The sequence below is a fragment of the Rattus norvegicus genome, chromosome 1, assembly GCF_021556685.1.
Source record: "Rattus norvegicus strain SHRSP/BbbUtx chromosome 1, alternate assembly SHRSP_T2T, whole genome shotgun sequence".
Lineage (NCBI taxonomy): Eukaryota > Metazoa > Chordata > Mammalia > Rodentia > Muridae > Rattus > Rattus norvegicus.
Genome location: NC_141534.1, coordinates 267,499,947 through 267,636,806, shown reverse-complemented (window position 1 = coordinate 267,636,806; position 136,860 = coordinate 267,499,947). Strand labels below are relative to the sequence as shown.

Genomic DNA, 136,860 nt, shown 5'->3' with positions numbered 1-136,860 from the left:
TTGAAATCCATATGCACTTGGGATTCAAATATATAATTTACTGTATATTGAATATATAATACATTATAAAAATATGACGAACTAATAGTAATAATTTTTAGAGCATACTCAGAAAAACATGCTTGCAATTTAAGGTTTAGTAAAAAGTAGATTATAGGACATTGTGGATAGCGTGATCGTATCTTTAAATTGAACACACATCCTCAGACACACATCAATCCATCTGTCTAACAAAATCTAAAACACCAAGGGGTTGGGAAGATGGCTCAGTGGTGAGCAGTGCATACTGCTCTTACAGAAGACCAGAGTTCTCCCAGCACCCATGGGAGGTGGCTCACAACCTCTTGCACCTCTATTTTTAGGAGATCTGACACCCTCTTCTGAACTCTGCAGGTGCCTACCCTCACAGGGGCACAGCAACCCTCCACAGTTCGTGTAATTAAAGATAAAATAGATCTAAAAGATAGCCATACCAAAATTCTACACATTCAGAAGTTATCTCCCGGAGAAGGGAATTCTGAGTGATTTTTTTTAAAACCTCTAACATGTTTTTTATGCAATAGGCTAACGAGTTGCTTCGAAAACATAAGCAGTGCCCTGAAATAAGAATGCTGCCATCCTTGGTGTGACCATGGGCTTCCTTTTGCGTGCTGTGAGAGTGAGTGGCCCACTCCCTATCTGCCTCCATCACCAGGGCGCCTACCTCAGCCCATGGGATGTCCGTGAAGGCCTTTCATCCTGGGTACAGAATGGAAACATTCCCCCCAGAATCATTGGCCCTGCAGCCTGACGCCATGAACTACTACTTTGCCAGCTGTCTCTGGCTCCTGTGCTCTTTGAACCCATTCTTTTCAAGATGAACTCAAATTTTCTTCTCTGCTTTTACGTGTTAATGGTGACTAGTCTGTGGTTTCTCTGACAGTGTTGTTTGGGGGGAAGCAGGCTTGGAGCTGGCACGGATAGCTGATCTCATGGGAATTTAGGTAGCCCGCCCCACTGCGTTCACTAAACCTTTCTACCTCATAATAGCCTGGGTGAGCGGATAGGATCCTTATTCGTTTTGGTTTTAAAAATTCACACAGAACACAAAACGAAACCTACGTGTTTCATCTTATATTTCCGTGTTTATCTTAATAAAAGTGATGGTAAGGTTTGTGATGCCAGCTTAAAGAGTTAACATAAAGAAGAATAGAATTTAAACCCTCTGAGTGCAAGTGTGTCTAAGTTGGTGAGCACAGTCGTGCCTCTGGGCGCCCCAGCCACTGCCCTGCTCTGTCTATGGCCTTGGTTTGAGACGTGAGGTGGCCTTTGCTTCCCTCCTCTTTGCCTTGGTTCTGAGCAGGGTGACGACAGATGACAACGTGGCTGTCCCTTCACTCTCCCCTCGTGTGAGACATAGTGGGGCTCCCTGGTCACATCTGTTTCTAGTTCCTGCCTCTGCCTCCCATATCACCTAGGAGAGCTGGGATTTCAGAGCAGGTGTCCAGCTTTGCACAGACTCTGGGGATGTGATCTCAGATCGCCATGTTTTCAGAGCACACACTGTACTCGCAGAGCCATCTCCCCAGCACTGTTTCCCTTCCTGAGTACTACTTTGTTATTTTCTGATTATCTTAGTAAAGACTCTTCCAAGGCAGCCACAGGCCTGCTGGCATCAGACAGCGAGTGAAAACAACACGTCAACTCTTCTAGCACGGATCTCAGGGGCCTTCTCGTATCTGTGGCCAGAAACCTGAGGTTCAGAGAGAGTACTTAAAGTGGGAAAATCCGTTTTGTGTTCATCACCAGGGTCAGGGGTCATTGAAGACCGTTTGAGACAGTAAGTGTTCCTCAGATGGTTGCCATGTTTTGTGGGTTGCATTTGTGTCCAGCACTTTCTAGAGTCTGGGGGAAGCTGGGTTAGGTAAACTTTGTGAAAGCTTGCTTGGCCATAAGTGAACCTTGTCACTTAATGCCATCTGCTTCCCTGGCCTGGCTTTACGGCCCAAGTGAATCCTGGAACAAAAGCCAAAGGGAAGTGAGGTTTACAGGCTGCTGAACCATGTAAGCATGACTGATGGGAGCTGCTTGAGTCCAGCTAACAGGAGAGGCTCTGGCCAGTCGTCCTCAACGGGCCAATTAAAGGGTTGAGAAGAGTGAAAACAGAGAAGGAGGTTTATACAGTGTGGCCGTATTGGGAAGAGGAACAAATAAAGGGCCCTGTGACACTACGATCCTACAAGTCCATCTTCGAGGTCCTGGCACGAGAATAAGACCTACAAAGAATTAAGCAGTCCTGGCTGAGGTCTCAGCTCCAGTCTCTCCTTCAGGGTGGTCTGAAAAAATTTCAAAATTGTGAAAAATCTCTTCCCAAGAGACCAATTCCTCCTCTGGGTGGTACTGGGATTTCAGCCTTTCTCTTTATCGAGGAGGAGTAGGAGGCTTCCAGGAAGGTTCCAGTGTCTCGGAGACCAGGTTTCAGTGTTCTGAAAGTCAAAAAGAGGGGCACAGATACCCTCCCCCAGGATAGCTTTGCTGGGGGATGGTCATAGTGGGTGATATGCCAATTATTATTCATTTAGCACACACAGACAGCGTGCTGTCCTCCCTCTGATGGGCTTCTCAGGATGGAAGGAGGTGGACCACAATATGTAAACATCCGAATATCGATGGCAGAGGCCATCGAGGGAAACAAAGGAGACAGAAGGCCCCAGGGCTGGGGATTCTCTGAGGAGAAACTTGCGGAGAGAAGGAGACACATGGACTTAGCTTATGATCTGTCCTCCTAAATTATCAGCTGCATGATGCAGTGCTGTTAACTGTAGGCAGGTGCCGGCACAGAAAATTCTAGAACTCACCCACTAAGGGTAGATGAGACTTTAGGACTATATCCCCAGAGCAGGGCCTCCCTGTGGCACCCTAGACCCTGAGCTGCCTGCATTTGACTTTGCTTCTAATAATTTTAGGAACCTCGTGTAATTGTTAAGTATTTGTCCTTGATGGCCCGGATTATTGGATTTCCCTCAGTGCCTAAGTTCATCCGTGTTTGTTGCTACATTTGGCAGGATCTCTTCCACTGCAAAGGCTGTGTGGAGCTGCGTTCACAGATTGCACTTCCTCACGCTTCTGCCTGCTGATGGGCGTTGGGCTGCTTCTGCATCTTGGCTGTAGTGAACAATACCGCAAAAGGCATGGTAGTTCACACACGTCTTTAAGGCCCTAATTTCAACTGTTTTGGAGTCATGCCTTGTCCTGGCTAATTTTATGTCAACTTGACACAGGCTAGAGTATTCTGAGAGGAAAGAGCTCCAGTCAAGAAAATGACCCCATAACATTGGATTGCAGGCAAACCCCTTTAATACATTTCGTCATGTGGTGGTGACCCCCAGGCATGAAATTATTTTCATTGCTGCTTCAGAACTGTTAGCCTTGCTACTGTTATAAATCACAAGGTAAATATCTGTGTTTTCTGACGGTCTTAGGCGAGCCCTGCGAAAGGGCTTGGCTCACAGTCGTTCCAGCTCTGAGGTGATCACTCTGTCACATCATCTCAGGGGAAGTGTTTGTTGAAAGCTCTTCATCAAATTTTGAGCTGGATTATTTATGTTAATTTAATTTAGCTGCTAAATTTTAAAAAGAGGGCAGCTATTTAGCCTAAGAGTTGGGGGAGGTTAGAAAGTGGGGTAAACTTTCCAAGTCTATCAGGAAGGGAGAAATAAGAAGCAAGATGTCTGCCCCGTGGCAGAAGCTGTCTATGGGAGGTCGAGGAGCTGTTGGAAGGTTGGTCTGTGTGGGTCCGTAAGTTAGTCAGAGTCAGTGGATGTGCAGTCTGAGGGTGCTTTGAAAGAGTATGTCTCCCATAAGCTCAGATATTTGGATATTTGGTACTCAATTGGTGGAGCTGTTTGAACGGGTTCAGGAGGTGTGGCCTTACTGGAGGGAGTAATGTCCTGGGGCCACGGTTTCAACTCACATGCCATTACCAACTAACTCATTCTCTCAGCTTCATGCCTGCTGTTTAACATGTGAGCCCTTAGCATTGGCCACCATACTTACCCGCTGCCACCATTTCCAACGGTGATGGTGATGGACTCCTATCCCTCTGAAGCTACAAGCCCAAATAAAACCGTGTTGCCTTAGCCAACGGCCTAATCATAGCAGCAGAAGAGTGACCAATGCAGAAGGGTGCAGGGACCAGGACTGAGTTGGAAGAAGCCGTGCGCTAGCGTGTTTTGAAGGTAATGGCACGACAGATCTTCTGTTACAGTTTTATCTAACGGTTGTGCATTAAAAGTATCCTACATCTTGGGAGAATGTGGCACAGGTTGAAGCACACACTGTGAGGACAGCCATAAGAGAAATAAAGAGGTAACTGCATTCCAACATGGTCTTGGATGAACACCAAAGGAACAAGTAGAAAGGGAGTCCCCCTTGTTCTGGGTTTGAGTGCTTGAAAGGTTCTGATGACTCGACATGTAGGATGAGTTTTCAAGGGCGTTCAACATTCCTGAAGTCTTTTGTTGTTCAGAAGATGTGGATACTATACATCTGCTATAAAAATACTGTAACACGTATGCACATGCGCACATACACGCAAACACACACATGCACACGCACGCACATGCACGCATAGACACACCCTATAGTGACCAGTAACCCCATCCCCAGAAATACTCACTCATTAAATTTCAATGTTTTCTTATCTCTTCCTCCATATACAGAAACAAAACAATATAAAATTTGGAGCAAGCTGATTTACCTCCTCAGTTCTTACTGAACAAGCTGTAGAGTTCTTAAGGTACGAAGGATTGTTGACAGATTAACTTGATCTAGTTTTTCAGTTATGTTGCACCAGGAGTGCATCCATGATCTTTTCAGGTTCGCAGCTCCCCTATTGTTTCATTTCTTTACTCTCTGTATCTGAACACTGACACTGTGAAGTGTTTGTCACACTGAGCGTCCTTGTTCACAAATGTTTGTGTCCATTCTAATTATTTGTGTTATACACAAATAATTGTTGAGCTGGGGTTACCAGACCAAAGAGAACATATATGTGGTTCTTAAATGTTTTGTTTTTCACTTTATTTTCGAAGTTATAACAATTTATATGAGCAAAAATTCTGGGAAGTCTGTTTCCCCGTGTCCAAATTAATGATGTCATTATTACCTAAGAAGGAATATCCAGTTTGAATGGTTTTAAAAGAGTGTGAATTTTTTTCCAATACTACCAAGTCTTGGATATTTAATAAATTACCCCTCCTTCAAAATAGTTGTTTACAAGACAGTTGTGAGTCTACAGATTGATGCTACTCCGTAATGTGGTGTTGGGTCTGTGGGGCCATTCTGCAGGCTTCACATGGGGCCGGTGGTGTCTGTGATGTGGTGCTGTGTGCTAAGGGGCCTCTACTCTGTAGACCTGGGACTGTACAATGATTCTCTCCTCAAGCTGGCCTGTGGGGAAGTGGTTCTGAACACAATGAGAGTAGATAAGCCCAGAACACAGTATCTTTCGCGTTTCTCCTTGCAACACATTTACTACCATCCAACCGAGTCCACCATGTCACCCAGGGTCTTAGTTAAGGGTCTGACTGTTGTGATGAGACACCATGACCAAGGCAACTTTTATAAAATAAAACATTCATCATCATGTCAGGGAGTGTGGCAGCAGAAACGCATGGTGCTAGAGCAGTAGTCAAGACCTTTATTTATATTTTGATCCTTCTCCTCTTCTTCTTCCTCTTCCTCCTCCTCATCATCATCACCATCATCATCATCCTCATCATCACCATCATCAGGGAAAGAGACAGAGAGAGAGAGAGAGAGAGAGAGAGAGAGAGAGAGAGAGAGAGAGAGAGAGAGAGAGAGAGAAGAAGAAGAAGGAGGAGGAGGAGGGGGGAGATTGGGCTTACCTTGGGCTTTTGAATCCTCCAAACATATCCCCAGTGTCACAATCACTTCAACAAGTCCACACTCCCTGGTCCTTCTAATCCTTCTCAAATGGCTCTACTCCCTGATGACTAAGCATTCAAATATGCGAGCCCCTGGGTGCCATTTTTACCCAAACCAACATCCCCTGGGCAGACTGTGAAATCCTGGGAGCAGTTCTCATCTGTGTGGCAAGGGTCTGTACATGAGAACAGGGGGAAAAAACTTGTGGTTGCCAAGTTTGCCATCTAACAAAAATTAAATAGAACAGGACAAGACCAAATAGCCACTGAGCAGCCAATCCTATCTGGACACCATTCTTGCATTCTGCGACTGAACTCTGAAAGGCTCAGTTCCTTTTTCTGCCTGAGGAGTCCAGCCAGTGACCCAGAGCCAATGGGTTATCCATGGAGAGAGCATCTATGCATGGAAAGGACAGTATGTGATTGTGTGAATGGACAGCATGTGGTGATTGTGTGGGCTGGTGAACTGAGTCTGAAACCTGTTAGGCAGGCTGTGGGAAAGGGTAGGCTGGAAATTCCACATGGCCCACAGGGAGAATTTCCTCCTCTTCCAGTGAAGTCTAGTCTGGCTTTAAAACGTCGAGCTCACTTGGAATCCATCCTCAAGTGATATAGGATAATATCCATTCCTAAAGTCAAAATGTCTTCTTAGCCTTTGATTGGCTCCTGGATTAGACCACCTAGGACTGTAGCCCAGCCAGTAGCCAACCTGACAGAGAAGACTATCTGAAGAGGGATGGGGTGGGATGCCAGGGGCAGAGCCTGCGCTCTGTGCATGAGTGGTCCTGGGTTGAATATCTGACGCCCACTAAAAACAAACACAGCAGAAGAACCAAACATGGCAAGGACTCAGGAGGAGTTTAGAACAGCGTGAGGCTTAGAACACAGCCGACTTTGGTGATCTCTGGATTGGTGATCACTCTCTTGCCAGTTGGATTTGATCTGTAATGCTGGAATTATAACAATGTTGAGATAGGTTATACAGAGTGACAGCTCTAAGTTCCCTTTCCTTTGTAAATTTTCTTCTTTGCTGTAGAGTAGGGACAGCATCTCCATAAGTGGAGATTTGGAGAGCCTAAGCACAGCACATTAGATATTTTATTACTTTTTTGCCTTCATTTATTTTGTGGGGGTGGGGCATGTGCTGGAGGTACATGTGAAGAGGAGGCTGGGACAACCTACTGGAGTGGTCCCGGGGGATAAAACTCAGATTCTCGGGGCTTGGGGTAAGTGTGTTCTACCTGCTAAGCATCTCACCAGCCTTTGGCATGTTTTAAACAAAGAATTGGAAAGTGAAGGGTGTGTGCAAGGCAGTGTTCAAGGGTGTGTGCAAGGCAGTGTTCAAGGGTGTGTGCAAGGCAGTGTTCAAGGGTGTGTGCAAGGCAGTGTTCAAGGGTGTGTGCAAGGCAGTGTTCAAGGGTGTGTGCAAGGCAGTGTGCAAGGCTGTTGCAAGGGTATGTACAAGGCTGTGTGCTAGGCTGTGTACAAGGCTGTGTGCAAGGTTGTGCTCGAGGGTGCTCTCCCATTGCCACTCCCACAACCTAACACAGACTTAATGCTGTAAACCTACACAGGTTGATTATTTTACAATTCTGGAGGTCAGTGAGGATCCTGACATTGTCAGGCCAGCTCCTCCGTGAACTCTTTCTAGGTCTCTTCCTTACCCTTTCTGGACTCTAGTGTAGAGGATCTCAGCTTTCCTAATGCTATGACCCTTTATCACAGCTCCTCATGTTGTGGTGACCTCCAACCATAACATTATTTCATTGCTACTTCATAACTATAATTTTTCTAATGTTATGTGTCTTAATGTAAATATCTGATATTTGACCCCTTTGAAAGGGTTGTTTGACCCAAAGAGGTCTCGATCCACAGGTTGAGAACAGTATTCTAGAGGCTGTCTGTCCAAGGCTGTCTGCCTAGTTGCCAGTTTGTATGTCTGCATCCCTGTGGTCTGTGTGTCCTTTGCGACACTGCCTTCTCCTGCTCCTTTTTGTAAGGACACATATTACATTGGACCTACCTGGAAAGTTGAGAATCTCTGGGCCCCATCCTTAGATCCTTATCCAAATCCTTTTTGCAAAGCCGATTTTTAAAGTCTTCACTGACTGACTTCCTCTGTGTCCACAGTTTCTGTTTGCAGTGTGTGGCCTGACAAACTGCTGCCAGAAGCTGAGCAACCCTTAACCCAATGACTTTTTCTAGTTATTGCTGAGGTCCAGGAGAGTGTCCGTGTGCTGTACGGATGCACAGGGGCACTTGTTAATGAGGCGTTTTTGAAACAGTAGCCACGTGAAATGGGGGTGAGTGGTGATTCAATAGTTGCTGACCCCCTTTGGCTACCCAAGAAAGAATTTAGGGCTTACAGCTCTGAATCTGATTTTATCGTTAAGGGTGTGAATTTGCAATATACGTAAAGGCTAACTTAGGAGCCAGCCCTGAACGATGGTGAGAATGACCAGCAGCCACTGGGGTTAATACATTTGTGAAGTGTTTGTTATATCAGAAATGAATTACCATATGATCTGTAAGCTAGAGGGCTGAGATGCAGACGTGTTCTCCCCTGACCCCTGAAATCCAAGTGTGTGCTCCCCTCATCCCTGCAGGTGACTGACACCTTGCCTCTCTTTAGCTTTCAATGGTTTGCTTGGGGTCTTTGGCACGTCTTGGCTCACAGCTGGGTCACACCCTTGTCAACCACACCGTCAATCACACCGTCAACCACACCCGTGTCAATCACACACCTGTCAATCACACACCTGTCAATCACACACCTGTCAATCATATCCATGTCATTCACACCCATATCACACCCCTGTCTGTTACACCTCTGTCAATCATACCCATCAATCACACCCCTGTCAATCACACCTCTGTCAATCATACTCCTGTCAATCATACCCCTGTCAATCATACTTCTGTCAATCACATCCATGTCATTCACACCCATATCACACCCCTGTCTGTTACACCTCTGTCAATCATACCCATCAATCACACCCCTGTCAATCACACCTCTGTCAATCACACTCCTGTCAATCATACCCCTGTCAATCATACTTCTGTCAATCACATCCATGTCATTCACACCCATGTCACACCCCTGTCAGTCCCACCCATGTCTGCCTTTGTTGTCACATGGTCTTCTTACTGTGTCTCTCTTCACATGCCACCTTTTGAGGACACCACTTCCCCCGAATGCATGGCTGACTGCTTCAATGTGACCTTGTATTATTTAAGTCTGCAGTGGCCCTATTTTCTAACTTGCTCACTGTAACATCCCCAATATCTAGAAGAACACCTCATCTAAGCACTGTTGGGTGAATTTGTACCAGAATACGTGAATGATAACAATACATGAATGGTAGCCGTAGCTGGCACTGCACGGGGTTACCCTGGTCTCCTTGACCGGGTGCCTGTAGTTACCGAGCATTGTGCTCAGCACAGCTCCTGTCAGCTACTTGTTCCTCAGTGGAAGCCTCTGATAAGTACCTTGTGCAGAACAGGGAGGGGCAAGGGAACAAAAGAAGTTTTGATGTTTTCCATCTGAACTCCAGGCCCTTCTGGGCTGACCTGGAGTAGAGAGAGCAAGTCTAAGGAGCTGGATTACACTGGAGAAGTCGTTTATGACACATGTAGAGACTCAGGGGCAGGAGGAGTAAAGGAAGGGAGAGGACGCCTGGGACCCAGCAGCTGGGAAAGCCCAATGCAGTTAGCTGGAAACAGAAGCCAAACAGTGAGGCTGATACTAGACAGTATGAGCCCACCCCATTCATTCATTCATTCATTCATTCGTTCATTCATTCATCACCCACTTACTTAACACTCATTTGACAAAGAGCTCCTAACCACATTCTGGTGTGGCTCTAACAGTAAATTCCCCTGGCTGAAATCAGTTTTCCTGGAGCTTTCTTCATAGTGGGGAAGAACTATTGCAATAAAGATAACCCAAGTTGGTCAAGAAATGTGTGAAGGGGCTCTCACCAGAATCAGGGAGGGAACTTAAGGATATGTGTAAGAGGGGAGGAGCTGTGGTGAGTGGTGGGGGCAAGTGATCCTGCAAGAGCTCCTGGGAACTGAGGGGACACTCCCTTCCCCCTCAGAAGAGCACTCCAGTCTGAAGGACTTCTAGAACATGTCAGGATCCCAGGTTGAGAGTACAATCAAAGCTTGGGAGAAACCGAGTCCCTGGGGCTGGAATTGAGAGAGGAGGGGGTTAGGAGGGCTAGATGTGATCAGAGTGGCTGCTGGCCAAAGCCCAAGATGACCAGAGCCTAGGGTTGTGCAGAGATTGGGCTGGGTCAGCCAAGAGGAGCAAGAGAACCAGTGGACTTTGGAGGGCCATGTGCATTAAACCTGGGCCTCTCATCACACCACACATGGGGCCAGCCAGGCTAACAGAGAAGGGGTTTGGCCAACATCACAGTTAGGGTGAGAGAAGCTGGTTCAGTCCCGCACATACGGAGTGGAGCCTCTTCACACTGTGGCAGCTAGAGAGGGGTCGCTTGTGTGGAGGAGAGAGTCGGTCGCAGAGGCTCAGTGGTGCACGGTATGAAACTGCAATGTTGAGGCTCGAAGGTGCAGCCTTACCCTAAGGCTCACTTGGCAGGGTGAAGAGCTGTTCAAGTGTCACACTGCAGAACAGAGACACGAATCCACTGCCTCCACTCGTGGCTCCTTTCCCTACCTTCATAGCTAGTCCTGATCTTCTGAGCAGACTCCAGTTCATGAGCAGTTCTCAGGCTACCCAGTGGTCTCCTGAGTCCAGGTCGCTGGTTCCCGGAAGACCTTCCTGACCCACATGTGCCCAGGTTTGCAAAGAAGCTACTGATTTGCTCACCAGACCCTGATCCCATGTTGCTTGAGCCCCGAGTTGATGCGCTCTGACACACTGTGTGCAAGCTCTGCCTGCCCCCTATTTCCCTCTGTGGTTGCCTTTCAGGTCCCGTTCTCCCTTGTTTATAACATGGCCACAGAGAATTGCTTGTCTCCCCCTTTCCCTAGTCCTTGCTTTTTACAGGGCTGTGCTGGAGGGACTTTATTTTCCTTGCCTCCCCTTAGGTAACTCTCATTCTACCTTTAGAACTCTCTTATCATCGCCCTCCAGTTTTCCTGATGTCTGGGTTAGGTCAAGATTTTCCCTTCTGCGAACATGGGGACACTTGCTGGATTGCTGGTTTAAGATGCTTGAGCTCCAAGCAAGTGAGAAAGAGCTGTGCCAGTTAGAAATGACAGGTGTGGAAGGAGGGGGACTGGGGGAGGGGAATCTTAAATCTTTACCCTCCCTGAGGTCATTCCTACCCTCTCCTAGGTCTGGTCTGCTCCTCTCCCACTCAATTGCCTGGCCTACTTCTGCTCATCAGACCATGTAATTTAGCCTCACTGTTCTGGAAGCTCTGAGTAAAAAGGAACTTTCCTTTCCTTTCCTTTCCTTTCTTTTCTTTCCTCTCCTTTATTTGTGTGTGTGTGTGTGTGTGTGTGTGTGTGTGTGTGTGTGTGTGTGGTGGTAGTGGTGGTGCTGGTGGTGGTGGTGGTGGTGGTGGTGGTGGGTGGGTGGGTGGGAGGTGGTGGAGAAAAAGAGGAGGAGGGGAAGGGGGAGGGAGATCAGGAAATAGCTACTGGATTTGCACAGCCTACTGGACAGCCTCACACCGATGGCAAGAGGCTGACATTGAACACTCCCCTTCCTGCAGCCACGTTTGCAGAAGCAGCAAGCCACATTTCCCAGCAGCCTCTCCACCCAGGAACAAATAGCTCTCTATGCCTAGTTCTGAGCCCTGGACTTGAGAATCCCCTAAAGAATGTTAAGGGGGTTTAGAATTTCTTAATAGAAACTGCCCTGGTAGAAAGAAAATGGGAGGTGTCAACATTTTACTCTGGCCTTTCGAGCCTAAACAATCAAAGGCCTGTTTCTCAATAGAATTCCCATTCATTCTCTCTCCCTTCCTCTCCCTCCCCCTCTCTCCCTGGCCTTCCTCTCCCCACCTCCCAAAGTCAGTTTCTCAGTTCCTTCCCGGCCCATGAGAACAACTGCTGTACCCACGAATGGCCTTGGTCTCACATGTAAGTGATGGTCCATTTGGAAAACACCACGGAGCACGGGAGGAGAATGAAAACATCAATCCATACATGAAACATTGGGAGACCTTTCTTCAGACTTCCGCTTTTCTCATGTGTATTCATGAAAACCGAGAACACATCTGATACACTGTTGCTCTGTGACAACACACCACAAGTAATCACCAACCTGAGAGTGTTGTTTGCTTACGTATTGCCAGGGAATGCACCCCCTGTTCCAGGGAAGAAGCGGAATAAAAGACTGAAGGAGGTAACGTAGGAAAATCAACAAAAAAGCACTAAAATTCACTCTTTAGAGACAAATTGGCATGAAGTATGGGTTCGGTTGTTTCTGAAGATTCGTATTTAGTAAGGCAGCATGCACCCGCAATCCCAGTACTTGGAGGTTAAGGCAGAAGAAATATGTATTGGTGGGTAGCCTAGGCTAAATAGCAAATCGCTGCCTTGAACAACAACTAAACGCATACTAGTGTGTCTATGCAGACACATAGACTTATATGTGTGTATATTAAAAACCTAGTCGTGTCCTAGTGTTAAATGGACATGATGTGCCTCCTGTCAAACTACCTTCTAAGTATTTCTGTCTATGTCCACAGATTAGCGCTGCTGTCTGCTTTGATCAGAGAAGCAGCCTCTTTTTGCAGTCTGTGGTGGTTGCTGAGGACTCCCAACTGGTCAAAGTGCTAGGAGTGGGTAGCTGTTGAAGGCTCAACCTTAAATGGAACCTCTCTCTCTCTCTCTTTCCCTCTCCCTCTCCCTCTCTCTCTTCCTCTCCTCTCTCTCTCTCTCTTTTACACACACACACACACACACACACACACACACACACACACGCACACATACACACACACACGCTACCAACCCTTTAAGGCTCAGAGAGCACCAGGGAAGAGGGGAGGGATAGGGTGCTATGAATGCAGTCTTAGGGGATGCTATACCACTCCATTCTGGAACATTTAGATAATCTTTGTAGGCTTTTAAAATTAGCATGTATTCATTATATAAAATAATGTATTTTATTATGATTTTTCATACATGTGCATCATGCGCATAGGTCATAGTCACCGTCCTCTACCTGCTTTAGTCTCCCCTTTCCCTTCTGCTGGCTCCTCTCCTCTGCCCACTGGTTCTCTTGCTGTTTTCATGTCATAGGTATATAGACATACATGTACGCACATGCACATGTACATGTGTGCGTGTATATGTATGTGCATGTACATGTGTGTGCATGTATGTGTGTGTGTGTGTGTGTGTGTGTGTGTGTGTGTGTGTCTCCTTTCTAATGTGAATTCCACTTATCGGTGATCACCTGGCATTCGTCTTCCTGAAGATGGCTTATTTGATCTCCACTTCTATCCATCTTTCTGAAAATGATAACATTTTATTCTTCTTTATAGCTAAGCAAGACTCCACTATGAAATGTGCGTTGCATTGTCTCCTTGCACTCATTCACTGCCGTACCTCTAGCCCATCTATAAGCTTGTCTATGTGTGGTGTGGTGGTCACGTGGGCATGCCAGAGTCTCTGAGGTATAGTATAGACTCTCAGAAGTGGTTTAGGATTCATCCTCTGTTGGCTCTGTTTTCAGCTTTTGAGGGCCTTCTACTGGTCTCCATTATGGCTTCCTTTCCCACCACTGGGTGCCAGGTTTGCTTTTCCCCTTCATCTTTATCAGCATTTGCTAATACATTTTTCTCTTGGTGACAGCCGTTCTGACTGATTGAGACAGAGGTATCTCAATGTAGTTTTGATTTGTGTTTCCTTGGTGTATGAGGGTTTTTAACACACACACACACACACACACACACACACACACACACACACACCCCACATACACACATTTGTATATGGCATCTGTGTCTTTTTTGAGAGCCTTTGTCTAATGTCACTGTTTCCTGGTTGGAAACACACAATATTTTTAAAAAGTTCTTTTTTTAATAATCTATTTTTTTTTTCATTTTTTCAGAGCTGGGGACCGAACCCAGGGCCTTGTGCTTGCTAGGCAAGCGCTCTACCACTGAGCTAAATCCCCAACCCCTCTATTTTTATTTATATGCATTGGTGTCTTTGCCTGCACATATGGTTCTGTGAGGGTGTCAGAGCTCAGAATTACAGACAGTTGTTAGCTGCTATGTGGGTGCTGGGAATTGAACCTGGGTCCCCTCGGAAGAAGCAGTCAGTGCCCTTAATGGCTGAGCCATCTCTCCGGCCCACAACACTAAGTTCTTGATATTTTACGTCCTACAGGGATAGATATCCAGAGCACGAAATGTTTGTATTTCATAAACTTAGGCGGATCAGTCAAAACGACAATGTCACAGGCTTTGATTCAGAGACAATGTTTGGCCATCACTCATCTCCTAGTTACTATTGTGACAGACACATCCAAGCTGGGGACGACATGGTCAATTTTGAAAGGAAGGTTGTTGCATTTGGAAAGATCTGGGGATGGTTAGCGAGGAGGCAGTGGTTTTGCTCATGTGTCCTGGTGACTTAGCTTGGGCCGTAGCCGGTGGTACACTGTGCACCTCAGATCTTTAGAAGCGAGAGGCTGATGGTTCTTGCCTATCAGGATGGGCTGCAAGTCAGCAGAGAGCCTCATGGCCTGGCAAAGAGGGAAGAGGTCAGCGCGGTTGCCCAATGAGCCATAAGAACAAATCAATCTACACTGTTTGTGGTTCCAAAAGCCAGCAGGCCCTTGCCGTGCACTTCTCCTTGTGTGTGGTTGGGCAATAGTTGTGAATGATGACAGGGAACCTTGAATGATTCCCACCCATGGGCAGCCATAGGGCAAGAGCCGATGGTTCAAGTGTCTTTAACCTCATGTCTTTCTCAGCTCAGCTCATCTTTTGCAGTCAGGATCAGCGTGATGCGGGGGGGGGGGGGTTGCTCAAGAAATGAGTCTTATTGGGTTTTGACTGGAGGAGGCCATAAGGCCAGAAGTCAAGGTCTCTTCATGATTGTAGGAGCCTAATGGGCTTTGGACCTTACGGCCATCAGATAAGTCACTTGAGCAAGAGAAGAACGAGGGCAGCCAATGGTTGGGCTCTGGGAGGAGGTGGACCCTGCAGGGAGCGGGTAGTTGGCAAGTGATCAGAAGGCACTAAGTGTGGGTGGACAGTGAAAAGACTGAGTCTTGTATCCTCCTTCATGCTTTTGATAATATGAAGTAAAGTTCAATTCGATGGACCTTCTCTTGTGGGAAGACCAGTTTAAACGCTATACTCACTTTCAGTACTGACGTGTCAGGACCAATGCAGGGATTTGAGCAGGGGGATAGATATGTGGTTAGCTAGGATTATCATCATGTGTATTCATGCATGAGAAGAGCATGAGAGGTCTCTGAGGGGCACACTTGCTGTTACTGACACAGAATCACCACAAGAGGAAGAGGACTTCCCAAACTTCACACTGGGCCTTGTGTCAGTCAAACTGGGCCAAGGCCAGACGCTCGGCACCAGGACTGGTGAGCATTTCCTAGGGACACCAGTTCCTCTCTGAATCCTCACTCCTGACCTCTGCGTGCACCGCCCCTTTCTTCCCCCGACTTCAAGACTCTGAGGACCCTCCTAAATGCAGAAGAACACAGCTGTCACCTATTAAAACCAGGCTGATGTTTAGGTAATACCAGCCCCTCTCTCTCTCACCTGCACACATATGCTACACAAGTGGCTTCAAGTAGAGGAGAGGGAAGGAGAGAGAAGAAAAGAGAAAAGGAAAAAAAATTCCCAAACACCTCCTATTTTTAGGAGACAACTGGAGACCCCAGCAGAATACTGTGCATGTCCTAAGTGACATTCTAAGCTGTGGGGGATAAGGACTTTGCTCGTCTTATCTGTAAACCCATTGTCTAGCTTGGATCTAGCACACAGTAGGGCTTCAGTAAAAAGTTCTTGAAAAAAGATGAACAAGTACCACAGGAGCTGTGAGTGATCCTCAGAGCACAGGCAGTCTGAGCCTGGCTCGTGGGTGCTGCGACCCTTGTGTTGACTCCATAAGCAGATATAGAAATTACCTATTGTGTCAGGCTTCCTTCCCGATGGCAGAGGCACTGCGGTGAGCAGACAAAATTAGCCAGCGCTTCCTGCTAAGAAGCCGACATCCTGGTGGAAGGCTAGACACGAACTAGAACGCCTTAGCATTTGATGGAGTGATTTGCAGTGGTTTGTGTCGTCGAGGTAAATGAAGGCAGGTGAGGGAGACAGGGCCTGGGTGAGCATGGGGAAAGTCAGGAGGCCTTCCAAATGAAGGAAACTGGACTGCTCAGTAGCAAGTCCCTTCAACCCCTGCTCCTTAACAGAAGCTCTGGGGATGGAATCAGGCTGGTGGATGCCATGAAGGGAGTGGGGAGAAAAGGAGATGCCTGGTGAATGCATGGGTGACCCAGGGCTCTTGAGTGTCTTAAACCTTAGTCTGTAGCTTTTCAAAACTTTGCTCACTAGCCCCCAGCCTCAAGAGTATTCTCCAGAAGCCAGTGGCTGTCAGGCAGGGCCATTATGAGGGCTTTGTGGATTGGAAAGATGTCTCAGTGGTTAAGAGCACCTGTCACTGCAGACAACCTGGCTTTGAGTCTCAGTGGGCTGTAAATGAAGGTCTGTAACTTCAGTGCTAGGATACACCAGGACACAGAGACATGTGTGTGAGCAGAACACACATACACAAACAAATGTAAAAAAAAATGGCTACGAAGAAGAGGAAGAAGAGGAAATCTTTGCCTGTACTTAGCCCTTCTGAAATTGTAAGCAATTTTGAGCTATGTGTGCTAAGGGAGTAGGGCTAACGCCTTACTGTGAAAACCAGCTCACACCTGCCTCCAGGATGGAAGCTTGCACCCATATAGCAGCTGCTGGTACTCAGGGGACTTCCTGGAAACTTCCTTGTCAGGCAGCCAAGCTGTCATTCACATGGGGCCACTGGGGAATCCCTAACCAGTCATGTAAAAGCACGTGTCCCTAACTGTGATGCTACGAATATACTATTAACCGGCTGCGATTGCTGTTTGCATGTAAGAGGAGATCCTGCAGGCTGGGGAGTTTGGGTGCCTACAGAATGTGTACCTTAACTGTGGAGAAACTTCTTGGTCGCCATTAGATTCCAGAAGGAATAGCTGGTCCCAGATGACTAAGGCTCACCTATTTACTATTTATAAAGAGCTTGGCTTCCTGGTGTCAGAGTGGACTTCAGTACCAGGAAGCTGCAGAGTTTACAGGAGGCTTTGATCGTCCTTGTGAGGAGCTGAGATAAGAGGAAGAGGGCACTCAGGACACTGGCTTGGAGGGGGAGGAGGCAACCGCATCTGTCTCTCCCCGCTTAGCCTGTCTTGCAGAAGAAGAACATGGACCATGCCTCCTGGACTGTACCCAGGGTCAGGGAGCCTGCCCCACTTTCTGCTGGTGAGAAACAGAGCAAACATCTATTCGCCCCAGCAGAACATAGCCCTGCCTTCTAGGGCGAGGAACAAAGAGACTTTGGGTCCAGCTGTTCTAGCCCCTTGTGAAAATTTTTCTTTTCAAAAACATGAAAGACTGGGTTTTAGCTCTACCCCAGCACGTTTAACGTCGAAGATTGCTCTCTACATGTTTCCAAATTGCCTCTATCTTTATTGTTACTGAATCTCTCGCTAGCCTGTTTCTCAGTTGTGAGCTGTGGAAACAGAACGGGATGGTGGGTGGAACACAGATAGACATCCCTACACAACCAACTTAACTTCACCTCTAGCCCTAGGTCCAGGAGGACTTTGAAGCCACCTCTAGCCCTTCAAGAAGGTGCTCCAGATTGATTAGTCAGGTCTGTCATGATGTCTGAGGAACAGTTAGGCTACCCATTATCATGATGGTTATAATTTGTCTAACCATAAGATTCCGTGACTCTGGGGCAAACATGAGCCAACTGAAGCCCTCTGACCAAGTCCGTCTCACGTTCATACAATGGTATGGCATCATTTTCATAAAGTTTTATTTAGACACAGTCATGCTCACTCGTGCACAACTTTGGGCAGCCTTCACACTGCACGGCAGAACTGAGTAGTCATAAGGCTTAAAATGTTACTGTGTTCTTTGCGCCAAATTTTACCAACCCTGCATAGAGTTGTTTAGAGCACTTATTTATTTATTTTTTTTGAAATTTATTATTTGAGGTTTGTGTGTGTGTGTGTGTGGGGGGTGATGTGTGCATGCGTGCAGGTGCATGCAGAGGCTGGAGAAGAGCACCAGATTCCCCCAGGAGTCAGGTAAGAGGGAGTAAGTCACCTGATGGGGGTTCTGGGATCGGAACTTGAGTCAGTGCAGGAGCAGTAGGCACCCTCATCCCTGGAGTCCTCTCTTCAGCCTCAGCTTTGCAGCGGTTTAGAAAGCACCCATTCCTCTAACGTCTCTGTGCTCCTATAAGCCTCATCCTAATAATAAAGAAAGTAGGTCCCTGTGAGATGTACTCCGCTCAGAGCACTCGTCTTAACTACACAGAGCTGCCCAGGCCATTGCTGCACAGGTCTTCAAACAGAAGGTTTGAGCCCAGCAGGATGATGATACATGCTGGTAAGCCCAGGACTCAGGAGCCAGAGGCAGGGGGATTGCTGTGAGGTTGGGCCCAGCTAGTGCTACATAGTGGGATCCTGTCTAAAAACAAAACAAAACAAAACAACAATGACAACAACAAACCAAAACCAAACAGGGGACTCAAGGTTCTTGCAGAAGAATTTATTTAATTCGTTCTATTTAGGACAAGAAGCTCACAGCAAATATTCAAAAGGAGAAATGGGAAGTTAAGAGAATTGGTCTTATGAGCAAGAAAGGGCACGGACGATACCTGTGACTGGTGAGTTCCGGTGCATGAAGCTGAAAGTCTGCAGCAGCTCAGAGCTTCTGAGAGGCAGATATCAAAGAGAAGGTGACATTTCTTGTCCACTGTGGGAGCTGCTTATGTAGTAGCAAGGTGGAGTAAGAGAAGCAGGTGCACATAGACCACAGAGCAGGAGAGAGGACAGTCAGCAGAGAGCGAGGAAGGAGAGGCCAGGCTGGAGCAGCCCCAGAGTGCACTGCAGTTCCAATACCGTGTCTGTTAGAGTGGTGTGTGTGTGCGTGTGTGTGTGTGTGTGTGTGTATGTGTGTGTGTGTGTGTGTGTGTGTGTGTGTGTGTGTGTACACATATGAGTGGCAGGGAAGGGCTGACTCTTGTCAGCCACTGAACAGGATCAGCCTGAGCAGAATGCTGTATGGTGGACCCAAAGGGGTGGTGCCAAGAGGCTGTCAGTCATCTGTGCTCCTGTAGCCGGGGGTCTCAAGAAGGATCAGAGTGGGGCCTCTTGTGGCTGCTGTGCATCCTAGACTGGACTCTGTGCTAGGACTACAGACTACAGAGATCTGAGGGCCATGCATGGTTTCTATCTCCAGGGAGCTCGTGTTTACTACAGCATTGGAGTTTGGAATAGCAAACGTGCACACCATGCAGGCGAAGAGGTGACAGGCACACTGATTAAAGAAGCATGGTGAGGTTTCGGTCAGATGGCAGGAACCAGGTGTTCAGGGGATTCACAGAAGGACACAAGAGGAAAGCCCTTTGGTTCTCACTGAGTGCCTCTTAAGTACCATCCTGCATGCTAAGTTAAATGACTTCATTGGCCAGCATCTGACTATAAACAAGCCCAGGGCTTTGAAGAATCTATGGTTCTAATGAGTCATTCAAAGCAATCTACAGAGACATGAGTGGATTCCCGTGTGGCTCCTCCCCTCCCACAGTAACCTGGATGGAGTTTAGGGCCTCTTGCATGCTCTGCTTGAAGCTCTTCTTTTGCCTTTCCTAGCTTATGAGGTAGAGCTTCCTAAGTTGCCTAAGCTGGCCCTGAACTCACTCTGTAGCCCAGGTTAGCTTTAAACTGTCAGTCCTCCAGAGAAGCTGGTATTATAGGCCTCTGCCAAGAGGCTTGTCTTCCTGGGGACTCTTAACTTAAATGTAGCTGGCACAAACAGTGGGCAAGCCATTCATTTAGTAACCGTGTATTTTCCAAGTTCTCTCGCACACAGTAAAGTAGTGTTTAGGGATGGTGTCTTTTATTCTCACAAATTATGAAAGAATGAAAAAATAATGCATATAGAAATACATACAGAGAGAATAATATATCCCACTGGGCCTCAAATCACTCACACTCACACCAACAACACGCACGTATCTTCTACCACAGTTTTTGTCCCAGTTTTGGTTTCATGCACACCTCCCTGTCACTATTTGTGTGGTATTTCTCAGGCACCCCTATTTCAATGGTGAATATTATGGTATGGATTTCTGAAAGGTTAAGATGCTGTTTTTCACCCCTAGAATGGACTATCCTGCTGGGAGAAGGAGAAGGTTGAAGCTTGTGCCAGCTATGCATAGCTAAGTTATTCTGCTCAGTGTGAGGACCCACCACCGGCAGCATCTCTCTCCCAAAGACCTTTCCGGTTGTCAGGGCCCCATGAAGTCTCCTGGTGGACAAACTCCCTCCTATCTGACACTGCATCTTTTTCTGAAGGCAACAGAACATACCTGGTTAAAGATGCACATGCATGCACATACGCACAATACACACACACACACACACACACACACACACACACACACACAGAGAGAGAGAGAGAGAGAGAGAGAGAGAGAGGTGTTCTCATAAGGATACTGTCTGTATATGTGTAGACCTAGGTGCCCGAATTATATATTAACATACAAATAATGATTTTGATGGTTCTACAAGTCTTTGAAAGAGGGATGGAAATGAGTGTCAATTTTTAAGAGAGACAGGAAAATGAACTAAGAACTCTTGCAGGGCCAAAGAAGATGCATCACCAGGAGAAGGTTTCAGCCACACAACCCTGAAAGCCCGAGTTTGGTCCCCAGAGTCCATGTAAGAAGCCAGATATGGTGGGACTTTGTTTATAATCACAGCATTCCAGGACAGGAGAATCACCCAGAAGCTTGGGAGCCAGCCAGCCTGGAGTACACAGCACAGGGGAGACCCTGAGTCAGACAAGAGATGGAAGTTGAGAACCATTTCCCCAAAGGATTTGACCTCTGACCTCCACATGTGCGCCAAGGCAAGTGCATGAACAAGCTCCTCTCTCTCTCTCTCTCTCTCTCTCTCTCTCTCTCTCTCTCTCTCTGTGTGTGTGTGTGTGTGTGTGTTTCACACACAGAGATAGATAAATAAGTAAAAAAAAGTTTAAAAGAACTCTTATGGGGACAGCATGGGATAGAAACGAAGATGTCATAGGTTTGAGTCACATGACCTTTAGTTCAAGCTTCGGCTGTCTACTTATGTATTAATGGTGTGAGCACAGGCAAGTTAACAGGCCTCTCGTCCTGCTTTCTCAGTCTCTGATGGCTATGAATTCCTGAGTATCCCATAGAGATTTTACGGATGAAAGCATGGCTAGGAAGCAGTGGTTCAGTACCCACCCCGCGGTAAGTACCAAGAGCTATTGCTTCTCTACCCCAAGATGAACCTCCCAGCCTGCACTGGCCCTGTTCTGATCCTGGAGCTCACTACTGCGTAGGTTCCAAATTTGATTATCTAAAAGCCTATAGAGATAACCCAGAAAAGCAGGGTCCGGGACTAGCCTGAACCACAGCCAGAGAGCTTATCTAACTGATTTTCTTCCTGATAATGTCTAGTCAGATGCCCTTGAATGCTGCAAGTCATGAGGCTAAATAAATAAAAGGATATCAAAAGTTGGCATGACCATGATGCAATAATCCAGGGTTCGGGATCTGTGAGCTGCATGGTGGCTCAAGACCTTTGGTACCCACAACGGCCTGATACCAGTTCTGTCATCTTTAGCCTCAGATGAAAAGCACTTGGCCCTGGAGTCTTGACTTCAAAAGTGGCACCTGTGTCCAGCCCTGGTCACCTGTTCTCCCCTGGTCAGCTCACCCTAATCTCTCCCCATTCAGATATTTCTCCTCCTACTGTCAGGGATTGTTAGTAGAGCTCTGCCAGAAATGTGGATGTTGAGACCAGACAGATGATGAGGGTCTGGGAGGACTCTCTTGCAGCTATGACACTTGCTGTCTTAGCTTGATTTTTTTTTTTTTTTTGACATCTTTCAAGCTGATCAGGCTGTTGATCAAATGACTTCAAGAGTTAGGATACAACATTCTTGGCCACAGGCAAACTGGAAAACTAGCCAGTCTTCCAGTGTAACCTTCCTCACATTCTTTCTGCTTTTTCTCTTGCTCTTTCCCCAGCACCTTCTGACTTCTGTGTTCCAGGATCTCACTGCTATGTAGGAGGTCACCCTCCTTCTCTCTCACCCTAACCTACAGAAACTCACCTACAGCCCCCATGTCTCCTACATGAACAACCAAAACATTCAGGGAGCTGCCCTTAGCCAGCTGCTGGGAGAAGGCAAGCTGGGCCAGCTGCATCCAGGGGTAAGGCACTCACTGTCTTTACATTGCCAAAGGCCCACTGGCTCTGAGTCTTCAGACAAGGCATTTCATCCTCATAGTATCAATCATTTGTTACCTTCTTCACTTTAAAAGAGTCTTTGTTTTTCCTCACCTTGAGCTATGCATGCTAAAATCCAAGGCTGATGCATGACAAGAATAAGGAGATGTTTATGTGTGAGGAGCTGAGGCAGAAAGGACATGGAACTTGTGGTTTCAATTCCTTGATGGGTAGCTTTTGGTAAATCACTCAAACTTTCTGGCTTCCTATGGCCACTTCCCTGAAATGGCAACATGTCCCTTTGTCTTGCTATGGTAAACAGAGGGTGGAACCTGTGAACCAGGGGTTGAGTTTTTGTACCTCTGCTGAGGGAAAAGCCCCTCAGTGGCTGGCTTTCTCATCGGTTCCTTCTCCTCATTCCCATGTGATTTTGAAGGTAAAATGTAGAGAGCACTTGTTTATGAATATCCCACCATCATCATTTGTAGTAGCGAAACATTCTCTATTAGTGTGTAAGCCAATTGCTATGTATTTGTAGAAGGGAAATTTCTCACCAGTAACATGGAAGGACATGGGCTTTGAAAGCAGTACAGTAAGTGAAAGAAGCAATGCATGAAGGGACATGCTATGACATGAAGGGACATGCTATGACATGAAGGGACATGCTATGACATGAAGGGTCATGCTATGACATGAGGGGACATACTATGACTCAAAGGGACATGCTATGACATGAGGGGATATACTATGATTCAAAGGGACATGCTATGACATGAAGGGACATGCTATGACATGAAGGGTCATGCTATGACATGAGGGGACATACTATGACTCAAAGGGACATGCTGTGACATGAGGAGACATACTATGACTCAAAGAGACATGCTATGACATGAAGGGACATGCTATGACATGAGGGGACATACTATGACTCAAAGGGACATGCTATGACACAAAGGGACATGCTATGACATGAAGGGACATGCTATGACATGAAGGGTCATGCTATGACATGAGGGGGCATACTATGACTCAAAGGGACATGCTGTGACATGAGGAGACATACTATGACTCAAAGAGACATGCTATGACATGAAGGGACATGCTATGACATGAGGGGACATACTATGACTCAAAGGGACATGCTATGACACAAAGGGACATGCTATGACATGAAGGGACATGCTATGACTCAAAGGGACATGCTATGACACAAAGGGACATGCTATGACATGAAGGGATATGCTATGACATGAAGGGTCATGCTATGACATGAGGGGACATACTATGACTCAAAGGGACATTCTGTGACATGAGGGGACATACTATGACTCAAAGGGACATGCTATGACACAAAGGGACATGCTATGACATGAAGGGTCATGCTATGACATGAGGGGACATACTATGACTCAAAGGGACATGCTGTGACATGAGGGGACATACTATGACTCAAAGGGACATGCTATGACACAAAGGGACATGCTATGACATGAAGGGTCATGCTATGACACGAGGGGACATACTATGACTCAAAGGGACATTCTGTGACATGAGGGGACATACTATGACTCAAAGGGACATGCTGTGACATGAGGAGACATACTATGACTCAAAGGGACATGCTATGACACAAAGGGACATGCTATGACACAAAGGGACATGCTATGACATGAAGGGTCATGCTATGACATGAGGGGACATACTATGACTCAAAGGGACATTCTGTGACATGAGGGGACATACTATGACTCAAAGGGACATGCTATGACACAAAGGGACATGCTATGACATGAAGGGTCATGCTATGACATGAGGGGACATACTATGACTCAAAGGGACATGCTGTGACATGAGGAGACATACTATGACTCAAAGGGACATGCTATGACATGAAGGAACATGCTATGAGAGGGGACATGTTATGACACAAAGGGATATGCTATGACATGAAGGGACCTATAATAACATGAAGGGACATTTATCACATTAAGGTGACATATAATGGAAGCCTTTATGAAAATGTCTAGGAGAGGAGAGTCCATAGAGAATCCAAGTCTATTAGGGTTGTGTAGTGTACAGCAGCGATTCTTCTGGGGAAAATGGGGACGGGGAGGTTGAAGGGAAGGGAGAGTTATAAGAAGAGATGTCTTTCAACAATTATTTTCTCCCCACTGAAGATAGAACTCAGGGCATCCTGTGTGCGAACAATCTCACTCAGTGCTACCCGCAACTTCCCTAGCTGTTTATCAGTTTTAATATTTCCATGTATTCTTTGAAATTTTGATTCATTTATATGCTAGGAATTCTTATCATACCTATAGAAACCACCTCCTTCCACCAAGCTTTTCTTAACAGTCTTTCAGAAATACGCTAAAGTTCATTCTGTTGACAACTATACAATTCCATGAATACAGCAGAATGTTTTTGAAATAGACACTGTAATTGGGTGTAATACATAGTCTAAGAATTAATCTCAATGAGACATGTGGCACGTGTGTGTGTGTGTGTGTGTGTGTGTGTGTGTGTGTAGATGTCTCAGTGGGTAAACTGCAAGCTGCACAAACATGAGGGCTCAGCTTACACGAGAAATTCAGCACTGTAGGGAGGAGGCAGACCCAGGCAGACCTCGGATGTCCACTGGCCATCCAGTCTGGCCTAGATAGTGAGCACATTGCTGGTGGTAGAGGAAGGTACTAGACTCTGAGATTGACAGGAGGCAGCCAACGGAGGCAAAAAATGGTGTGGTTTCCTGCCCTCATGACACAAGGCACATCACAGGAGACATGAGTTTATTAAAGGGGACCTTAGTGGAAGGGAGCCAAAGTCAGGGCCAGTGACCAGACTTGTTGTGAAGTTGTGTGCTTGTCTAAAGAGCCTCAGTTACTGCCTCCCGTGATGGCCATGAATACAGAGGACGTACATGGTGGATGAATGCCTCCTCACATGGCAAAGGGGTCCTGTTTAAGTTCCTTTCGATGTTCAGCAGTGACGTATCAACATCAGCTAAAGGTTTATGTCTCTATAGGGTTGGGGGAAGTTTCCCTCCATTTTGCTTCTGCAGTCAGGTCATGGGGCTGGCATGATGCGAGGCCATTATGCAATTCCAGGTCAGCTGGGCCCCCAAAACCCATCTCCTCAACGTAAATCTTTAACCTTAGAAGATCAGTGCTACTTTGGGAAAGAATTGTGGATGAAAAGGTCAGGCAGATGGAGATCACTATATACAGGAAAGTTAGCACCAAGAAAAGATGATAGGAGAACCATCTCAAAGGACTGAGTTCAAGTCACCAAGGTGTCCCTGACCCCATCAGCATCACCAACAGGGAGCTGTATAGCCAGTGTCAGAGAGCTTGCCCTCTGTTGACCCCTACATTGCTCAGCCCCACTCAAGTCTCTTTCCTAGCTCCCCAGAGGCAGTGAGAGAGAACTCTTGGCAAAGTAGGCACAGCCAGGCCACGAGCCTAGAGCTCCATGTGACCTCTGGATGCTCAGCGCAGCCACCCTCGTGGAGAATGGGGCTATTGAGCTTCGAGCTTCGCAACCCTCCCCCTCCCCCTGCCCCGTTAGAAAAATCTCTACCAGGCGATGCCAAGAAGACACCCCACCCCCCACTCACCCCTGTGCAGCATCATTAAATTATAACGAGCCCTAAAACTGGCTCCAGAAGCCTGGGTCTGCCTCTTCTCATGCTTTGGAGCTTGCAATTGGCTGACCAAGCTCGGCCTAGCAGGCCTTATCTCTGGCTGTTTATTATTTGATGAAAGAGCCTTCCTCCTCCTCCTCCACTGTTGCAAAACCATCCTGGACTGTTTGCTGCTGCCCGTGGCATTTCTCCGGGGTTACAGCCATGTACCCGAAGACCTCCAGCCTCCAGCTACACGAATAAGCCTCTGGAGGAGCTGCTGAATCACCCCCGCCCCAGGCTGTCTTCTGAAGCTGTCTGGGGATAGCTTTGCTAATCAACTGACTGGAAATAATTCCAGACACCACATCAAGGATACAGGTACTCGAGCAACTGGGACTCGGGGATGAGACATGGGAGTGGGATGTCATGGGAAAGACACAAAGTGGAACCCAGGACAGGTACAGGAAGGTAGAGGAGGCCTCCTAAGGAAGAGCTGAGAGTTGCAGAGACCCCCTCTTGGGAAGGGTAGTTAGTGGCTTGGACGATGTGCAGGTGTGTCTGTAATATAGCTGCTGCATGAGTTTGTTGTTTGCATGAATTTGTTTGTACCCTGAGTCACTTTTCTTGAAGTCTACATACTCCTTAGACATCTGCCATCTGTTGGCATGGCTCGGAGGAGACCCCAGTCGATGGCTTTCACTTGAAACACCACTAAATGTGATTTGCAGATGGGCATGACCTTCAAGTGCTCTGCTGACTGCTAAGAACCCAGATCCTTTGATCCGCACTCAGGTAAAATAAAGGGCCAGAAGAGAGATGCTGGGCTGAGCCCTCTGTGTCCAAGTTAGTTTCCAAGTTTGTCTGTGTCCTGGCTGTTCCTCCTCCATTGGATCCCAGCACAGTGGTGTTTTCTGAGCTAGGGTCCGGTAGGGTGTTCCTATGATTGACAACTTCTACAGATGAGAGCTAGGCTCCATCCTTTGAAAAAATGGCCCGATTGGTAGGTTAGACCTGGAGGTGGCTGAGGAAGAGAGGACATAATGCTAAAACAAGGAAAGTCATTTTGTTTTAGTGACTAAACAGGAAACTTTCCATCTGTGCCACTTTGGGTTTTGTTTGTTTGAGACAGGAATGCTATGCATTCCTGACTGGCCTGGAACTCTATGTAGACAGGCTGGCCTCAGACCCACAGACATCCACTTGCCTCTGCCTCCCATGTGTCACTGTGTCCAGCTACTTTGGGTGTCTTAAGTGCCCCTTTCCCATGAACACCATGGATCAAGGAATGGCCTCACAGTCAGCCTTTCTCTGCCACTATGTTTATTCATGGTTCACCTCTCCTGTTGTCGCAAGATTATCTCTACTTCATTGTCTGTGGTAGAGTATGGCTTCATAGCATGGGGTTCTATATAGATGGAGGTCTTTCCTTGTTCTCTACTCTGTGGGTTCCCCAGGAGCTTCTTTTGTGGGCCCCATTGACCTTTCTGGGAGCAGAAGTCAAGGGTCTGAGAAGCTCATCATATTGAGTCCTAACCCTCTTCATCTGTAAGGAAGGACAAGTGGAGTGGAGGACAAGCCACTGCAGGGATTAGAACTCCGTGCCTGAGTCTTCTCTGTTGTTTGGGACCATTTCCCCATAGCCTCCCTTCCCGTGGCCTGCCTGGCCTGGGTTCTGCTTGTTCTGCTGGCTTTCTCCTTCACACTCGTTCTTCTCTGTCTTGCTAATGCATAGAACTTGAGCCCCATGACCCTCCTCCATAGACATACCGCATCATATTTAATACTGTCCCCTTAAAATCACCCCCACTCTGTCCCCGATCCTGGCTCGGTCAAGTCAAAGGGTTCGGCAGGTTAACCTCTAGCCTCTCTGCAAACAAGTCCGGAGTTATGAACTTCCTGGACTACTCCAGGCTGCCTTGTGATTGCTCCTTTCTGATCCACTGCCAGTGCCAGAATGACAGCGCTGCCAGGGCAGGGAGTAGGTGTGGTGTGACCGCCTGGCCCTGGGGCAACCCAGTTTCTGATGTGCAGCGTTCTCAGTGCTCACAATGTCTAACGTCCGATGGAGGACCTTTCGCTACTTCCTGATACTCCTCCAACATGCCTTTCCCTCACTGACTCAGTCTTCAGGACAAGCTGGGGAGAAACAGGTCAACTCATATAGGGTAGGAGTAGATGTACCGGTGAATTTAGCTGCTTTGCTTTGTGCTCTGGCAGAGCGCGCATGCGCGAGCAGATCTATCTTGGAGCTATCTGGACTCTCGCATGGAAGACACACCCACACACCCTACCCCCCCAACACACCCCCCAACACACACCCTACCCCCCCAACACACCCCCCAACACACACCAGTTAATTTTTAAATGCCTTGGCTAAACCTTCCCCTGCTACACCAGGCCCAATCGGGGAAGTGGCCAGTGGCCCACCCACCCGAATTCTCACATGGCCCTTTGGCTTTCCCTATTGCAGCTCCTGCACTTTATCCCTCTACCCCGAGCCATGGTGATTCTCTGTCTCCTTTTCCCAGTTCCTACCCCAAGCAGATCTAAAGGCCCCAGCCAGTCTCCCTTTGCCTAACCACTGGCCACTGGCCTCGTTATTGATCGATCAAAAAGCAATTGGGGACAAAGACCTTCAGCATTTGGAGACGCAGATAGCCAATTAAATCAAAGCATTAGAACCGTTCCCCCGACAAGCATGCAGTAAGTTAGTTACAAGTTATAAGTTAGTTATAAGTCAGTGTAGTAAGTGGACATTTCACAGTTCTATGATTTCCCAACATGACCATGTGATGGAGCCGTCAAGAAACTGCACACGGCTGACAGCAGGCTAAGGGTGGGTGTGTGACATGTCCTGTGTGTTCTATGACCCTTTCATGCCTGTGAGCTGTGAGAGCTGACTCTGTGCAGGCTTGTGAGCTCGGCTGTGAGACCTCCAAATGAGATGCTTTGGGGTCTAAGCTGTACCCTCTGTCAAGCTCTGCCTTCTCCACAGAGCACATCACCTGCCTCAGTTCCTGTACAGACTAAGGGAGATACATCTGGCTTCGACGTAAGCTAGCCGGAATTGTGAATGTTCAGGCTCTCGCGCACGGTGCTTTGCTCTGGTGGGTCTTGTTTGTCTCCTGTGTAGATTGATGGCTTAACATCACCCTGAGCTCCAGAGGACCATGCTCAGTGCTTATAGCTGGAGCTGGGACTATACATCAGGCAGGTCTAGACTCAGCCGAGCTTGGTTGCCCAGCATGCCTTGGGCCCCTTGGCTTTGGGTTCATCATACCCTGCTGCCTGACCTAGAATATTCCTGTCAGGCAGATAATCTTGCCCTGTCTGCCTCCCTGTCACTGGAGGATCCTCCATGTTGAGGGCCATCAGCCTCCCCTTTCTTCCCCAGGTCTAGCATCTGCTTAGGCCACTAATGCTTGTGGGCCCATACTATTACCTGAAGATGCCCACTCTGAGTTGTTTTCCCTCTGCTCCCAGAATAATCTCGGTGTATTTGCTTCTACCCTAAGGGTCTCAAGTTAAGGGACTCTCCTTGTCCAGGTTAATCCTATTAGAATCACCGTAGATGGTGGAAGAACACAGGTTATTTATATCTGTAACTGAATCCTCTGTTTCTCCTCGGTATTTTAAACCTTGTTTTCCTCCATCTGTAAAATGGGCACAGCACTTCTTTCATGAAGTGACTTTGAGAAAAGAGATTCTGTGATGGACTTACTGTGTTTTCAGCCTAGGGGACAGGGCGAATAGGGAGGCAGAGGAAACCAGTTGCCCTTAGACAGGCTAAGTATGAGTGGTGTGCCAGGCATGAAAAGCAGCACACAAATCAATAGGCCATTTGTGTCTTCCGAGAGCACAAAAGACTTAGGAGGGAGTGGGATCCAGTCATGAAAGCACTGTTTGGTGAACTACAATGTTTGCACGCTTCGCTTCACCTGACGCGCAGCAGAGGCCCTGCATGGGCCAAGGACCTGCTTACTTCGGGGCTCAGAATCTGTGAAGAAGAGAAGAGAGCTGTACCGAGACGTCAAGGGGCCCAAGGCATGCTGGGCGACCGAGACGTCCCCAAGACCGAGTCGTTCATGCTGGCGTCTAAGATGCTCTTGAACAGCGTCCAAGCACGGATCAAGAGAGAGCCACAGGACCCTCTGGTGCCCTGTTTGCTGGCGGAGAGAGGCTGTCTCACCTTGGAAGACCCTCACCGGCATTTACTTCCTACTTCTTCCTGCTGGCGGAGACAATTACCTTCTTTACTCTGCCTCAGGAATTGCGTTTCGCCTGCAGCCAGCATCCCACATCCCATCCCTTCACATCCCACAGGCAGAGCTTGGGTGGTAAACCTATCCGGAAGGCTGCTCTCTGCTGGGGAACCTCTGAGAACAGGAGCCTTGGAGGTGAGCTGGAAGCTGAGGCTTTAGAGATGGGCTCACGGTTTCTTCCTTGGTTGCCCATGGTGTTCCCTGAGCTGCCCACTTGGCCTGCCCTGGGAGTACCAGGTGCCTTCCTCTGCCATCTTTTATGAACTCTCAGGCCAGGACATTAGAGACAGTACTTAGAAAAGTTGGTTAGCATATTTTCCAGACAAAAACAGTGGCCAGGGAGGCAGTTGGAAGGCTAACAGATGAAAGGAGACTGCCATCGGCTGGTGACCTCAGGCTCCTGAGCTGCACTGAAGGAGCCTCCCGCTGACCCCCACTGTACCCCAACCCAGTCTCTGACAGCTTATCAATTCTCCTCATTTCCTTTTCTCTACCTGGAGCTTCACAACTCCCTTTAGCCCTGGGCACAAGGGGTAAAGGACCTCGCAGGGCCTTGGATGTTTTAGCCAAAGATGCTCGAAGGAAACAGTTACTGGCAGGGTGGATCAGCACTGTGAATTCAAGGCCCAAAACACTCGGCACTTGTATTCTAGATCTGAAACTCCTCCCTGGATGGGCACTCAGAGGATCAAATGTTGAGAGAGGAACAAAGATGCTATGCAGGGAACACTACACGGGGAGATTTCCAAAGGCAGTTCAGATGACCCATTATTCTCCAAGGCAACCACACTCCTGCCTCTCCCTCCACTGGAGAGAAGAACTTGACAGCATCATTGCAGGGTGGTAGGGAGGTGGTCCATTGTCAACATTCCGTTCCCAGAACCTGATCCACCCCACTTCAGTGCCATCCAGTTCTTCCATTGCACTTCAGATGTGGAATGGGGTTCTGGGGTGTCATGCTGGGTGTGATAATGAGGTTACTCAGTCCCTATTCCTGGGGGGCCTCCACAGAGCCCCAGTGGCAGCAGCTGCTGCAACAGGCCTGGTTTCCTCCTTCCCTACCCATCTGGCTGTCTCACTACACTGACCTCACTTCAAAACTTTGCTTTGTCTCCACCCAGGATGGGGTGTGTCTGTGTATTGGGCTTCCAGTATCCTGCTATAAACCAAGGCATTCAACCTCCACCGCTCCCCAAAACAGAAAAAAAAACCCACAAAACACTGCACCACCACCACCGCCGCCACCACCACCACCACCGCCGCCACTACCACCACCAATCACATAGGCTGCTCCACCCAAGGCTAGGACTTCCGTTTCCTCGTGAACCGGTAAGCTAGCCTAGCCTTCTCTGCAGAGGAGGGGTAGTTACATGGACTACTTGAACACTGCTGGGAACACTATTTACATTGAGTCAATTCCAAATAGCAACGAAGAAGAACAAGGGCCTGGGAGAATGGAAATCAGGGGGCCAGGCAGCAGCAGAAGGCTGGTTCCCCCTCCCCAAGCCCTGCTCCCAAATGGACCTCCACAGGGACTAGCAAGAGATGTTGATTTTTGGTTCACAAGTCCCTAAGCCCCTTGCAGCAGTATTAATCCCAGCCAAGTCCTCCTTGAACCCCATGCAGTCGTCTTGATCACTGACACTTGGGCTTGCTGGATAGGTGGGATACCCTGCACCACTCTTAGATAACAGAGAATGGGCCATAGGTCTGAGCAGCATCACTCTGGGTCCTTAGGACTCTGCTTCCTCAGTGCTGCTCTGGTCGGTCAGCATCCTGACCCACCTCTAGTTAGTCCTGGAACACGGCAACAAGGCAGCGGCACCCCATGTAAGGAATTCTCAGCCCAGAAGAGGGGACAGGCCATTAACAGGAACTTCACCTGACACTGCAGAGTGGAGCAGTGCGGTGTGTCACAGGGCAACCCTGTCCCTACTTTGACCTTCACCCCCTTCTCTGTCCTTGTCCTGGTTCATCTTCTTTCATAGCGAGGCCTCTAAGCTATTTCTCCAGCGGTCTCTAGTGACTCTGTAACACTCACAGATCCACATAGGCAATGCCTTTCCCACTAAAGATGAATTTATTAGTGTGTGTGTGTGTGTGTGTGTGTGTGTGTGTGTGTGTGTGTGTAAGGATGTGAATGTGTAGGCTAAGGTCAAATGTTCCTCATGCAGTATCCTCTTAGGCTTTGAGACATAGCCTCTCATCAGGACCTCTACCCTGTTGGAGCCTCCTTCCTCCTCTCTCCTCCTGTCTCTGCCTCAGATCCCAGCCTGGGATCAGAAGCCCAGCCCACCTCTCTTCTGCCCAGCTACAGGTGTCTTCATTCAACCAATAGTTGTAAATTACGGGGAGCAAGGTTTGCAGGACAGAAGTTGGCCTACCTGAGACTCCACTAGACCTTGGGATACAGAGTTTAGCATTACAATACATGGCAACAGACCGAATCCAGCATCTGACCTTGGTGCTGTGAATTGGACGCAGGTCCTTGTGAGGTTGCAGATACTTTACTGACAGCTGCCTTCCACCCCCGCCCTACCCTCATCACAGGTTCTAAATGAAGCTAAACATATACAGTGTGAGGACTTGTGCTTTCTAAGAGTCTGCCTTCCATGCTCGTTGGAGTGGAAAACATTCATTTTTGTCAGGCGATGGCGTTTACCCATTGATGGTTTATATTAATACAGTGCCCGGTACAATTAAAAACAAACCTACGTTATCTCAAAAGTCGTGTCCAACAGACTGCCTGCTTGTCACTGAGGCTAAACCTCATGTCCCGGAATGTATTTCATGGCATCTGATTTCCCAGACCGTCCTAGTGACAGGGACATAATTCAGTTTTTATCTCTTCCTATGACACTTGGCTGGCTGTGTCAGTCAGACCCTTAAATAGAAGCTGCTGTCTTCTTGGTGTCCCAGGCTCCTGTATGTTTAATGCCTCAAGTATCTACTTTCTGGGCCAAACTCATGAAATTCTAAAAGGGATTTAATCCATTTCAGACAGCAGTGGAAATAAAAGCCATCGGTACCCCGTGTTATCGGGCTGATTAATTTTTTATTGGTATTTCAAGATGAAAGGAGTTGTGTTAACCGGGCTTGTCAGCTTCCTCTTAGGTGCTGCTTAGAGACGGCTCTAAAAGCTGCCGGTACCCTGGCCTAAGGTGGCTGCTGAGGTTGGGGAATCATGGCATCATTAGATCTGCTCGGGGTACACAGGACGTCAGAGGCCTCTGGTTGCCTCACTGCTTTCCCTGTGCTCCAGCGCACTGCCACCCCCACTCACCAGTGCTTGAGGGAAAACCAGAAAGCACACACCAGGGGACTCAGATTCCAATAAGCTAAGTCGTAGTGGCCGGGTAATCGGGCTGTAGTTGGGTCTTTCTGGGTTCGATGTTGTTTAAAACAAGCGGGTCTCACTCAAGTGTGTAAGGTGAGTCCAGCCTGTTCTCAAGGTTGGTTGTGCAGCAGCAACCGCACAGAAAAAGCTCACACTTGGAGGGAGAGCTGTTTGGACTCAGACTTGTGCATCCATCACCTGGTAGATGCTTTTCTCTCCCTGTTGGCCCGCCTCTCTCCCTCGGGACTCAACATCTCTTGGCACCAACCACAGTGGGCAGAGTTGGGGATCATCCGATACATTGAACTCATCTCCTTTAGAGGCAACTATTTTCTGCAACTTTCTACCTTAATCTACGTGACCCTTGACTGCTACTATTTTTAACTTGCCTGTTTAGTTACTAGAAGCTTTCTTTGACTTCATTACCGGGTTGATCAGCAACCGTGAAGCAGAAACAGCCTGCAGGTGAGTGCTTGATGTTGGCTTGCTGCCTGGCTTTGGGTTACTGTCTTCTGGAACCTTCCTTGAGTGCTTGTTCCAGAGCTGGTCTAGACTGCTGAGTACTGGGTGCTGTCCTTTTGAACTGGCATAGTTGTGACTGACTTCCTTGTGCTGCTTCCCCAGCATGGCTCTCCCCCTCCCCCCCCCACCTCCAGTCCCCTCCCCTGCACTTATTTCTGCCATAGCAGAAGTCAGCAGAGGGAGGCTACTTGCCTAAAGAACAGAGGGAGGGAGGCATCAGTGGTGTTCTTACTGCGCTGTTACCACCAACCAGGTGTATGGCCTGAGCTAGTGTTGTTTATATTTTATTTCTTTTTGTAGGTAAGAAATTCTAGCACCTTTAGTCTTTGAAAAAGCCACACACATACACAATTTATCATATGTATACCCACTCCCCCCCCACTCCTGCTCCTCTTAACACATCTGTCTCCCTATCAACACACACTCTCTCTCTCTCTCCCTCCCCCCCCCCCCCGTCTCAAAATATTATATCCCACTGAGTTTGTTAGTGCTGCCCATATGAGAATGGGTGCGGGGTCATTTGCTAGGACCGTACCCAAAGAAAAGTGATTCAACCTCCCCTAATCAACAAACACTGTTAGCTCCTCACTTATGGATAAAGCCTTGGGAGCTCCACCCACCTTAGTGCTGGAACTTTCTTTTCTTCTTTTTTTTCTCCCTCTCCCCCACTTTCATTTTTTTTTTTTTTTGGAGGCAGGGTCTCACTCTACATCTCCAGTTGGCTTGGAACTCGTATTAGACCAGAATGGCCTGGAATTTACTCTGCCTCCCGAGTGTTGGGATTAAAGGAGCCATCACACCTGGCTCACTGTGGCAGCTTTTAATTGTCTTGATCTTGTGCAAGTGACCACAGCTGCAGTGTGCTGCAGTGTCCAGAGGAGAGCCTTTCACAGCACTTCTCCCCATCTTCCTGCTCCTACACCCCCTCTTCCTCGAGCCTTGTGTGTGAAGAAGTATATTACCAGATTGTCCACCTCTGCCTTCCTTGAAGGAGTTCTTTCTTTCTTTTGAAGAATGCAGAAGCTTATGCTAGCTGCTTGCTTATGTATGCAAGTGATGAGGGACCAAGGGTGAGGGGACTCCTTCTCTGGGTGCTCCTGAATCTCTTCTCCCACAACACCAACTGCTACTTCCTCCCCTGAATTATAAGTGTAGACAGGGCAGAGGCTGTGTTTTGGACACCATGGTGGCTGCTGAGTTGATTCTTCTATGGAAAGCACCTTGGTGTAGTAGCCCTGGCAAGGGGAGAAATGGTAAGAAGGACCTCGGGGTAAGAGCATGTGAGACTGTGTTTTCCTCTGCATGGAGGGCTCCAGAGACCCCTGGAGAACAACGCTGTTCTTGACAGAACAAGTTCTCACACTAACTCCAGTCCTGGTGTTAACTGGTAAACTCCAGTCTCTTTCTAGAATCTCGGCTGCCTATCTGAGCTGAGGAAATGGTCCATCCTGGCTCAGAAAATTGTGAAAATTAAATAATATTACATATGAAGAGCATATAGGTACTACCAAGGTCCTGTCGGTACAAAGTACCGAGAGAAAGTCCATTGCCAATAGTCCACACTATTTTTGTTTGTTTGTTTTATTGAAGAAAATTTCATACAATTCATTCCGATCATATTTCCCCTCCCCCAACTCCTCCCAGACCTTTCCCACCTCAACACCTCCCTACGTTAATGTGGTGGTTTGGATGAGAATGGCCTGCATTGGTGGAAGTGTTTGGGGAGTTAGGGGGTGTGCTTCTGTTGGAGGGGGTGATGTCCCTGGGGTCTTAGGCTTCAAGGTTTCCAAAGATCCTTTCAATTCTCAGTCCTTTCTTCTGCCTTGTGGTTGGGGGTCAAGATAAGAGCTCCCGGCTGTCCCTCTGCTCCATCATCCCAGGTTCTCAACCTTTGAAACCATCGCAAGCCACATTCAATGCTCTCTTGTATAAGTCGCCTTGGTTTGGGGTTTTATCACAGCAATAGAAGAGTAACTCAGACACTGGAGCAACAGCTCTCTGCAGCAGTGGAAACGGGGCAAACACACACAGCTCGAGACTCTGGTGAGCAAGGCTGACTCATGACCGACAAGAAAGGGAGCTTGGGAAAAGGACAGTTAGGGAGGGGTTTCCAAGCCCTGAGCATTGGCCAACAGCAGAGCTGGAGCAGGTGACATCTCTTAGACACCGGTTCCCCATCCTGAGGCTGCTTTCTTGCTCAAACATTAGAGGCCCACTGTTCGGAAAACTGTATGAAAGCTCAAAAAAAATATAGCTAAGACCTATCAGACCAATAAACATCACACATGTGTACCGGACATATATCACAGATGTACCCCATACATTTCACACGCATATAGATCACATATAGATCTCTCTCTCTCTCTCTCTCTCTCTCTCTCATCTCTCTCTCTCTCACACACACACACACACACATACACACACACATACACACACACACCCCACACATGCCATACACTTAACACACAATATCACACACACAGACACACATTTACATATATCACAGATATGCACATTCTTCTCCAGCGCCGCCTTATATACTTCCCTTTCCGCCTGCCATATATACTCTGTACATACATGTGCATGCACACGCTCAAACATCAGCTCACTGCCACCCCGAGCAGAGCCCCAAGGAGGACAGGCCCTTTAAGGTCCAGCTGAGTTGCTGATGCCCAGCCAACACTACAGAAACACCCCCGGGCTCTCTCCATCTCAAAGTCCAGCCCAGATCCAAGGAACTGGTGAACTGGCCTCTTGCTTTAACGCTGATGCTCAGGGTACTACTCTAGTACCAGACGACTTAATGCAAACTGCTCGGCGTCTCACAGCATGGCAGGAGATTCCTCTGGGATACTTCAGAGCTGTGGTCCTCCCTTTTCCCGTGACCTGTGACCTATCACTCCTCAGTTTGCTTGCTTGAGCAAGTGTCTAGGCTCAGTGGCTGGGAGAAGCAACAGTCAGTGTAACTACTTCACGTGTTCTGTCCTCCAACGGCGACTTGTGCTGTGGAAGCAAGTGCAGGTCCTTGAGGGTGTTGTGGAATCATATCTGATTACAGTGTGAATGAGACCTTGGCCAAAGGAAGTAAATTGAGTTCATCTCCACACTGACCCTAAAGGAAGCTTATGCTAGAAAGACCATAGCACAGTCAAGGGTTCAGCTCAGTCCTGGTTCCTGTCAGAACCCCAACAGTTACCTCCCCGACTGAACAGTTTACCTGCCCGCTGTGTTCATTATTTGAAGAGACTCACCTTGCACAGATCACATGCTCAATGATTTTCTTATACTCTACGAGCTCTCTCTCTCTCTCTCTCTCTCTCTCTCTCTCTCTGTGTACATCTATTCATGTATTCTACGTATTCATGTGCATGTGCGTGAGGATGTGCATAGCGTGTGGAAGCTAAATGCTGAGGTCCAGTGGTTTCTTTATTGTTCTTAACCTTGTTGTTTGAAACGAGGTCTCTCACTAGACCCCATGCTTACCAACTCAGCTAGGCTGGCTGCCCCGCACATCTGGGAATCCTCTCTCTGCCTTCACAGCACTGGGATTAAAGGCGTGTACTGCTATGCCAAGCTTTTCATGGGAACACTGGATGGGACCCAGAGGACCGTGTTTGATGATGCTGGGGTGACAGATTGCTCACTGAACCACTGCCAGAGCCTCTTCCCCCCACCTCACTTTAGGTTTTTCCAGTATAGCATAGAATAAGGACTCCCCAAGGGGATGGCTAGTTGTAGCCCATGGGTCAGTTCCTGCCCACTCCCTGCTTGGTAAATGAAGTCTTGCTGGTCCATAGCCCCATTGGTTTGCTTATGTATTATCTGTGGCCTCTTTCATTCAGCAGATTTGGGCAGCTGTCACAGAGAGTATACGGTTAGCAAAGCCTTAAATATTGACTATCTGCCCACCCCCTTTTAGAACACACCGACTCCTCCCTTAGAGGAGCGTTGGAGCCAATAAGGCCTGTGTTCAAATAGGGTTTTGCTTTCTTGTTAGCTGTGACATTGGGGTAGTTGCACAACCTGAAGCCACATCTACTTAATGTGGACGATACTTTGGAGGGCTTGGGAAGAGGATTGGTTGAGTGAGACTGGCCTGGCACCATCCTGGGCCTGGCACCAAGTAAGTGCTTGATAAAAGGTGGCCATTCCCTCCTGCATCAGGCAAGCATATGTGTGTGTGTGTGTGTGTGTGTGTGTGTGTGCGCGCGCGCGCGCGCGCGCTTATGGGTGACTGCCCATCCTTCTGCAGAGCCTAGCAGTGGCCTGCCCACGCTGAGCTTGCGTTCTACTAGGAGCAGATAGAGGGTGACCAAGAATAGAAGATGATGACAGGTTAATTTTAGATAGCGGGAAGTGCTGTAAACAAAATAGAGTGACATAGAATAGAATGAGAAGCCTGGGACAGAAAGTTGCACATGGAGCTAAGAGCTAAAAATAAGAATGAATCAGACACACAAATACTCAGAGGAGGCATGTTCCTGGCTGGAGGAACCAGAAACACAGAGGCCCTGAGCCAGAGATGAGGTTAGACTGGCCCAGAAGAAAGAGGTGGCCTGGGGACTGTGGTACTGAGGGAGAGGGGCATGGCAAAGGACAGTGAGGAACAGTGGAGGGGTGAAAGCCAGTGAGAGCTTGTGCCCTGGGAAGGGTTCAGCTCTGAAGCGGGGAAATCTGAGACAGAGATGGGCCAGAAGTGAAAGCACTGTGGCCGCTTTCTTCATTCTTTGTAGGAGCAGTGTTCCTCCCTCCTTGTTGCCCGTTAGCCCCTGCTGGAGTCAGGAATGAACAGGGGCCTCCTAAGCCCTGGCCTCTGTTGTGGAAATCCCACCAGAGCACCCCATTGAGCTCAGCTGCCTCCTGGGGCTTTTCTCCCACATGGTAGCCCTAACTCACCTGACAAACCTTTAGGACATACTGGCTGGTAACTCTTTGAAATCTCTATCAGGAATCTCCGTGCTTCTCCAGGTAGAGCACTTAAGGGGCGTATCAGTTAACATGATCTCAAAGACTCCAGTGCACTTCCAGCAACAGAAGACCACCAGATAAGCTTTTCGTCCCAAAGGCCACTCAGAATTCATGGCTCTGGTTCCCACAATTAGCATTTCTATTTTGTCCGAATAGCTGAACAGGCGTGAAGGGCCTTCATGATAATATTTTACCTGTTTGCGGCTTAATAGAAAGCATTAGATACCATCAGTTACCCAAACTGCCCCCACAGTTACTAATCATAGCCGTGCCGTAGCCACGGTCACAGAGTGTCACTGTATACGTGGCTTGGCAGTGAGAGGGGACAGTTAGATGCCCACTGTATTAATTACTTTCCCTATTGCCATACAAAACACCTGACAGAAGCAACTGAGGAGACGGGGGCTGGCCAGGCTCAGGATGGAGGAGAAGGCTGATCAGGTTGAGGATGGAGGTGCCACCCATTGTGGAGGAGAAGGTACCACAGCTGCAGGAGCTCAGTCCAGTGCGGCAGGAGTTGATGGTCCAGGTTCTTGACATCTGAGCAGACTGAGACTGGGCTAAAATCTGAAGGGAGGGTCATACAGTAGCTCCATTTTTAAAATCCGTAAAGGAGACTCTGTACTATTTTGTAGGATAGTCATAATGTGGGCATAGATTCTTGAGTACAGAGCCCACGGATGCCATTGGAAGGGCCTTGAACTATCTAAGAAGGAATGAAAATGTTTATGCACTTGGTTTTCCAGGGGCAAGTCCCGGAATCCCATGTGATCGGGTTCTTCACCTTGATGTTACAAAGTTATGGATTACTGCTTTACATTACCACACAGTACCGCCAGTACCACACAGTACTGCCAGTACCGCACAGTACCGCCAATACCGCACAGTACTGCCAATACTGCACAGTACTGTCAATACCGCACAGTACTGTCAATACCGCACAGTACTGTCAGTACCGCACAGTACCGCCAGTACCGCACAGTACCGCCAATACCGCACAGTACTGTCAATACCGCACAGTACCGCCAATACCGCACAGTACCGCCAATACCGCACAGTACCGTCAATACCGCACAGTACCGCCAATACCGCACAGTACCGCCAATACCGCACAGTACCGCCAGTACCGCACAGTACCGCCAATACCGCACAGTACCGTCAATACCGCACAGTACCGCCAATACCGCACAGTACCGCCAATACCGCACAGTACCGCCAATACCGCACAGTACTGCTAATACCGCACAGTACCGCCAGTACCGCACAGTACCGTCAATACCGCACAGTACTGCTAATACCGCACAGTACCGTCAATACCGCACAGTACCGTCAATACCGCACAGTACTGCTAATACCGCACAGTACCGTCAATACCGCACAGTACCGCCAATACCGCACAGTACCGCCAGTACCGCACAGTACCGCCAATACCGCACAGTACCGCCAATACCGCACAGTACCGCCAATACCGCACAGTACCGCCAATACCGCACAGTACCGCCAATACCGCACAGTACCGCCAATACCGCACAGTACCGTCAATACCGCACAGTACCGTCAATACCGCACAGTACCGTCAATACCTCACAGTACTGTCAATACCGCACAGTACTGTCAATACCGCACAGTACTGCCAATACCGCACAGTACTGTCAATACCGCACAGTACTGCCAATACCGCACAGTACTGTCAATACCGCACAGTACTGCCAATACCGCACAGTACTGTCAATACCACACAGTACTGTCAATACCACACAGTACTGTCAATATCGCACAGTACTGCCAGTACCGCACAGTACTGCCAGTACCGCACAGTACTGTCAATGGTGCAGTTGCTGTGCCCACAAATCAGGTCTCTAAGTTTACAATCAGAAAAGAAGACAACCTGTGGTTAAGGAAGAGGGACCTCATAGTTTTAAACACCCCATTTATTAATTATCTGGTACTGGCTCTTGGATCAGTTTTCTAGTTCTTTTAAAGGTGCCACACAGCATCTATCATATTCCAGATATGTCTCCAGACATATTCCAGTCTGTCTCCAATATATATATATAAATTTTTTTCTAACACAAGGTCTTGTTATATATCTCTCTTTTTAAAATTTATTTTATGTGAGTATGTTGTCACAGTTTTCAGACACACCAGAAGACAGCATCAGACCCCATTACAGATGGTTATGAGCCACCATGTGGTTGCTGGGAATTGAATTCAGGACCGCTGGAAGAGCAGCCAGTGCTCTTAACCTCTGAGCCATCTCTCCAGTCCCCTATAGATCTCTTAGTAATTCTCCTGAGTTCTGGGATTATACACATGACATATTTTAAATCTAATCCCTTATCACAGCATAAAGTATTATCATTAATTATTATTTTATTATTGTTATTAGCTTTGTTGAGCTGATGCAGAAAGGGGGGATGGGTGGGAGAGGGGAGAAAGGGAGGAGAGATAGATAGATGACAGTTCGGTAGAATTAAAAAAAACAAATTGCATAAGTTGAATTTGCATCAACATTCCTTCACAAAATATAGATGTATAGCTGTTTAGGCTGTAAACATGAGTTCAGAATAATTATACTTTGGGACAGGTCTGAGCAGCTTTACCTGCTGTCATGCCAAAGCACATTCCTAATAATAACAGGATATGAGATGTGCCACCATGGTTTTAGAATAATACCAGTTTGCCAGTAATGTGTGAGGCCAATTAATTGTTCTGCTTAATTACAATTTGTCTGAGAGTAACTCTGGCTAAATGCATAGGGCTGATTTTGTTAAACAGGCGATTTTATTTTAGGTACTATTATCATTATTTAAAATTCACTGTATATACATGGGCTTGTTCTAACTCTGTAGACATGAGGGTTAGGTAAGATTTATCTCTGAGAAGCTAAAATTCCACTCATTCCAGGGTTTGAGCAACTGCTAAGGCTTTAGATAATCATTAATTCTTGGTCTACATTGTATTTGCTCAATAGTTAATAAACAAAGTGACCCAGATCTACAGATGGACTACTCTAAGGAATTCACTTACAAATAACCCAGAGGAAAAAAATCCAACCTCACTGGTATTGACATTTATTTGCCTGTCTGTTGACTGGAGTTAGGAGGATTTCTACAGTTCTGTATGGAATTTATGGGTGACTGGTGGAAATGTAGCAGGGGCACAGGAAAAGAACTGGGGAGAGCCTTTCCATGTAGCAACTATAGTGTCATTGATAAAGATACATTGTATCATCACAGACAATGAATGTGCAATGAGGTAGACACAGTCTCCCCCCTGAGTGAAGTTGGGAGCGTGGCAAGATCAGGTAGAGAGGGAACTGTGGCCTGAAGTCACACATGATGTTGGATAATGAAACACCCGTTCCCCTGTCTCTGCTTCTGTGTGGGAGATGACTTTTTAACACAGTGAGTGATAGTGTTGTAAGACCCCAAAGTGGTCTTAGCTCAGGAGTGCAACCCACAGAACACAATATGACGACGGACCGATGCAATGGCAAGAGGTTTATTGATCCATGGGCATGGGGTTGCTCATCCACGTAGGGAGAGTCAACCCCAAACTCAAAAAGCACACATCTTTTATACTTCACAGAGGGCAGACCTCAGCAACAGGGCTAGCTGGCTTACTCTCATTGGTGGAACACAGGACAAAGAATCTCTTCAGGCATTGGTTGGTTCACCCCAACGGGCTGTTTTTGGCTTAATTAGCCAATTTCCTCATCCTGCTCTGCACCTGGCCTCGAAAAGTTCCTGGGAAAGGGGACAGAACTGGGTGGTCGGAATGTCAGGCTGACACATCTGGTGATTTTTCTTGGTCTCTTAAAGCATGAGGGATATCATAAAGGTTTCTGTAAACATCCATAGCAAAGTCCATCATATTGGTATCACTAAGAAGATCCAATTTTCCTTGTCATTCTTGGTTAATGAAAACATTCTTGGCAAATGCTTTCGCTCTGGTCTGTCTTGCACCAGTCCAAGAATTTCACCTCTAGCGGCACAAGACGAATGCCCCCGGCCATCCCTCTTAATTCACCACAGGGAGGTGTAGGGGGTCTTTTTCCGAGAACAGCTTTGTTTGTTTTGGCTGGTCTCAACTAAGCCTGGTCACTCTGACCACCAAAACCTTGTTTCTATATTCCCAGAACCTTGTTCTTACAGCTTTGTTTCTCGTATCTATGAAACTTATTTCTTCAATAGCTAAACTGGACCTGACTAAAACCACACCACTGTGCTTTGACTTCGTGGTCACATTTCCCTTAATATCTGATTTGTGTAAAGAGACGGGCATATTCTTCACTGTGAGTGACAAGTTGGTTGATGAGTAACTCATTACTTTGGAAACTATTTCTTTGGGAGTTTGTAACTTAAAAGCCAACGACAGTTGCGTAGAGTGTGTTTTTAATGGCAAAGTGAATACATTTCCCAAGAGAAAAATCTTGAGCTTTTCTGTGTCTTTGAAAATGATAAAACCATATTTTCTCAGAAGTATGCTAAAAAAAAGTGAGTGTTGGTTAAATTTGGTTAATTTTCCTAATTAGACTGAGTGAGTGAAGTCCCAGTTTTCTTTGAACTCATTAGAAACAGAAAATATGCAAAGTAGTTCTGACCTTCCTTTCTGTGAAAGGCCTTTGACGAAGGCCAATGCTGGGAGACAGGGGATAAAACAAGATCATTGTAATGGCTATTCCTGGTTGTCAACTTGACTATATCTGGAATGAGCTATAATCCAGAATTGGAAGGCTCACCTTTGATCCTGATCTTGAGGCTGGGAGATAAAAGTTTCTGACCATGGATCTTGGTATGGAGATCTTGAGGAAAAGTGGCTACGAATCCCAGGAGCTTAAGGCAAAGAGATCTCTGAGTTCAAGGTCACCTGGGACAAAGCGAGTCCCAGACCCAGGTATGGTGGTACACACCTTTAATCTGGGACACGACTTCTGCTGGAGACTTATATAAGGACATTGGAAGAAGGAAGAGTCTTTCTTTTTTGCCTGCCTCCCTGCCTGTCTCATGGGACAGAGCCACCGCTAGATCCTTGGACTTCCATTCACAGCTGCTGCTGGGGAGTCGGACTACAGACTGTAAGTCATCAACCAATTCTCTTACTATATAGAGACTACCCACAAGTTCTGTGACACTAGAGAGCCCTGACTAAGACAACCATCTCTGGCCACGTCTTGTTCTTCCTTTAAGTATTTGGAAAGTCCTTTCATGATTATTGGGCAAAAGTGATCAGATCCCGTCTTCTTGTTGGTTTTGCTCATGGCTGAGACAGCCCATTCCCTCATACTCACCTTGTGTCATGCTCACATCTGTGAACCTAGCGCCTTGTCTCTTTTGTATTTACATTGTCTCCAGATGCTGGTAGGGGTGTGGAGTAGACAGGAAGTCCACTGCCATCTTCCTCCATTGTGAGAAGAAGCAGAGTGCTCAGGAAGTGCACATGTGTCCTTCTTGAGGAACTGGAAGAGGATGTATTAGTTATTTTCTGTTGTTTCAGTAAAGCCCTGCAGTCGAGGCAACCACAGTAGGAAGGGTTTATTTGGGAATATTATTCCAGAGGGCTTTGAGGCTCTCATGGAGGGAAGGGTAGCAGTCGGAGCAGGAAGTTGAGATCTCACATCACCAATCACAACCTTGAAGCTAAATGAACAAACTGGAATGGTTGGGAGCCTTTACAACTGATGAGTTTCCTCCAGCAAGGTTGTACCGTCTAACACCTCTCACTCCAGTGACATCACCAATTGGGAACCAAGAGTACAAATGCCCGAGACGATGGGACCATTCCTCATTCAAACTAACACTAGAGGCCCCAGCAGCTAACTTCAGAGAAAGGATGAGAAGAAAGCGAGGATGGGGAGTTAAGGAGTTAGGTAAAGGTGAACATTGACAGGCAGTGGAAAATACGTTTAAGACATTAGTGTGTAGGGGATGATTGAGTACATTTTAGTCAGTTGGAATAGGGGTAAGGAGAGATGCGTGTCTGACATAGCCTGTGTGGCCTCTTTAAATGGTTGTTCTGGCTGATGTGAGGAGGGGATACTTGGAAGGCAGAGAGTGGCAGAACTAGATGTGGGGGATCCATGTTTAAGCTGTTGGCCTCCCAGACAAGAGACGTGGGTGGTTAGGCTAGAGCAGGAGGAAGGGGAGAGAGGTGAATGATGTGTTCTTGGCACATCAGGAGGCATCACTGATGGATCTCAACTTGGATTGGTTATGGGAAGAAACCTAGGATGATACCGAAGTTCCTGGTCAGATAAATAGAGTATGTAGGATAGAATTAAAGAATCAAGCCTGCAGAAGACATCAAGAGAAACATAACCGGTGAGTAGAGAGGAAGTTAGAAGGGTATAGGCTGTCAAATCAAGCTGAGCCTTTATGCTGGGCTTCTAATTGTTCCATAAGCCAGCATAACTCATACAAGAGTAGAACAGTCCCGTTGCAGGTATTCTAGTCTGCTAGGATCCTTCTGTGGGACAGAATGCTTACTTGCCTTTCATTCCTGCAAGCATCTGACTTTCACCAAAAACCTTACCCAGCATCTTTCAAGAACAATGGCAAATTTCAGAGATTCAAGTCTTAAGCAATATTCAGGAACAAAAGATTTTTCCTAAGCAACTTGTTATCTTCAGAGGTGCCATTTTGAGCCCAGCAAAGATGACGACTTGCCCCATGTTGGCGTGTGCAACTGCCTGGCTTCTTAGAGGTTCTGGCGTTTCTTCAACCATATTAAGGCCTTCTAATCATCTCAGTCCTACCAGAATTGCCCCTGGTTGTTCTGGAGGTCATTCTGGTTGCTCCCCACCCCCACATACTTGATTGGACTATTGTAGCTAGTAAGATGTGGACAGAACTGATAAGTGGATGAAGAGGTCAGAATTCACACTGTGAGAACCAGGGAGGTGTCTGCCAGTACATGGCTTCCTTCTGCTTGGCTTGCTCAGTTATCTGCATGAGTACAGCTCTGTAAGAAGCTTTTGCCCAACAAGCATGCAACATGTGGCCAAATTAACCTCTGCTGTCTTAAAAATTGGATTTGCTTATTGCTGCACCTTAACTCAGCCTGTCCTGACCAGAGAAAGCAAACTGGAAGGGTTTGTGTGACCTTTGAAAGTCTGGAGAAAAAACTCTTTTCTGGGATTTAAGCTCAGGTCCAACTGAGATCTTTTGAGACTGTCGAAGAACTATGGGGGTATCCATAGCCCTCTCAGCTAGGCATAACAATGGCTGCTACTGAGCGAGTCCCACCAGTGGCCAGCAGTGCTAATGATTTTGTATACATTGTTTCATTCCCGTTCGAATGATACAATCAGTAAATGCAACGAAGCTAATCGGCATTTCCGGGTGGGTGAACTAGGTCAGAGAGGGTTAAGGCAGAGGCAAATGTAGGAGGAGCTCCACAGCCCTTACTGGTGTCTCAGACATTCTGCTGTAAAGGTGTGCATGTGTGCGCATGAATGTGTGTGTGTATATGTGTTTGCAAGTGTGCCTGTGTGTGAGTGTATGTGTGTGCATGTCTGAGTGTGTGTGTGTGTGTGTGTGTGTGTGTTGGGGGTGGGGAGCTCTGATCTCCCAATGAATCCTTCAGTTCTGCAGTTAACTCCACCTGAGTGACAGTGCTCTGTGCTCTTCTGGCGGAGGGCCTTCCTAAAAGGACCTGTTCACTCAGGCTGAGGATGTGATATCCCAGCCCTCGTTACCAGGCTATGTAAGACTTAGGGGCATGTGCCCTGGAGTCAGGAAGATCTGAATTCACCTTAGCTACGTTCACCTGGATGTCACTCTGTGCCTCAGTTTCCCCATCTGGAAGGTAGACTTATAAGTAGTTCCTGGCTTGTGTGGCTGTGGGAAGGATGGGCCCCTCATTTGCATCTTTGGGATCAGATCCTCTGTCCCCTTCCCTGCTGCACACTGTCCACCGGGGAAGTGATGGCTCAGGCTCCCTCGAAGCTTGCTTTGGGGCTCATCAGGAGGCTGGATGGTGTTTAGAGCGTTGAGAGAGGAAAGGCAGGCTCTGCTCTTCTTGTTGGGCGGTGGCTCTGTAATCAGGTTCCTCTTGGCAGCTTGCCTCCTCTGTCACAGTTGGCTCCATCTGTCCAGACCTTGGGAGCATAGTTTGTGTTCTTGCTAATCTCTGGTTGCCTCACAAGCCTTTTGTTGTTTCAATAATTTCTGGATCTGTCTAAGTGTTTCCCTGTGTGAAAGTCCTACTCAAGCTCCCTGGTGTGCACTGTTTTCCCTCCTGGTCCATGGCTGAGAGGCCAGCCTGTGACAGTGTCTATAGTGTGCCCAGACCTGTGCTTGGCATGTAGTAAGTGCTGGATAAAGGGAGCTTACAAAATAAACCTACTGCCCACAACCTCCGGTGCTGCCAACTCGCTCCAGGCACGCTTCTGGGAACATCAAAGCTCCTAGGCCACTGCCCACTCCTCCTTCCGGATTGCTCACAGCTGTAGCCCTACCTGTCTGTTGGCTCTTACCTAATCTGATGAGGTAAGAGAGATGCAGACTCCACCACAGTATTCATATCATACGTAACAAACTTTAAGATGTCAAACCTCTTACTGTGCCTTATTCATCTGGTTCTGACTTTCTCTGCAACTCTCCACACCAGACTGGCCACCTCAGACTGGCTACTCCAGGCTGGCCACTTCACACTGGCTTTGGCACAGCTCTGTGGCTCTGTGTTCCCTCTGGGTCAGTCTGCCATGCTCCTTTGACTCCTGGCCAGGTGTTCTCCGTGCTCCTTTCAAGGGGAGGTAGCTTTCACCATGGGTACGATTGTGGACCTCCACCTAGAAAGCCTCTCTGATTGTTACTAGGGTTTCTGGCTTTCCTAAGGGTTACTAGGGTTTCTGCGATGCTCACCGTCTGAGTTTAGGTGAGACAAGTGAGGTGTAGAAGGTGAGCAGAAGAGATTACAGAAGGTGCTCTTCAGGGCACAGTGACCAAAGATGGCACCGAGAAGGCAAGGCTCTCCTGGGCTTAGGGCAGACAAGGTCAGAGAGTTGATCAGATGGGAAAATACTTTGGTTCTTTGGAGCAGACAATAGCCAGATTGACTCTATGCTGACCTATTTGTTTAGATAGTTTTCTCCATTCTTGAAGTTTCAGGAGTGGATATCTCTCCTAAAGGTTTTTTTTTTGTGTGTGTGTGTGTCCAGGACATGACAGGCCCATTTATTCACACTTACCTACTCTATTTTATTTATTTACTTATATTTATTTTGAGATGGGGTTACGCAGCCCAGGCGAGTCCTGAGCTAATTATGTAGCTCAGGGTGAGCTTGGCTTCCCAATCCTTCTGCTTCTACCTCCTGAAGACTGAGGTTACATAATGGGACATCATGCCCAAGTTGGATTATCTCTAGTAGAGGAGAAAATAATAATAATACATCTTTTCTCTATCAGAAAGCCAGATAGTGAATCATGTGCTTTAGAAATGCCATGTTTATAATGCCACGTCACCCTCTGGGGCCAGACAAACAAGTCTTGGATTCTGATTCCATTCTTCGGATCAGTAAGCCAAGCCCTGCAATTCCATTCCTGAAGCTGCTACTGATCAGGGCAGGAGCCACTGTCAGTCCCCCTCCAGCCTGCTCATATCTCCTTAGTGACCTGACCGTCATGCAGCTGGTGTCCTCTCTGTGCTGTGATGTGGCCTCTTCTGTCCTTACTATTTTCTTTATTATCCCTTGTCCTTCTTCCCACTCTCGTGCCAAGATCCGCTGGGTTCTTCGCTCATCAGAACCACATCTGTGCCTGCCACTTTCATTTTTCAGCCAACAACACTTAGTAAGATGCCTGGTACTAAACAGACTCTTAGTGGGTCATGAACAAGTGAATGTTGAATTAACCCATCTTTAAGCTATTGCCCAGAATTCAAAAGTGATCTTTTTAGAAGTCTGCTTCTATCCCTTACCTGAGTATGGGGGCCCTGGCTCATTTTTGCTGAGTCTCCTCATCCTTGCCTGGGTCCTGTGTGCCTTTAAGAGCTTTGCTTCTTTTGTGACGAGCTCTACCATGTGGGCCTTCCCCAAGGCTCTCAAGACACACTATCCTGGAGACCTGCTGCCTGCTCTGTCTTCTCTTAAACTTGCCTTACACCAAAGCCCAGAAGTTTACACTACTTCTGTCCTGTCCACCTCAAAACTTGTTTTAAAAAAAAGTATCATTTGAATCTGGGTAAGTGGTTTGAGGCTCTCAGGTTGGCCCACTTTTCATGGTGTGGTTTTTTGGAGTCTCTTGAATTTTTTAGGAGTGAGAATAGTCATTATTTGCTGCTCAGAACTGTTCAGATGTGATATGGGATTCTTTGAAGCAGCAATGATACGATGATGTATCAATCCAAAGGTATTGTGTAGTTACAGGTTCCCAGCCAACATCCTACCTAACACGGGGATCCTCCTTTGATTTTATTTGGAACTTAATATACTCATCCATTTAGTGATGGAGCAACTTTCAGTGAAAGTGAGGCCCTTGCAGTGTGGTGAACATGCTCAAAGTGAGTCAGGGATGTGCAGTCCCCTATGGCCTGAGGTAGCTTCAGAAAGACATCGAGTCCGCCCCTTCCACTGCCAGCCCTCAGCCTGCTTGACTGGCAAAGCTGACTTCCCAAGTCCTTCTCTTCTATGTGTCTATTTTTTTTCCAAATGGTTGAATCTTTCTGGCAGCAAGAAACCTGCCCACAATTAAAATCAAAGCAGATGTGCCTTTGCAGGAGAGTGACAGAACCCTATCCCATGTTAGTGGTTTATGTAGGTGGGGACCTGATGACACCTGGCCAGCTGGAGCTGGCAGGAAGCAGGGGAGCCACAATGCCTGCTGTGTCCCTTTAACTGGGAGAGCAGAGCTGGGGCAATCCTCACAGTTGCTTCCTTTTAGGTCACATTGCCCTGGACTACTAGGTCACGTGATCCTCCTGGCTGCAGCAACAGTTGCAATATTCTGGAATGAGATTATCATAATTGGCTTAGACAACCTTGTTTCATTCCTTTCTCAGAGCCTCGCAAAAGATCACCCTGAACGAAATCAGAGGGAAAGAAAAGATATTAAACCAGCGGCTCTCTCAGGGAGAGAGACTAGGGGAATCCTAGAAGCCGCAAGCCAAAGAGCTAGGAGCCGATTTGAATCTTTCGGGGAACAATTATTAAACAGGAGTTGAGTAAGTATACCGGACTCTACACCGTAGAGAAGAAGCTTGCTCTCCTGTCTGGTTAAACTGTATTTACAGCAGAGTGCCTGGCACACAGTAGAGGCTTCATAAATATTTACTGGATAATTGAATGCCCAAAAGGAGCCTGGAGAAAAAGATGAGAGAAAGGCACGGACTCTTTGTCATTCAAATGATTTCTTCTAATAGAACTTTCTAGAATAATTGTTATATTTTTATATCAAGCAATGCCGTAGCTACTGCCTGATTAGATTTTTGAATTCAGTTAATGCCATTCTTTTGTGGAGAAGTGTACATTTGTGGGTCAGTGTTGAGGTGGATCAGTAGCAACTGGAACAAATGTCCTCAGGTTCCTTTAGATCACTGAGGGAAGCCTTTCAAAGAGGAACCATTAAACAAGCAGCGTAAATACTGGGGAACTTGTAGAGCTTACTGTGAGAGAGGCTTGAGTTCCAATCCTCACTGCTCTGGTCATACATGTTACTTATACATGCCGTGAACTGCACAGTGTGTTGCTTTTAGTTTTATTGTTGTAAGTTGTCTGCTATCTTTTAAAGGTCATTTTAATAAAAAAGTTGCTTTGGGGTCATTAAGGTCCTGTAACTCCTTTGTGTAGGTTCAGATGTCAATATATAGCATTTTGCCTGTTGTTTGCTTGGAAGTCAGTAACATTTCTTACAGCCTGGGTCTTCCAGATAGGAATCCTTTCAGTGCTTACCTTTCTCCCTCCCTCAGGGACACCCGTCGCGTACACCCACCCAAGTCCCCTGATGCTGTCCTTGTTCACTGCTTATTTCTGGTTCCCCAGACCTGCATGCCACATAGTTCTGACTCGGTGTTTTAAAGTAACTTGTTTTACCTTTTGGTAATATTTAACCTGCTGTTAACTCATCACATGTATGTACATGTGTGTGTACAGGTATGTGTGTACATGTTTATATGTTTAAAAAAGTCTCAATGCTTTTATAAGGTCTATGAGTTTGATTTGGATTTTTTCTTTTTTTCGAAGACGGGGTCCCTTGTGGCCTAGCTGGCATTTAGTTCACCTTATGGTGAAGGGTGACTTTGAACTTCTGACCCTTGCCTCTACCTCCTATGTGCTGTTATTCAAGGTCTATAACACCACACCTATTCTTATGTGGTGCTGTAGATGAGATGCATGACTTCATGCATGTTACCTAGGCAAGCGACCTACTAACTGAGCCACATCCTCTCACGGTCTAGATTTGGCTGGGTCTTTTTCTGTGTCTCTCCTCTACCTGCTGTTAACTCTACTATAATCTCTAGCATTCTAAATTTGTGGGTTTCCCCATTTCTGCCACGCATTGCTCTTTTCCGTTTCCCCTTTTCTTTTATTTTTTGCATGCCTGAGTAATAAAGTCAATTTGACAACAGTGAGAATTTCACTTTGTGAGACACGGGATATTTTTAAATTTTATTCTCTATACATTTTCTTCTCATTATTCTTGGACACTTCGGTGGGTTTTTTTGTTTGTTTGTTTGTTTGGTTTGTTTGTTTGCTTGTTTTCGAGATTGTCCAATGGGTGGGGGCAGGACTGGGTTTTAAGGTTTGTTAAATAGATCATAATATGACTTTATAGCAGGGCTAATTTTGCTCTGCTACTGAGATGAGACCATTTGTGTCATGAATAATGAGGTTTCCAGACTCTTCGAAGATCAGGCATTTTAACGGTCATGTATGACCACCAAGAATCTAACTCTTGACTTGTAGGAACAAGAATGATCCCCATCTTGTGCAAGCCACAGTGAGTGTTCTCCTTCCCTGCTTGTGGATAGCTTCCTGATATGTGTAGGCTAGTTCACTGAAGACTGGACTGAGCTCTGCAGGCCTCCATGGCTCCTTTTCCCAAATAGCTGTCTCCTCTCTGGTACTCTGCTCCAGCTCCAGCGTTGATGCCCACAGCCTCTCAATTCTACTTATTGCAGACTGCCTAAACCTCCTTGAGTTCCCTCCTTGTGTACCGAAGCCTGGTAACTCTCTCTAGGTGATAGGCCAATAAGGGCTCAGCTCATTCTGCTCCTCCCCCTGGACTGTCTATCTCGGGCACACCATGTCTGATTTTTGAATGTCACTGTTTTATACTGCCTGTTTGCTTTTCGTTGTATTAAATAAGACAGCAAATTCAGCCCTGTTGCTCCACATTGACTGGCTAGACTGGTTGCTATAAGTCATTCTGCTGATAAAATAGATTATTGCTCAGGGTGCCACCTGCTTCCAAAACAAATTTCATTGTGTAACCAGAACTCAGCATGGCAACCCACATTGACATACACGGCCACTCTTGTGCAAGAAGAGTCACTATGGCTTTTATGTAAGACACACTTTCCATATGGCATACATTTTAGAATTTCTATGTCACTCTTTTTAATTCATTTCTCCTCCTCCTCCTCCTTCTCTTCTTCTTCAATCTAAGTTTTTCCTTCATGTTTTCCTTCCATGCCTTTGGGCCCTGTATCCTCTGCACAAAATTTCACAATGTTTTGGGATAAGAAGAAAACTTGTAGCCAAATACCCTCCTTGAGAGCCTTCGTGAAGTGTTTGTTTGGTTTTTTTCTTGCTAAGGTACATGTGAGGCTAAATCAAGGCAGGGTCTTTGCTTATTCTGCTCTCTGGGGTTGTTTCCCAGAAGAGAATATTTGCTTTGTAGGATGGGTTTATAAAGAGAAGTGAAAAGTCCAGGTTAAGGGAATCTAGTTTTTCTTGTTGCACCTCAGCTTCAAGCATTTATTAGATGCTTGTTATATTAATTAGGACCCTGATGTAAGGCACTGCCACCATGGGTTCGTCACCCTCTCTCTGGCAGTCTGATACTGATTGATGAAGACCCGAGACATGGCGCTCTGGTTAACCTTTGAGAAGCCACAGGAGGATGTGATAGTGGAGGCCTGGAGTGAATAGGGAAGGCTTGGAGTTCAGGGATTACAGTGCTGGGATGAGAGGCAGAAGCACAACAGGAGCGGGATAGCATCTCAGGGCCACAGAGGGGTTGGGGGTGGGGCAACTGCTGGGGAACATTGGGGACAGAAGAGGCCTCTCTGTTGTATGCATGGTGTGCTGGGCCCAGGCATTTGGATTCTAGAGAGCCATGGGCATGTTTTTATTGGGTTACCTGTGCACAAAGATTTGATGGGAGCAGATTAGGCTGATAGCACAAGACGGACAAGAACCAATAGCAGTGACTTGAGAACAGAGGCCACATCTTAATCATTTCTGTGTTCCCAGACCCGATGTCATATTTAATGTGTGTTTTCATTTTAAATTGTTGGTGCTTTTCGATAACCATCAACCTGTCAATAAGGTTGGCAAATATTGCAAAAGAGCCCCTTCCTGCCTACTGTTGTTTAAATGGCTCAAGAGAGGTAAAGCTGGACTCAGACTTCCTCAACGCCTTTTAAAAAAAGGTATTTTAATAGTATATTCATATGTAGTAGTTTGTGTGTGGAAGTGATGTTAATGATTCACGAGTACAATACAAAGTAACAGAGTTGAGTTAATTAGCATAGCATTATTTCATTCACGGTTTTTGAAATTTATATTTAAGCACCCTTAGGAAGACAGAACTCAGTCATTTAGCACAATCACCACATACGCTGTTCTGCGCAAGACACCTCAAAGGAAACCACCTCAAAGGAAACCATCTGAGTCTTCCTGCCTCGGCGGCGAGTGGCTTTGTATCTTTCAAGCCTTATTTTGCCTATTCATTTTTTTTTTTTTCGCCGTAGCGGCTCGGTCACTCAGACACTTCACAACGTTGCCCTTTGCAATACTTGTCTCCTCATTCTTCCCAAATTCCGCTTGGTCTCACATACAAAAGGGCAAGATCGCGCACAAGTACCTAAACCCACGTAGCCCACACGCACACCACCACAGGGCCTGGTGCTGGTGAGGCGCTCAGGATGGCTGAGGTTACGCAAGGAAGATGACAGACAGACAGACCCACAGACCGATACAAGGCATGCAGAACGGGTAGTGTAGCCACCAGGCTCACTCGCCATGCTCAGCTTCTACACGGTACCCTTCACTCAGGCGCGTTATGCAAGGCCCCGCCAGCAGGCCTGACGTCACTACCACGCGCCTCCTGCGTCATCGCGGCGCGCCGCTGCAGCAAGCGCAGGGCTGAAGCGCTGGCAGCTGTGGGCGCCCAGGCGCGAGCTGCCGGGCGGGTGGACCCGAGCGCTGTGCGAGCTGCGGCTGCGGGACGCCGCTGGGCTGGAGCGCGGGGACAGGTGCGTGGGCGCCGCTTTCCCTGGGCCCGCAAGGGTTTGCAAGAGTCCGGGGCGGACTCCCGGGTCCCCCGTGGAGTGGGCCGGGCTCCGGGAGGGGTGGGCACCGTATTGCTCCAGGGACCCGGCTGCAGTGGCAGCACCCGCAGGGCTGCCATCCCAGCACCCTCCCTCCCGAGGGGATGGGGAAGGGAAACCGAGGCAGCAGAGGATTCCGCGAGCTGCTGGCTCATGGGACCACCCGCTGACAGCTGCTACGCCAGATCGGGCTGAGCGCCATGCACCCCAAGGTGTCCCGGGCGTGCTATGGAGACCCCTGCCCTCCCTGCACCCCGAGACAGCCGAGTCGGGTGGCATGCTGCCCATTTTCCAGATGGGGAAAGCAAAGCGTAGCAGTTAACCAGCTAGTCCAAATTCACAAGCGTGGGCAGCCAGGGCCTTGAACTCCGCAGGGGCTCACTTGCCTCTGCTTGTGGCAAACTGTCAGATTTTGTATTCTGCCCTGGGATTTTTTTTTTTTTTTCTTTTTCTTTTATTCTCCTCCCCTCTCCTATAAAACAGTCTGGCTTGACCTCAAGTAAACCCTGTGGGGCTGGAGGAGCAAGGCGTGGACGTCTGTTGGCACAAGCCTCCTTTTCCTCCTCCGATCGCCTCATTTTTTAGGCTGCAACGCGCTCCCCCTGTTGTGTGGCCATTATGAACCGGAAGTTGGTAGCCGCGGTCGAATCTTTATAATAAAGAAGAACTTTCCCACCAGGTGCAGTGATGCTTTACTGGTCTCTGGTGTCAGCTGATTGCTTATGCTGAACAGCTAAGGACAGATGTTGTTTTGAGGCGAAACAGTTATCAGAGCAAATCCACGTGGGGATTGTAAAGAGTCCAAGTGTTCCTCTTAGAGAACACTGTTCTCTCACTTTAAGAGGTGAATCTAATGCCTGGTGAGAAATAGCCAACAGCTAAAATAATTAAATAAAGATTATATAAGAAGGTTTTAAAAATTTTTAAAAAAGTTATTTCATACGTATAAAATGTATTACACTAAGTCAGGTTATGCTGGAGCTGGAGATAGGGCCCAGTGGTTAGCGGTGCTCGCTGATCTTTCTGAGGATCAAAGTTTGGCTCCCAGCACCCACATCAGGTGGCTTACAAACTCGGCCTCCTCAGGCATCCATATGTATATGCATATACACGCGTACATATTCCTAAATTAAATAATAAAACAGTTTTGTCTTCATCCTTCCAGGAAGACTCAGTTATTAACAAAGGTGAAATAATTATGTTGCAGGCCAGCATGATTACAAGTGCCTTATTGTGAAGTGCCTTAAGTTTTCCAAGTGACTGTTCTTGGCCGTTTTGCCCAGGAAATGTTCAAGAAATACTGAGATAAGAACGTTGACCTTTGAGGCCAGGGCAGCTTAGCAGACATGTAAACACACATCAGGCCGGATAAACACTTTACCAAGCTGTAGTTTTATGCACTACACTATAGAAATCTGTCAGTTCATTGGCTGTCCTGTTACAGGGCAGAATTGTGAAGAATCAGCATTTTGAGGGCTGGTATTAAGTTTCTGGGCACTTCCTTGAGCAGTGCATGTTTCTTACAGCTCATGTTTTGTTTGGGACTTCCACGTTGAGTCATGGAGGAGTCTTCAGTGACAATTGGCACAATAGACGTTTCTTATCTGCCCAATTCATCAGAATACAGCCTTGGCCGATGTAAACACACGAATGAGGACTGGGTAAGTTTAAAAGGAGCCTTCAGAACAGCTCATTTAAAATGTTTGCTGTGATGTGAAGTAGAGATTCGCCATTACGGGAGCTGCTTCCAACTCTTAGAAGTGGTGTTCTTTTGCAATCTAAGGATAATTTTTAGTAGTACGAATTGGGAAGAAGAAAATGGATGGAAAATTCCAGAATGGTAATTTATTAAAAAGCAAATTTCTTGCATGGAGGCATAAATAGTAGCCATCACTTTGTGTAGTGTGCTTATAAATTTTTTCCTTTTGATATCTACCACACAACTTATATTTAGCAAGCCTGAATTTTATAATGGAAATGAACTCTAAAAACACTAAAAACAGGAAACGTGTTTATTAAACTAGTTGAAAAGCATGCATTTCCTTGTGTTGTTACTATTTCAGCATTACGTGGAGTGTTTAAAATACCTCAACAAAAATTTATAGTAATAGGTTGTTTTTTTAAGAACATTGTATCAGTGAGATCTGAAAAACAATGACTGAAAGTTAAAGAATAATCTTAAACCGTAGGACAGGGTTTGACTCTGTCAAATGATGTGGCTGTGATTTAAAGTCTAGGCTTTAAGTGCTCTTAGTAACAGAACATCACTGACCATACTTTGTTTTTCTTCTCAAGTGTTACAAGAACACCTGCTCACCAGGTCAGGCCTGCATGGTTTTCCCGTGGGAGTAGCCTGTGCTTTGAAAGAGCATAAGGTTGGCTGAGCACAGGGATTCAGGAGTCTGACTTCTTCATCCACTGTCAGAAGTCCCTTTGACTTCTGGGTTATTCTTCTCTCTCTGCTTCTGTGAGATCAAGGTTTTCAGCTTGCATTTGTAAGAAAGGCAGTAGTTGCCTTTGTGTGCCGGGCTATTGTTAACGTAAAGAGCCCCTGGCTTCTTTGCTGTTTGTTCCTTTCTGTGGCTGAAAAATGTTCCATTGTAATATAGGCGCCCTGTTTTTCTCTCCATCCATCCTGTGGTGAACACTACAACTCCGTGGAGTAAACCCGTGAATGCTGTATTGAACATGTAGCAGCTGTTGCAAACTATGATTTTAGGAAATCAACTTTTTCTTCCGTACCAACCTTTTTTCCCAAGTGATGATGGTGGAACACGATACCTTACATGAAAAACACTCTCTTCACACACAGCATGTGCAATTACACTGCCAACAATGGGACACCATTTTCTCTTCTATTTGAAATAGACCGAGAGGATCAAAGCAGTGCTTGCCATTTACACACGCTTTCTGCCTTGTATCCGCTAGGTTGACTTTGGCTTCAAACCTACCTTCTTCAGATCCGCAACGCTGAAATGGAAGGAGAGCCTCATGAGCCGGAAGAGGCCCTTCGTGGGAAGGTGTTGCTATTCATGCACGCCTCAGAGCTGGGTAAGGACCCTCCTGCTCACCTTGCTTTTCTGCTGCACAGGGTTTTCGATTTTGTGGATTTGGGTCTTAATGGACTTCACTCCTTCAGAATGGAGACCCCGTATATAAGTCAAACATTTCAGGTAAAGAAATGGACTTAATTCATATTGCTATTCGTTTATTAAATATTATTGGTCCACAGTTAGGGTAGAGTCAGGGGAGAGTCGATGTTTGAGTTCATAGAGTTGATGGAGTGCTCGGTACCAGCTAGGCTTTGACTTGGCTCCCAAGAGTGTCCTAGGTTTTGTTCTTTGGTTGAGAAATAAGCATGCCACTCCACCCTCTGCATCCTTTGAGAAGAGCCGACTGGGTGAAAGGTGAGCTTCTAATGGCATTTGTGGGAAGGATGAGTTAGCAAACAGGATTTCCTTCCCTACTCTTCTGAGGTGAGAGTTATGCTTTGAAGGGCTGTGTTCGATGTTAAGCACCCCCCTGAGATGGACCAAGTACTTGGAACTCAGAAACCTGTCTTTCCCAGAGGTTGTTTATAACTTGTGTGAATGGCGAACTGTGCTGGGTAAAGTCTTCCCCGGAGGCTGGCGTGGCAGAAGGTTTAGTTCTGAGGCTGGCATAAAGGTTATTTGTTAACATTAACAAGCTTTAGTCAGCCTGGGCAGTTCTCATCCATTGTCCAGGTCTGCTAAAGCATGGCTTGTTAGAGATGCTCCCTTTAGACTATGAGGGCCTTAATACAAGAATTTGTTACAACTGAAGGAACATGAAAATTGCCAGCCCAGGAGTGAGGCCATTTTAGATTTAGAGGGTAGTGGAAACAAAGATTTAAATGGAAGGTCATGTGGCTTTTCTTTTTAGACTGGCCTCTCACCTAATTCTAATTTTGAACGCAAGACAATACCTTAGCTCTGGTTCTGCAGTAAACAGTGTTGCAACTGCAGTGCTACAGTGTATCGTAAGCTGAGCTGCACAGGGAGTCATTGGCCATGTGATGCTATAGTCTGGGTTGGATGGATACATTGTAGCAGGCTGTTGTTTTCTGTGTCGGAGCAGTAAAGGATGGACCTACATTTTTCTTGAAGTTCTTCCAGGCTCATTTAAAACAATTTGTTAATGAATATTTTTATACTTCTTGTTATTTGCCTTCGTTCTTTGAAACCCCAGTTTCTGTAGAGATTAAGTGATTTTTATATCTTGTTGGCACATTTTTTTTCCTGCATTTATTTTTGGGTTTTTACTCCCTTGCTCACAATGATAAAGAGATGACTGTTCTCTAGATCACCTGTAAAGAGAGTGCCTTGTGGCTGTACTTTTCAGCATGAAGTGCTCAGTCATTGTAGGGAGTGGGAAACTCTGACACTGACTCCTCAAGTTTTGGCAGCCTCGATTTTCCTACCCACTCAATGATATAGCGATTCTTGGGTGCCCACGAGGAACTGTGGGATTTAGGATGATCATTTGTATTTGGGGACTATTGGAAGCTCTGACTTACCGTGATAGAAGCTGATTGTGGGTCCCTGCTCTGTAGGGATGGTGTGGGAAGGGAAGAGATACCATTGCCTTTGGTTTTAGGGCTTCAAAGTTAAACTTGAGTTTGTGACTGTCTTGGAAGCATAAAAAGTAATATTCAATAAAACATGTATTTCCTTCATTCATGTTTTGAAGCAGTAGCCCCTACTGTTATGTTTGGATTTTAAATGTCTTCTACAGACATTAGTGGGATTCTTGACCATCACTCCGGCTGTGAATTCATGTCTCCATTCATTTTGTTTTTATAGGAAAGGTTTTTCAACCCCAGTATCCCATCTCTGGGTTTGCGGAATGTTATTTATATCAATGAAACTCACACAAGGTAAAAGGACATTTCTTGTTTCTACTATGTCATAGAAGTAAAACTCTGTAATGCTCGTTAGTGTTCTTTAAGATGTACCTGTGGTTTCCAGAGTGGATAGAGTGTGAGCTTTTCATACTCTTTTCATGTAAAGGTCAGAGGCAGGGCAGCCTCCTGAGTGCTGTCAGGGAAATAGCTGCTCTATGTGAGGGATCCCCATGTGGTGTAAATGCCACCTGTGGTGTTCTTTAACATATGCAGATAATTAACTTTTTGCTAAGAAGTAGGAAATATTTCTTTGACAAGAGATATACGTTTAAATGTCTTATATGTTGTGACTATTTCATACTTCAAAAAATAATAAAGGCAGCCAGTGAGGTGACTTAGCTCAGGGGTTTTCAACATGACCCCTTTGGCAGTCAAAGGACCCGTTAATAGTGTTCCCATAACAGGTATCCTGCATATTAGATAATTTACATCATGATTCACAACAGTAGCAAAATTACAGTTATGAAGTAGCAATGAACTAATGGCTGGGGGTGGTCTCCACACCATGAGGAGCAATATTAAAGGGTCACAGCACTAGGAAGATTGAGAACCATTGGCTTAGCCTGATGACCTGATTGTGGTTCTTGGAACCCATGATGCAAGGAGAGTCCTCTGTCTGCCATGTGCACATACACCTGTGTGTATGTGTGTACACTCACTGGCATGTGTGTGCAGTCACACACAAACATGGGACTTTAAAAATAAAGTAAATGACTAAAAAACCAGCCACAGTGTGGAGTACTGGACGTACTCTGTGCTGCATGGACGCCCTATTGTTACTGGGCATCCACTGTACAGAATGGTAGGCTTCACTATGTTTTCATGGTGTATGTCACAGTGCCACGCTCAGATGCACCTCTCTCTTTCCCTTTGCCCGTCTCTCTCCTGCTGGTCCCACCCTACAGTAAATGTTCTTTGATTTACTTACGGAAGATAATTTCAAACAGTGAGTTCTAACTTCCAAGTACACAGGGATTGGGAAGGCACCAGAGAGAAAGAGGCCTTTGTTTTACATAAAGCCAAAGTTAGAGGATAAGGAAGAGTTGGAAGGCTGTGTGTTCCTGAAGCAAGAGAAACAGCAGCCAAAATACCGCAGGACTTATGGTTCTTAGAGTTCTTAGAGCCTCTTACTGATGGCATAAGAGGTGTTCTTGGTCATGAACGGTCTGTGAAAGGTGATCCAGGAAGCCAGTACTTGGATTTAGTCCTTCATGGTACATGAAGAGGGCCTTGTCTGAGAGATGAGGCCTGCTTATCTGGATCACAGCTTGCTTTTGTCATAGAACCACGCGTCTTCTTTGTGTTCTCCAGTTCCTCTGCGGCTCCTTTGTGTCGACGTAAAGCAGGAGAGGCTGCCCTTTGAAGTCAGGTTTTGTTTTTTGTTTTTTAGTTGACATGACAGATTCTAGGTAAAGAAACAGTTTCTTCTTCATGTAAATACACATTTTATATACGAAGCTAAAATGTTTGTCTGTTATTCCCGTTCAGAACAGTTTTTTAAAAGCATTGGCTATATTGACCTGTCAACAGCTCACACTAGTTACTCAAACACGTAGCCTTTCCGGCTGCCTGTGTGCTAATTGACAAAGCCCAACTGTGTTTATAAGCACAGGCACTGTGTACATGCTCAGGCCAGTCACACGCCTGCTCACGTGCTGTTCCTGACTTCCGCTCTCAGGCGCTTGCTCACTCCCACCTCCACACTCCTCCATGGTTCAGCAGTTGCAAAGGGGTTTCAGACAGCGTTTGGGCTCGTATTGTAATAACCATCTGGAAGTGTTCAGTGAGTGTAACAGTGGGCTAAGCTTTCAGATGAAGACAGTAAAGGAGAAATCAGAAGACATGGAAACAAATTAGTCACAGACAGTGCCAGAATTATTAACCTCACATCTGCAATCTGCCCTCAGTGTCGCCGAGTGCTGTTATCATACATGGTTTCACATCACCACACAGTGAGATTCATGGCTTCAGATTCTGAAGTGTGTCTCTGTACCCCAGCTAATCACCACAGAGTCATTATCACCTACAAGAGAATGAACGTTCCTTAGATAGACCTGCTGTGCGTTGACAGTGGGAAAATGTAGATATTTAGAAGCCAGATGTCTTTGATCTGATTAGCTTTTAATTTACTTTGAGCCTCAGTGCTTGCCTTGGAAGAATGCTTTAATACAAAAATTGCTTTTCCTGTTGGGAGGAGACCTCCAAGTTTACTTTATGTCATCTGCGGTCACCTCTACCTGTCCTGCTCACACACAGCTAACTTGTCTTTGCAGTGCTATTGATGAAATCTGACTTTTCTTTTGGGCTATTATTCAGCAAGATTAGACAATTTAAGCATGATAAATAATTTCTAGGTTTCAGTTTTACCTGAGAATGTATGAAAGCAATCATGATGAATCAAAATAGCTGCATAGCATCCTGACCTCTAGGGCCATTGTCTGGAATAGAGGACCTGAAACTCTCTGTGGTAGGAGAGCACTGTGTAGTGGGCTGTGTGGAACACTGACCGAGAAGTTTTGTGTGTGTGTTACAGGCACCGAGGATGGCTGGCAAGACGGCTTTCTTACATCCTTTTTGTTCAAGAGCGCGATGTCCACAAGGGCATGTTTGCCACCAGTATCACTGACAATGTACTGAATAGCAGCAGGTGAGATTGGGCCACTTGTGACAACATGGGGACAGGCCAGTGTGGCGATGGGAGGGGAGTGGCGTTAATCCTCTTCTGTTGGTTTCTCTGCTTCTCTCTGTAGGGCAATGCTTGCATTTCTGAACATTAAGTACTGAGTCACAAAAGTCAGGAGAGTGGAAGGCAGGACAAAGACTGCAGCTGAGGTAGACGGTCCTGGTTTGGGGGGACCATGTAATAACCAGGCCTGTAGAATGTGGAAGCAGTCATGAGCCAATGTTAGAGACGGGTATGAGTGTGCTTGGGTTCCCCATTTAACTTTCTGTAACACCAATATCGGAAGCAACCCATTTTCTGTTTTGATAGCCCAAAGAGAAGTAGTTAGTATTTTGTCTGACGGTGTTTGAGTTTAAACCCAAGTCCTTGCCTTAGAAAGCCATTGCTAGAATCTTTGGAATTTTGCTCTCCGAGAAACTATGAGGGAGCCTGACATCAGCAGACTATCAAGGGAAGGGGCTTCACACCTTCGTTAATATGCACCAACCCCAGAAAAGCAACTAATGAGGTGGTAAGAAGCTGCATAGCCTCAGAGAAAAGGAAACTAGGAGCTTTAGATGATTTTGAGGTGCAGTCTGGGGATTATGAGTGAGCTAGGGGAGAGGACAGCCAGGACAGAGTTCTCTCTGAGCGAGAAAATGAGCAGTGGAACCTCACTGGGGACAGAGTGATTAGGTTGCCCGAGTAGCAGCAAGCTTCCCTCAGAAGACTAGATGAAGTCAGCTGACGCTGCCTGTACTTTCAGTCCCAGGGTATCAGCCTTCCCTCCCTGCTTATCAGGATTCCAGTTAATCTGTCTCTTGAGGGAGAAGTTTTCTGCTGGATAAGGGAATTCCAGAGAGCCCCTTCCAGTGCCTTAGGTCAAGAGAGATCATGGAGAACTTGGAAGGCTAGGGCAGTTTCCAAGGCCTTCCATCTACTTTTAAAGACGTTCACCTTGCTCCATACGTCAAGGGTGGTTTTCTGAGCCTCACAGTATCGTGAGAGTGAGTGTTTCTCTTCTCTGCCTCCTGTGAGTGGCCCACCTCGAAGGTGTAGCAGGAGTTAGAGGCCAGAAATGGGGTGCCTGAAAACTTGGAATTCATGTTTGTAGCTTTGTGGGGAGTTGTGGCTCTAATCCCAACAGTGTTGGGCACCGTAAGAACTCAGGAAAACATGTTAAATGATATCGAATAGTTGACAAGAGAGATATTGCATTAGATACCTAGAGAAGCATCCTAGGCCCATGCCCTAAATGCTTAAAACTGTAACCTGTGGCAGTGGACGAGCCTTTTCTGTAGCCATTCTTACTGCTCAGTGGTGAGCTCCGCCTTTGTAAAATGACTGCTCAGAAGGAGAAAAGGAAAAGTAAATAGTATATCTGTTTCAGTGCTTCTCAGAGAGTTTTACATACAGGTCTAGTGAGGCAGCAGTGTAAACAAATGGTGGATTATGATTGCTGAAGAAGCTATGTGTTTCTTTGACTCTTTGGTGGCAGTTTGTTTTACTGTGTTTATTATACTGGGTTACATCCTAGATCACACAATCCGTTTTCATGAAGTGTGCGTATACTTTGAGTATGTGATCCTCTGTGGAATATGTACGCAGGGTGGCCTTCCTTTTCCCTTGATTTGTTAAGTGTAACATGACTGGGGCATTCAGTTCTACAGCAGTCAGTGAGCTGAGGAAATTCTTAGATCCGTCCAGATTTCTAAGGGAGCCTTAGGCTTAGGGATAGGATACCCACCATTTTAAAGGTGTTATTACTGTTATTTATGTATGGATGTAGGGCACGTGCCTATGTAGGAGGAGGCTATAGGACTATCCAATCCCTTGGAACTGTTGTGAGCTGCCTGATGTAGGTGCTGGGAATCAAACTCGGGTCTTCTGCAAGAACAGGACATACTCTTGACCACTGAGCCGTCTTGCCCATCTCTGGCATCAGTTTTGATCGACAACCCTGGCTGATCATCCTAACTTGTGTTTTCTCTCACTGCTATACTACATATTAAAGAGAACGTGCATTTTCTGCATATTAAAGACAATATCTTTTTCTGTTTTTTCATCATACTCATTTATAGCTGTAGTTTGGAAAATATCAATACGTCCTCTTACATAGAATCTGTTTCCTTGTCTGACTTTTACTTTCAAATCAGAGTCCAAGAGGCAATTGCTGAAGTGGCTGCAGAATTGAACCCGGATGGATCTGCCCAGCAGCAGTCCAAAGCCATCCAGAAAGTGAAAAGGAAAGCCAGGAAGATCCTTCAGGAAATGGTTGCTACAGTCTCCCCCGGGATGATCAGGTATTAGAGGGCTAGGGTAGCTTGAGGCAGCAGTCAGCCTGTTTCCTACAAATAGATTGGAGCTGTTGGACCTTCCTTTCCTCAGTCAAGGAAAGCATGTGAACAAAGGGTACTGATGTGTTTCAGTGTTAAATCACTGGCCCCCTTGTGAACGAGCACACGAAGGCTTCCAGCTGCTTTCACCCATGCTGATGGGTGGCAGCTACTCTAATTTGTGTGTCCTCTGTTCTCCTTAGACGGCTGAGTCAAGCCTCACATATCTGTGTCTTACACAGAGGAGTTGTGTGTGTTAGAAGGGTATATATATATATAGATATCTATATATCTATATATCTATATATATATCTATATCTCGCCATCAAAACTAGGAAGATTAATGAAGCTAAAAAATGCATGCTGAAAGGGACTGAATATAGATGTCTCCTGAGAGACACACCCAGAGCATGTGCAATACAGAGGTGAATGCTAGCAACCAACCACTGAACTGAGAACAGGACCCCCTTGGGGGGAATTAGAGGAAGGATTGAAAGAGCTGAAGGGGCTTGCAACCCCATAAGAACAACAATGTCAACCAACCAGGGCTTCCAGGGACTAAACCACTACCCAAAGACTATACATGGACTGACCCAGGGCTCCAACTGCATATGTAGCAGAGAATAGCCTTGTTGGGGCACCAGTGGAAGGGGAAGTCCTTGGTCCTACCAAGGTTGGACCCTCAGTGCAGGGGAATGTTGGGGGGGCAGTAAGGGAGACCCATGGGGGGAACACCCATATGGGGTAGAGGTAGGGGAAGGGAACTTATGGACGAGAAACCAGGAAAGGGAATAACATTTGAAATGTAAATAAAGAAATATATCTAATAAAAAATTAAATTAAAAAAAAAGAAGGGTCCTTTTAGTCCCTAAATTATCCTGGCCACACACTTTTGAAGTGCTTAAGTGCTGTTAGAGAAAAATGTGTTCACAGTCCAGAGCCCGCAGAGACTGAGTGAGTGGGGTCTGCTTTAAGTGAGTACGCCTGCTCTTCAGTGCAGATAGCTAAGGGCACACACATGTATTTTTCAGTTTGCAATACTTTTTACAAGTACTTTTACAAATTTCAACTTAAAATTAAATTCACAAGTACTTCTAGGCTGTAGATCCAGAAGCCGAGAGAGGCAAAAGTAAATGGCATCAGATTTATAGCATACACGTTTGTCTACGTACATACAGACTCCTATGTTTTTCTTTCTGTCAGGCTGACTGGCTGGGTGTTACTAAAGCTCTTCAACAGCTTCTTCTGGAACATTCAGATTCACAAGGGTCAACTTGAGATGGTGAAAGCTGCAACTGAGGTAGGATTTCCGTGCTCCGTCGCCCAATTCCCCATATGTCGATGCTCTGCCCTGTAATGCCATGTCCTGCGTGTGTGGAGTGCTGCTAGACCTTGTCCAGAACCCCTCCTCTGCCGTTGGCCCTTTGAACCCATTTGGAAACCACTCCCCCCAACCTTTGTGAAAACAAGCAGGGCCTATTAAAAATGTGTAGAATTCCTAATTTACCTTGCAACAATCCTGAACACCACGGCACACATACACATAAAGGGGTTTCGGATATACACAGGGACATAGAGGCTCAGGTACAGGGGGAAACATCAACTCTCCTGACTCTAGCGCCCTCTGCTCATTTCCGTGATGAAGGCTTCCTCTCAGGAGAGGTGCGGGTTAACCTGAACCATTGTGTGTTCGCCCCACTGTATTGTGGCAGTGTAGCTTATGTGTACTGCATAGGCACTGAAGAATTATGGAGCGCCTTTGGGAGAGTGAGTCATTGACCATAACCAAACAAAGTAGGACTGAAGCTTAACTCCTGAGCCTTAACACTGTGGCTCCCTTCTGCCCTAGACGAATCTGCCGCTCTTGTTTCTGCCGGTGCACAGATCCCACATCGACTACCTGCTGCTCACCTTCATCCTCTTCTGCCACAACATCAAAGCTCCATACATCGCCTCGGGCAACAACCTCAACATCCCCATCTTCAGGTGAGAGTGGCCTGGTTCAAACTAAAGGTGGTAAAGAGACAGTTTTGTCAGACATCTTGGGCACACTTTTAATCTCAGCTTTGGGTGGCTGAGGCAGGTGGGTCTATGTGGATTCTAGGCCATCGTGCTTCATACTGCAAGTTTCCAGATGGTGAGTCTCTGCCTCCAAAGTAAAAACCTGAAACAAAAAAACACCTCCAAACCAAACCAAACCAAACCAAACCAAACCAAACCAAACCAAATTGTTTTGAATGTAGGACTTGTTGTTATATTTTGATACTTGTTATAAAAATGACATTAGCCTTTTTATTGTAGAAGTAATGTTTCACTGTGTAACCTTTGCACAATACACTGTTTCACTGTGTAACCTTTGCACAACACACTGTTTCACTGTGTAACCTTTGCACAATACACAACACAAAGCATTGCCGGTCAGGGTATCTCTGCATTTACTTTTGATACCGGCTACTTTGTGGAGTGTGCCAGGTAAGCTAGACGGACAGTATCAGACAGCGGAAGGCCATTAAAGGGCAGTGGACCAGACCTGTCAAAGAACGCTGAGGGGATGGCTTGGCGCTATGGTGGCTAACGTCGGCAAGGGTGACCTGCTGTGATCTCGACCTCATGATGCAGAGAATCCAATAGAGCACTTTTACAGGGCATTTCCAGAGGATGCTGTGGTTTTCACAAGGGAAAGGCAGAGATACAAGGTATGGTTGTAGGAAAGTGAAGGGTAGGTAGGTACGCTGGAGTGTGCACGAGGAAGCCCACGGGAAGGCCAGAGGAGGGAGGTGCAGCTGCACAGATAGGGCTAGGTCAAAAGCAGCTCCATGCTAAGGGTGGGAAGCTCCTCACTGACCACGTGGGCAGACCCGGATGTTGATGACTGACCACATGGGCAGACCCGGATGTTGATGACTGAACACATGGGCAGACCCGGATGTTGATTGCTCATTCTGCACTTGAAGAGATTGACTCTGATTCTGTTATGAAGGCTCAGGCAAATGATGAGGACTTAGGTCAGTGTAGCCATGATCTTGGAGAGAAGAGCAGGGACAGAGACTGAGAAGGAATTAGTAAACTGAGCTCCTAAGAGTCAGTGCACGTCCCCATTTGGGACTCAGTAGAAGGTGTAGGGAGACTGGATCTGCTATCTACTGTGTCTGATCACTGGGGAGGAGCTGATGAGGACTGGGTTGAGGTTGTCTGAGGAACTGAACTCTCAACTTCCAAGCAGCACACAGCACTGAGGTCAGTCAGCTCTGGGACCTGACAGGAGTTAAAGTTTGAATGCAGAGAGAAACTGCAGGGAGCGGCCAGTCACTGGGCAGTATGGGCTTCCCACAATGGCATTCAGTCTAGGCCTCAGTCTCACCAAAGGAGACGCTCTTCCTGGTCCTTCACGCTGAGTTCTCCAGGTCCCCAGTGTCTGCAGCTAGTCAGACCTGAGTAGTTAGCAGAAGAGAAGCCACCATTTCTGTAGTCAGTGGTATTTATCCTAATGAAACTTAAGTAAATGTAGACAAGACACACTTAGCACTTGCTGTCAAATAGCTTATCCTGTTATGGGGAGCATAGACGTTTAAACACAGTGACAGGAACCCACAAGACAGATGTGCTTTCACAGGGGCTAGATTACCCATGCCACACTCCACAGCATCTTTTCCCAGCGCCAGGGAACCAAGACGCTAAATTAGAAAATCATCAGATAGCTTGGATTGGGAGATGTCCCCAGTGGCAATCTGCTTGTCAGGCCTGGGGCCCTGAGTTCTATCTCGAGAATTGTGCAGAAAAAGTCTGGGTGTTGTGGTGTTTGCAGAGGCAGGTGGCACGTTGGGCTCTCTGGCAGCCAGTCTAGCCTGTTTGCCAAGCTCCAGGCCGGTTGGAGACCCAGTCTCAAAATGTAGGTAGACCTTGATTAATGACATGTGTGCTTGTGTGCTGGCCTCACATGCATCTACCTGCCCATGTGATGCACACGCACACGCACACGCACACGCACACGCACGTGCACGTCCTTGGGCAGAAAGGCCTGGTCTCAGCACTGGAGCAGCTTGTCTTGCTGTGGTCAGAGTTGCTGGTCTCACAGGACCCTCTCGTAAGCATCAGCTATTGGAGAATATTTTCCCCAAGGAATATTTGATCCTTCTTGAGACGGGGTTTCACTCTGTAGCTCTGGCTGTTCTGGGAACAGTAGTGTAGACCAGTTTGGACTTGGAAATCCTACTGTTTCTGCCTCTTGAGTGCTGAGATTAAAGGCATGCACCCCCATGCTCAGTCATTGGTTAACTTTGGTTTTTTGACAGTGTCATAGATGTATTTAGTGTATTCTGATTATTGTCTTCCCCGGACCCTGTCTTATCTTCCTCTCATCTCGGTTAGCCCCACCCCACCCCTACCAGTCAGCCCTTTTCTCAGGCTCCTGACATTTAGTTTTGTGACTCATTTATGTTTCTTTAAAAAAATAAAGATGTATTTGTTTCATGTGCATGAATTTTTTGCCTGCATATATGTTTATGCAGAACTTGTGTGCCTGGTGCCCAAGTAGTTCAGAAGATGGTGTGGATTCCTTGGTACTGACTAGAGTTACAGATGGTTGTGAACCACTGTGTGGGTACTGGGAATTGAACCAGGGTCCTCAGCCAGCACAGATAGTGCTCTAACTCTTGCCCAGCTTGTGACCCATTTGGTTTAGCCAGGGAGGTGCATCTGTGTGACCAGATGGAACTGCCCCCTAGAGTCTAGAGAATTCACCAGTGAACACACAGAGAAGGCCGTGACTCAGTCTCCCTCAAATCCCTGTCCTTACCTCTGTGGATCACCTCATCAGATTCTTTTTGGCTCAGAAGTTAAGATTCAGTGATGCTTGAAGGCTGAGGAGTGGGTGAAACATGTCAGCAACATGGAAATGGAACCCCTGTGTTTCCATTGCCAACATTCAAGTGACACGTGTGCTTCTGTCTGGATGGCAGTGCTTTGGAGTATCTTGACATTTGAGTCTTTTTACATTTTTTCTTATAAATAATTTGTGCATTCTTGAATTTGCAGTACCTTGATTCACAAGCTTGGGGGCTTTTTCATAAGACGGAGGCTTGACGAAACTCCAGATGGACGCAAAGACATTCTGTACAGAGCGTTGCTCCATGGGGTGCGTATGGCCTTTAGTTGTCCTCAACACCATGGCCTTAGCTGTCATAGGGGAGTGACGGGGACATCAGATTTGGGAGGTTACTACATGTAGGTGATTACCGTGTGTGGTCACCCAAGTGCCATTTTACTGGGGTCCCTGGCTCTAATGGATGTGGGGTAGCGTTAGGTGAGCGTCAGAATTGCCATTCGTGTGTGTGCTTTGTATGAGGGTTTAGTTGTCCTGTTCTCATCTGAGTTGCTCAGTCTTATGCTCATGTCTGATTCTCTTGTGTCTCAGCATATAGTTGAACTCCTCCGACAGCAGCAGTTCCTGGAGATCTTCCTGGAAGGCACCCGCTCCCGCAGTGGCAAGACCTCCTGTGCCCGGGCCGGGCTCCTGTCAGTGGTAGTGGATACTCTGTCATCCAACACCATCCCTGACATCCTGGTCATCCCTGTGGGCATCTCGTATGATCGGATAATCGAAGGTCACTACAATGGTGAACAGTTGGTAAGGACCCAGCCTGAACATGCCGTCCTGGCCTTTCAGGCTTTTATGTATTGATTGCCACCGTCTTGCTGATTATTTAATGAGGGCACTTTGCTAAACATGGTGCCTCTCTGAAACCCACCTGGGTGGGCATGGTGGGTTGTCTTCTTGTGAAAGAGTCTCATGTGGTGTCTCCTGGGCTTGGTGTGGGTGGGTGGGTTCCCGTGTCAGTGCTGGCTCTGACCATGGGACTAGAGGTGGAGAGGCACTTGTCACGGAGTTGTGGGCTCACTGTTGATTACCAGTGAATTTTCGTGAAGCCTGCAGACTGTGTGGGCCATGTTAGCAAAGCAATGGCAAACCGCTCTGAGAAATGGGAGGAATTGTTTTAGTGAACTTTGACCAAAGATGCACCAGTCATAAACACTCAGGTTGGATCAAAATGAACTCACCTACATGACCAGCACCCAGATGAAGTGACAATATTATCAGGACCCAGAGATCTGACCTGCTCCCCTCCTCTTAGCCCCCTTCAGGAGAGTCTGACTTCTCATAAGAAGATTGGTTTTCCCATGTTTGACGTTATATCATAATGATGTGTTTAGTTCTTCGGGGTCTGATCACCTTGTGAGCACGGGTGTTTGTAGGCTTGGCCACATTGCTACTGCAGTTTAGACTTCACAGTGGAGAGACGTTCCTGTGTGAGGAAATCACTCGCACAGCTTGGAGTGTATCTTTTGCTACTTGGTGGGTTCTTTTTCCACCTTTTCCCACTCTTCCCTTGTCATCCCTTTAACCCCCTCTGGATAGGAGAGAAAGAAAGGACAGAAGGGACAGGGGCAGGCCAGTATCCTTCAACTACTTCCTGCTGATTAGGAGCATGGCCATCCTTGATGAAGATTTAATCTTTGATGTCAGGATATCTAAGTTCTTCTTTCTTTATCTCTGTGCATGACTATTTAACAATCACAGTTCAACAGCAACCAGCAGCAACCAACCTGTGCAACCCCTGTGCCTCTTGGAGCCCTAGCATTTATATACTCTCTCAGAAAATCCCCAGAATCCCAAACGTCACACAATCACAGAAACCACCTGCAGCTGGCGAAACCACGCCCTAGCTAGAGCAGGAGGCAAATCATAGTCAGCTGCTGTGGACAGTCTGACGCAGCCCCACGTCCCACACTGGGGATTAAAATGAAAGCATATTCTTATAGTATTTCTGTGGGTTTTTTTTTTTTAAAGAAACCAAAATTGCAAAATTGTCACTAGAACAGCTCTTTGAAAGAAGTCTCAACACACTTCTCTTAGAGCCTTTAAGGGTTCACTTTGGTGTGCACATAACTAAGGAAGCGGGGTGCAGAATAGTTTAAGCCTGAGTGCACTCAGTTCATAAGTACTGCCCATATGTGAGGCACTGACCTCGCCAGCTGACCACTCTGACCAGGGTAGTTCATTTTGTTTACATAGAGTGATCATCTTGGACACAGTATGTGCTCAAAGGTTCTGCTTCTAATGTGTCAGGGATTCTAGATTGACAACCTGAGGCTTTAAAAGGTAGGGGGTAGGCCTGGAATTTTAGCTGCTAATGGCTTTCTACAGTTCAGGTACTTGTGGGGTGACATGTTAAGCTTTGTATATGTGTCTCCTTAGTGGAGAGGCCACCACGAGGCTGAATGGGGCTCAGCCGCTCTGTGAATCTTAGACTTCAGTGACTCCCCCACCTTGGGTCAGTCACCCCACCTCACCTCTGTCCTCTGTGTCCTCCTCAGTCCTTGGAGAGCTCTTTTCCAGGACAGTGTGTCATTTTGTCCTTCTCTGTTCTGTAGTTGAATCTTTGTGAATTGTGTGACTGTGTACTAAGTGTACTAGCATAGATATTTCTCTTCGTTCAGTTGCCTTTCCTGAATGACAAGCTGTATTTGTGAGCATCTTTGAACACTAGACATTTCCTGCCAGGTTTTGGCTGAAGCATGTCCAGCCTGAGCCTGTGGGTCACGTGATCCCAGAGAGCCGTGACTGTGGCCCGGCACACTGGCTCCCAGTCACTCACTTTTCTTTCTTTACTCATTTTCTTTTTCAAGTTGGAACTCATACACACAAGTTTTTATTAAAAAGTATTCTAGCCAAGCATAGTGCTTCATGGCTATCTCTCAGTGGTTGGGAGGCTGAAGGGGAGTTGGTTTGCATAGCACAATGAGACCCCATCTCTAAAGAAGCAGCAGCAGCAGTAGCAGCACAACAGAACACCCTCCCTGTTCACTCTATGTTTAGGGCAAGCCCAAGAAGAATGAAAGTCTCTGGAGTGTGGCAAGAGGCGTTATCAGAATGCTGCGGAAAAACTACGGCTATGTCCGAGTGGACTTTGCACAGCCATTTTCTTTGAAGGTGAGCACAGGCCCAGAGGTTGCTTTTTAAGGAATCCCTTTTAACTTTTGAAGGTCAAAATATAGTTCATATGCCGTTATAAAGGACTTTTTCCCTTTCTCTTAACTCCCCAGGAATATTTAGAAGGCCAAAGTCAGAAACCTGTATCTGCTCCCCTCTCTTTGGAGCAAGCACTGTTACCAGCAATCCTTCCTTCAAGGTAGGCTGTGGCGCCCTGTGCTAACCCAGCTGTCTTGTAACTCCTGCATTGCATAGGGCAGCAGGTTAGCCTTAGGAAGAGGTCTTTCTCCTGTCTCACTGCTTAACATTCTTGATTTGATAAAAGGTATGGAGATGCACTCTGTTGCTCTGTCTCTGTGTGAGTGTGTGTATGAGTGATGGTGTGTGTGTGATGGTGTGTGTGTGTGTGTATGTGTGAGTGATGGTGTGTGTGTGTGATGGTGTGTAAGTATGTGCATGTATGTGAGTGTATGTATGTGTGTGTGATGGTGTGTGTGTGTGTGTGAGTGATGGTGTGTGTGAGTGATGGTGTGTGTGTGTGATGGTGTGTGTGTGTGTATGTGTGAGTGATGGTGTGTGCGTATGATGGTGTGTAAGTATGTGCATGTGTGTGTGAGTGTGTGTGAGTGTGTGTATGAGTGTGTGTTTGATGGTGTGTGAGTATGTGCGTGTATGTGAGTGTGTGCATATATGTATGTGAGTGTGTGTGTTTGATGGTGTGTGAGTATGTGCGTGTATGTGAGTGTGTGCATATATGTGTGTGAGTGTGTGTGTGGGTGTGTGTGTGTATGTGTGTTTGTAGGCTTTGTTTAATTATGTGTAAAACCTTTTTGATTTTTGTGAGTCATATTGGAATATATGATCGATGCTTTTGAATATATGAACTGGATTTTTATTTTTTTGGTGGTTGCTTGGGTTATGCATATTGTAAGTGAGATGCATAGAAAAATGTTTGGTAAATCATTGAATTTTCCAGAACTGAAAGTGCTTTGTAATTTAGAGCCCTAAATTTAGAGTTTTTAGCTTTTTAAAAACCATTTCTTGTTTTCTACATTCATTCTGCCAGTGAGTTTGGAAGTGATTTATTAATAGACTATTTAGTGATTAATAAGTGAAGTATTCTGTCTGAAAACAATATACTAGGCACTACATTGTAGAGGAAAGCAATCCAGAGAAATGGTCTATTTATCATGTAAATTTAAAATGTGTGGTGATCAGAGAGATTCATAATTTAGAAATTAGTTCTGGATTGTACCTTATGAAGCATAAGGCTAGGTCTAGCCTTAGGTATGTCAGCCCAGCATTCGGAAGGCAGGAGGGTGCTGTAAGCTGGAGGCTGGCCTCAAACACAGTGAGTTTTAGCTAGTCTGGGGAACAGAAAGGATGCCATCTCACAAATGAAAGTGAAGTGCAATGCAGGGCTGCACAGGGCGGGGCTGCAGTTGGAGGGCGGGGCTGCAGAGGGCTGATTTATCTCTTCAGACCTGATGCTGCTGCTGCCGAACATGAAGACATGTCCAGTAATGAGTCGAGAAACGCGGCAGACGAAGCCTTCCGAAGGAGGCTGATCACAAACCTGGCGGAGCACATTCTCTTCAGTAAGTGCAGCTCCGCACTCTCCGCTCACGCTGCAGGTGCAGCAGAGTAGGCAGCACACACGTGCAGCTCTGCCGGGTGGGTCCTCTTCAGAGTCCACCATCTTCTGCGCAGGTTGTGACAGGCAAGATCCTGTAAGGAAAATGGCAGTGATGGTGGGTGGGGCTTAAAGTACAACAAACACTGGAAGACATGTGATAGAGCAGGCGCTGATCCTCCTGTTCTTAAACACGCTGTGTCCCGATGTTTTGGGTCTTGTTTGTGACTGTGCCTGAACTATTTTATGGTCTGACATCTGGGTTTGTAGTGGGTGTCTCGTTCACCTCTGACCAACGAGGACTTAAGTACTGAGTGGCTGCCCATGCTAAACTGTTTTAGTTGTGGGATGTAGATGGAACCTTAATGGCTCTGTCCTCTCACAGCTTCTGCTTGTGTCCTGGGGAATCTGGGCACAAAAAGTGCCACCAGACTAACAAAGCAGCGAGTGAGGTGGCCACCACCAGGCTGTCCTGAAATTCCAAGTTGCGTTGTGCACTGCAGTGCTTGTGAGGACCTGAGCGGAACATTGGCCATGAAATTATTAGTGTGGACGTTAGGATTGGAGTCCTTACGTTGTTACTGCAGACCTGCCATTTCCCTGCCCTTGTACATTGGCTTTTACACCGTGGGGACCCACAGGGACAGGAAAAGTAAGACTGCAGCCTGTGGGGTATTTCATTAAAGACGTTTGTTTACTGACCTAGTCCACTTGCTCTGGGTTGAAGTGGATCTGTCTTAGAATGTGGCCTCGTGACTAGTGATAGTGCTCAAGTCAATGCTCCGGCTGCATTTCCACTGTAAACTGCAGTTACAGGGACCATAGTCGAGGACGTGGTTAGCTCCACGTGCTTCCGTCTAAAGCTCAGCACTGTCAAGGCCTCACATAAGTTAGGGCAAGGCCAGCTAACACTCTGCTTCTTTCCAGCCGCCAGCAAGTCCTGCGCTATCATGTCCACCCACATTGTGGCCTGCCTGCTCCTCTACAGACACAGGCAGGTAGGTCTTAGTGCGCTCGCTGCTCTACCCGGGAGGCCTGCGTGTTGTCAGTCTCTTCTAGGCTGAGGCTAGGAGGTGAACAGAGAAAGAAGCTAGGCGTCCTGCCCTGAGCCCTCCAGCCCAGTGAGGGAAAGAGTCAGACTTAAGTACATACAGTGGAAGGACACCATTTCTGGTGGCTGTTGTTATGCACATAAGGCTTATTTCAGGACACAGTGTGCACTCTGCTGGAGAAGGGTTTCCAGGTTTGCTCTGTGTGTTAGAGCCCCTCTGTCCTCCCACAGTAGGCACTTGTACCTCTGCATGGAGAGGCCGCGTTTACCACGCTCATTGTCACGCTCTTCAAACGAACGATTGTCACGCGTGTTTAAAAGGAAGGGAATCCCCCCCCCCCCCCCCCCCCCGACACTCCACTCGGCACCACTGTCAGACTGCATCTCCTTTCCTCTGTGCTCAGTTTGCTGAGTGGCGTCTGCCGGTGACATTCCTGGGGAGCAGCTTCTCCGTGTCTTTCCTGCTCGCTCCCGTTGCTGGTCTGGGCCTGTCTCAGGCATCAGCAGGACAGCCATAGCAGGAAGAAAGCCTGGGGAGATCGGGCTTTCCCACGCCACAACCCATTCTTGTCTCTCCAGGGAATCCACCTCTCCACGCTGGTGGAAGACTTCTTTGTGATGAAGGAGGAAGTCCTAGCTCGGGATTTTGACCTGGGCTTCTCCGGGAATTCAGAAGACGTAGTCATGCATGCTATTCAGCTTCTGGGGAACTGTGTCACAATCACCCACACTAGCAGGAAGGATGAATTCTTTATTACTCCCAGCACAACTGTCCCGTCCGTCTTTGAACTCAACTTCTACAGCAATGGGGTACTTCATGTCTTTATCATGGAAGCCATCATAGGTACGTCAGGGCCTGTACCCCATAGTGATACCTGGTTGGTTTAGATGCTAGCCCCTCGCTCTGAGGGTGCCCCACTGGGGTTCACTCTAGTGAAAAGGTTGCCTACTGAATTACCTGCATAGTACTGAGTTTCTTCCTGTGGAGGTAAATTAAGAGGGTTGTGGGGAGAACCGAGGGACTGAGCCTCCTTTCATCAGCTGGGACCTTATGGAATGGGATTCCTAGGGGCTCCAGTTAAATTTCTCCAGCAACTGCAGACTTTTTGCTAATAGGCCCTCTTGAAGAGTCAAGTTTCTCTTTGAGACCCTGCACTGACTCTGGGTTTCCTGTATTTCCTCAGCTTGCAGCATTTATGCAGTCCAGAATAAGAGGGGTTCCGGAGGGTCTGCCGGAGGCCTTGGCAACCTGATCAGCCAGGAGCAGCTGGTGCGGAAGGCCGCCAGTCTGTGCTACCTTCTCTCTAATGAAGGTACCATTTCTCTGGTGAGTGGAGGCAGCCTGGGGTCTACCCAGCTTTTGGTTATTAAGTTCCTGGATGAAAGACACACCACAGCCTTAATATTTACAATAAGCCCTGAGCAGCACAGTAGCTGGGCAGCTGCCTGCTCTCCATGCTGTTAGAATCTACTTTACATCCAAAACCCCAAGTTATCAGTATTTACTGTGGTCCATCTGGGCTGCTCTTAGCTCCAACTGGGTAGGGCCACACTTTCTTGACCCTTAAACTATGGCAGCTTCTCCATCCTCCTCTCCTGCACCTTCCTCCTCTCCTGCACCATCCTCCTCCTTCTCCTCCTCCCTCCTCTCTTCTTCTTCATCTTCTTCTTCTTCCTCCTCCTCCTCCTCTTCTTCTTCCTCCTCCTCCTCTTCCTCTTCCTCCTCCTTGCAGTCCTCCTCTTTCCCCCCAAGCCCAAGAAACCTAACCTCCACCTATGTCTCTTCTGCCCAGCCATTGACTGTTGGCATCTTTGTTTACCAATCAGAAATAACTTGTGGGCAGGGTCACTCATCCTCTAATCTGCTTCTGGGGCAGTCTTAGGGGCCCGAATTAGCATTAGAATACAAGCAGCCTTAGGCCAACTCACCAGAGGCATCTCCATGCTTTCTGATCCTTTAATTGTTCCTGTGGAAGTGTAGGGTGCCTTTAGCTTTCCCTCAGAACATTTGCCCCATCCATGAAGCTCTCTGTTCCTCTTCTGAGTTTCAGTGACACTAAGCTAGTCTGGCCTTGACTGTCTTGGCCTTTGTTCGGCTCTGCAGCATGAGGGACTGTTGTAAGTTCTTAGTTAGGTTGTGTAGAAGGTGTCTGTCAGTTGTCAGTAACCAGCACACCTACTTGTGGTGTTAGAAGCACAAACGGTAAGTGGGTGAGTCCCCAAGATTCAACACCTTCTCAGCTTGTACATTCAGAGGCTCAGAAGTATGAGTGTTCAACTGTCCACGCTCCACACTTGCTGATATTTAAAATGCAGCCACATCGTAAGCAGATGTGGGATACCTTTCACCATGTAGAATCTGTATTTGCCCGGTACTGTTCTTTTTATTTCATATGACTGTCTTGGGACATTCACAAGTGTGGTCTTCTTGAACATGCTCTTTGTGTGTGGTTGACACTTGGGTTGCAGGGTCAGAAGGGTGTGGGTAGTAGGCTCCTAAGGTGGGCCTCATGTTTCTTGTGGGTCCTTTCCGAATCATCGGACTGTTGTGTTTCCTCTTTTGCTACTTGTTGGATTGTTTTCATTGTGAGATAGCTCTTGCATGGAGATCATCTTAAAGCAGAAGAGACAAAATGTCCCAAAAAGTCCAAGGAGTTGTCCCTCCAGGGTTCATGCCGATTAGGGCATTGAGCTCAGTAGCTCTGTCTGTGGTTGGGGGGGGTTATCACACTCAGTGTACTTCCACTCTGGCCTTGTCATGACCATTTAGCAAGGCAGCAGACATCAGAGATCATAGATAGGACTTGTTCACAGGATGAATAAGGTGGTGGAGTCTTTAAGAAAGGTATGAGGCTGACTCACCTTTGTGGTAGGATCTTCCCCTAATAAATACACATTACAAGAGACCAATCACTGGGCGAGTAGGTGGGACTTCCCCATCCGAAAGAGGAAGAGAAGGAAGGAGAAAGGAGTGTTGCTGGGTTTTGGACAGGGAAGAACAAGGAGGCAGACAGAATGTAGGAAGCCAGAAGCTATTGTGACAGATCCACCAGGATCTGCCACCAGAGGATTTCTAACATAGAATCGTTTGTAAAATCAAGACGCTAGGTTCTGCGCCCAGCGATTGTGTTACCTGTTGATTCTAAACTAAGATTGTGTGGTGTTTTCCTTCACGTGGCATCTCAACTAAGCTCTAGAGAATACGGCAGAGTGTGGTGTGCAAGGCATCCCAGGGAGACAAGGGAATTCGGAAGTGCGGGGGCGTGCGTGGCAACAGCCAGCTATGGGAATTTATTGAGATTGGAGGGGAGAGCCCTGGTTAAAAGGAAGAAAACCAAGACTGTCTGCCGGTGCTAGCGGATGTTAGTGTAGGATGCTTTATTCAATATTTCATGCTGCACACCTTTAAACGACTTTTCTTTTTAGCCCTGCCAGACATTTTACCAGGTTTGTCACGAGACAGTAGGAAAGTTCATCCAGTACGGAATTCTCACAGTGGCAGAGGTAAGAGAGCCAGCCTGCCTTTATCTTCTTTATTTAGTTTCTTCCTCTTCACTTTCTCTTTCTACCGAGTATTTATTTAAAACAGTGCTCCCAGCCAGGGACAGTGAGAATGGGCGCAGATGATTGGGGACTGGTTAATATTTTTATTTCTTTTGTAAGTGGTATTCTGTAGATTAAAACATCTTGATTTGATCCTCTGGCATCCAGAGGTTGATCCTGGGATGATGTCAGGCGCTCATAGCTTGTACAGAGTCCAGTTTTCTCTTTTGAGATTCTGAGACTTGTTTAATGGACTTAGAGTAGTTCAGAGGGACCGGGAAAGCTGCTCTTCCTTCAGAAGATATGGAAGGCCATCTTGTAACATCCCAATCTCATCCCCCCCCCCCCCCCCCCCCCCCCGTCTGTCTTCTCTGCTGCCTCCCTGGTGGTCTTGAGTTTGGAAATGGGAGGGAGGGTCAGGCAGGCTCAGAGGAGAGGAAGCTTCGCTGGAGTTGGCCAGTTGGGTGCTTGAGTACGTGCCTAGGAATCTTACGTCCGCTATCTTCTTGGTGTAGCAAGATGACCAGGAAGATGTCAGTCCTGGCCTTGCAGAGCAGCAGTGGAACAAGAAGCTTCCGGAGCCTCTGAACTGGAGAAGTGACGAAGAAGATGAGGACAGTGACTTTGGTGAGGAGCAGCGTGATTGCTACCTGAAGGTGAGGGATTCTGGGTCTGGAACAGGGAGACGCTGGGTTCATGTTGCAGTCAGATCACAGGGACTGGTGACTTCCTAACATCCAGAGCTCTTGTGAACCAGCTCTAGTCAGCTCTGCACCTTTCCCTGAGTAAATGCACTAAAAGTCAGCCCTTAGATCGCACAGCATGGAAGCTGGTGTGTGGAGAGAGTATGATGGGAAAGCCTGGGTGAGGGAAGGAGGTGCCTTCTAGCCCCTCCATGAATGTACCAGTTTCCCCTGACACCCACCTCACCCACTCTCCATGGGGCAGTGACTTTGTTTCCAAGGGACACTTAGCAACTCCCTCTCTTCCCATTTGGGTTTTACCCGTGTCACCGATGGTCAGTGGTCTTGCTTCACACACTTGAATACATAATTTCTGTTCCCTGCTTCTTGCATGCATGTGTGTCTGTTACGCTTGGATTGCACTTAGATTGCATACCCTGGAGGGCTCAGCCCCTGGACCAGCTGGTTTAAGTGATGAGAATTTGTTACAGTCCTGTCAGTCAATTAGGACAATTTATTCTACATGATTATTGGATGAACACACGCCTCAAATCCTATGGGAGAGAGTGATGCCCCGAGGAGCACTCTGGTCCCAGCCGACCTTTCACAGTAATCGTGTGCTGGGGCTGCAGACCACTTCTATGCAGTGCTAGTGGGAGGGGCGCCCTCAGAACTGGGCTCCCCCAGAGCTCCCCCGCTGGCTCTGCTTTCCCACCCTTCCTGTGACCTCACCTCTGCTCGTACTCTCAGGTGAGCCAGGCCAAGGAGCACCAGCAATTCATCACCTTTCTGCAGAGGCTTCTGGGGCCCCTGCTAGAAGCCTACAGCTCTGCTGCCATCTTTGTCCACACCTTCCGCGGCGCAGTCCCGGAGTCTGAGTACCTGCAGAAGCTGCACAGGTACCTTCTCACCAGGACGGAGAGGAACGTCGCGGTGTACGGTATGTGCAGTCTCATCCAGGCTCCTTTTGAAACGATTTCCCCAAACCAACAAACCCACGAGCTGGGTGCTTTAACCCCAGTGGTTGGGTAGCAGAGGCGGAAGGATCTCTGCGTTTGAGGCCAGCGTAGTCTACCAATTGAGTCTGAGAACCAAACCAACCCAACCCAACCCAACCCAACCCAACCCAACCCAACCCAACCCAACCCAACCCAACCCAACCCAACCCAAACCAGAGCCGAAGTGCGGTGGATTTGTGTTAATTCGGCTTATCTAAATCACACGGAAGCCACACATCTGTGGGGACAGTCCCTACCCCCAGCTGGCTGTGATTGGGAAATAAAACTCACCAGTGGCCAGTGGCTGGGCAGGGAGACAGGCGGGACTTTTAGGATTCCCAGGAAGAACTGAGGAAGGCGGAGGAGGGCAAGAAGGGTGTAGGAGACGGACCACGCCGGAAGGTGCAGGAGGAAGAGAGACAGAATGGAGGTGCAGGCGGCCCCAGGAGGGCTGCCCTGAAGGGTGCAGGGTAACAAGAATAAAATCTAGATTTAGTAAGTGTTAGCTCAGGAATATCAGAGGGGAGTGTGTTAGCAACATGGAGGTTCAGGAGTGGCCCAGACATTGAGCTAGTTAAGGCATATTAAAATATAAAGGTGTGTGTTTGTATCTTTCATTTGGGCAGTTAAGACATTTGGGCAGGCAGTGAGAAGTACGCGTATGCCCCTTCTCTCCCTCATGCATAGAGCGGATTTAGTAAATTACCACAACACCAAACAGACCAAAACCCCTCACTCCCCAAAACAGCAAACTTGTTATTATATAATTCTGTTAATTTCAGGAAGTTGGGAAAAGGTACAGTTGTGCTGACCTCTCATTGCATACATCTGCCATGGTCTGCCACAAACCCAGTGGTCCTGTTCTGCCTTGTGTGTCTGCCTTGTGCCAGTTACCATGTTGCCTGTGGCTCTGCCTGCTGTGTAGTCCTTCACTGTACACACGCCACCTCCTTCAGTCTGCTGCTGCTGGTGTCTGAGCTGTTGGTAGTGAAGCTGGTCCGCACTGTGCTGCCCTGCGCCTGTCTGAATCCGTGCGGTGGGCCGGCACAGCGGGCACATGCCCGTCAGCGTTCAGAGCCAGAAGAGGTGTAGAATAGTTAATCTCTTCGTGCCACTTAGGGGACACCTGTCCCAGGCCCTTGACTAATCAGTGGCAAACATGGGTTAGAGATCTTGTTTCCTAACCTGCAGACTTGAGCTTCCCGTGGCCCTAGGCCCAACCATCTGCATTACTGTCTATGGTTTGCAAACCATGCACCTCCGTGTTTGGGTCTCACAACACTGCAAGATGGATGCTTTGTGCATCTGTCTTTCTTCTCTCCTCTCTGCCTCTTTTCTCTCTGCTTTCTTTAATAGATGGCAGGATAGGTTTAAGGAGATGGCAGGTCATTGGTGGAAGGCTGTGATAGTTGCCATTAGCAGGAGGGAACTTGCTTCAGTCTGGACTCCTGCTTTCATGCTCTTTGTAGCCTCCCATGTGGAGACCATGTGCTGAGCCTGAACTGACAGGCCTTATTGTCTCTCTGCAGCTGAGAGTGCCACATACTGTCTTGTGAAGAATGCTGTGAAAATGTTTAAGGACATCGGGGTATGTGTCTACGACCATGCTGCCCTTTGTTTTGTGTGGCTCTGATCGGTTGTTCTGCCTCTGTGGGACCCAGAAGACGCAGTTTGTTGCCGGGTTAATTGGGACTATATTTTCCGTGGTGGGGGTGGGGGCTGGGCATGTTGAAGGCTTGTTTGGATGCTCCAGGATTTTGCTGGTTTCATATTCATTCCCAAATGATAACAGACATTAGGCAAGTCCAATGGTAACTGTTCCATATTCTATTATGTTTGCATGTTTACTGGTATTGCTAGAATTAGTCTCGAGTTCTTTTACCTTTATGTATGATGGGCTCCACAGAGCTGCATGTGGCCTTTATAAGGGGCTGTTTTTGACTGTATTCCAACTTAAATTGTGAAATCCAAGTTAGTGGCTGGACTCCCCCTTTATATCTTGACTCACACCTCCGTGCTTGCATTCAACTCACACACCTCCATGCTTGCATTCAACTCACACCTCCATGCTTGCATTCAACTCACACACCTCCATGCTTGCATTCAACTCACACACCTCCATGCTTGCATCTGACACACACCTCCATGCTTGCATTCAACTCACACACCTCCATGCTTGCATCTGACACACACCTCCATGCTTGCATCTGACACACACCTCCATGCTTGCATCTGACACACACACCTCCATGCTTGCATCTAACTCACACCTCCATGCTTGCATCTGACTCACACCTCCATGCTTGCATCTGACACACACACCCCCACGCTTGCATCTGACACACACCTCCACGCTTGCATCTGACTCACACCTCCATGCTTGCATCTGACTCACACACCTCCATGCTTGCATCTGACACACACACCTCCATGCTTGCATCTGACTCACACACCTCCATGCTTGCATCTGACACACACCTCCATGCTTGCATCTGACACACACCTCCACGCTTGCATCTGACTCACACCTCCATGCTTGCATCTGACACACACACCTCCACGCTTGCATCTGACACACACACCTCCATGCTTGCATCTGACACACACCTCCATGCTTGCATCTGACACACACCTCCATGCTTGCATCTGACACACACACCTCCATGCTTGCATCTGACACACACACCTCCATGCTTGCATCTGACACACACCTCCATGCTTGCGTTTGACTCACACACCTCCATGCTTGCATCTGACACACACCTCCATGCTTGCATCTGACACACACCTCCATGCTTGCATCTGACTCACACCTCCATGCTTACATCTGACACACACACCTCCATGCTTGCATCTGACTCACACACCTCCATGCTTGCATCTGACACACACCTCCACGCTTGCATTCAACTCACACACCTCCATGCTTGCATTCAACTCACACACCTCCATGCTTGCATTCAACTCACACACCTCCATGCTTGCATCTGACACACACACCTCCATGCTTGCATCTGACTCACACACCTCCATGCTTGCATCTGACACACACACCTCTATGCTTGCATCTGACACACACCTCCATGCTTGCATCTGACACACACACCTCCATGCTTACATCTGACACACACCTCCACGCTTGCATCTGACTCACACCTCCACGCTTGCATCTGACTCACACCTCCACGCTTGCATCTGACTCACACCTCCACGCTTGCATCTGACTCACACCTCCATGCTTGCATCTGACACACACCTCCATGCTTGCATCTGACACACACACCTCCATGCTTACATCTGACACACACACCTCCATGCTTGCATCTGACTCACACACCTCCATGCTTACATCTGACACACACCTCCACGCTTGCATCTGACTCACACCTCCACGCTTGCATCTGACTCACACCTCCATGCTTGCATCTGACACACACCTCCATGCTTGCATCTGACTCACACCTCCATGCTTGCATCTGACTCACACACCTCCATGCTTGCATCTGACACACACCTCCACGCTTGCATCTGACTCACACACCTCCATGCTTGCATCTGACACACACCTCCATGCTTGCATCTGACACACACCTCCACGCTTGCATCTGACTCACACACCTCCATGCTTGCATCTGACTCACACCTCCATGCTTACATCTGACACACACCTCCACGCTTGCATCTGACTCACACACCTCCATGCTTGCATCTGACACACACCTCCATGCTTGCATCTGACACACACACCTCCATGCTTACATCTGACACACACCTCCATGCTTGCATTCAACTCACACACCTCCACGCTTGCATTCAACTCACACACCTCCATGCTTGCATCTGACACACACCTCCATGCTTGCATCTAACTCACACCTCCATGCTTACATCTGACACACACCTCCATGCTTGCGTTTGACTCACACACCTCCATGCTTGCATCTGACACACACCTCCATGCTTGCATCTGACACACACACCTCCATGCTTGCATTCAACTCACACCTCCATGCTTGCATCTGACTCACACCTTCATGCTTGCATCTAACTCACACCTCCATGCTTACATCTGACTCACACCTTATGCTTACATCTGACACACACCTCCATGCTTGCATCTGACACACACACCTCCATGCTTGCATCTGACTCACACACCTCCATGCTTGCATCTGACACACACCTCCATGCTTGCATCTGACACACACACCTCCATGCTTGCATCTGACACACACCTCCACGCTTGCATCTGACTCACACCTCCACGCTTGCATCTGACACACACACCTCCATGCTTGCATCTGACACACACACCTCCATGCTTGCATCTGACACACACCTCCATGCTTGCATCTGACACACACACCTCCATGCTTGCATCTGACACACACCTCCATGCTTGCATCTGACACACACCTCCATGCTTGCATCTGACACACACCTCCATGCTTGCATCTAACTCACACCTCCATGCTTGCATCTAACTCACACCTCTATGCTTACATCTGACACACACACCTCCATGCTTGCATCTGACACACACCTCCATGCTTGCATCTGACACACACACCTCCATGCTTGCATTCAACTCACACCTCCATGCTTGCATCTGACTCACACCTTCATGCTTGCATCTAACTCACACCTCCATGCTTACATCTGACTCACACCTTATGCTTACATCTGACACACACCTCCATGCTTGCATCTGACACACACACCTCCATGCTTGCATCTGACTCACACACCTCCATGCTTGCATCTGACACACACCTCCATGCTTGCATCTGACACACACACCTCCATGCTTGCATCTGACACACACACCTCCATGCTTGCATCTGACACACACCTCCATGCTTGCATCTGACACACACCTCCACGCTTGCATCTAACTCACACCTCCATGCTTGCATCTGACACACACCTCCATGCTTGCATCTGACTCACACACCTCCATGCTTGCATCTGACACACACACCTCCATGCTTGCATCTGACACACACCTCCACGCTTGCATCTGACTCACACCTCCACGCTTGCATCTGACACACACACCTCCACGCTTGCATCTGACACACACACCTCCATGCTTGCATCTGACACACACACCTCCACGCTTGCATCTGACACACACACCTCCATGCTTGCATCTGACACACACACCTCCATGCTTGCATCTGACACACACACCTCCATGCTTGCATCTGACACACACCTCCATGCTTGCATCTGACACACACCTCCACGCTTGCATCTGACTCACACCTCCATGCTTGCATCTGACACACACACCTCCATGCTTGCATCTGACACACACCTCCACGCTTGCATCTGACTCACACCTCCATGCTTGCATCTAACTCACACCTCTATGCTTACATCTGACACACACCTCCATGCTTGCGTTTGACTCACACACCTCCACGCTTGCATCTGACACACACACCTCCATGCTTGCTCTGACACACACACCTCCATGCTTGCATCTGACTCACACCTCCATGCTTGCATCTGACTCACACCTCCACGCTTGCATCTGACACACACACCTCCATGCTTGCATCTGACACACACACCTCCATGCTTGCATCTGACACACACCTCCACGCTTGCATCTGACACACACCTCCATGCTTGCATCTGACACACACACCTCCATGCTTGCATCTGACACACACACCTCCATGCTTGCATCTGACACACACCTCCATGCTTGCATCTGACACACACCTCCATGCTTGCGTTTGACTCACACACCTCCATGCTTGCATCTGACTCACACCTCCATGCTTGCATCTGACACACACACCCCCACGCTTGCATCTGACACACACCTCCACGCTTGCATCTGACTCACACCTCCATGCTTGCATCTGACACACACACCTCCATGCTTGCATCTGACACACACACCTCCATGCTTGCATCTGACACACACCTCCATGCTTGCATCTGACACACACCTCCATGCTTGCATCTGACACACACACCTCCATGCTTGCATCTGACACACACACCTCCATGCTTGCATCTGACACACACCTCCACGCTTGCATCTGACTCACACCTCCACGCTTGCATCTGACACACACACCTCCATGCTTGCATCTGACACACACCTCCATGCTTGCATCTGACTCACACCTCCACGCTTGCATCTGACTCACACCTCCACGCTTGCATCTGACACACACACCTCCACGCCTGCATCTGACTCACACACCTCCATGCTTGCGTCTGGCCCACACCTCCATGCTTGCATGTGACACACACACCTACAGCTTTGTATCTTTTTTGACATTTTGGGTTATGGACATAGGTCAAGGGCTTTTATTAAAGTACTTCCTCTGGGCAGTTTGTTCGTTGACTTAGTCTCTCTTCTTTCTCTCCTCAGGTTTTCAAAGAGACCAAGCAGAAGCGAGCGTCTGTCTTAGAACTGAGCACCACTTTCCTACCTCAGGGCAGCCGGCAGAAGCTCCTGGAATACATTCTGAGCTTCGTGGTGCTGTAGGGTTCCCTCAGCACCTATCTCCGTGAGGAGCTGATGAGTCCTTTGCAGACTCCAGTCTGACCCAGAGTGGCAAGTTTCCTGGCATGGGCCAGCCTGCCTTACCCCGAGGAGACTTCCAGGAAGACATGTGCCTTCTGCCCCCGTGGACCTGCGCTCCTCCCAACACAGACGCAGTGGCCCGTGCAGAGCACTTGGGGCCAGTGCCACCTGCGCTTCATGATCACTAGGTTGCTAGGTGAAATCTCAGTAAGTTATTCTGCAGTTTATTAAAGACGCACATTTTAATTTAAGTATAACTTTTCAGGCTAGTTACTGTGATGGACACTGAGGTGTTTGTAGAACTGACTCTTACATAGTAAGAAATAATGTTTCCTTTAAACTAATTGGGCCATCCGTTCTCTGTCTTCATTTTATTGCTGTCAGCAGAAGTTATGGTTTGTATTCGAGCACTTTCCTCTCGCTGTCCTGGGCGGGCAGACCCCCCCATGTGTTTGAAGCTGCCTGAAAGCAGATGATACTGTGTAGGTCAGGAAGGGAGACTCTGAAGAAGGAGCTAGCGTCAGAGAGTGAATCTGGTTGGCCAGGTGAAGCTGTGCTTGGCTAGGAAGTGGCATTAAAGGCTTTGCTTGTGTGACAAGAGTGCCATTGAGCTGTAATGACCACAGTGTTTAGAGTCCCCCCTGCCGATGCCCGTACCCTCCTTGCCCTGGGAGTGGCAGGCACTGCTGTGTTTGGGGCTCAGCCACAGTGATCACTGACCTGTGCACACCGCTGGGCCAGGGTCCGCAGACACTGCTCGCTGACCATGTGCTGCAGCCCTCTCTGGATGGCTAGTACTCAGAGGGTGCACTGTGCAGCCTGGGTGGCACGCACAGGGTCCCCACTGAGTGGCAGGCGGTTGGAGGCATAGACATTTATGTGGGCCACATACCCAGACTCCATTGCCACGTAAAGAAAGGCAAGTAATTATGGAAACTTTTTGTCTTAGTGGGTAGGAGCATAGCTGTTAGTTCTTTGTGGTGATCATGGCAGTTTCTCAACAATCACGTGACAATACAATCTCTAACTGTCTACTGTCCGTATGTATGGTTTTATGGAATTATGAATTTTCTGATGAGTGATGTATAGATGATTTGAATTTATAAAAGCATTAGGGATGAAGTTCATACTTTCCTGAACTTGAGTTTTAAACACTAATTGTATCCTGTGAGTGACGTGTGTGTTGGGGGAGGGTGGGGTCCCGCCTGGCATTACACGGTGCATGAAGTGGCTGGTCTGGAGCTCAGAGCAGTGATGCTGTGCTGTGCTGACCCCCACCCTTGCCATGTGCATGCCACGTCTCTTCTTCCTTCGCACCAGCTCTCCGTCAACTGTGGCGACTTTGGTGTGGAGTGGCACGGTTACCTTTAGCCTCTGCATTACTCACTAGGGTAGGCTGACACTTCCCTTGGCTGTACTTGGGGGATACCGGGGGAGTCTGGCTTACTCCCTTGGGTTTACCTCATCTGGGGACTCAAGCATTTTGTTGGTCTCTCCTCTTTCTTTATTCTCTAAATGGAAACTGAAGGTGACTCCTTCTGTCAGGTAGCTGCAGGGCCATTGGCCTGACCTGTCAGTGGGCGTTGCTGTCCTGCCCGTCAGCTCTGCAAATGCCCGCTGCTCCCCAGCCTGCGCAGAGACATGTGCATCCCCTGTCCCGCGCTGTGTTCTCCCTTTCAGTAGGTTTTACTTTGAGGACTGCTGTTTACTGTTGCCTGACAATTAACTCACTGTGAGGGTAGGTACGCACGCTTCCGTAACTAACTGGTGCTTTGAAACCTTTTTTAAGGAAGAAAAATCTCTACCAAAGTTATGCTCTTCCTGACCCTTGAGTTAATTTTAGCACAACTCATTCTTCAGTGCCTCATTATGAAAGAAAAAAGCATCATAATATGGCTTCAAGGTAGCCCTGGTCTCTAATAGAAACATTCCCTTGTTTTCCAGCCCTGGGTGGCTTCCTCGAAGAAAGATTAAACAAACTAGGTGCTTGAATATAATTTATTACAGTTTACTGCATTTCTGTCAAATTGAAATGCATGGCCTTCAGGGGAAGACTGTGAGTCAAGTTTAATAGCTACAAACACTGAGCAATACTGCTGTCCGTAAGACCCAGCCAAGGAAGCCAGAGGGAGGGGCATTCGTCTCCAAATCCTAAGGAAAATGAAGGCAAAAACAAGTGTTACGTCAGTTCAGCCAGGAACACTGTACCCTTCTTGACTCTGTTAAACCGTGCAAGTCAGGAGGCCGAGTACTTTAGAAAGTACATCTCGGTGGCAGGGAACAGACGCTTGGACAGGAGTTCCTGCCCTGCCGCCTCGGGCCCCACAGTGTTCGGATCATGTGATGTCCTGAGATGGGATCCGTGGGAATGCCCAGTGCCATGCAGTGTGGAAAGGATTGCGTCTGCCAGTGCTCACACCCGCTGCACACAGCATTTCCCAATCTGTTTGGACCTCAGGACCTTTCCTCCTCTGGGATGCTGCATGCCATGGAAAACGTTTTCAGAAGCTACACGAATCGCTCTTTCAACAGACCAAATGTCACCACGGTGACAAGCAAATGTCACCAAATGTCACCACGGTGACAAGCAGACTCTTGCATGCTTTCTGTATCACTCTCGATGCACCGCGTGCTCTGACTGTCTTTCCTCACAGGAGAGTAAGCACAGGGAACGGGCTGCAGTGTTTTCCTCTGTGGAAGATCAACTGGCAACCCTGGCCTTTTTAAAACCGAGAGTAGCAGAATTAATAGAGGAACTAATTGGGGTAAATAATAAAGGTTTTAATCCAGATCTAGAAGAAAACACTGCACAGTTGGATGCAGATTTTTATCCGTAGATAACCGTAGTGTTTTGAAATGATAGGCCCTATCTTTGAAGTTTCTAAGACTTACTATGGGATGTAAATCTGTTTTTTAAAAACACTTTTTAGGGGCTTGAGAGCTGCCACCTGGTACTTTGTTTAGTGCGACCAGTGACTGCTTCAAGCGACTCTTGACCTTCCCAATAGCTAAAGGGCTAACTGTTTATGGAAGGCGTTTGTTATAGCGTTTGCCCATTGTACAAAGCAATGCCTGATTGTTGTAAAGAGAATGACCACTGTAAAATAGCACTGGGTGATTCTGTGAGTGACACTGCCTTGCAAATGTTGACTGATTTTTATGCCCAATGATGGTACAACCTGAGAAGCATGGAAATGGAGTTTTGTTTTAATAAACCAGAAAAAAACCCAAAAACCCCCGACTTCTCTTTAATGTCTTGAATTGTTGTGTTGAGACTGCGTTGCTCACGTTGCCTGTTTAACTTCACACAGAACTTTGGTAAAATGTTAGGATGCAAACCGAGGTCAACACGTGGGTCGTCCAGCCGTGATTTTTTTTTTTCTTTTCTTTTTTTTGGAGCTGGGGACCGAACCCAGGGCCTTGCGCTTGCTAGGCAAACGCTCTACCACTGAGCTAAATCCCCAACCCTCAGCCGTGATTTTATAGGCTCACATTACTTCAACCTTGCTGAAGCATTTGGCGATGGGGATGCCTGTTCACATCACTTTGGGTGGCTATGGCCCCTTTAGTGTGCTTTCAGTCATCTGTTTTCATAGGTATTTAACTTCACAAAAAAGTACTATGAGGTCCTAGATTTCCCCACTAGTTTATAACGGTTGAATAGTTGCTCAAAAAATATTAGTGTATTTTTTAAGAGTAAAGAATTTACTTTATGAAAGCAGATATTTTGTAGCTCCTTTGAGTGTGCCCACAGGTAGCTTGCCCCAGGACTGAATCTGGGATGGTGGCAGACTTGGTCATGATGACCATGCACCTACTCTTTGGAGTGCCCCAACAGCTTCCAGATGTGGATGTGGGCATGTCCGTTAGCATCTGCAGCCACCCAGCCCTGCCATGTTCCTGCATGGAGGTCTTTTCCCCAGCCGAAGGCATGAGGTTGACTCAGTTTGAGAAAATACATCTAAAATGGGTCAAATTCAGCTTTTACTGCCTGCGTCTTCCCCTTCGGGCGTTTCTCTGTAAAGGTGTCTTTTCCTTCTCTCATCTGTCTACTCAGAAGTTTCAGTTTTGGATTTCTAGTTGCTGTTTTTGTAATAAAAACCTTAGTGCCCAGAAGATAGCTTTACACAGTAGTGGAACGTTGAGGCTGAAGGAGGTCCATCTCTGGTAAGGCCTGTTTAGTTTCTGTTGTCAACTTGATACAACTTGGGAAGAGGGGTCCTCAACTGAAGAGTTTCCTCCATCATATTAGCCTGTGGCTAGGTCTGAGGAACTGTCTAGAATGTGGGTTCGGGTGTGAGAGGGCCCATTCCACTGTGAGTGGCACTCTATGTAGGTGGCCCTGGACTCTGTAAGAAAGCCAGCAGGAGAGTGCTGCTGGTAAGCTGTTTCCACTCTTGGTTTCCTCCCCCAGTTCCCACCCGACTCCCCTCAGTGTTGGGCTATGACCTGGAAGTGATAGCTGAAGCAAACCCTTTCTTCTCCAAGCTGCTGTTGGTCAGAGTGTTGTATCCCAGTGACAGAAGACTAGGACAGTGTGCTTGCTTCAGTCACAGGGATCTGGGTTTGGGCCTCAGCACTGATATAAAAAGCCAGGTATGGCTGCAAATGCACGTGACCCCAGTGCTGTAGACGGTGGGGACGGTGGGGACAGGAAGATCACTGGGCCTGGCTGGCTTGCAGCCTTGCTCCCAGTTCAGCGAATATCCCATCTCGAGGGACCAAGGGGGGCACTGACAGGACACCCAGCATCTTCCCCTGGCCTCCACATGGGCTCAGTACATATATATACATATACTGTACATGCACCCCACATACACAGACATACAAAGCAGCGGGGAAAGGGGTTTTAGGGTCTGTGAAGGACTAGAACGTGGTGGTCGCTGGTCATGGGGTGTCAGGGCAAACCAAGTGCCTTAGACAGCATGCCATTTACCTGGTGTGTTCTGGAATGCAGTCAAGAGCTTACAACATAGAACCTTTGAACACTTTGCTAAGTTCACCGGATATGCAAATTAGGGTCAGTAATTGCTCACATGACTTTGGACACACGATTGAATTTTCCCTTTCATAAGTTGGGGCTAGCTAACTGCCAAGATGAGCCCTTTAAAGTGTCCCAGAAGTATAATCTATTCTCAGCACGAAGGTGAACTTCTTTTGTTATCCTGGGTTTTCTTGAGGCAGGTTTTGACAGTAGATTCAGAAGGTCCCTTACCTATTTCTGCTCCTCTACTGGGACAGTCACCAGTGGGAGCTCCTGGACCCATCTTTCTGAGTCTTCCTGCAGAGGATAGTCTTAGCCTCTGTCCAAAGTGCTGGTGAGCCAACAAGTCATGGGTGGCCTTCAGTTTATAAGCTGGGAGTGACCTGTGTGACACACAGCCTAGCTTCTTTGCTCTCAGGAATGTTGGGGGGGGTGCCACAAGGCTTCTGTTGCCCACAGCAAGTGACTCATTAACACCCCTGTCTCTCCCTTCTGTCTCCTTTGGTCAGTCCCTACTTCTTCCTGACATCTGCTTGCACATAGATGACTTGTTGATGAACTCTCTGTTGCTGTGTAGTTACAGATGGGCACAACCAGTTACCGCATGCCACAGCTCCATGCTGGGCCCCTGGTACTCTCGGACCCGGGCAGTCACTCCCTGGCATTACTTCTGGCGCTGTAGGCTATATAGAACGAACATTAATTTATCTCAGTGGTGGCTGGCTTTAGTTAGGCACCATGCCACGTTAGTCTAGCTATCTTCTGGCCCCAGCGGTCTCTCTTCTCCCATTGCTAGTCACCCTGGCCAGCCGAGAATTCTGGTCCCAGCTACCTGGTAATAACAAGACTCAACAAACTGTAACCCAACAGCCAGATCTATATGTTAAATACTCAGTGTACCATACATCCACACAATAAACTTACAACTGCCCACCTAGATAAGATAAATTTGCCTACAGAAATCCATCCCAGAGCTACCTTGGCAATTAAGGACCATCTGGATCTGGGTCATCCCCAGTCTCCATTTTGATTCTCCCTCCTTCTCCTTCTCTCCCTCCCTACAAAAAATTTGTCCCCCAATCATGGCCTTGATCTAACTTGTGCCAGCCCTCACCTGCATAATGCCACCAACCTACAACTTTCCTGTCTTGACTGGTTCTAGGAACATCAAGCAAAGACAGCCTTTAGTCATCATTAGACTATGTTGAGCTGATACCCCATTTTGGATGAGCAATATGAGAGCCCACGAGAGCAGAGCGATGGATAGATCTCCTCTGTTGTTTTGTTGGGAAAGGTCTACCTACAATGGTTGGAGATATCAAAATAGAGATGAAATGTTCAGAAAGAGCTAGTACTGTCCAGAACCAACCTTTATAGCTCTGAAAGACCATACAAGTGCTAAGCCTTCTCCTCACCCCGGAGCAGCACCATATCTCCCAGGGGACAAAGACTACACCCAAGGAAAGCTCCCTAACAACACTGCCCTTGGCTGAGTTGGTTCCAGAGCTTGCCCTGCTGCTGTGGAGACTGGGGAATGACTGTGGTGTTCTCATCCAAGACACATTCAGTCTTGAAGGGAGGAGAAGAAAAGATAGTTTAAATGAGAAGTCTCAAAATTACACCTAGTTGAATTTGGCAGACCATTAAATGGTTCTATACAGGATCCGTATGTTGTCATGTTATTCTGGTGACATGGAGACTCCAGGCTGATGAGTTTTCAAGCAAATGCCAGCTCCCTGGGAGACGGAGGATGACCCAGATCCAGATGGTTGTTTCTAAAGCGGTGGTGGTTAAAGTTGTTAGATCTACACTCCTGCCTGGAGTTGGGGGTTGATGGGCTGACAGGTTGTGTCTTTCTATTCCTGTGTTTGCCCATGCCCTGTGCCAAGGGCCATTTGATAACAGGGCTCATGCATTTGCTTTGTTTTATAAAACAGCCAGCAGTGTCTCTGGATGCACACACTTTTAAAAATGGAGGACAGCAGTCATTTGAGTTTGTAGATGGAGCAGTTTTGCTCTTTGCAATTTGCTTTTTATAACCTTGCTGAGCACAAACGTACAGCCAGTCTCAGAGATGCCAGCTGTGCAGGCAGGACCCATTGTACAGAAGTGGAGGCGAGGTTTGAGGGAACTCTTCAACTTTTTCAGGGGAGTTGGCAGCTAGGAGGAGGCTGACCCCCAGATTTCTTCAATCCCTTGTCTCCTGCTGTGTGTGTGTGTGTGTGTGTGTGTGTGTGTGTGTGTGTGTGTGTGTGTGTGTTTGGATTTCAGGACTAGTGTGTTAGGTCTCCTCTGGGGTGCAAGAGGAGGAGGGGATAGAATGGAACTGGCAGCGTTATAAACGTTAGTCCAGGGTGCTGTCTCTGAAGAGAGAACCTGGAAACTCAGTTCTCTTCTGCCTGGCCACTCTCCTTCCTCCGCCAGCATTGGACAGACACTGGCCCAGCCTCTGTATAAACAGGCTTTGGGATTCTCCTGCCTCATTCTGTCTTAAAGGAGTACATTAATTTTCATTTCCTTTATCCAGGCCGTCCTGTACCAGGACGCTGGGTGTGGCCATGCCGCACCTTTTGGATCTGACCACTAGGTGGTGATAGAACTTCATCAACCGGTTCTAAGCCACAGATCTAGGTAATTAAAAAAGAAAAGAAAGGAAAAGAAGAGTGGTCTAGGCTGCTCAGACAACCAGGGCGAGTGTGTTGCTTGTCACATACTGCCTGACATTATGATGGCCTCAGATGAAGTCTGGATAGGGAAAGACAAGAGACAGGACTGGGGCGTGGCAGAGGGCAGCTAGAAGCCCACGGGAAGCTGGAGACCCCCCGTGACTGCCGGGCATCTGCTGTCTAAGGACCCCTAGGAATGAATGCCTACAAGGGCTGCAGAAAGTGAGGGGCAGGACAGGTCCATTCTCTGGTGCCCTGCGGATTCCGAGTACTATCACTAAGTTCAGGGTCTGTCTTACTCCCCACTTTGGTCCACCCTTGTACTATTGGAAAACGGAGTAGAAATAATTTCGGAGGTCTATGATGAGGACCTAAGTGCTTCCCGGCCACCTGGAAATACCTCTTTGGTGCCCACTGTATGGGAACTTGACTTTGAGCTTTACCAGCTCAGTTTCTCCGGACGAGCCTCGCATTTTAAGCTCCTTTATTCATTCACAGCGTGCGTTTTACGTGGGAGCAAAAGAGCAAGCTGGGAAGGGGCTGTAGGGTGGGTGCCTGGCCTGCGGGAAAATGGGGGACCGCTAAGGAGGAACGAGGGAGCGAACAGAGGCCAGAGACAACGGTCCACAATTTTATTCTTGCTGATCCCTTTTTGGGTCCTGTCCACACTGAAGAGGGCCTCTGGAGCCACCAGGACTATGGCCATTCTGCCCAGTAGAGGGCGCAAGCGTCCTTCAATTAAGCTTAGAGTTGGAGCCGGCTTGGAAAAGTGTGAAGTTTGGGGAGTTTCAGGGACCAAGATCTGCAGACTATTTCCCAGCATCCCCTTAAATCCCTTAATTCATTTCCAGCTCAGATGTTGCTGTTGTTTCCTTGGGCATTTTATGCCCAGATCTGGTCCCACCATTGCCAGAATGAACTCTAGGGAGGGTGGCTTTTGGCTGGAGCCTAGGGACTCGGGCTGCTGTGGGGAATGCTACTGGGACTCAGTCAGCCCTCATAGGTGCAACTGAGTTGGCTTTCCCAGGAGCCTGCGCCTCACTATGGCCATTTCTCCAGAGCACGAACTTCCTGAACATGATAAGGGATCTTTGGCATGGTATTTAATTCTTTCTTTCAAGTTAGGTTTGTATTTAGTGTGTGTGGAGGGAGCAGGCAGGGGGGCAGTGGGTGGGCACGGAGGTCAAGGACAAGTTACTGGGTCAGTAACAGTGGGTCTCAGGGAACGAGCTGCAGGCTTGGCAGCAAATGGCTTTACCAACAGAGCCTTGGCACCTGTCTGTTCCTGTTCCTTCTTTAATCCCTCCAGGCCTAGCTGGATCCATCCCTCAGAGCAAACCACTGATACTTGGCCCCGGGTGTCCTGGAACCAGGCTGCGTGTAGGTAATGATGTCTCGCCTTTGGGGCCCTTTCCTCTGCTAGGCTTTTCTAGGCCAGGAAACTGGACTCAGCCTGGCCTTCAGTTGTCCTCTGCCAAGCTTTTTGGAGGAGTCAGGACCAGCGGCTGTGAGCTCGTTCAGCTACAGCCTTTCCTCTGGGTCCCAACAGGTCCCTTCAGGTCCTTGGAGCTGTTGTCAGAGGCAGGTACAGACAGATGCCGCACATTGTAGAGCCCGACGCTGGCAGGGCTCTTGAGGACCGACTCTACACAGGCTCATGTACTCAGGGCTGTAGCATGGTCTCGTATGTGGCATCAGCTGACAGACCTGCTTGTCAAAGCCATGGCAGCCAGACTGGATTTTCTTTCTGCAGCAGACGAAGCTTCTGTCTTCTGTGGTCAGGGATCCTGCTTCCTGCAGGAGCCCTGGCTCCCCAATACCCCTTTACTTCACTGGTTTGCTTGTGAAGTGGGTTAGTCTGATATGCTAACATATTTGCTTTATAATGGCATTGGCAGAATCACCAAGGATCTCCAGGAAATGAGTACTAAGGTTGATATTGCTAGCGCCCGTGAAGCTGGGGCTGCTGGGGACACCCAGGGAGCTGCCTTGCATGGGGACTTGGCAGTTCCTACGAGTGCCTATCTCTGCTCTTCCTGAGGAAAAGCAACAGAAGTTATGAGGGAAGCCAGCAGGCAAGAGGCAATGTGTCAGTGTGATTTATGAGAGGAGACTCAGAGAGGTTAAGATTCTTGCTCTGAGCCACACAGCAAGGAAGCGACAGAGGCAGACGTTTGTATTATAACTTGCAGAATTCTGTCTGCAAATGGTACTAAAGGGCCAGGAGTTCAGTGTTCATTTATCTTTGCTGGAGACTTAGTGCAGGCTAAAGGCTGGGGAGAGAACTCAAGGGGATGCCCAGGCCACGTGACAAATCCAGACAGCTTTAGGGCCACCCAAATGAGGGGCCTACATCTTGGGAAGTCTACAAATAGTAGGCCATGTACACGGTGACCTTATCCTGGGAAGCAATGCTCCTCGCTCCTGAAGCAGAGTCTTGGAGACAGCTGGAATGTTTTAGTCTGGAGTTTCCTGGGCTGAGACATTTTACCTCTTCCCTTAAAAAAAAAATTCCTGCTCATCATGAAATTCCAAACATGTATCAGAGTGGTAAGAACAGTGTCTCGTCACTGGTCCCTCAGTCCAGTCATGGGCGCCAGCTATTGCCAGCCCAGGGTCAGGTTTCCTTTAGCTATACCCTGCCTCTCCCCCCCTCTGGATTTTCTCCAAGAAAATCTCCCACAGCTGGGGAGGATGATGGGGCTTTTAAGGAAAGAATCGCAATCCCATGATCACATCTAAAACATGCATATCAATTCTAGGCAACGTTCAGTGATTAATTACCTTCTTCCCTTTTAAAGAGTCAGTCCAAGTTAGGATCCAGACAAGTGCCACATGTGGTTAAGTCTTCCACTTTCTTCTGAGATGTCATCTCTCCCTTTCCTTTTCTTCCCTTTGAAATAATGTGTTTGGGGAATCTGGTTGTGCCTTGGGTAGCTTCCCACACCTATTGCTTGATTTTGCATTCTGGGGTCCTGACTTGCAAACTCCTGTGCCCCCTGTATTATCTGCAACCTAGAGTGTGCGACTCTGGAGGCTTGAACGCATTCTGGTTTGAGGCTTTGGAGTGTGGTATTTGGAAACACGGATCAAAGGGCAGCCTGCTGAGTAGTGTGTGTGTGTGTGTGTGTGTGTGTGTGTGTGTGTGTATGTGTGTGCATATTTGTGTCTGGGAGTGATTCTCCACACTTTTGGTCACTTCCAAAAGCCTCTGCTTGGTGTTGTCAGGCTTCTTTTCTGGGCTTCTTTTCCAAGACAGGCAAGGCGTTAAGTCAAAAGTATACTTGAAGCTCCTTGGAAAACTTAGAGAAACAGAAGGGGGAGCCTCACTCAGCAGGTAGAATTCTACTCCTCCCCACCACCCGCATTACACAAAATGGAGAATTCCAGCCTTGAATTGTGTTTGTGACAGGCAGAGCAAAGGAGGTTAGGCTTAAAAACAGTCTCAAAAGGCTATGAATTTTGAACTGATGAGGAAAGTTTGGAATGGGAATGCAGAGGTAGGGAAGGGCCCCTGTTTTGTGTGTGTGTGTGTGTGTGTGTGTGTGTGTGTGTGTGTGTGTGTGTGCACGTGTGCTGCTTAACCTCCATTACTGACTTCACTGGATTGAGAATTACCTAGGGGGCATCCTGTTAGGATAGTTCCACAGAGATCTAGAAAGACCTATACTCAATGTAGATGCCACCATCTTATGACCCGGGGACCTAAAATTAATAAAGAGAGACAGAATGAGAGCAAACAAACTGGGCTAGCATTCATCTCTCTCTTTTTCCTGACTAAAGATGCCATGTGGCCAGCTACCTCACACTCCAACCTTCCTCCGGTGATGGGCCATACTCCTCTAGACTGAGCCGGAACAAATCCTTCCTTCATTAAGGTTTGGTGAGGACACAGATTGGGAGGGAGGGAGAGAGAGCAAGAGAGAGAGAGAGAGAGAGAGAGAGAGAGAGAGAGAGAGAGAGAGAGAGAGAGAGAGAGAGGAGATATATCAGTTCCTAACTACCACACAACTACTACAGCCCAGCTGTTGGGTGCCAGAGGGGAAAATGGTGACCTATATATCGTGCCCTATTGACAAGACAGATGGCAAGCAGGAGAAGCCACCTGCAGCTGGCTTTGTGGAAAATCTGGCACCAGAGTGCGGGTAATTCATCTAGGGACTCACTGAGCTGTAAGCTTGCTAAACTGTGTCTGTTGGAGGCCTTGGGCTTGCCTGACATGGCAGTCTAACGGGAAACTGAGCCAGGTACTGCAAAAGTAGCTATGAACTTGGGGCCTCCTTAGGGGCCACAGCACTGCAGATGCCTGCGTCTGCAGCCGGCTTCTGGGATGGCTGAACTCACTCTCTGAGCACATCCCTAGCTGCAGAGAGGGTCGTGTGTATGGCATGGTATGGCCTGCATTCCAATGCTCACAATGCTTTGCCCAGCATCTGTTTTCATGGATCTTGGTGCTTCTGTGCACCCTCCCCCATCAGGATGGGGTTTGTCCTCTTTTGGAGTGAAGGCTGCTGATATGGGAAAGGAAAGATATAGGGTGTGGTATAGGGGATGTTAGAACTCTGGTTCCAGGTGGGTGTGGCTCTTAGTCTTGGCTTTACTTCTGCCTGTGGGATTTGGGTGCAGACAGGTGAGAACATTCTGAACCTTAGTTACCTCTTTTGCCCAGTGGGGGGGGGGGTATGCGCCGCATAGAATGGCTTCAAGGGTTATAGAGGAAAATGTAAAGAGAAGGCACTGGGTACCCACCATGGAAGCAAGCAAGCATGCACAGTGAGCTTCCATAGCTCTTGTCATTTGCAGGCTGCATGGTGCCTAGCTCTGAGCCCGTGCTCTCTATCCAGAATGGGCTGTGATACTTGACCAAGAATGGCAGACCTTCGGATCTGTATTTTTTTTTTCTTTCATTTTTTCTTGGATATTTTCTTTATCTACATTTCAAATATTATCCCCCTTCCCAGTTTCCACTTGGGAACTCCCCATCCCATCCCCCTCACACCCTGCCTCCATGAGGGTGCTTCCCCACTCCCTCCCACCTCCCTGCCTGCCCTGGGGAAATGAGCCTTCACAGGACCAGGGGCCTCTCCGTCCACTGATGCCCAATAAGGCCATCCTCTGTTACATATGTGGCTGGAGCCATGGGTCCCTCCATGTGTACTCTTTGGTTGGTGGTTTAGTCCCTGGGAGCTCTGGGGTTCTGGTTGGTTGATATTGTTGTTCTTCCTATGGGGTTGCAAACCCTTCAGTTCCTTCAGTCCTTTCTCTAACTCCTCCATTGGGGACCCCGTTCTCAGTCCAATGGTTGGCTGTGAGCATTCGCCTCTGTATTTGTCAGACTCTGGCAGAGCCTCTCAGGAGACAGCTATATCAGGCTCCTGTCAGCATGCACTTCTTGGCACCCCCAATAGTGACTGGGGGGGGGGATCTGTCTTCAAACTGCTTTTGCTACTCGTGGAATGAGTGCTTCCTTTTGCTTCCCTCAGGCCAGACTGTGAGTCCTGCTTGACATGGTGGGTGCTGACCCCTTCCACCAGAATTGTATTAGAGGTTTCCGTTTCCTGCCTGTTTCTAATTACGGTACCTACCCTTAATCATCAGATGAGCGTGATCTGAAAGAATAGGAGCCACCTGGCCTGGCTGAGTCGGTGTGGAAACGTTCAACCTCCTTAACAACAAACATTTTAGTGATGAACTTTTGACTGCAGATGCACACCCCCCACCCCCCACCCCGCCCCCAGACATCCTTTGCTCAGGGGCAGCATGTGGCAGTGGAGATAAGGTCCTCAGGCCCTCTGTCAGGATTGAAGATGCTTCTCTGTGCCTCAGATTCCTCAGGGGTAAAACGAGAAGTTTGTTCATTGCTCTGGAGAACTTTTTCATGTTTAAATTGCCTTGAGCTAGAGTTTGCTGCCAGGCACGGTGACAGGTTTTGAGGCCCTAGCTTTTGAAGTTTGCTTCTCCAAGGATGGCCGTGGGCAAGTGGTCAGGTTTGGTAACCCTCAGGAAGGAGAGCGTTGAGCAGCGACTCGATCGATCGGTAGTCGGCATGAAAGCATTTTTCCGTCTCGAAGGTGTTCTGAGGGTTTCATTGCATCCCTTTAAGTCGTCCTGAGTCTGGATATCTGGAGAGCCTTTCAACATTTGATGTTCAGGCTAAGGAATTTTGGGTGGTAGGGGTGGGGCATCTGTTGTGGTAATAATTGATTAATTAATTAATTAATTAATTAATTAATCTGCTCCACCAGTTCCTACGAGTAACCTGGTGGTCACTTTCTCACTAGTTCTGGCTCCAGCAGGCCATAGGACCTAATTTATCTCAGGAGCTCCACGCTCCCCCCAAGTACTCTCTGACCCAGGCGGTCCGCAGGCTGTTCCACCTTGCCTCGCTGCTTTGCTTTCGCCCACACTTCCCTTGGCGGGTTGTTACCACGCCAGGCATACGCATCCCAATTCCATGGTGGGCTTGGCGCGTCCCGCCACCTCACCTTCTCTTGAACTCAAGTTGCCACACGAAAGAACACACCACACAATAACCTCTGGTCCAATTGATAAGATATCATTTGCCCATCTAGACAGCACGAAATCTTGTGCACACCCACCCCTTAGAAATATTCATAACAACCTGTATCTATGCGCAGAGAAGAATCCTAGCATCTGCCTCCGTGTTCTCCCAGCTGCTTCTCGCGATGGCTCCTTCTCAAACCTCTGTTCCCGCCTCCCTTCCTTCTTGTCCAATGGCAGGCCTCGTTTTGTCTTGTCTGCCTTCACCTGCATAATGACATCAACCTACAGGCATCCATGTTCTGTAAAGATCACTCCTGTGATCTGGTGTGAGCACGACATCAGCTATGGAACCTTGTGCCCCAAATGTATCAGGCAAGGCCAGGGATCCCGGGAGTGTGCATGCTGACTCCTCATGAATTGGCGATCGGCTCAATGACAAGTCTCACCCTAAACAGTGACCTTTAACCTTTTAACACTTGGGTTTAGTGATAAATATTACATATAAATAAATTGCAGAGTTGAGCATTAGATAATAGTCTTTAAAACGTGTGCGTCTCAGCGCCTCCTCTAAGTACTCCGCCGTCTAGCAGGTGGCTTTTGTAATTTCTTACGGCGCATGTCGAGTCACGCAAACCTCAGGGACAGGGAGGCTATCAGAAAGGCGAGAGAAGATGGCACGCAGCGTTTTGCCCTTGAACAGAGGTCGTGGTCACACCCTGGTGATGACTGGTTTGAACACGCTCAGTAGCCTCTGTGGTTTTTACAGCCGCGGGGATTTTCCTGTGATCTCATTTCCAGTCTAGTGTGCAGGGCCCTGTGAAACTTCAATCTAGATCTTTCCTGGGATGACTCACAATATTATACTTTTCTCTTCTCAATCCCCATGTTTCTTATTGTTTAGAAAATATGGGTACTTGCTTAAATGGGGTGTTGGACGAACCTCTAAATGGTAGAACCTTAAAGGTACTTTTTGTTTCTTTCTTTCTGGGATCCTAAGAATATGAGCATGTTACATACACAAACTTATCCTGACTGCATCATGGATGATCCCTCCCTGATATCAAGACACCCAAGAGATCCTACGGTTTTATATCGGTAAGTTCTAAGAAGACTATTTTTTATTTCAGCGTAGGGAACAAATAAGATATGAAACACACCTCAGAACTTTAAGCATCACAAGGCCATGGTGTCGGGGGTTGGGGATTTAGCTCAGTGGTAGAGCGCTTGCCTAGCAAGCGCAAGGCCCTGGGTTCGGTCCCCAGCTCCGAAAAAAAAAAAGAAAAGAAAAGAAAAAAAAAAACAAAACAACAACAACAACAAAAAAAAACAAGGCCATGGTGTCATCAGCCAGCAGAGAAATTTACATCAACACCACAGATAGTTACAACAGAAAGAGGGATAATCACCAGCGTTGAAGGGTAAAGAGAAAATACAAACCCCACACATTTCTTGGAGGAATTACAAAGAGTCCAGTGTTTTTGAAAACAGTCCCGCAGTTCCTCAGAAGGTTAAATAATAATTGGTGCTGGCATGAGAACAGACAAACGGACAGATGGATAGAAAAGACTAGGAATAAATTCACGACGCGGTCAGTCGATCTTTATGGAGATCAAGAACAGGCAAGAAGAAGGGACTGGTGCGCCAAAAGGCACTGTTGGAAAACTGGATCCAAGGAGACCTCCGGGGTATGAGAAGATATCCACAGTCCATCGTGTATTTAGACATAGGGTAGGTAAATTAAAAGATTGGACACAGCTGCATGATCACCCAGCAATTCAGACGTAGGTATGTAGACAGGATTTACTTAGAGGAGAATGTGCAGGTGAATGGGCAATGCTATTTGTCATAGCCCCAAAGAGGAAGGAAGGCCTCACAGCTCTACCACCTATGAATAAATCAAGAAAATGTGCTCTATCTGGACAATAGAGCGGTAGCTGCCCTTTACAAGGAGTATCGATACGTTCTATAGCACGAGTAAATCTTAAGTATATTATCCCTGTAATTGCAGATCTTAGTGAAAAAGACAGATGTAGGGTTCTGTCTGTATGAAGTATCCACTGAGGGGGAAAAATCTACGCAGACAGACAGATATGATCAGCTATGTTCAATGTGTGGGGAGAAGGAAGAAAGGGCTACATCTGCTTTGTATACGGGTCCTTTTTTAACAATAACAAAACAGTTCTGAAATTATAATGATTATGATTGTATAATCCAGATAAATATTACACAGCATTAAGAAAAATGGGTTGAATTCTAGGCCAGCCAGAGCTACACAGTGAGACCCTATATAAAAACAAATGAGTGTGTGTGTGTGTGTGTGTGTGTGTGTGTGTGTGTGTGTGTGTTGGGGGAATATATGTATATATATAGTATGTATGTATATGGTAGGTAGGTAGGCAGATCGATACACAGATGGATGGATATATAGATGGACAGACAGTAGAGTGATAGAGATAGATAGATGGAAGAATTGCTCCCTGAATCTGGGTGTGAGCATGTTCAGTGTTTACTGTTTAATTATTGTCATTTTCTAATGTGTGCAGATAGCAGTCACAGAAATACTCAGTGTTAAAGTCATTTTGTAAATTGTGGTGATATCCAGACTAATCGGTTCTCATCATGCTTCAGGTCTCTATTTCCTTTAACTAACTTTTGGAAATTATTGTTTTGGGGAGGAAAAGTATAAATGATCTCAATGTCAAGGACAATTACACAATGCGTGGGTTTGCCCATGTTGTCCCAGAAGGCCAGGCGTTGGGCAGAAGCAGACAGTGCTTTTGATTTCCAGGTGAAACATCTCAAAGCCTGAAGGATAACAGTAGCAGAAGAACAAGGACACCCTTGTGCTTAAGAATTGAAATGGATATTACCCATAATCCTCTGTAAGAGCTATTTAAAGTGCCTTGAGCATTTTGAGTCCTCCCTTGTGTGAAGCTGTTGCTAATCCCCCCGTCCCCTGGTAATGTGATCATCTACCTGCTCCTCTGAGGTCTTAACGACAAGCCAGAATTCAGTTCCATGAATCCATTTATTGGGAGCACACACAAGGAGCATGGGGAAGAGGTGTATGCATGAGCCATGATGGGAAGCTCACACAGTGTGAGCCTTGGCTTCCCCATAGCCAGAGAGGTGGAATGGGTCTCCTCTCCCTTGGCCTTCCCAGCATGTTCTGCAGCACCTTCCGGAGACCCTGAGAACCCATGTAATTAGGGTAGAACTTCATCAAAATGATGGGGAAGACTGTCTGCAAGCTGAGGACCCAATGACTCCACCCACGTGCTCCTTCTGTGAGGGATGTCGACACTCATCATCATGCCAACATGCCAACAGTCATGACAGACTAAAATAGACACAGCTGATCTCATGAGGGTGGTGGCAGGGTGGCTCAGTCTACGGCAGGTATCTTGTGGGAGCTTCTCCTTCCTGGGCTGTCATTGGCTTTAGAGTGGGACTCTTAAGGGGTTGGTGCAGAGAGACCAAGGGAGTTTCTTTGAAGCAGAGTCAGAACCGGAACAAATGTCCTTAGTTAACCAAGGCGATCACAATTGAGCCGTCACCGGCTATAAACAACCTGACCGTAGGAACCGGGTCCCAGCAGCCCATACCCCTAGGATTCAGCATGGTGCCTGACACGCAGTGGATGTTGAGGAAGCTTTCACTAGATTTTAAATGTCAGCTAGGATGCTGTAGTTACACAGATAGGCTTGAGCAGAACAGGAAGTCAAATGCCGTGCAAACAATCACATAAACAACAGAATAACGTGACAAAGAAGTCTGAAGGGATGAGTGTAGTTCCCAATGACTAAATGGCCACAGGAATGCCCTGTGACCTTTACCTAGGCTTGCCCTTAGATTCCTATCTGCACACACACACACACACACACACACACACACACACACACACACACATGCACGCATGCAGGCACACATCTTTATCTCAGAATTAGGTTGCCCTGTCACTGTTTGCTTCAAGATAGTCAGGATCATAAGGTAAATTTATTTGTCTCACTGGCCTTTTTTGTTGTTGTTGTTGAAGGAGCAAAGAACAAATGGACAGGGCCTGTGCTGGGGCTGCCTCGCAAGTGGAATACCACCCATTGGGAGAGCAAAGTTTGGCAAGGAGAAGGGACTCTTTGTCACCCTTGGACGTGATCTGAGAATGTTCACTTCCCTTTGCTCCAGAGGCTTCAAAGTTTCTCAGCCAGGGGCACATCACAGGCTCCCCACCAAAAGCACACCAGGAAGCTTGTGTTGTCCATGGCTTTCCCCCATCACTGCATTTGGTGTGCACCACCCCTTTAACCACCAGCCACTTAGAGACAGTCCACAAACTCGAAGATGATCTCATGCCCTCCCCCACCCCCACCCCCGTGCTCCTGCTCTACCCTTCTGTGTGCTCTTTCTAGAGTCTGACACCACTCAGGCTCCTGCATCAGAAGACCCAGTCCTTCCTATGTCACCATCCCTCTCTTCCTCCTCAGGGTGTGTCAGTCACAGTCTGTGGATCTGTCCTTTCTTTCCCTCCCTCAGCGCTGTAAGATAGAGACTTTATTCTGTAGGAAAGTAACAACCTGGTCTTCTTGGCTTCCTTTTCCGTGTCCGTCTTCCATCCTGTGACTAGATAATTATTTTTTCTTTTTGTGAGTGTGTGTGCATGCGAGTGCGTGCAGGTGTGTGTAAGTGTATGCATGCAGGTGTGTGTATGCATGCAGGGGCGTGTGTGTGCAGGTGTGTGTGTATGTGTGTGTATGCATGCAGGTGTGTGTGTATGTGCATGCAGGTAGGTGTGTGAGTGTGTGTGCATGCAGGTATGTATATATGCATGCAGGTGTGTGTGTATGTGTGTGTGTGCATGCAGGTGTGTGTGTATGTATGCACGCAGGTGTGTGTATGCATGCAGGTGTGTGTGTATGTGTGTGTGTGCCTGCAGGTATGTATGTATGCATGCAGGTGTGTTTATGTGTGTGTGCATGCAGGTGTGTGTATATGCATGCAGGTGTGTGTGTATGTATGCATGCAGGTGTGTGTATGCATGCAGATATGCGTGTGTGTATGTGTGTGTGCATGCAGGTGTGTGTGTATGTATGCATGCAGGTGTGTGTGTGTGTGTGTGTGTGTGTGTGTGTGTGTGTGTAGACCAGAGGATAACCTTGGGTGTTATTCCTCAGGACCTGCTCACCATTTTCGTGGGACATGGAGCTCCCCAAGTAGACTAGGCTGGCCCATGAGCTTCAGGATTCCCCATGTCCACTCTCCAGTGCAGGGGGTCACAAGCATGTGACACCATAGCCAGCGTTTTCATGTGTGTTCTGGGCAATGAACATATTATAAAACTGAGAGTCTTACTGGCCGAGCTGCCTCCTCCGCATTCCAGATAATTCTAGGGTGTTAAGTTGGTTCTCTGTTTCCTAGCTCAGTGGACAGCTATAGCACAGGGCTCTAGCCCTGGTCCAGAAGATTCATGGGATTGGGTCACACTGCTCATCTTGAGCACACCTCTCCATTGGACTTGGCTCTGGGGTCAGCTCCTGTTTGAAACACTGTAGAGAGAATTTTGGTTTCTTTTGTGGGGTATTTTATTTATTTACATTTCAAATGTTACCCTTTTCCCCTCTGCAACCCCCCTACCCCATTCTCTTTCTCCCTACTTCTATGAGGGTGTTCCCACCCCCACCTCCCCACCTGGGCATTCTCCTACACTGGGGCATTGAGTTCTCACAGGACCAAGGGCCTCTCCTCCCAGAGTTATGCTACATTTTAATCCCAGGTATGGGGTATGCGGCTGCTTCAGTTTGTCCACAGCTGTTAACTATGGTTGTCTGGTGCTCTAGAAGGGCGGTCATTTTTGTCAATTGCAGATACTTTAATTCTGGGGACTCTGGACAGAAAATAAACGCCAGAGCCCTGAGTAGGGTGGGAGGTGCTCCAAGGAAGGAGGCTGCTCCCGCTCCTTGCTGGTCCTTGCTGGTCCTTGCTGGTCCTTGCTGGTCCTTGCTGGTCCTTGCTGGTCCTTGCTGGTCCTTGCTGGTCTTTTCTGCCCCTTGCTGCTCTTGCTTCCAGTTACAGTTTGGGGAGAAGAAGTTGGAGAGATCCTGATGGTGAAGATTGGATTTGCTTCAAGAAACATGATGCCCCTTTTCCCTCTAAACTTTCTTTCCTACCTTAGTGATGGCAGGTTGGAAGGGATTAGGGCAGAATAAGGGTTGGAAGGGAAGAAAATGTATAAAAACTCAGTAAAATATTAAACAAATGCTAACAAAACACTTAGTGCTTTCTTTATCCAGTCTTCATCCTCCCCCCTTGTAAGACTCTACTGCATGAAGGCCAAAGTGGAGGGTTTCTGCGGAAAGCATCATGCACACCTCCCATCCCCATGTATTCTCTGTGTGATCTATGGTGTTTGGTGACCTCGACAGGCCCCCATCTCTGTCTTTAAAGTGTGGAAGTTACAGTGCCTGCTTCACGGGCTACTCTCAGAATTAAACAAAGCGGTCTGCATAAATGGCCTGGAACACGGGGACCATCAGTGCATTCACACCGGGCTTTGAACCCACAGAAGGCTCTGATCCAAGTCTTCATAACCAGGCAGGTGATACTGTAGTGTGTCATTGCTTGTGTTTATGCAACCAGATTAAACCTGATGGAATGAGTTGATCTTACATTTTTGCTCTTCAGTTTCTGGAACAGTAGAATTGGGGGACGGAGGTGGAGATATAGCAGACTTCTAACTAGTCCACAGTTCATCACTTTGTCTCAATGAATCTTTGGAGACTGTTGGAGCTGTTGCCCAGGGATGGTGTGATTGGGAGTGGAGAGTGCTCTGAACCTCAGAGCGGAGGAGGCTGGAGTACAGGGCACACCTACAAAGGAGGCTAGAAACAAGGCGTCCTGGGCACACCTCAATTCTCAGTTCCTTAGGATCACATGCTGGAATGAGTCCCGATTTTGCTTATTTATGGGAAAACATCTCAAATAATTATTTTTATTTTATTTTTTAAATTCACTTAACCACCCAATCTCTCTCTCTCCCTGTCCCTGTCCCTGTCCCTGTCCCTGTCCCTGTCCCTGTCCCTGTCCCTGTCCCTGTCCCTGTCCCTCTCCCTCTCCCTCTCCCTCTCCCTCTCTCCAGTCCTACAAATCTGAAGTGGAAACTTAAGGATTCTTTAGAAAGTCAGTTGTGTCAGATGATGTTTTGCTGGGGCAAGCCGGTGAAGGGGTTTTCTGAAGCAGACACAGGTAAAAGGAAGCTTTGCTAAGGCAGACTCATGAAGGAACTTTTCACTGAAGCAGACACAGGTGAGAGGACGTTCTGCTAAAGCAAGCGCGTGAAAGGACACATGATGAAGGGTTCTTCACTAACGACACGTATGTATTGGTCTGCCTTACATTGTGTAGTTGAGCTCCATTTGTCAGGACTCCCTAGAGAGAACGCACCAAAAAGCTTCTGATGGTGTGCTGTGGCTTCCTCAGATTCTGGCCGATTGGCAGAGGGATATCGGCTGATACAGAGTCAAGTGGAGTTTTGCTAAGATGGTCTTACACGTTGAGGTCAGACCTGTGGAGGACACATGGTACCTGGATGGAATATAGGTGGGAACAGGGGCGGGCTTACATAGCTAGCTTTGCAATGCTTTGTTGGTCTTGAGTCTTCCCTGAGAGAGGCACAGTATAGAACCTCTCCTGGTGTCCCGGTTGGTCCTGGTCCCTCCTGCTGACTCTTGCCAATTCAGCTGAGTTCTGAATATTCCTGCTAGGTCCTGCCACTGCGGCTGCTATCCTGACACCACTGAACTCAACTGCTGGTATATCCCTGAAGTGTTTGCCAGTGGATCAAGCTGCAACCGCTCACCTGTGAACTGAACTGCTGATTTCCCGACCACACAGATGGGAGTTGCTCCAAAGAACCGTTTCTATAAAGGTCCACTTCCCCCATATCATAATAACCTTTTCACCCCCACTACCTGTGGTGGGTGGTGGGCTAGAAGGGAGGTTAAAGTGTTTCAGGACTATCATTAAAAGTAGGTTTTGAAAAAATTAAAGTTCCACAAATCTCTCCACCCATTGTCCCCTCCCCTCCCCTTAGAGAAGAGGGAGCCCCCTTTGGGTACCGCCTGACCCTGGGATGTCTAGTTCTAGCAGACTAGGCATATCCTCCTCCACAGAGGCCCAAGCAGACAGTCTAGGTAGGGGAAGGGGGTATAATGGCAGGGAACAGAGACTGAGACAACCATAGCTCTGCTCGTTAGGCGTCCCACATGGAGACCAACCTGCACTTTAGGTCCAGCTCCTGCACACTCCCCAGTTGGTCACCCAAATCTTTCAAAAACTGAAACAAGTGCTCAAGAAATGGGTGTGCTACAGAGTGGACAGCCTCTTGTTTTATTGAAAGTTCTTGGTTAAATCTCTGTGTATAGCGGCGTATGCCTGTAACTTCAGCCCTTGGGCAATTGAGGCAGGAGGATTTCAAGGTTTAGGCAACTCTGGGCTACCTAGCAAGACCTTGTCTCAAATAAAAGAGGAGGTGTCACCATGTCATTTGCTGTTAGTTACAGTTATTACTGGTGGTTGTAGCAGTGGCTTTTCTAAAAGGAATGGTGATTGGTCTGTTGGAAAGGAGCTTGTGAAGGAGCTTGTTCTCAGCTTTCCTGCGCTGCTTGGCTTTAAGTGGAGTAGAAGCACTGTGGCCCAACAATGGCTTTATTTCAATGCAGTGATTAAGTTTAATTAGAGGAAGACAAATACTTCCTTGTGTGGAAATCACAACATCTTTCTTCTGTAAATGTCACCCACAGACATTTGAGTCGGGAGAACTATGTGTTAGGAGCAGATGTGAGCTGTGTAGAAAGCCCTCCTTCAGTGGAGTTTTCCTGATTTTGGTTTTTAAGCCACAGTTTACCACAGAGATCCACAGGGCTTTGTCTAGCACTCAGTGACAGTTGATGGACTGATTAGAACAATATGCGGTGTTTATGCAGTATTTACTGTGCCTTCCGTTTTATCGGTAGAAGCGTTCCTCATTTAGCTCTGGGTATCATAATCTCTCACCCTAGTGGTGTCACGATCCTTCCCAAGTCTTGGGAGTAGCTACTTGAATGGTATTCATTTCTCTGGAGTGGCTTAGCTTGCAAATGGCTGGAGAACACAGGATTAACAATGGGTTCCCGCTCTCTGGATTTCTTGCAGAATTACAGTAACAGTGCCCTTAAAAGTAATTTTTTCTCTTCATTAAAATAGTCCCACTTTCCTGATACCTCCATCATCTGACTTTGCCCTGTTTCTTTTTTTTGCCTGAGGTCCCTGCTGTTGCAGAATCGTGGGATGCTCTGTGTAGAATTTCGATATCCCCAAGTAGACACTTAGAAAGATCCTCTGTGCAATGTTGAAGGCAGTTGGACCTAACAAGCTCCTCTTGCCCTATGAAATCTGCTGAATGCTTACTGTTGAACTCTTACTGTTTTCTTCACCTCTTTCCTGCTTTCTCTGTGCAAGCGAGACTAGAAATTATTGCTCACTTCTCTCTTGATTTTGCCAGTGAGCCTTGACTAGGAGCTTTGGTCACGAATCCGACTGAGATGCCCTATTTCCCAACTGTCTGTAATAAGCTGTGCTCGGTTGTAGGAGGCAGACTGGAGCAAATGGATTCTCCGACGATGTGTACAGCAAGCACCTGGAGCTAGTCTTGTTTTATTGAGTTATCCATGCTGTTTCGCATAAGAAGTTGTGTTGAAACACTTACTGCTTCTCTGCTTGTCTTTATTGGTTTGAAATTTAGATCTTCTTTTTTATTGGTGGTGGTGATTGGAGCAGGTTTTAAATATGATATGCAATTATCTTTCTGTCATGTTCATTTCGGCTTAATTGCCTATTCTATATCATAATGGGCTAAGTCAGCAGACGATGTCCCTTTGCCCGAGAGAGCTAAGGTCTTCTCCATATCCTTATAAAGTATTTGAGGTAATTCCAGGCAACATTGAAACCACCACTTTGGAAACACATCCATCCCTATTCCCCTCAAAACTGCTTAACCACCTAGCATTTTCTGCCCAGATAGAATTTGATTCAAGCCTTCCTTTGTTTTTGTCTTTGTTGATTGCACTGTATAATTTTGGTTACTGATGCATCCCCATCTTTTAAATACATTCACTCTTTGCTGTCTGCAGATTTTCAAACTCAAAAAAGTTTGTGTTTTCTAGAGGCACTGTATTTGGAGTTTTGCAAAGACAAAGAATAGAATTGTGTTTATTATCCCTATCTAGAAGATGAACTAATGAGAGGCTGTTTGGATTAAAGTCATCCAACTAATCCAGCCATTATGGGATCATTCCTTTATCCATAAAAAAAATTTTGGATTCATCTCCATAACAATTTTAAACTAAGTTTTAGATTTGGAATTTATTTTTAGGTTTACTTTTTTATCTTACATGTATGACTGTTTGCTTGCGAATGTGTATGCCCTGGGAGGTCAGAAGAAGCATCAGGTCCCCAGAGCTGGGGTTACAGATGTTTTTCAGCTTCCACATGAGTGCTGAAAACCGAACTCGGGTCGTCCTTTAGAGCAACAAGTACTCTTAGTCCCTGAGCCATCCCGCCAGCCTCCTAAATTAGACTTTGAGGCTAGATATTGGCATGGGCTCTGAGCTATTGTCAAACAGTTTCTTGATCCTTTTAAAAAAATAATTGGTTCTGGAAAGCATTTCCTAGAAGGTCTAATTCATTTGTAGCAGAGGGACTGAATATGTGCACTTAAAAATTAATCTTCTTTTAGTTATTTCTTTATGTGTGTGCATGGGCCTGACAGGGCATGTGTGGAGCTGAGGACCACTATAGGAGCTGCTTCCCCCTTTCTGCCACGAGGGTCCCTGACATCAAAGTCAAGTAGTTGGGATTGGCATCGAGTGCCATTACCCTTTGAGCCATCTCATCAGCCCCAACATTCGTGTTTTAAGCTTCTTAGGGAAGTTTGTACAGAATTGTAGTTTGAAGTTGTGCTAGGTTTTTTCCCCCCTCTCTACAAAGTAGAGTCACTTAAGAAGAAGGAACCTTCATTGAGGACTCGCCTCCAGCAGACTGGTCTGTGGACGTCCGTGGGGGAATTTTCTTGAACCATGATTTTTGTGGGAAGGCTCAGCCCACTGTAGGCGGTGCCATCGCCGAGCAAGCCGTGAAAAAGCAAGCCACTAAGCAGCATCCCTCCATTGGTTTCTGCTCCAACTCCTGCCTTGGTTTCCTTCAATAATGGTAACAAACCATAAACATTAAGGTAAAATAATCCTTTTCCTCCTTAGGTTGCTTTTGATAACTGCTTATCACAGCAATAGAAAGTAGTAGATGAGGTCATATCTAAACTCCTCACTGCCCACCTCCCAGCTCTAAGAAGGATTTAGTGTTGCTACTAAGACAATAATCAATCCTTTCTGTACCCACTAAAGCAGAGGTCCTCATGTTGTGGTGACCCTGACCATAAAAATATTTTCACTGCTACTTCATAACTAATTTTGCTATTGTTGCAAATTGTTATTAATGTAAATATCTATGTTGTCTGGTAGTCTTTGGAGGTCGAGATCCACAGGTCGAGAACCTCAGCAGTAAAGCAACTCCTGATGCAACTCTTATTCTCTTTGCTTGTGTCTCAGCCTATTATATGCACTGTGATTCTTTCTTTGTTCCAAGACTTCGTTTATAATCTCCCATCCAAGGGTTATCCAGGTACAGCTCTGCTTAGCTCTGGAGATAGATGAAATGAAGCACGATATTATGATCCTGCCCTTGCTTGTCGTTTCTCCTCTGGCTCTTTTCCTTTGTCTTTCCTAGTAAAGGCCAATGGTTTATAACCACTCAAGTCCTCAAAATGCCATCTTCAGGCAGTGGTACATGCATGGGCAAAATGGTTTCTTAAGACTTCCTACTCCCCGAAAAGAACCTGTTATTACCGTATCTATTTCTGGTTTACTGGTAATGCCTGGTCTTTAAGGTTTCCTGTCAACTTCTTGACAAACTTGGCTAATCATCAAAATGCTGGGGAGAGATTCAAGCAATTGGAGATGCTCAGCTGTCTTCTGTGGAGATTTGGGAGGTCAAGGACAGGATAATGAAACCATAGGGGCTTTCTGTGTAGAGTGGTGACCAATGTGAGGGGTTGGAGAGGTAGCTCAGTGGTTAAAAAGACATAGTGTCTTACAGAGGACACTCATTCATTCCCCTAGTTCATGTTGATGGCTCCAAAGAACTTGTAACTCCAGATGCAGGAGATCCAATGTCCTCTTCTGGACTTCAGGGGCACTACACACAAGATCGTTCTCTCTCTCTCTCTCTCTCTCTCTCTCTCTCTCTCTCTCACACACACACACACACACAAATAAATAAATCTTTAAAAATAATATCTATCATATATCTGACAATTGCTAAAGCAGTTTAAAATGACTTTTGAACAAAAGAAGGGTAAGTGGCTGAAGTTAAACATTTGCTAATTTGTTTATGATTTGGTTATTATGCATTGTGAACACAAACAAAAACATCATATTGGGCCTCACAAATATATACAATACACATATGTATATAAATTATTTGTCAACTAAAATTAAGATAAGCAGGTTAGGGTTCGGATGTATGCTGAGTCACTGTTTGCTGTGAACAACCTTAGGGGATACCCTCAAGATAGAAACATGCTGATAAGGGAGTTGTGGAGGGTGAGGAGTAATTCAGGGAATCAACAGGTAGTGGTTGAGTGACTGGAGTGGCTAGCTTGGCTGACAGAGGACAGAGTGATTTAGGTTGGAGACAAGGCATGTGACACAAGATGACTAACTTCCTTTATCCACTAATCTACTTGAAATTTTTGGCTGCCAAGTGGAGTTTTTAATCCTTAATCCCACTTTTGCTTTCCCTCTCCCTCAACAAAATAGTGTTTCTGGGCTGAGACATGGCTCTGTTGGTAAACTGCTTGCTGTGAGTTTGTCCTCCCAGCATCCATGGAAAAGACTGAGGCAATGCTGGTCTGTTAACCTACAATAGAGGTTAGCTAGTCTAGCCAATTTGGCGGGCTACAGGTTCAGTCAGAGACAGTGTCTTAACTATCAAGGAGGAGAGTAACTGAGGAGGATTCCAGAAGTTGACCCCTTGCCTCTTGTACAACACATAAATACATCCAATATTTTTATTTGGAAGAAAATAGAAGGCATGTATGAACAAGATAACTGAGTTACTTTTTATAGGAAAAGTGTCCCTTTGCTTTGAAAACCCAAAAAGCCTAGGAAATACCTGGTGGCTTTGTTTCGGGGGGAGGGTAGTGGAGCCTTAGGAAGTAGAACCTAGCTGGTGGCAGTAGGTCTCTAGGGTGCGCCCTTGAAGATTATGCAGGCAGCCCCTGATTCCAGTCTCCTTTTCTCTCCTTCCATCACTGTGTAGTGAGGAGCCTTTGAAAGACACCCCCACTGCTGTGAACTCCCACATCCCTTGTCCACAGCACTGGACTTAAACCTGAAGTCATGAGTCAAAATAAATCTTCCTTCCTCCCTTTTTGTTGTTTGTACAGAGTATTGTGGCCCCCGGGATATAGAAGTAATAGATAAAGCCTCTCGTGAGTGTCTGGGACAGTTGAGGTATTGAGGTGACAGCAGAGATGTACAAAAGTGGGTATGTTCCACTTGCCTAGGCACATGGCTGGTAGAGACAGTAAGATAGCACACGTTGCACATGAACTGGGTTTCATGCAGCAAAGATGTCTCCTTACCTTAGCTGCACTTTATGGACTCTGTGAGGCATTCAATTTGTAAGATTCTGTTTAAAAGATGTCACCACACACACCAGGCAAAAATATTCACCCAGGGAAGGAGTTTGTCATGTTTCACATTACAGACAATTTGGAGGACTGGGTTTCATATTGCTGGATGTGAGTGCAATGCGAATGTAATTGTTTGGAGGTAATTTGAAGAAAAATGAAGAGTGCTTGTCTTGGGAGTTCAAGGTCATGGAGCAGCCTTTATTAAATGGGGAGGAAGCTCTCTTGGAAATTATAGTCTGAGCTTTGAGTTGCCACTCTAGTATTGGGTCCTTCATTTTGGGTAAACTCAGCTCTCCGAAGGGAAAGAGGCCATACTACAAAGTCTTTCTGTTCAACAGTTGCTTCCTGCAGTTTCACACAAAGACGCCTTATTTCTTAACCCTTTCTGGTGCTGTAGCATAGAGCTCTGCAGTTTTTGGGGGGTCAAGATTGTGCTGGTCAGTTTTTTAAAAAGATTTATTGACCACCCTACAGTTTCCTGCACCCAAATCCCTTGGGGGGCTGGGGGGGGACACAGAGCTGGACTCTCAGAAGTGAGGATACTCCTGAGAAATCAGAGGAGACTACCCTCTGCTCACATTCCTGACCCAAGAGAGAATTGCAGAGTGCCAGCTGTGCTCCCTGGGTGCAAGGACCTAAGAGCAGTCAGGGGCAGGTCCTATCTGATTCCTGCCTGTGCCTAGAGCTGAAAGACAGTCACCAGGAGTGCATACACACCTCATATCAGAGCGCCTGTTCCCAGAAATGGCTGAAAGAAAACAGGAAAACAGTTCTACAGGAGTGCTGACACAGAGGCCTACAGCAGGGTCAAGCCACTGTCAGAAACAGCAAGACAAGCAAACACCAGAGACAACCGATGACTAGAGGCAAGTGCAGGAACCTAAGCAACAGAAACCAAGACTACGTGGCATCATCAGAGCCCAGTTCTCCCACCAAAGAAAATACTGGATATCCAAACACACCGGAAAAGCAAGATTTAGATTTAAAATCACATTTTATGATAATGATGGAGGACTTTAAGAAGAACATAATTGACTCTCTTAAAGAAATTCAGGACAACACAAGTAAACAATTAGAAGCCCTTAAAGAGGAAACACAAAAAAATCCCTGAAAGAATTACAGGAAAACACAACCAAACAGGTGAAGGAATTGAACGAAACCGTCCAGGATTTAAAAATGGAAATAGAAACAATAAAGAAAGCACAAAGGGAGACACCCTGGAGATAGAAAAGCTAAGGAAGATACCAGGAGTCATAGATACAAGCATCACTAACAGAATACAAGAGATGGTCTTCAACAACAATAATGACAGAAAGCCACATATACATGGAAGTTGAACAATGTTCTACTCAATGACAACTTGGTCAAGGAAGAAATAAAGAAATTAAAGACTTCTTAGAATGTAATGAAAATGAAGGTACAACATTCCCAAATTTATGGGACACAATGAAAGCTGTGCTCAGAGGAAAACTCATAGCTCTGAGGGACTCCAAAAAGAAACTGGAGAGAGCATACATCAACAGCTTGACAGCACACCTAAAAGCTCTAGAACAAAAAGAAGCAAATATACCCAAGAGGTGTAGAAGGCAGGAAATAATGAAACTCAGGGTTGAAATAAACCAAGTAGAAACAAAAAAGGACTATACAAAGAATCAACAAAACCAGGAGCTGGTTCTTTGAGCAAATCAACAAGAAAGATAAACCGTTAGCCAGACTAACCAGAGGGAACAGATAGTGTATACAAATTAAGAAAAATCAGAAATGAAAAAGGAAGACATAAAAACCAGAATCTGAGGAAATTTAAAAAATCATTAGATCCTACTACAAAAGCTGTATTCAACAAAACTTGAAAATCTGGAGGAAATGGACAATTTTCTAGACATATTTCAGTTACCAAAGTTAAATCAGGAACAGATAAACCAGTTAAACAACCCCATAACTCCTAAGGAAATAGAAGCAGTTATTAAAAGTCTCCCAACCAAAAAGAGCCCAGGTCCAGATGGGTTCAGTGCAGAATTCTATCAGACCTTCATAGAAGACCTCATACCAATATTATCCAAACTATTCCACAAAATTGAAACAGATGGATCACTACCGAATTCCTTCTATGAAGCCACAATTACTCTTATACCAAAACCACACAAAGACACAACAAAGAAAGAGAACTTCAGACCAATTTCCCTTATGAATATTGACACAAAAATACTCAACAAAATTCTTGCAAACCGAATCCAAGAACACATCAAAACAATCATCCACCATGATCAAGTAGGCGTCATCCCAGGGATACAGGGATGTTTTAATATACGGAAATCCATCAACGTAATCCACTACATAAACACACTCAAAGATAAGAACTACACTATCATTTCATTAGATGCTGAGAAAGCATTTGACAAAATTCAACACCCCTTCATGATAAAAGTCCTGGAAAGATCAGAAATTCAAGGCCCAGACCTAAACACAGTAAAAGCAATATAGCCAACATCAAACTAAATGGAGAGAAACTTGAAGCAATTCCACTAAAATCAGGGACGAGACAAGGCTGCCCACTCTCTCCCTACTTATTCAATATAGTACTCGAAGTCCTAGCCAGAGCAATCAGACAGCGAAAGGAGGTCAAAGGGATACAAATTGGAAGGGAAGAAGTCAAAATATCACTATTTGCAGATGATATGATAGTATATTTAAGTGACTCCAAAAGTTCCACCAGAGCTACTTAATCTGAAAAACAACCTCGGCAGAGTGTTGGGGTATAAAATTAACTCAAACAAATCAGTAGCCTTCCTCTACTCAGGATAAACAGGCTGAGAAAGAAATTAGGGAGATGACACCATTCACAATAGTCCCAGATAATATAACATATCTTGGTGTGACTTTAACCAAGCAAGTGAAAGATCTGTATGACAAGAACTTCAAGTCTCTTAAGAAAGAAATTGAAGAAGACCTCAGAAGATGGAAAGATCTCCCATGCTCATAGATTGGCAGGATTAATATAGTAAAAATGGCCATTTTGCCAAAAGGAATCTACAGACTCAATGCAAACCCCATCAAAATTCTTACTCAATTCTTTATAGAGATGGAAAGAGCAATTTGCAAATTTATTTGGAATAACGAAAAAACTCAGGATAGTAAAACCTATACTCAACAATAAAAGAACTTCTGGGGGAATCACCATCCATGACTTCAAGCAGTATTACAGAGCAATAGTCATAAAAACTGTATGGTATTGGTACAGAGACAGGCAGATAAATAAGTGGAATAGAACTGAAGACCCAGAAATGAACCCACACACCTATGGTAACTGGATCTTTGACAAAGAAGGTAAAACTGTCCAATGGAAGAAAGATAGCATTTTCAACAAATGGTGCTGGTTCAACTGGAGGTCAGCATGTAGAAGAATGCAAACTGATCCATTCTTATCACCGTGTACAAAGCTTAAGTCCAAGTGGATCAAGGACCTTCACCAGATGTATCAAACCAGATACACTCAAACTAATAGAAAAAAAAAAGTGGGGAAGAATCTCGAACACATGTGCACTGGAGAAAATTTCCTGAACAAAACATCAATGGCTTATGCTCTATGATCAAGAATCGATAAATGGGACCTCATGAAACTGCAGAGCCTCTGTAAGGCAAAGGACACTGTCATTAGGACAAAATGGCTACCAACAGATTGGGAAAATTATCTTTACCAGTCCTACATCTGATAGAGGACCAATATCCAAAATATACAAAGAATTCAAGAACTCCAGAGAGCCAAATAACCCTATTAAAAATGGGGTACAGAGCTAAACAAATATTCTCAGCCCAGGAACATTGAATGGCCGAGAAGGACCTAAAGAAATGTTCAACATCCTTAGTTATCAGGGAAATGCAAATCAAAACAACCCTGAGATTCCACCTCACACCAGTCAGAATGGACAAGATAAAAAGGTGACAGCAGATGCTGGCAAGGATGTGGAGAAAGAGGAACACTCCTCCATTGTTGGTGGGATTGCAGACTGGTACAACCACTCTGGAAATCAGTCTGGAGGTTCCTCAGAAAATTGGACATTGAACTACCTGACGACCCAGCTATACCTCTTCTGGGCATATACCCAAAAGATGCTCCAACATACAACAAAGACACGTGCTCCACTATGTTCATAGCAGCCTTATTTATAATAGCCAGAGCTGGGAACAACCCAGATGCCCTTGAACAGAGGAATGGATTAAAAAAATGTGGTACATCTACACAATGGAGTACTACTCAGCTATCAAAAACAGTGACTTCATGAAATTCATAACAAATGGAATGAACCAGAAAATATCATCCTGAGTGAGGTAACCCAATCACAGAAAAACATACTTGGTATGCACTCATTGATAAGTGGATATTAGCCCAAGATGCAATCCACAGACCACAGGAAGCTCAAGAAGGATGACCAAAATGCAGATGCTCCCACTTGTTCTTAAAAGGGGAAAATATCCATAGGAGGGGATGTGGAGGCAAAGTTTAGAGCAGAGACTGAAGGAACAGCCATTCAGAGCCTGCCCAACATGTGGCCCATAGATATATACAGCCACCAAAACTAGATAAGATTGATGAAGCTGAAAAGTGCATGCTGAAAGGGACCAGATATAGATCTTTCCTGAGAGACACATCCAGATCATGTCCAATACAGAGGTGAATGTTAGCAGCAAACCATGGAACTGAGAACAGGACCCCCTTTGGGGGAATTAGAGGAAGGATTGAAAGAGTTGAAGGGGCTTGCAACCCCATAAGAACAACAATGCCAACCAACCCGAGCTTCCAGGGACTAAACCACTACCAAAAGACTATACATGGACTGACCCAGGGCTCCAACTACATATGTAGCAGAGAATAGCCTTGTTGGGACACCTGTGGAAGGGGAAAGCCCTTGGTCCTGCCAAGGTTGGACCCCCAGTGCAGGGAATGTCGGGGGGGCAGGAAGGGGGAATCAATGGGGGGGAACACCCATATTGGGGTGGGGGAGGGGATGGGGGATTATAGATAGGAAACCTGGAAAGGGAATAACATTTGAAATGTAAATAAAGAAATAGATCTAAAAAATGATGTAACAAAAAAGATTTATTTATTTGTTTATTTACTTATTTATTTACTTAATGTGAGTACACTGTAGCTGGTTTCAGACACACCAGAAGAGGGCATCTGATCCCATTACAGATGGTTGTGAGCCACCATGTGGTTGCTGGGAATTGAACTCAGGACCTCTGGAAGAGCAGTCAGTGCTCTTAACCTCTGAGCCATCTCTCCAGCCCACACTGGTCAGTTCTTAACTGTCAGCTAGCTAGTTATAGCCTAGACTTGTCTGAGAAGAGAAACTCAGTTGAGAACTTGTTTAGATAAGGCTGGCCTGTGGGAGTATCTTTGGGGCATGTGTAGATTGTCAGTTGAGAAGACAGTCCAATGTAGGTGGGGTCTCTGGGTATTAGCTCCTGAACTGTACAAGACAGGAGACGGTTATACCAGACCAGAAGCAAGCAGATTGTGTGGGTTTCTTGGTCTCCCTCTGCTCTCAACTTCAGATATAATGTGACTAGTGGTTTGAGGCCCTTGGTGATGGACCGTCACCTGAGACAAATCAACTCTTTCTCTCCCACACTGCTTTGGGTCAGCGCGTTTTATGATAGCAGCAGAAACGAAGCCAAGACTACAGTGCTGGTGACTGAGCAGTTGGCTATGATGGTATCTAGTGGTGTGGTATTAATATACAAAATATTCCCCCCAACCCTATTTCCACTGTTATGTATCCTGGCTTCGTTCACTTAGGAGTAGACCTCTGTCTTACTGCGTGAGTCACACTGCTTCTGTCCTTTCCAAAAGCCAGAGTTCACTTGCTAGAGCATGAAAACACATGCACGCTCACAGAGACAAGGCCAGTGTCAGCTGCGCCATTACCCTCCAGCAGAGCCTTGCCAGTCCATGGTTAATAGGTGAAGACCACTGCTGTTAATCTGCTTTCGGTGATTATGATAAAATGCCTGAGAAAATCAACCTACGGATGAAGCATTCATTTTGGCTCATGTTTGTAGTCCATGATTGCTTGGCTGTATATTTTCTGGGCTGGCCATGAAGCACACTGTAGCAAGGAGGTAAGATATTAAAAGTCCAAACTGTAACACAGGCAGGACCATAAAAAATGCATGACTGAATTTAGATTAAAATCACAACAAGTGCAGAGTAGTTTTAAACTCAGCCATCAGTCATGTGACCCTGCATGCCCTGCTTAGCCGTTCTAAGCAAGCCCTCTACCCTCTGTGTCATGTGTATCATGATACCCAGAGCCATGCTTGGAAGCAGGGCCCTAGTGCTATGCGATAGACAGGAAGTCGTGACTTTGTGGCTTCAGAGTAATTCAGAGTGAGGCTCCAGCTAAGCCTCATCTGGAGTCAGCTGCTAAATGGCCTATAAGAGACGAAAGTCTCACTGTGTCCAATTACTTTGTCCTGTATGGATGTGGGGAGTTGGTGGAAGAAGCCATGTCTCTAGTCTTAGGGAAATAGGAACACGGGAGGGGCAGCTGTTACTTGGAGGACTCGACTGCAGTTTGCAGAGGTTGAGGTCCCTGAGCAGTAACAGAGGGAGTGAGGAGGCAGCCCATGTCCCATGGCCATTGCTCTGTTGCATGGGCTTTGCCTTCCTTTGCATGGTCTGAGCTTTCAGCAGGAAGCACAGCTTTGCAGAGTTGTTGCTCCACAATTCCAAGCGTGCCTACTTGCAGACAGTGCCCTTCAGCTGGTACTTACCTGGGCACAGTCTACCAGAAAGGCATGTACGTACTCTGTCCCTGCATCCACAGTGATCCTCTGGAGCCGATGTCCAGGCTCCAGAGCGGTTGGATGAACACGGACTCTCTGGGGGTGCAGCTGAGGCGCAGGTATAGGTCAAGCTCTCCACAGATGCGATGTGCAGCTGACTGAAGCTGCTGGCATTCATGACAGGTGCCTCTCAGACGACTACCTCAGAATAGGGCTAGAGCGTTGGGCTAGTTTATGGCTCCTAAGCTATTTCAGTGCCCTTCCTTTCCTTCTGTCTTCCCTGCCACAGTCACCATGTAGATTCTGTCATATCATGCAGCTATGCCTCCAGGTCATAGACGCGTAGAGGACCACGTTGAAGAAACAAAGCATTTCCTGAGATTACTAAGGAAACACCTTTTTATCTCCCTAACATTTGGAGACAGATACTCTAATAGAGCCTAAACCAATCTGGCAAGGACTGTGATTGGTTGACATCAGTTCAGGATTCACTCCCCAGCCCCACTACGGGCACCCAGAGGGGGCTCTTGACACACCCGACCGCAGCCTCGGGAGCAGCAGCCAGAGGGGCTGTTGTGTCTGAGGAAGAGTCTGGGCGAGGAGGAATGACTGACGTCCCTACGGGCCCTACCGACCCCCAGGATTCACCTTCTTAATGTAGGAGAGGAGGAAGCCACTTTAAGCACGTGCCCAAATGGAGAGTGAATTGTGAGCAATTGAGACTTAGCCAGTAACAGTCATTGAAGCAACAATGACTGACTGACTATATGGCAGAATAGATTGGACTGTGTCCAGACAAGTAAACCATGCTACCCCTGTGGCTTAGCACAGCACCAGTTTATTCCACACACGGAGAGTCTAGGGAGTGCTAGGTAGAGTCTGTTACCCGTCTGGGAACTAGAGCTCTTGCTCCTCTGTTTCTGCACCTTGTGAATTTCCCAGGTCTCCACGTGACCTGTCCTGTCTCCATGTGACCTCCCAGGTTTCCATAGCAACGAGAGAATATTTGGTTTATTAAAAACTTATTTACTTTTGGTATTTAAATGCTGTATCTGATTCTCTCTCTGTGTGTGGTATGTCCACATGAGTGCGGGCACCCGAGGAGGTCAGAAGAGGGCCTAGGATCTGCTGGAGCTGGGATGGTCGGAGGTTGTGACCTGGGTGATGAGAACAGAGCTTGGGTCTCCTGCAAGAGCAGTATTTGCTGTTAAATACTGAGCTGGTTCCAGCCAGGAACCATTTATTGTAACTGCCTCAAGCCTGGAGTTATCCAATTCACATTTGTCATTGCGCATTTGTTAGCCATAGTCCAGTGACCCAATACAACTGGGCTGATTGTGCAGCGTCAGTGGCCACTTGAGAATCTCTTGAACATGGACTGTTTTTCTGTAGCAGTCAATCAAGAGACAGAAATCAAGAGACAGAATCAGAAAAACAAACGTAAGCCAAACCCAAGGAAGTAAAGGCCATGGGGTGGGGGAGGGCTGGGGGGGCAAACACAACGGTTGGGTACCGAATCCAGAAGTGAGGGATGCTGGGTGCAAACAAACATACTTGTTGGGTGCTCAATCAGGGGATGTGAGGGATTCTGGGTGCAAGGCCCATGCTGGCTGTATGGCCTTTGCTTCTGGTCTTGCTGGACTCTCATTTTGTGCGTTACAGAGATGGACATGGTGAGCATTATGGATACTCTGTTTATAGTTTACAGCCTAGTAAGGAGCCTCTGGGCGACCCAGGGACAGGGCATATGTGAATATTTTGTGCAGTTTCCATGCTGGTTGATGCCCCCCAACTCCAGTTATTACTCAGTCGCGTGTCTACATCCCAACGCAGCAATACACGATAATACTTAATTGGAGAGGAAAAATGACTCTTTACAGACTTGCATAGTTTCAAATGCCCTGGCTCGATAGCTCTGAAGACCCTTTGGTCTCCGTGAGATTAGTCACTTCCCTCCAAGCCCTCGAACTGTCTTCATAGTGTCATGGCAATGATTCATCTGACTTTCCGGACGGTAGGTCAAGTTTGTTGATTGATGCAGGCGAGTTTGTATCTCCCCAGGGCTGTAGATTGAATTTGGGATCCAGAGTTTTCGGTATGAATATCTTGTCGGTATAAAAATGTAAGCCTTCCTGAAGCAAGATGTATGATTTGGCGTCTCTCCACATAGCCTAGTGCAGTCCCAGGCTCTAGGAGTATCAGAGCCCCACAAATAGGATTTGATGAGAGACAGGTAGGCTGTCTCACCTCTGGGGACAGAGCATTCTCTGTTTCTAGAAAACTCCGTATAGCCAAGGTCAGTATGTGGGTCCTGCATCTCACGGTGTTTTCGGGGCAAATTTGGCACCGCTGGGGTCTGGCCTACAGGAGTTTGTTAACTAACTTTAGCATGACTCACTCTGTAGGTGAAGGCTGAGGTGGTGACACCAACCATCATAACTCTAGTTCCCACACAGCCAGTCTGTTACTTTTCTGCCTGTGTTATTAAAGGCCTTGACTAAAAGCAACTGGAGGAAGAAGGTTGATTTGGCTTGTCTCTACGCTAGAGAGCTATACTCCATAACTGTGGCGAGGGTATGGCGTGTAGCAGACAAGAAGGGGGGTTGTCTGCACATAGGAAATGAAGAGAGAGGGAAAAAAGGGTCAGAGAGGGAGGGAAGGAGGGAGGAAGGGAGGGAGGGAGGGAGAGAGGGAGGGAGGGAGGGAGGGAGAGAGAGAGAGAGAGAGAGAGAGAGAGAGAGAGAGAGAGAGAGAGAACACAAGAAGTATGGCTAGATTATAAATCTCCAAAGTCCATCTCCAGTGACATCCCTCCAGTCAGGATGCACTTCCCGAGGGTTCCAGAGTCTTCCCAAACAACATCACCAGCTGGCGACCAAGGGGCCAAGCACACAAGCCTATAGGGGTCATTTCTCATTTGACCACAACACACATCATACAAGGAGACCCACTGAGCAGATGGAAGATCTATGATTTTTTTTTCATTAAAGTTCCTTGGATCAGAGTTCTTTCAGTCTCAGTCAGAACCCAGTGACTTCAACTGTAGTGAGTGTTCTAAATAGTCACGTGATCATATAGCAGGTCGGAGCAATGGTCAGTACAAACCTGATTAAGGGTTTGAGGATTTTCATGCAGTGGAAGCAGCCGTTTAAAATAACAGCAGGCTTCTGTCTCGAGTAACGTAGCAATGTGCTGTCTACTGTCTAGGCTAAAAAACCAAAGTGCTTTGCAGAACAGTGTGCAGGCTTTCTCTGTGTTAGAGAGAATGTGAGCGGCTAAGCCCAGGCTACTTATCACAATGGCAGATTTCATAGAGCTGGCCTCTGTGCTCAGAGTGTGGGTTCAGACAGGAGGAAGAGAAGGGTCCATTTTAGTCATGTAGTCAGGGCCGGAAGAGGGAGAAACATTGGTGTTTGGGTCATGAGAGCACTTGGGAAGAGCAACTGCTCCAGGAAGGAGGACGTCAAGGAGAACTTTCTGGAAGGTCACTGGTTACAGTGTACCTTCCTGTGTGCTGAGCCTATCAATCCTATGTGATGTGATTCAGTGTGTAATGTGTAAGGTGGAATACATGGCATTTACATGGGAGAAAGAAGACATTCTGCTCAGACAAGGGAATCCGCTCGGGGAACCCTAGAGGCCATGACGTCAAGCACAGAACATTTTATTTTGCTCTGCAGTGTTGCCAGAAGTTAATGCCAGGACTTTGGAATACTGAGAATTTTGGTTTTATTTCTTTTTTTTTTAAATGCATACCAACATTTTGGGGTACATACACTTAACACACTTTGCTTTAAAGGGAAATAGTTCTGTGTAAGTAATTTTGTTCTAAAGAGAAAAAAAAAACAGGGCATGTTTTGTTATTCAGATGTGAGGGAGTTAGAGCCACAGAGATGGTGCAGTTGGCAAAGTGCTTGCTGTTTGAGCATCTGAGGATCTGAGTTATCACAGCTCTGGGGAAGTGCATCCAGGAGGATCCCTGATACTCGCTGGCTACCTACACTAGACAAGTCATCGAGCAGCAGAGTCCGTGAAAGAACCTGTCTTAGAAGATAAAGCTGAAACTAGAGACTGACCTCTGGTCTCTACATGTGCACACAGGCACACACACACACACACACACACACACACTCATATATAGACATATAGACACACACAGACACACACACAGACACACACACTCACACTCACACTACACTGAGGGAGTGATTCAGGATAACGTGGACAGAAATCAAGGTTCCTTTTGTAAGACCACAGGATCCTGGTCATGAAGGGGCAGCTCTACCGTCAAATTGTAAAATGACATCTGGGGCCCTGGAATTCACCTTTCTGCCAAGCACTGACCCTAGGCTGGGTGAGAAATTGTTTCCTACACAGATAGAGATAGTCAAACACATATTCAAATGCACTTGATATAAGCCGTGCACATCAGTTCCTAAATGAAATGAATTCACAGTAACCCTCTTCATGGGTTTTCTCAATCCAACCACACAAAAAGAGTTACTGCCCACAAAGGAAACTCCAAAAAAGTGTTTTCTCAATAAAAATATTCACAAGGCCTAAGGTTAAGGAGAACGTTATTGCAAGGACACATAAGACATCGCTTCAGGCCTGGGACATAGCAGCTGGCCCTGCCTAATAACCAGGACACAGCCCAGACTGCTGGTGTCAAGTGGACAGCTATGCGGTCAGAGACACATTGGTGGGTGAGTGGGTGGATTTGACCAAGGCTCAGATGCCTGGCCCCTTGAATCCTGCTGCTTCTTCCTCTTTCCAGTAGCTCTGGTATTTCCTCCAGATAGCAGATGGGACTATGCCTGAGTAGGCCCTCAGCGAGAGTGGCAGACATCCAGAGAGAATTTTACTGCGAGCCCATAACATCTTCCCATTTGGTTTGGTGATACCAACAGCCGTAACTAAGGCACGGATAATGTGAATGATGAGAAGCTTGACATTTCTGGAGCCTTGGGGAATGAGATGGCGAGAGTGTCAAGCTGGCCAGTCTGTCTGCAGGGGCTGACCATGCAAATCAAGGGCAGAAGGAGCTGCTTGTGTGCAGGGACATAGGACAGGTGGGGAAGCAGCGAGCACAGCTTTGCGCTGGAAAAACTTCAGCACCTGTGAATCCCACGTTTCTCTGACAGTAGCTGACTGTAGGTTCACCTTGGGACTTAGGCAGTCTCCTCCTTCCATTCTTCTTATTTTAATCATTTATATATATGTAATGTAATGTAATATAATATAGTATAATATATAATGATTACATTACATATTATAACATGATATATAATTATATGTATTATTTTTATGTATATACATAATGTAATATAATTATATGATATATAATGTATTATATAATTACATGTATTATATGACTAGACAAAGGGATCTGCTTGAGAGCATAGTGACAGTAAGCACAGATCCTTAGTGTTGCCAGAATACAATGCTAATAATTTGGGATATATTATCTATTATATAATTTTTATATATAGGAAATATATAATCATACAATATATTAAAATTTCACACACAAATACAAAATATTGGTCGTATGTCCCCAGTATCCTCTCATGTTTCCCTCACGCTAGACTCCTTTCCTTTCAAAAGTTCCCCTTCCTACTTTAACGTCTTCTGTGCTCCGGTGCGTTAAACCAGAGCGCCTGCGTCTGGAGAATGGGAGACTTACCCGTGACTACAGCACTGAAGGCCATGACTTTGCCTCCTAGTAACTGACTCCATAGGGAAGGTGATTCATGTTGGTGGACCCGCCTTCTGAAGGTCTCATGCAGGTGACCACTGCTCCTGGGAGCTCACGGGTCCAGCAGCCACGTTATGTCCAGAGACAGTATTTCACGGCACTCTTGTCCTGTAGCGCTTACGTTTTTTTTATGCCCTCCTCTTTGGCTCCTTGTGCTCCATGAGCATTGGACTGCATAATGTAGAAGTCCCATTTCAGGCTGGGCAGGCACTCAACAGTCACTTTTTCTTGGCATTTTAACCAATTGTGAGCCTCTGCGTTAACCCTCATCTAGTACAAATGGAGGCGTCTCTGATCAGGGCTGAGAACCATTCAGTGTCTTGTTGACTCTCTGACTAAATCTTTACACTTCCTTACCCTTTCCTGGGAGGTCCTCTGCCCTCCCTTCATTACTGGGTGCTTTTTTTTTTTTTTTGAGTCAGAACCTTATTTATCCCAGGGTAGCTGTGACTTCTGTCTCCCAAGTACTAAGATCATAAGTGTGTGCGATCATATTTGGCTTACACTGGGAATTTCTTAAATATGATGCCTAGATCTAATCAGAATTTCAGGAAGGGGGAATGAATACCCGGACTGTTTTAAGACCTCCCAGGACTGTCTCCTTACTAAAGGCGTTAAACATCCACGGAGAGATTGTTAAGAAAGATGGAGGGGTCTACCTCTAGCCTCTGCCCCAAGTGTCTGACTCAATGGGGCCTGTGCATATGTATATGTAATGGGTTCCTAGTTGATGTTGTTCAAGAGAGGCACTGCTCTAAGCTCCTAGGCCTAGAATTTCCCTGTGGAGAGTGGGGGCTCACAGTTCTTTCCTTCCATTGTTCCTATTCAAACTGAAAGATAAGTTAGTAGTGTATTTCCCTTGATAGTCTACGACCATGTTCATGGCAGAACAAATGAATTAAGCTAGGTTCCTCACTGCTTATGTTACCTGGTGTAGGAAGATGGCCATAATCGTTTTCCTGTGTGAACTCCATTGATTAGAGTTGAATAAATTAATATCACTTGGTTATGTGGTAAAGAATTGTGTACCTACTGTGGAGGGACAGCTTTCATTTGTCTGTAGGTGTTTCCTGTCCTTTCAACTTGCATGGATGTGCTGGCTGATGTGGAAGGAGATGTTGATACAGTATGGCTGTCACGGTGCATGTTGGTTTATGCTGTTCCGCACATCTGGGTGTGTCAGGCAAAAGCCAGGTGAGATTTGCCTCCTTGGAAAGGAAGACAGACCACTGACACTTTCTGGATGAAATGTCAGTGAAGAAATGACATCTTAAATGGCCACCATCAAGGAGAGTCATTTCAAAGTTTTGGCACCAAGTAGGGGCTGACTTTGGAAGAAGATAAGATTCGGAGATATTGGCAGATGGCCGTGATGAAAGTCCAAGGGTCTCTTTCATTGGGATGAAATCTGTCAGAACTCTTGCAGAAGGCTGATAAGAGCTGGATAAGGTTCCAGTTCCCTAGAAGTGATGTACAGAGGCAGGGGTTGAGGTGGGAACTTGTAATAAGGTTCTGTGTTTAGACAAGAGGGAAAGACAAGGGCTTAAGGGGGTCATGTAGTGTGTGTGTGTGTGTGTGTGTGTGTGTATGTGTGTGTAAGGACCTGAAAGCTGCATCACTTCACAGGCAAGCTGGAACTTGCAGACACTAGCACAGCATACACTGCCTGTGGAAAAAGGTGTTCCGTGGAGGTTCCTTATGCACAAGGCCTGAGACATAGAGAGTAAACTTGACCATGGTAAAACACAATAACCATTTCTCTTACGAGTGTTTGTGAGCGCTCATTCACAAATGGGATGCCAATATCATACACTCCACTCCACAGGTGAGGAACACCATGGAGGAGGTGGCAGGAAGATTGCAAGAGCCAGAGGTCAGAGAGGACCGGAGTGGAACAGTGACCTCTGGATATGACGAGACTCTGGATGTCATGAATTCATAGTGGCTATGGTTGCTTCACAAGACCTAGATAAGACCAACAGAAGTCAACATTTCAGTACAGATGGGGGAAGGGCGCACGAGCCCCACCCTTCACTGAGGAGCTACTGGCAGGTGACGGCTCCTCGGTGAGGCATAGTCAGTTTTCTTCAGGCGTAGAGTAGGCTGGACATGCTCTAATGGTGGCTCCACACACACGCATATATGGGCAATACTAGTTGAACATCATAGGTTAAAAGAAGTCAAAATCGAGAGCAGCATGTGAGAGTGGATCTAGAGGGGGAGAGTCAGGGTAAATACAACTGACTTATGGTATGTATATGCATGTATGACATTCTCTAAGGAAAAATAAAAATATTATATCAAAATATGCATTTCTCTTCTCTAAGCTGCATATTCAACTAAGTTGTTTATATGAAATATTTTGGGGGGGTAAATATCAGGTCACTGCCTGAATATTCTTTAGTGTATCATGGCTTGAAGAGGCTCTCTCTGCATATTTTCTATCTCATGTCCCAGAGTGGAGTGTGTTTTGCTGAGACACAGTGGACTGTTTCCCAACGATTTCTCCGCAGAGATGAGTTTGAACAGATTAAGGCAGCTCCTTTGTTTGCGTGAAAGGTGTTTCTACATTCCCTTATATGGAAACAGACCTGGATCTTCTGTCTCCAGGGATGTTCCTGTAATCCAGGCATAGCTGATGGACACGAATAAGTCACATACGTTTCTCGATGTTTTTGTTCTTAAAACTCTGTTTTGGAAAATGGAAGATGCTAGGAACGTTTAAATCATACAGTTTCTCCCCATGGATCTATTTTCTTGAGCAGACTGATAATACAGATCAGTTACTTACCATGCGGAGAGCTGACTGTGACCTCCAATAATGAGCACCACCATAACCATTCATTCATTCTTCATCCACCTATCCATCCACTCACCCATTCATCCACACATATATCCATCCACCCATCCACCTATCCACTTGTCTATCCATCCATCCATCCATCCATCCATCCATCCATCCATCCATCCATCCATCCATCCATCTATCCATCCACCCATCCACCTATCCACTCATCTACCCATCTACCCATCCATCCATCCATCCATCCATCCATCCATCCATCCATCCACCCATCCACCTATCCACTCATCTACCCATCTACCTATCCATCCATCCATCCATCCATCCATCCATCCATCCATCCATCCATCCATCCACCTACCCACCCATCTATTTATTCACCCATCCATCCAACCCATCCACCCATTCAAGCTCCTCCACTCATCCATGTACATCCATTTATCATCCACCCACTCCCCCACCCATCTATCAATCTACTTACCAATCCATCCATTGCTTACCTGTTTTTTTTTAAGCCAACACTTGCTGAGCCTGAGTCTGCTCTGTGGCTGAATGAGCTTCAGAGCTATGAACCCAGCTCAGAGACAATTCCTGGAGCCCCACAAAGGAGTCACAGAATGAAGTTGACTACTTTTGTGATAAACAGAAGGACGATCAGTTAAATCTTTTGGGCCAATGACACAGAATACCCTTGAGGGATGCATGATCCATGAGACTGAATAGGAGCTCTAGAGCACAGAGCCCTAGGCCTGCTCTGCCCTCAGTAGGTGACATGATGTTCAATTTCTATGTCCGTAAAGTGCGAAGGTTAAAGGTCTGGATCCCATAGATAGCACACAAAGCAGGCTAATTCCACATCTTTAACAGGGACAGGTGGAGTTTGCTTTCCTTTAGGACATGGCCTGGATCTGGACACTATAAATCTTTCTGTGTCTGTTTTCCTACCTGACTTCATTGGTCATCTCTTCTGTTGACACCATCTTAAGCAGGCTAAGCTCCACAATCAGCCAAGTTGCCAACATGGAGCCTCTCCATCCGTCTTATAGAGAATCTCCCAGGACTTACACCCGTGCTGAAGAATCTCTCGTTCACACTCAGCTACTAATCACAAAAGAGCAGAAATCTTAGCTCTGTTTGAGTAGTGTCTCTACCCAAATGGAAAGCTGAAGCTCAGAGAGAGGCCATGACTTATAGAAGCCAGGATCAGGTTTTGCCTCCGTGATCTGTATGTGCCCCAGCCGCCCATTACAAAGAGGCCCCTGGAGTTCATTCTCACCGCCATTCCTGCTTTTTATTTCTTTCCACCACTTCCTTACCCTACCATCTTTCTCATCCGAACCTTTGGAAGTTGCACTTTTACCTAAGCCCATCTGAAGGGCAGTGTCTGTCACAAAGCGTCCTAGTCATGAGCGACTCTGACTCTTCTTTTTATCTCTCTCTGTGAGCTCAGTTCTGTCCTGAGAGTCACCCCAATAGTTCCCTTTGGGTTATAGGATTTTTCTTTCCCAGCACAGGGAGCACCTTGGTGGACAGTCTCTAGCACAGCATACCTACCTACCTAGTCGGGTATAGTGGTGGGTAGCACTCACAGATGCTCCTGAGGTGCTCCCTGACAAAGCACCCCAGGGCCTATACTATGTCTTTCACACAAGTTCTTTTTGAATGTTGTGTGCTTGGAGTGAATTCTTCTAATAGTGCTAATATTTTGTCTCATTTAGTATAGACCAATAACACTCTTGAAGCCCATTGAACCCTGGAAAGTACAAAGTGTTGGAATTAGATGACTTAATTAGCCTGTGCAGACTAATGGAGTGCATTCTAAGGACAAAAGTCTGTCTATGGGTAAGGCAGCTGTGTGTTGGTGTGCAGTGGATGGGGGATGATTTGTGCCATAGCCCAGGTACTCTGATGGTGACATCAAAGACATCAAGAAGTAGGGATGACTTGTAGGGTGTTTGCATGGGTTATTAGCATGTTGGAGGACAGAGACAGGAGACACAGCTTGCCATGGAAACCTGCAGCATCTTGAGGAACTACCTGCTCTTCTCGGATCTGTATCCATGACTTTATTGCAGAAAAGATTTTTAGAATTAGTGTGGAAAGGAGAAGTGTGGTTTAGTAAGGATACTCTTGAGCCCAAGGGCTAACTGAAAGGTAGGAAGGAGACCAGGAGAAAGTAAGACATGTGAGAACATGGGTGTGGGCTTGTCAAAGAAGAGTTCCAGAGAGGAAGACCTATTTAGTGTGGGCAAGAAGACCTCCTCAATGCGGTTGAAATCTCTGCAAGGGGCAGGGCACAGCTCATTGCTTTTCAGGATGGTTATAGGAAGGACTCTTATGGGATGGAAGTGACGTCTTTTTTTTTTTTTTTGAGGGGGTGACTAAGGAATCTAGATGAGATCATGAAGTGATTCCAGAGGGATACAGGATAGGCCCACAGTTGGTAAGATCTCTGGGATGCGGGAAGATGCACAGCCTCTCCATAACCAATGTTAATAGTGTTGCTTGAGATTCTCAGGGGAACGGAATGAAGCTGTGGGTGCATGTGGGCCTTACACCTGGCTTATCATGTCCTTAACATAAAATATTATAAGCAGAAGGGATATTATTTCTAAGTTTGTACCTTTACAGCAAATGCAGTGCATTGTTCTATAATTCTTGCTGTCAGTCACTGAAGGCTTTAATCAAACTCTGGGATGAGGGGCTGCTTTCTTTCCTATGTCCCCCAGATCTCCTCTCTGACCTTCCTCGGGCTTTTTCTTCCACTTTAACTGGGATTGTGCTAGTAGTGAATATGTTTACCTTGAAGTCAGGCAATAGGATTGTGTGAAACCGAAGGCTTGGGTTTCCTAAAAGACTATGGCATAGCACTTCTGGGTTTGAGGTCTTGCAGTGGGTTGAGACAAATAGTGTGTCTTGGCCTCCATGGCTCTGCTGAGACACCTCTTCAGATCAGTCCATGTTCCTGGTTCCTCTGCATTTGAGATTGGTGTTGGGAACACATCCCCTCACTACAAAGGGGAACACAGACAAGCACACATCTTCCTGTCCATGTCATACTTCTTTATGAGCTAGGAACCATGCCTTCCCTATGTCCTCTGCAAAACCACTTTGCAACTACACCAGGCAACCTGGTCCCTAATGGGGACATTCTGAGAACCCTATTTTTACTTTCCTCTTTGGGACTCCCTTCAGTGATCAGAGCAGCAGGGCTATGCCAGAGATGTGCTGTGAGATGAAGGACTTCCCATGGAGGTCCAAGAACTGAGGACTAGGAGGAGCCTGTAGGTGCAGAGCTTAGGCTATGGGAAGGTGGATGCTGCTGTTTCTTCTTTCAAATGTATTCACTGAAAAATAATTAAGGGTTACAAGTGGTGGATTCATCTCTCTCTATGTATTATAGGGAGACTGGCTAATTAGCATATCCATGGCCCAATTTATCATTCTTTTGTTTTGGAAATGTTAAAACCTCGCCTAGCCAGAGTCTGAGAGCATCAAGAAGCAGTACACCACAGAGAAATTCCCATTTGAAATGAGATTAGCCGGGACATGAACTATTTGGTTCCTGAAAACCCAACAATCTAGTCATGGGGCTTGTTGTCACCAAGTCCCTCTGATATAGAGGGCTGATATGCAACAAGCTTTTGCGAGCCATCGAAAATCGGTGCTTGAAACCAAACTCAGGGCCTTTCCAAGGGCAGTATAGACTCTTAACCACTGAACCATCTCTCCAGCCCCGATTGTGTCTCTTGAAATGAGTGCTTCAACCTTTCTTTATTCCAGGTCCATCCTGACCAACTTGCTTCATGCAGGGTGCAAGCCTACTCCAAGCCTCTGCTTGCAAAAGGATTCTAAAGCTGAACAGTGGGTGCAGATGTGTAGGAATTGGGCTAGCCTCCAACCTGACACTGAGGTCAAAGAAGGGGAAGTTTCTTCCCTTAGATTCTAGCAAGAGTGATTCATGTAAGCATTTTTGGAGTTCAAATTGAACTCATTTATCAAAATAGATGTCTTGAGAATCCAATTAGAAGCCCAGGGAACTGCCAATCGGCTAATCCAATCTTCTATATAATATTTATAAGAAGAAGGAACAGTCCCTTGTCATTCCCCTCTCCATTTCCGACACTTGTTCTCAGAGGCAATTAGTGTCCTCAGCGCTTCTCCAGTCTCGCCTGGATTTCACTGCTTCTCTCTGAACTCTCTGCGAATGCATCCTTTTCTTTTTTGGCAATAGATAAACTATTGATTTCCTCCCAAAGACACTGATGATTGAAGTCTCTCACAGTGCCATCTCTCCATGCCTCCGTTGTTTTAGAAACTTAACACCCAGTGTTTGTGCCAAGGTAACCGTGTAACATAGACATCTTGTCTTAACTACGGTTCTATTGCTGTGAAGAGACAACATAATCAAGGAAACATAGGCACAAGGAAGCATTTGATTTATTGCTCATGGTTCCAGGCCCTCCTGAGAGTAGTAGAGACCATGACCACCACAGCAGGAAGGAGATAGGAAGGACAATGTGACAGAAGCTAAGAGAGCTTTACATCCTGATTTCCAGGCAGCAGAAAGAGGGAGAGGAGGAGGGAGAGAAAGAAAGATTAGGACTGGCACAGGCTTTTGAAACTGCAAAGCACACCCCCAGTGACACACTTCCTCCAACAAGGCCAGACTTCCTAATCCTTTCTGAACAGTTCACCAACTGAGGACTAGACATTCAAAATGTATGAGCCTATGGGGGCCATTTTCATTCAATCCATCACATACAAGTTTGACTAATCACCACCTCCCCCGCCCCCAACACCACCACCACCACCACCACCACCACCACCAGCACCACCACCACCACCACCATCTCCACCCCCACACATACACATTCCCCTATATACACACACATTCACATATACTATACACACTCTACACACATACATACACACTATACACACACACTACCACCACCACCACCCACATTCATACACATCTCTCATATACCTCCTACACATACATACATGCATACACACACTATACACCACATACAACCCATATATACCCCCATACAGACAAACACACACACCACACACACACACACACACCACACACACCACACCATACAATACACGCATACAAACACACATACCACCACCACTCATACTCATACATATCATACACACACACACACACACACACACACACACACACACACAAACACACACACGTCCATGCTTACTTTCACTGTTTAAAACATGACCATGGCTTCCTGTGAATACTTGGTTATTCTGTGGTATTTTGTCATCCATCACCTATGCTGAGTCAGTCTTTCAGATCTATAACACACCTTTTCTGGGATTTTACCCTGTAGCGGTAAAAATTAAAAAGGATGTTTTCTACCAGTTCCATCAAACCGGATCCACTCACTCCAGCTGCTACTCTGCCACTCAATCTGCAAGCCGCCCTCTCTGGTCCCCTAGGTGGTAGTTACCACCCCCCCCAACCCCTCGTTCTGCGGGCCATGTACAGGCAACAGAACCAGATCCAGATGCTCTAACTGCCTCTCAGCCACTTTTTTTCCCACACACTGTCCTCTTTAGCCCAGTAAAATCAAAGTTCCAAAAACTTGTAATTTAGCAATTCAATTAATATGTGAAATTCTCAATCTACAATTCATCTGCACAATAAATTCACTGCCAATTGATAAAGATATAAACCACCCACCTACACAAGATAAAAATCGATCCAGTTCACCTCAATCTGAACCAGCCTCCTCCGTAGACTCTTGATCCCTTCCCTGATCCCTTCCTGCTTCTCCTCCTCCTCCTCCCCTCCTTCCTTGACTTTTTCCCCACCTACCTTTCATTCTAATCCAATGATAGGCTTCACCTTATCCTGGACCCGCCTTGCTACGTAATGATATCATCCTTCAAGCCCCCAAAAGTTAAATTATCTTTTGGTAATTTCTTCCTAAGCTATTGTTGTTATTAGCTCCTGGGGCTCCTAGCGGTTGGGTTTCTTTGTTTCACGTGATGATGAACCCTTCTGTGTGACTTGCTTTTTGAAAACTCCCTTAACTTTGCTTTTATTTTTTTGTTTGTGTCACTTGCTGCATTTTCCATCCCTGCTGTAATTTTAAAATTCTTAAATCTTTATCGTACTTATGTGTTCTCTTCAGAAAATAGCACCACTTTCTTGTGTCGCTTCTCAGAGGAGGTAAATTCTAGCATCCATTAGATGTTTGTCTCTGCTCCCCACACACTGTTCTTTCTCCCAGGTTCCTTTTTCCCTGTGTGTTATTTTTAATTCTGTCTTTCACACTAGACACTTTTCTCAAGGGTTAAAGATCCTGAGGTTTCTGCCAGTTTTCTTTAATTGATGGGTAAGAATGTTTCCAGGGGGCTTGGCAATGCCAGCTTCACTTGTGGGTAGGTGGGAGGCTCCTACCTCAGAGAATTTCCGGCTCTCTTGTTAGCAGGCCATTTTCTCTAGTCTTTTGATTTTCTCTAGAGAAAAAAAAATCCTCATTTTCTACCCGGGTGATGTAAACTCGACTAAGGAAGTTTACAAATCTCGTTATGAAGGGACATTG

The 136,860-nt window shown here is 46.8% G+C and overlaps 1 protein-coding gene across 6 annotated transcripts; it reads left to right on the top strand.

The window, feature by feature from the left end:
- Positions 1 to 26,203: 26,203 nt before the first annotated feature.
- On the top strand, positions 26,204 to 90,235 carry Gpam (glycerol-3-phosphate acyltransferase, mitochondrial). Of its 6 annotated transcripts, none has more exons than XM_087551726.1 (22): positions 26,204 to 26,422; positions 34,041 to 34,108; positions 56,155 to 56,289; positions 57,557 to 57,679; positions 59,452 to 59,525; positions 62,086 to 62,199; positions 64,371 to 64,517; positions 65,754 to 65,850; positions 66,400 to 66,536; positions 69,585 to 69,684; positions 69,964 to 70,176; positions 72,427 to 72,540; positions 72,654 to 72,739; positions 74,023 to 74,138; positions 75,101 to 75,171; positions 75,804 to 76,068; positions 76,409 to 76,551; positions 78,651 to 78,728; positions 79,283 to 79,423; positions 80,201 to 80,390; positions 81,978 to 82,036; positions 86,846 to 90,235. In XM_087551726.1, the coding sequence occupies exons 3-22, from the start codon at positions 56,188 to 56,190 to the stop codon at positions 86,960 to 86,962; spliced, it is 2,487 nt and encodes an 828-aa protein (XP_087407852.1). In that variant the 5' UTR covers positions 26,204 to 26,422; positions 34,041 to 34,108; positions 56,155 to 56,187; the 3' UTR covers positions 86,963 to 90,235.
- The last annotated feature ends 46,625 nt before the right edge of the window (positions 90,236 to 136,860 follow it).

Coding starts and splice junctions, on each gene's coding strand:
- Gpam (XM_087551726.1), top strand. CDS start 56,188: ATGGAGGAGTCTTCAGTGACAATTGGCACAATAGACGTTTCTTATCTG. Junction 76,552..78,650: donor ATGAAGGTACCATTTCTCTG/GTGAGTGGAGGC, acceptor TTTTCTTTTTAG/CCCTGCCAGACATTTTACCA. Junction 79,424..80,200: donor AGCGTGATTGCTACCTGAAG/GTGAGGGATTCT, acceptor TCGTACTCTCAG/GTGAGCCAGGCCAAGGAGCA.